The 142,834-nt window shown below is 40.3% G+C and overlaps 1 protein-coding gene across 1 annotated transcript; it reads left to right on the top strand.

Annotated features, from left to right (window-relative positions):
• Window positions 1-52,697: 52,697 nt before the first annotated feature.
• RHOJ (ras homolog family member J) lies at window positions 52,698-135,697 on the top strand. Its single transcript, XM_004426226.3, has 5 exons — window positions 52,698-52,941; window positions 114,569-114,627; window positions 126,039-126,203; window positions 128,035-128,130; window positions 135,551-135,697. The coding sequence occupies exons 1-5, from the start codon at window positions 52,698-52,700 to the stop codon at window positions 135,695-135,697; spliced, it is 711 nt and encodes a 236-aa protein (XP_004426283.1).
• The last annotated feature ends 7,137 nt before the right edge of the window (window positions 135,698-142,834 follow it).

The following is a 142,834-nucleotide window of genomic DNA, read 5'->3' as shown; positions in this document are numbered from 1 at the left end:
GCCTGATTTCCATTCAACCTCATTGTTTTTACTTCCTACTTAAAGGCAGAGGAGTGTGGTGGTTCAGAGCATGGACTCCAGAGCCAGAAGGCCTGGGCTGTGTGGCCATGGGGAAGTCATGTAAGCTCTCTCTGTGCCACAGTTTTCTTATCTGTAAAATTGGGGAGGGGGGAAATAACAGTGCCTACTTCATAGGATTATTGTTCAGATTAAATGAGTTAATATATGTAAAGTTTTTAGAATAGTACTTGAAACATGATAAACATAACATGTTTGCTATTATTTTTTCATTAGGCATCACTTTCTAGAATTTCCTGTAATCACCTCAAGCTTATTTCCTAAATCTGTCCCTGATATACTCATTTCTCTCCAGAGGTAGAGAAAGCACGACACGGTCAAGGAACCAAAAGTGGATTTCTATTTCTGCTGTGGAGTCAAAGAGTGGGATGGGGAGTTAGGGGAGAAATGTCCAGAAATAAAGCTAGAGAGGCTAAGTATGGCCTGACCATCCAGATAGTTGGAATCAGATAGGGTGTATTTCCTACCTCTGAGCCTTTATCTTCTCTTCTGGTCTTCTTTGCCTAGAACCCTCTCTCTTTCATTCCTTTCTACCTAGAACACCCAATACTCATTTCCACACAGGGCCAGCATATATAGTTGTACAGGTTGCGCACTGAATAACTCAGAGGAAACTCCATTCACATCTGAGTCAATGTAACCAGCATTCCCTGGGGTTGTGTAGTGTCTACACAGCCAGACATGATGGCCCTAGTCCACCAACCTTATCTGGATAACTCTTGCTCTTTCTTTAAGTCTTTGCTTAGAGGTCCCTTCCTTCAGGAAGCTCTTCTGGACCTCCTCTGTTGGTCAAAGTTAGTGCCCATATTCTGTCATCCTTTGGTACCCCATGCTATTGATCACAGCCCTTTTCACAAAATATTGCAACCACCTATTTTCTTGTATTAGTCCCCACTAGACTGCTAGTGGTTCAACATGTCCAAATCAAACTCAATAACTTCTCTTCCCTCCAACCCCACTCATCTAGTCATTCACTCTCCATCACCCAAACTTTGTTTCTTCTATATTCTCTATTTAGATGGAACCGTCTATTCATCCAATTCTTCAATTCATCCTTTAACAATATTCTCATTTTCAAGTCAGAATTAATTAGTACCCATAGCACTTTTATATAGACTTCCATGATAGCACATATCAACCTGAGTTATATTGTAATTATTGGTTCATGTGCTAAACTCTCCATAGGCCATGAACTTAACAGAGGCACCGGATCACCTCCCAATCACCAATACCTGACATAGTGCTTGAAACTATTCTGCATTAATATTTTTAAATATGTAAAAAAATAAATAAAATGAAATAATTTTGTAGGATTTAGAGTAAACTATAAATCCAAATAAACCATCTGCTAGGACCCTGTTAATTCATTCATATGCCTTGGGACCTTGAGTCTTTTTTTTTTAATATATTCTATGCATTTAAAATATTGGTTTCCATTCAGAAAAATACTGAAAGGGAATTTTTCTATAATGAAATTAATATATTTTCTCATATAAGTAAAAATAATTTTAGTATACACTTAACATACACCACTACTTGCAAAATCTATTTCAGTGCTAAAAATTTAACTGGCATAAAACAAATAATGGCAATTATGATGAGAAAATGATATTGCCTTGAAGAACACTGTAAATAGTAAAGCCATCCAAAAACGAATTCAAAATTCTAAAAACTGTTCTTTTAAGTAGATTTCCATCACTTTTCTGATAACAAAACATTTTTATTGCTTATAGATGTAAAAGTAAAAATGTTTCCTTTTAACGATTAAGTCTCCTCTCCCTGCCAAAAAAGGAAAAAGAATAACTAGTGTATTAGAGTCTGGGCTCTGACACTGATTCTGGGATCTTGGACAAGTCAATTAATCTTACAAAGCCTTAGTTTCCTTATCTGTAAACAAAAGAGAGAGTAAGAATAGTCCAATCTCAGAAAGTGAAATATCAAGATTAAATGTAACTTGGTATACAAAAGTGATTTCTAAATGTCAAGTGCTAGGTCTCTATTATCACCACCATTAACATTATTCCTGCCAGGCAAATCACTTTCCAAAGAATGACTCAGTCCCAGTATGAATTTGGTTCTCACATCCCTATGTCTCTTTATTATTGGAGCTGACTCTGGATGATAAAAGTTTAAGATAGTGCTATCTTGAAAATAAAGAAGAAAGCTAGCGTGTATAAACAAAACATACATGCACATTAGTATTTGGGTGTACATTGTATTTGCATTGGACATTTTAATGATTTTTAGAAAACAAAGCCATGGGAAATCAATGGTGCCAGTCTCACCCCCAGCCACCAAAGAGCACAGGACAGGAGTTGGCAAATTTTTTCTGCAAGGTACCAAATAGTAAATATTTTGGGCTTTGAGAGCCATGTGGACTCTGTCTCAACTACTCAACTCAGATGTTGTGCAAAAACAACTGCAAAAAATATGCAAATGAATGAGTATGGCTGTGTTCCAAAAAAACTTTATTTATGTACACTAAAATTTGAATTTCATATAAGTTCACATCATGAAATATTCTTCTTTTGATTTTTTAACTATTTAACAATGTAAGAACTCTTAGCTCATGGACTGTACATCCCACATTGGACATTTTTCTGGTAAAAGAGCAATGCAAATTAATATCTTTCAATGTAGCAATTTAGCCAGTGTTGGTAGTTTTCTAAATTAGAATACTTTTGAGATATATTTTTTTTTAATTTTTTGTTTATTGCAGTAACATTGGTTTATAACATTGTATAAATTTCAGGTATACATCATTATACTTCTATTTATGCATAGATTACATCATGTTCACCACCCAAATACTAATTACAACCCAACACCACACACATGTGCCAAATTATCCCTTTCGCCCTCCTCCCTCCCCCCTAGCCCTCTGGCAACCACCAATCCAATCTCTGTCTCTATGTGTTTGTTTGTTGTTGTTATTATCTACTTCTTAATGAGGGAAATCATACGGTATTTGACCTTCTCCCTCTGACTTATTTCATTTTGCATAATACCCTCAGTGTCCATCCATGTTGTCACAAATGGCTGGATTTCATCGTTTCTTATGGCTGAGTAGTATTCCATTGTGTATATACACCACATCTTCTTTATCCATTCGTCCCTTGATGGGCACTTAGGTTGCTTCCAAGTCTTGGCTGTTGTGAATAACGCTGCAATGAACACAGGGGTGCATGTATATTTACGCGTTGGTCTTTTCAAGTTCTTTGGATAAATACCCAGCAGTGGAATAGCTGGATCATATGGTAGTTCTATCCTTAATTTTTTGAGGAATCTCTATACTGAGCCACTCCATAGTGGCTGCACCAGTTTGCACTCCCACCAGCAGTGTATGAGAGTTCCCTTCTCTCCACATCCTCTCCAACACTTATTGTTTCCTGTCTTGTTGATTATAGCCATTCTGACGGGTGTGAGGTGATATCTCATTGTAGTTTTGATTTGCATTTCCCTGATAGTTAATGATTTTGAACATCTTTTCATGTGTCTATTGGCCATCTGTATATCTTCTTTGGAGAAATGCCTGTTCAGGTCTTTTGCCCACTTTTTAAGTGGGTTGTTAGTTTTTTTGTTGTTGAGATGCATGAGTTCTTTATACATTTTGGAGATTAAGCCCTTATCAGATGTATGGTTTGCAAATATCTTCTCCCAATTGTTAGGTTGTCTTTTCGTTTTGTTGATGGTTTCCTTTGCTGTGCAGAAGCTTTTTAGTTTGATGTAGTCCCATTTGTTTATTTTTTCTATTGTTTCTCTTGCCCTGTCAGATATGGTGCTTGAAAATATGTTGCTAAGACCGATGTCGGAGAGCATACTGCCTATGTTTTCTTCTAGAAGTTTCACAGTTTCAGGTCTTACATTCAAGTCTTTAATCCATTTGGAGTTAATTTTTGTGTATGGTGTAATGTAAGGGTCTACTTTCATTTTTTTGCGTGCGGCTCTCCAGCTTTCCCAACACCATTTGTTGAAGAGACTTTCATTTCTCCATTGTATGTTCTTGGCTCCTTTGTCAAAGATTAGCTGTCCATAGATGTGTGGGTTTATTTCTGAGATTATTATATATGAAATTCTTGATTGCTTCTGGGAACATTGTCAGAGGAAATTTGAAGGTAGCTATTCCAAGGGAGGTCATTGTCTACATTAATTCAAGGTCCAACAAAATGTACTAGTGCATATCTTATACCACATCATCTGCCTGCAGGTGGCATATCATGCAACCTGGAAGGACTTATACATTTTGATTTCTCATTATAAATTTGTATCTACAAAATCCTTGCATCAACAGAGAGAAGTCAAGATGGCGGCATAGGCAGACTCTGAACTTACCTTCTCCCGTGGACACAGCCAATTTACAACTACTCGTGGAAAAAATTACCCCTGAGACAGAACTGAAAACTGGATAAGAGGACCTCCTGCAACAAAGGACAATCCTAATTGAGGTGGAAGAGGCAGAAACTCCCTTCTGGAGAGAAAAAACACCGCCTTCACAAGCCGCCAGCTTCACGGCCACCCAGGAGCAGCCCAAAGGTGCGCAGCCCTCCCAGGAGGCGCGGGGCCCTGAGCCAGGGAGTTCTCCCGCTCTGGGCATTTTGTGGACCCAGCACAACCGAGACGAGTGGGATAATATCTGACTTCACCTGCTACTAAAACATTGGAAAGTACCCCCAGAAAGGCTGGTTCACAAAGAAATTAAAACCGGCTCTTAAAGGGCCCACGCGCAAACTCACCTGTTTCAGAAAGCAACCTAAAATCACCAGAAAGAAAGGTGCACAGTGCTTTGGTGAAAAGAGACTCACCTGATAGGCCCTGTGTGCATCTCATTGAGAGGTGAGACCTCTCCAGGGACTGGGACATTGGCGGCGGCCATTGTTGTGGCCTGGTGTGGGCGTGCTGACACAGACGCCATTGGAGTTCTCCCTGAGGCCTGCTAGCCCAGGGTCTGCCCCATCCAGTAGAGCAGCGATTTAATCCAGCTCAGCCAGGGCAGGCAGCCCACCCTAGAGACTGGCCCCATCCAACAAGCCCTCAGGCAACTTGTGGGCCTGCATAGATTGGTGACTGGATTCTCTGCAGCCTGGTGACTGGGCCCACTTCAGTGGGGCAGGGTGTGCACAAGGAGCGGGTGGAGAGTGTGGGGCGGTGGCGGAGTGTGTGGGGCTCCCGCCATGGAGAGACTGGGTCCAGTTGGGGAGGTTCGGGCGCACGCATGGGGCAGGACTGTGTTGACTGTGTGGACCTGTGGGCGGTAGGGCTTGTCAGCTGCAGAAGACTTGTGCTTCTCAAAGACCCACATAGGGGGTTTGCCCCACCTTCCAAAGCCTGAAACAATTGGGTGCTCCCGTGCCTGAGGCCAGCCCCACCCAGCTGCAATCCTCAGAGAGCTGACAAGAGACCTAACGGCTGGAGGCTTATACCGATTGTAAGCCCCTGAGCCTAACAACCAGCCACACTGTGGGCCAACTCACTTAAAAGAAATACTGCAACACAAATGTGGTATTAGAACTTGCAGCCAACAGTGCTGGGGCTCCCCACACCTTATAAAGAGACTGAAGGGCCCACAACAACTACAAGCAGCTGAGCATTACAACAGCTGGCCAGGAGCATAACTCAGCCTCCCTGGGTGCCTACAGGGAGAGCAAACAGGCCACAACAGAAGGACACATGTAGCCCACATAGGGGTCACCCCTGGAACATTGAGAACTGAGGGAAGCACACTGCAGCCCTCCTAAGACACCACTTATATAAGGTCACCTATCCAAGAGCAGGAGACGTAGCTGACCTACCTAATACATAGACACAAGCACAGGGAAAGAGGCAAAATGAGGAGGCAAAGGAATACCTTCCAAGTAAGGGAACAGGACAAAACCCCAGAAAAGGAACCAAGTGAAACAGAAATGAGCAACCTACCCAACAGAGAGTTCAAACAAAGAGTGTTAATGATGCTCACTTATCTTGGGAGAAGAATAGATGAACTCAGTGAGAATGTCAACAAACAAATGGAAGATATAAAAAAGAACCAATCAGAAATGAAGAATACAATACTGGAAATGAAAAATTCACTAGAGGGACTCAAAAGCACAGTAGAGGATACAGAAGAATGAATCTGTGAGCTGGACAAAAGACTAGAAGAAATTACCCAAGCTGATCAGGTAAAAGAGAAAAGAATTAAAAAGAGTGAGGACAGCCTAAGGCACCTCTGGGACAACATCAAGCACACTAACATCCGTGTTATAGGTGTCCCAGAAGGAGAAGAGCGAGACAAAAGGGCAGAGAATCTATTTCAAGAAATAATAGATGAAAACTTCCCTAACCTAAGGAAGGAAACAGACATCGAGGTACAGGAAGCACAGAGAGCCCCAAACAAGATAAACCCAAAGAGGCCCACACCAAGACACATCATAATCAAAATGTCCAGAATTAAAGATAAAGAGAGAATCCTAAAAGCCACAAGAGAAAGTCAAGTTACATAGAAAGGAAACCCCATTAGGCTATCAGCTGACTTCTCAGCAGAAACCTTACAGGCTAGAAGAGAGTGGCACAATATATTTAAAGTGCTAAAAGGAAAAAACTTACAGCCAAGAATACTCTACCCAGCAAGGTTATCATTCAAAATGGAAGGAGAGATCAAAATTTTCCCAGATAAGCAAAAATTAAAGGAGTTTGTCACCAAGAAACCAGTGCTACAAGAAATGTTAAAGGGACTGATTTAAGGGCAAAAAAGAAGACCACAAATAGGAAAAATTATCTATTTGCATGATAAGAGGGTGATGGATACAAATGCACAAAAAAGAGTTTAGATATGATACCAAAAACATAAAATAAGGGAGGAGGGGAGTTAAAGAGTAGAGCTTTCAGACAGAGCTCAAACTAAAGAGACCATCAATTCTGTATAGAAGGAGAAAGGAACAGAGAAGGACTGCTAAAACCCTGAGGAAAAAAAAAAGTTAAAAAATGGCAATAAGTACGTACTTATCAATAGCTACTTTAAGCGTCAATGGACTAAATGCTCCAATTAAAAGGCATAGGGTGGCTGATTGGATAAAACAACAAGACCCATATATATGCTGCATACAAGAGACACACTTCAGACCTAAAGACATTCACAAACTGAAAGTGAAGGGATGGAAAAAGATACTCCACGCAAATGGCAATGAAAAGAAAGCTGGGGTAGCAGTACTCATATCAGACAAAATAGACTTTAAAACAAAAACTGTAAAAAGAGACAAAGAAGGGCATCAGACAATGATTAAGGGAACAATCCAACAAGAGGATATAACACTTGTAAATATCTATGCACGCAATGTAGGTGCACCTAAATATATAAAGCAATTATTAACAGACGTAAAAAGAGAAATAGACAGTAACACATTAATAGTAGGGGACTTTAACACTCCACTTACACCAATGGATAGATCATCCAAACAGAAGATCAATAAGGAAACATAGGCCTTAAATGACACACTAAAACAGATGGACCTAGTAGATATATACAGAGCATTCCATCCAAAAACCGAAGAATACACGTTCTTTTCAAATGCACATGGATCATTCTCCAGGATTGATCACATATTAGGCCACAAAACAAGTCTCCATAAATTTAAGAAGATTGAAATAATACCAAGCATCTTTTCTGACCACAACGGTATGAAACTAGAAATCAACTATAGGAAGCAAATCAGAAAAGCCACAAATACCTGGAGATTAAATAAAATGCTACTGAACAATGATTGGGTCAACGAAGAAATCAAAGGAGAAAGCAAAAAATACCTGGAGACAAATGAAAATGAAAATACGACATGCCAGAATTTATGGGATACAGCAAAAGCGGTTCTAAGAGGGAAGTTTATAGCAATACAGGCCTATCTCAACAAACAAGAAAAATCTCCAATAAACAATCTAACAATGCACCTAAAGGAACTGGAAAAAGAAGAACAAACAAAGCCCAAAATCAGTAGAAGAAGGGAAATAATAAAAATCAGAGCAGAAATAAATGAAATAATGACTAAAAAAACAATAGGAAAGGTTAATAAAACCAAGAGCTGGCTCTTTGAAAACATAAACAAAATTGACAAACCTTTAGCTAGACTCACTAAGAAAAAAAGAGAGAAGGCACAAATAAGTAAAATCAGAAATGAAAGAGGAGAGGTTACAACAGACACCTCAGAAATACAAAAGATTATAAGAGAATACTATGAAAAACTATATGCCAACCAATTCGACAATCTGGAAGAAATGGATAAATTCTTAGAATCATACAACCTTCCAAAACTGGATCAAGAAGAAGTAGAGAATTTGAATAGACTAATCACCAGTAAGGAGATGGAAACAGTAATCAAAAACCTCCCCAAAAATAAAAGTCCAGGACCAGATGGCTTCCTTGGTGAATTCTACCAAACACTCAAAGAAGACTTAATACCTATCCTTCTCAAACTCTTCCAAAAAATTGAGGAGTTGAGGAAGCTCGCTAACTCATTCTACGAAGCCGACATTACCCTGATACCAGAACCAGACAAGGACAACACAAAAAAAGAAAATTACAGGCCAACATCACTGATGAACATCGATGCAACAATCCTCAACAAAATACTAGCAAATCACATACAACAATACATTAAAAAGATTATACACCATGATCAAGTGGGATTTATTCCAGGTATGCAGGGATGGTTCAACATTTGCAAATCAATCAACATAATACACCACATTAATAAAATGAAGAATAAAAATCACATGATCATCTCAATAGATGTAGAGAAAGCATTTGACAAGATACAGCATCCATTTATGATAAAAACTCTGAATAAAATGGGTATAGAAGGAAAGTACCTCAACATAATAAAGGCCATATATGACAAATCCACAGCTAATGTCATCCTCAATGGTGAAAAACTGAAAGTTATCCCTCTAAGAACAGGAACCAGACAAGGATGCCCACTCTCACCACTCCTATTTAACATAGTACTGGAAGTCCTAGCCAGAGCAATCAGACAAGAAAAAGAAATAAAAGGGATCCAAATTGGAAAGGAAGAAGTGAAACTGTCACTATTTGCAGATGACATGATTTTATACATAGAAAACCCTAAAGAATCCACCAAAAAACTTTTAGAAGTAATAAATGAATATGGTAAAGTTGCAGGATACAAAATCAACATACAAAAATCAGTTGCATTTCTATACACTAACAACGAAGTAGCAGAAAGAGAAATTAAGAATAAAATCCCATTTACACTTGCAACAAAAAGAATAAAATACCTAGGAATAAACTTAACCAAAGAGGTGAAAGATCTGTACACCGAAAACTATAAAACATTGCTGAAATAAATTGAAGAAGACACAAAGAAATGAAAAGATATTCCGTGCTCTTGGATTGGAAGAATTAACATAGTTAAGATGTCCATACTTCCTAAAGCCATCTATAGATTCAATGCAATCCCTATCAAAGTTCCAACAACATTTTTCACAGAAATAGAACAAAAAATCCTAAAATTTATGTGGAACAACAAAAGACCCCAAATAGCTAAAGGAATCCTGAGAAAAAAGAACAAAGCTGGAGGTATCACACTCCCTGATTTCAAAATATACTACAAAGCTATAGTAACTAAAACAGCATGGTACTGGCACAAAAACAGGCACACAGATCAATGGAACAGAATCAAAAGCCCAGAAATAAACTCACACATCTATGGACAGCTAATCTTTGACAAAGGAGCCAAAAACATACAATGGAGAAATGAAAGTCTCTTCAACAAATGGTGTTGGGAAAGCTGGAGAGCCGCACGCAAAAAAATGAAAGTAGACCCTTACATTACACCATACACAAAAATTAACTCCAAATGGATTAAAGACTTGAATGTAAGACCTGAAACTGTGAAACTTCTAGAAGAAAACATAGGCAGTATGCTCTCCGACATCGGTCTTAGCAACATATTTTCAAGCACCATGTCTGACCGGGCAAGAGAAACAATAGAAAAAATAAACAAATGGGACTACATCAAACTGAAAAGCTTCTGCACAGCAAAGGAAACCATCAACAAAACGAAAAGACAACCAACAATTGGGAGAAGGTATTTGCAAACCATACATCTGATAAGGGGTTAATCTCCAAAATATATAAAGAACTCATGCATCTCAACAATAAAAAAACTACCAACCCAATTAAAAAATGGGCAAAAGACCTGAACAGACATTTCTCCAAAGAAGATATACAGATGGCCAATAGACACATGAAAAGATGTTCAACGTCATTAACTATCAGAGAAATGCAAATCAAAACTACAATGAGATATCACCTCACACCCGTCAGAATGGCTATAATTAACAAGACAGGAAACAACATGTTTTGGAGAGGATGTGGAGAGAAGGGAACTCTCATACACTGCTGGTGGGAGTGCAAACTGGTGCAGCCACTATGGAGTGGCTCAGTATAGAGATTCCTCAAAAAATTAAGGATAGAACTACCATATGATCCAGCTATTCCACTGCTGGGTATTTATCCAAAGAACTTGAAAAGACCAACGCGTAAATATACATGCACCCCTGTGTTCATTGCAGCGTTATTCACAACAGCCAAGACTTGGAAGCAACCTCAGTGCCCATCAAGGGACGAATGGATAAAGAAGATGTGGTGTATATACACAATGGAATACTACTCAGCCATAAGAAACGATGAAATCCAGCCATTTGTGACAACATGGATGGACGTTGAGGGTATTATGCAAAGTGAAACAAGTCAGAGGGAGAAGGTCAAATACCGTATGATTTCCCTCATTAAGAAGTAGATAATAACAACAACAAACAAACACATAGAGACAGAGATTGGTTTGGTGGTTACCAGAGGGGATGGGGGGAGGGAGGAGGGTGAAAGGGATAATTCAGCACATGTGTGTGGTGATGGGTTGTAATTACTATTTAGGTGGTGAACATGATGTAATCTATGCAGAAATAGAAGTATAATGATGTACACCTGAAATTTATACAATGTTATAAACCAATGTTACTGCAATAAACAAAAAATAAAAAAAAAAAAATCCTTGCATCCTGGTCATATATTCTCTTTCCCAGACAATGTAATGATAGCATGGTTTGGAGAATCACTCAAACTGCGTTTAAATCGCAGTTTTCCCACTTAATAACTGTGTGACTTAAAGGGACTTTGTCAAATCCTTTACTTAATTCCTCATTTGTAGAGCGAGAAAAATGACAAGAATATTTGCAGAAGTGAAAGAAGATCACATATCTACAGCACACAGAGGGACCCATGGTTCCTTTTCCTCATTCTATTTCTAATTCACCTAATTTCACCCATCTGCTACTCTAAAGTGAGGTGAATTCCCATCTTTTTTTCTCCTTTTTTCCAAATCAGTATTATTATAGGAGAAACCACGAATGTTTCTAAATTTATCACACTTTGCCTACATTTAAAAATGTCTTTTCACAATGAAGCTGAGTACTCATTTTATGGAAACATTTTGGGTGCCTTTGTTTTTAAAGCAAAGAGATTCCCAAAATCTAAGCATTAACTTCAAGTGTACAAAATGTCAAAACATTTCAGAAATCAGGGATATTTTCCCTTTTAAAATATTAATATCTTTTAAATTTGTCAGAAAATACAAGCCTACTTTGTTTCCTTTTACAAGTACAGTTCTTTAAAATTGTGAATTTTTCCATTTAACTTGACATCAAACCAAAAATCTCCTGAGAATTCGCATCACCAAACTGGAAAAAGCCGAGAAAAAAAAAATCTCTTAATGTTGAAGGGACAATGATATGTGATTATCAGAGCCAATCTGTTACACTTCCCCAGCTGTCCTCTCACTTGCTCTCAGACTACTGTTTTGGCAGACAGAAGGTTCTAGAGTCAGACTGCCTGCGCTCGAATCCCAACTCTTCATCTAGTAGGCTGAATAACCCTGGACAAGTTTAGTCACCGTCTCTGTGCCTCAATTTTCTCATCTATAAAATGAGGCTAGGGATACTATCGCACAGGAAGGTCTATCGTCAGGATCAAATGTGTGTGTCTCAGTGTGGGTTCTCCTGAAAACAGAGCCTGAGGTGGGATCAGGGTCCAGCAGGTTGTTTGGGAGGTGCTCCCAGGGAGCAGGCAGAGCGACGCAAGGAAGGGAGAAACGCCAAGCCAACCAAGGATACATTGTCGGACTGGTTACCATTCTAGGCAACTGGGGCTCAATCCCACAGGGGGCCTTTTGAGAACCTTATAGAATGAGCCTCAAAATTGTGCCTCTGAAGGATGGGAAACTAGGGGCGTTTATCCACTACCTCTCACTCCTCATTGTTGAGGTTCACTCCTGGGAGCTTTATCTCCCCTCACAACCTGGCTGGCTTGTTCCTGGCTGAGCAGCCTTCCCAGCTTCAGAGGAAGGCCTGAGGCAGGAAAGCTGTGGGTCCTCCTTGAGGTGGGATGACCGCCACAAGCACAGAACGGTTCACGATAGATGCACAGCGAGCAGTAAGGCTGGGTTCAGAAATTATCTGCTACAGTGCACAAAACACTAAGCAAGGTGTATAGAAAATAGTGATTGCTAAATAAATCATAGTTATTCCTATTAATATTAATTTTGTTTTCAGAATCAACTCTGCGTGGTGGGAAGACAAGCACCATTCATCCTTTGGGTCCTGAAGCCCGAATAATAATGATACACGACAAGATGGGAAATGCAGGCCAGAGGGCAAGTAGCAGAAGGGCACAAAATAATGAGTTCAGTTAGGATTTCACAGGGTTCCAGGCTCCTGCAGGATATGTGGTGGAGATTTCTAACGACAGACAGGAATTTTGGTCTAGAACTCAGGAGAGAATGGACGAGAGCTGGAGATGGGGACTTGGGAACCCTCCGAATCTACATTAGAGTTCAAATATTGGTGTGTGATCATGGAGGAAGACGAGTTGAAAGGAGAGAAGAAGAGAACTAAGAGTAGAACCTCAGGCCATGGGGCCCGCCCCGTGGCTCAGCGGTTAAGTGCACGCGCTCTGCTACTGGCGGCCCTGGTTCGGATCCCGGGCGTGCACCGTCGCACTGCTTGCCGGGCCATGCTGAGGCCGCGTCCCACATACAGCAACTAGAAGGATGTGCAACTATGACATACAACTATCTACTGGGGCTTTGGGGAGAAAAAGGGAAAAAGAAGGAGGAGGATTGGCAATAAATGTTAGCTCAGGGCCCGTCTTCCTCAGCAAAAAGAGGACGATTGGCACGGATGTTAGCTCAGGGCTGATCTTCCTCACAGAAAAAAAAAAAGAACCTCAGGCCACAGTGGTATTTAAGAGACCACAAAAGGAGGGTGACACTGGAAAGCAAACAAAAGATAATCCTGCCAGGGAAGTAGTAGGCAGACAGGAGAGGGTAGTGTCGTGGAAACCAGAGCAGAGAGTAAAGTTTCCAAGAGGGAGTGTCAAATATTGCAGAAACCAACATGAAAACAACTGAAAAACGCTCATTACATGCATATTTTAAAAGATCTGTTTGTTTTTAACAGAATATTATTTTAGTTGGGGAAAGTAGAAACAACAAGAGCAATTTAAAAATGAAGGCACAGGGGGATCTATCAAATTCAATTCAACACAAAAGGCTTTTATTGAGCAACTTGAGTGTACTCAGAGCATAATTGAGACTAATTACCCCAAAATCACGGATAGCTAATAATTAAAAATTCTTTAAATCTCTTCTTCTCATCTTTTTCTGTCGTTGAAAAGTGGGTTTTATGAGGTGAATATTTGATATCATGAAATTGGCCTCAAGATTTAACCCCATTTGTGTGCATTACTTGGTCAGCAAGCATCACTGACTGCTCCCGCTCCGCTAGAATGCGAAGCATGGCATCTGAACAACGGAAGCTATGCAAGCCAACCGCATTGTTAATACGCCCACTGGCTTTTCCAAACATGTGCTTAAACATCTTCCTCATTCTGGGATTTGATAGCCTAGTATTGCAAAACAAGAAACCTCACGTGTTTCATTGCCATAATAACCAATTGTCTTTTAGCTTTGTGGTCAGGAGGCATTGGCCACTAGATGGAGAAAGATACCCAGTGACCCCCTAGGCAAAGGCATGAACTGAATTTTGTTTCCAAGATTCACTTAGTAACTTCTCTAGACAGTAGTTTGGATTCAGTTGTGAACAAAAGAAATCTCTATGAATGCCAAGTATTCCGTGCAGTTGGGAGTCATTACTCTGTTCCCTGGAATCTATGCATTCACTTTCCAAGAATGAGTTTCCTGCCCTTTTGATCAAGATAACCCTCAGAATTTGAATTAACGAGTCATTGTTCTGCCTCTCAGCCTTTAGCCTTCTACACAGCTCTGGGTAACACAGCTCCAGCTCCATAAGTGAAACAGAGGATATTACGCCCCTTGTCTTCTCCTCCAGTCCCTGTACCACCCTCAGACACAACCCTTGCCCTCAAAAAACTTAAAAGACCAACCACACCCTCCAGAAATATTTGCATTTTTACTGGGGAACTCTGAAGGACAAAAGATCTTCAGGATCTGAAGGAAGAAAACTCTCAAGAGTGAAATTTGAGAACCACAACTGGCACACCCATAACTCTCCCTAAGATCTGTCTTGATCTGGAATCATAGCAAATTTCTCCTTATCTTTGAATAACTTATGTGAATAGTATCCTATTCTATCCTATCCTACATGTTCCTCCAGCTAAAAGACATTTTTATTCAAGTAAATTAAAGAAATTAACTCTATTAAATGCCTTTTGCTATATTCTTTATCTCTCAAATTTTTTGTCACAGCATAATTTTTGTTCTTTTTCTTTCTAACGTTTTCCTCTGAATACACATCTCTCCTATTTTTAATGCATTAATCACTTTCACAAAAGACCTTAAATATAGACTTTTAACTTTCTCTTTACATTAAGTTATAAACTTATTTTCTCATCTCTCATCTAAACAGTTAGGCATGTCCACATATGTGAGTTACTTACTGGAAAATATTTTCTCACTTTCCTACTGATCACTGTTGGCAGAGAGGAAAATTAAGTCATCACTGCTTCACAGATATGACTTTCTTTTTGCCCAAGAATATTCCAGCATCTGCCATTTTAAGCCTCATATTATATAAATTAAAAAATGTAAGAGAGTAGATCCTACGAGTTCTCATCACAAGGAGAAAAACAATTTTTTTCCTTTTTTTGTATCAATATGATATAATATATGTTAACTAAACTTATTGTGGTAATCATTTCACAATATATGTAAGTCAAGTCATGATGCTGTACACCTTAAACTTACAAAAAAATGAAAAGATAGAAGTGAAATAGTGGATGGACAAAGAGAGTTAGAGAATAAAGCTAAAAGGGAACCCAGGGAGAAAATGCATGAAGTAAGGGCTGACTGGAAAAACATCTAATGGGGCCCTGGGGTCACATCTGAAGTCCTTGGTGTTGGTTTTTACCCCAGACTTGTCCCTTTGTAACCATAGGTCTTTTCCTATTTGATTCTTTACTTCTTTCATCTCCAGATTCACTGCTTTTCCTGATGTTTTTGATCTTGTAAAGATACCAATGGATCCAAAGATAACCATTAACTTTGATTTTTTCAAGGAGGAAAGGCTATAATTAACTTAGTGATTAACTACCAACTTATTACCTTTTATAATTAACTCGGTCTGAAAATTGTGAGGTCAAATCTTTTACTCTGCTCTATTATTTCAACCGTTAGGAAAGCGTGCCCCATGCAAATGTACAAACTCCATGCACACACAGGATCACGGAAACTTAGAGTGGAGACCTTAGGAAGATCTAATCCTAGGAAACCTGGGAAAGAGAAGCCCCTTCCTCCACGTCTCCTGAGGAAGGTCATTGGAGTCAAATCTTGAGGCCGTGCTCCTCACTCCTAGCCCAGCACTCATCCCACAGTGTGATTTCCCTGAAATAAAGATGAGTTCAGCCTACATTGAGTGTTTGTTACACTGACAGGAGAACAGCAGACACTCTGATTTCTACCAGCAGAAACAAACAGAATAGTGATCTGTGCAGCTTGGATTTGTCTGACAGTTGGGGCTTATCGCATAAGGGGCTGGAGGGCCGTTAGCCCAAGCCTCAGATTTAGACTTTTCACCTTATCTCCAAATAAGGTTAAACATTCTGTTGCAGGAAGACACAAACAGAACTGAAAGACATTCCCCATACACTTTAAATTTGGGTCCCTTCCAGACCACCCTGTAGGGCACCAGGATCGTTGAATGACACAACCATGTTGCACAATGCTTTGTGTGTATGTATGCATGTAGTAACAGCACTGATTTGTTAAATGTAATATGCAAACTATATATCTGTTTTTGTATTTCACTTCTTCACACACTGGAAGATTTAAAAATGAAAGTGTTCTGACCTCTTTGGACATCTGAGAAACTTCTGCTGACAGGAATACCAGGTTGTTTTGTGGGGAAGCAGGGAATTCCTCCAAAACAGAGGCACCATTCATAAACAACCTCTGCTGGATGTTCTATTTGGCGCCTTATGATATCATATCATATAGTAAGATATGATCCCATGCAATCCTCACAATACCCTCTGACATAAGTACTATTATCGTACCCATTTCACAGAGGAGGAAAGTGAGGCTTATGTTAAGTGCTCAAGCACAGACAACTAGCAAGTGGTTGAGCCAGGACTAGAAAGAACCCAGAGCTGGCTGACCCCAAAGCCATGTTCCAGGCATTCTGGATCACCTCCTCCCAGTGTGGGGTAATCTCGGTGAAGCTGCACTAATGGTTCAGGAAAATCACCAGAAGGTCTTCAACACCCACAGAGTGACCCATGGATCATGTAGTCGTTCTTTCCATCAGCCTGTACTGCCCTTATTAACACAGAAGAAGTGAGGCGCTCCAGCCTGTCCCAGAGAGGCAGGCGTTTATGCGAGGGTCTGAGTGTGCGCATTACATTCAAAGCTTAATGTTAGCGATGTGAGGACTAACTGCTGATTGACTTACCTATGATCCCGCATCCCTCGCCTGACCTTTGTTCCTAACTCATCTCTGACGCTAGCCATTTTTGATCCCTGTTCCATATCACAATCTGCTGAACTGGTACAGTTGTGGCTCATTCCTCAGCTTTTCTGCCCACTTCCAAATAATAACTAAATCCTGTTTCTGTTTCTTTTTCCATTCACCCTACAGGACAACGTTTTTGTCCAATATTCTCTCAGCCTCCATGATAACGCCAAACTACATCAAAGCCTGAAGCTTTGTGAGCGGCTAGCCCAGGACTGGGACCAGGTAAAGGCAGAGAAAGGGGAACAGCTGTTCTCAGTGCCTCCCTCTACTTGTTCCCTGTATAAGCCTCCTTTGTTCTGCTCTCCCTGGATCTCTGCTACCCTGGATTCCTGTAGTTAGGAAAGATAATAATATTACAAACTAACGACCATAAGCATCTGTGACTGACTGGTCACTGTCCCTTACCCTTCCAGAGGACTCCTGGAGGGAGCAAAGCCTTCGATAGAATTTCAGACACTGTGCACCTAGCAGGGAGATATTTTTAAGAAAGAGTATTCATTGTAACATTTAAGTGGCTATTTGCTCACATAATGTTGGCCCTTCCTGGAGCTAAGCACCACATCTCAGAGGATGGCCAGCTATGTGCCCTCTTTCCTGAGGCAAGACGAGGGGCCTAGGAAAGAACAGACATCAAACCAGACCCACCCAATGGAAAGAGCCAGGCCCCAAGAACAAGCTTAGCCCAAGAAACAGAATACAGTACCCAGATGATGCAAGGCAACAGAGAAAGGAAGTAGTCCGAGCAAGCTGTCAACTTCAGGAATGTAACACAAATTGGCAGGAGCGTCCAGACAGGCAAGTGGAACAATAAGGAGGAGATTCACCCTGGAGCGGGTCACATGCCAAGATCCAAGGAAAAAGGGCCGTTGGGGAAACCGGGAGCAGCAGCCAGGCTAGGGGCAGGAGTAATGCTTGAATCCCTGGCATGCGGATGGCCAGATCAAGATAGGTCTCCAGCTCTACAGGGAACAAGATACCAGGCAGGACTCTGAGATATCAGTTTGGCTCAGGAAATAAGACTCTATCTCTTAAGTATAAGTGGAGAGGCTGGGTCTCAGGGCAAAAGTAGGATTAGCTAGATTCTAGCCTCCTTCTTACTCCTCTCTCAGGAAACCTTGGGCAGTAAACAACCTGTCCAACCATACCTAGCAGACCTGGAAAGTACAGTGACTTAACAGTAGGAGAAGGTTTGTTCTGGAAAGGATTAGAATTAAGGGCAAGGGAAGGGTTTTCCTTTTCTCCTTTAAGGCATAACCAAGCCTCCTCCTCATATCCTATGGGACATAAAAAGTAGAATCAAGAGGAATGTGCATCAGCAGCTAATAACAGAGTTTTTACCCTTAGAAAGGACACTGCAGTGAATTCAAGCTAAGAAATCTGAGAAACTCCAAAATAAATGCTTTGGCAAAAACACGTATTTCATGACTTTCTTTTCATAGTCAAGTTAAGTTCCGCCTTTGTTTTTTCCAGGCTTCCTAGCAGAGTTTTCATTATCTACGACCAAGTAGAAGATAAGTTGGACAGATGCACCATTCAGAGGCCAAGTTCTGCACAGCAATTTTTTTCTAGAAGTAACATCTGGCTCTATGGCTCTTCTCCCCTTGGAGACTCAGCGGCTGTGGACGTGGCTGGCTGCTTGGCTTGCGTCACAGCTGTGATATTGGCTTGAAACCAGTTAGAGGGGGTTCAATTCCTTCCTTTCTTATTTTGGATTTACGTAAACAGGTTCTTCGAATGTATGGTACGGAGGAGGGCATCCGCGTAGTCATTCAAGGTTAGAGGTGGTTAATTCTACTGTTGACACCTCTCGTTTAGATGCGAATGCTTCTCAAACCATGAAGACTATAAGTATTACTGCTGTGAGTGAGATGAAGGACCCTATAGATGAGATGGTATTTCACGTTGTGTATGCATCTGGGTAATCTGAGTAGCGACGTGGCATTCCTGAGAGACCAAGAAAGTGCTGTGGAAAGAAGGTTATGTTCACTCCTACGAATATGATTGTGAAGTGAATTTTTGCTCAGGTTTGGTTGAGTGTATATCCTGAGAATAGGGGGAATCAGTGGACGAACCCTCCCATAATAGCGAAAACTGCTCCTATGGATAAAACATAGTGGAAGTGCGCTACTACATAGTATGTGTCGTGAAGTACAATGTCTAAGCATGAGTTGGCTAAGACAATCCCTGTTAAGCCTCCTACTGTGAATAGGAAAATGAAGCCTAGGGCTCATAGTATAGCTGGCGATCATTTGATATTTCCTCCATGAAGGGTGGCCAATCAGCTGAATACTTTTACACCTGTGGGAATAGCAATAATTATAGTGGCGGATGTAAAATATTGCTCGTGTGTCAACGTCTATACCAACTGTAAACATATGGTGGGCTCACACAATGAACCTTAGGAATCCGATGGATATTATAGCTCAGACTATTCCTATATAACCGAAGGGTTCTTTTTTCCCTGAGTAGTATGTAACAATATGTGAGATTATTCTGAAACCAGGTAGAATCAGAATATAGACTTCGGGGTGACCAAAAACTCAGAAGAGGTGTTGGTATAGGATGGGGTCGCCTCCCCCTGCCGGGTCGAATAAAGTAGTGTTTAGATTACGGTCTAGTAGCATGGTAATTCCTGCTGCTAAGACTGGGAGTGCTAATAATAGGAATACAGCTGTAATTAGGACGGATCACACGAATAGGGGCGTTTGATACTGGGATATGGCCAGCGGTTTTATATTAATAATTGTAGTAATAAAATTAATGGCGCCTAAAGTTGAGGATACCCCGGCTAAGTGCAGGGAGAAGATGGTTAGGTTAGCTGCACCCCGAGTCGTTTCTGGCATCAGCTGCAGCTGAGCAACATCTGACTTGGTCCTTCCACATCCTCGCTCTGTCCTTTCCCGTGAGGCAGACCCCAAGGAGCCGGGGCAAGAATCTGGATGGTGTCAGCACTCTGGCCGTAGGCCCTCAGTAGCCATTGGAAGTGAGATCTGGTGTGGGGACCGGTGTTCAGTACCGCGTTACAGTTTAAGAAAGAGGGTAATCCCTTCTGTCAGGCAGGACCTGGAAAAAAAAAAAAAATGAGTTTCCATTCACAGGGGAAATGAAATGAAAAATCTTTTTGGAGAGTGAGGAAAGAAAAATCTTTTCTGTCAGTGAAGCCTGAAGATAAAGAATGAGGAGAGACGTTTATAAAGATACTTATGCGAGAAAAGAAGCCAACAGTCCCTAAGCCTTCCAGAAATACCTTTGAATTGGAAGGATTCTGGTCTGGTAATTTTTTGAAAATAATGTTTTCATTTTCCAAATGATATATATTCATTCAAGAAATTATGGAAAAAGAAAGAAAAAAATAATACATACCGAGGGATAACCATATTTCTACCACCCAAATTCAGTCCGTTTGGAGCATTTCTTTCCTACCCTTTTTTCCCTGTACATATAGAATGCTGGGGGGAGGGGTTTCCCCCCAGATTTAATCATACGTGATATATGTTTTTATATTCCCGATACTAAATTATAAAAATTTTACCATGTTAAAATTCTTCTTAACAATTTTTAATGGCTACATAATTGAGCAGTTATGTCAATTTTCTAAATCATTCTATCATAATTTAGGCTCAGTGGGCACTGAAGAGACATTTTCAAAGAGGAAACAGAATTAGTAAAAAAAAATTGGATTTAGGCGATGGGAAGGAAGAAAAAGTTTATGTAAACTGAAAGATATATATAGCCTAGGAAACTAGCAGAATGGTGGTACCAACAGCAGAAATATTGAAGCTAGTAGGAGCCTTAGAGGTTGTCTAGTTTCTTGCTACTCAAAGTGTGGTCCATGAACCACCAGCATCGGCATCACCTGGGAGCTTATCAGAAATGCAGAATCTCACTCCAGACCTACTGGATCAGAATCTGCATTTTCAAAAGACCTTCGGGCAGTTCACGTGCACATTCAAGACTAAGAATTATTGGTTTTAGAACAATCCCTTCCCCTAACCAGAGCAGTCAAGTCTGGCCACAGTCACTCAGCTATATAAGGCACACTTGGTCTTGGTCTCCACTTCTTTCTACTAAACCAAAATGTATCTTATTCAACTAATAATAATAATGGATGCTATTTATCAATGACTATGTGCCAGGAATTATTCTAATTACTTTACATCTAATCCTTACAACAACCCTATTAGTGTCCCTATTTTATAGATTAAAAAAGATGAGTTTTAAGTAACTTGCCCAAGGTCACATAGTAACTGGCAGAGCTGAGACTGAATCCTGGCTCCACTACTTGTGTTCCTAACCACCGAACTGAACTGGATGGATGGATGGATGGATGGGTGGGTGGACAGACGGATGGATGGAGCCTTTTGCTGTACTTTAGCCCAGCTTATCTGACAAGTATCACATTTAAGTACGTAAGGGACTTACTTAAGTATGCTAGGGATAGTATGCATAGCTATATATTTGAACCAAAGAAGTCTAGTTCCAAAGCCCCCACCCTCCTAATCAATCACTATGCCAGTAGAACTGCAACAGAAAACAGTACGTCCTACTGGCTGAAAGTCACTATTGTCAATGTAAGGAGTTTTACATCTACAAGAATGTTCGGCTCCTCTCTTTATTGGATTTTCTATTATTTTCTATTTACCCATTGGTTTCTTCTCCCAATTCACTCATTCACTTTAATCTTTACCATGCCCATTTGTTCTTTATTAGTTATTACGGCACTGCTCAGATTATGATGATCCAAACAGACAGTCTCTGCCCTCGTAGAGTTTGAGTCTAGAGGAAAAGACAGAGATTAAATAAATAATTAGATAAATACATCTTTAACCTCAAGCAGTGCTATGGAGGAAAATTACGTAGAGCTGAGAAAGAAGAGCCGGGGGTCGCACCTTCATCTTGGGGTCAACCTCATTCTGCCCTGCCTCTTTCTTGCAGTTTCACACATAGGTTATCTTCTTCCATCATTGTCTCTCCACCCAAACATCAAACTTAGTTTGCAAATATTCACATTCTTCCAAAAATTCACATCTTCCCCCATGAAATTTGGCATCTGTATTACTTTTCTACTGCTCCTGTAACTAATTACCACAATCTTAATGGCTTAAAACGAAACAAACTTATCATCTTAAAGTTCTGGAGGTAAGAAGTCCAAAATGGATCTCCCTGGCTCAAATCAAGGTGTTGGGAGGTCTGCGTTCTTTTTGGAGGCTCTAGATATTTGGTTTCCTTCTCTTTTCCAGTTTCTAGAGGCTGCCCTCTTCTAGCCAGCATCACTCTGACCTCTGCATCTGTCCTCACATTTCCTTCTCCGACTCTGATCTCCTGCCTCCCTTTTTTACTTATAAGGAACTTTATGCTTACATTGAGCCCACCTAGATAAACCAGGATAATTTCCCTATCTCAAGATCCACAACAATCACATCTGCGAAGTCCGCTTTGCCATGTGTAGTAACACATGCACATGTTTGGACATGTGACAAGTAACACGGACATCTTTGGGGGTCATTATTCTGCCTACCACAGCAAGCTCATTCTATCTCCCTTGCCCTGTTCCTAGCCTCTGTCTGCCTCTATTCCCTTCATCCTGTTACCCACTGTCTCCTTCTCATTCTTTCCCCTCGTAATGCAACCATGTAATGATTCCAGTAACACATTGGCCAAACAGGAAGAAGGAAGCATAATGGGTCAGCCCTGAGCCATGACTTTTCCACTGGAGCATAACCTTTCTTCTTTTTTCCAAACAAAGCTTTTGTCTTGGATTTGATTTTCTCCAAACCAAAACAACACATTTCCTGGTTCAGAATGTGCCTATGGAACAATAGAACGACTATCATTTTTTCCAGGTAACTTTTATAAAGGAAAAAGTTACACTGAAGCAGTTCGTTATACTGGTACAGACACTGGGAAGGTCAATTCGTTTATATCAAAAGGAATTTCAGTTCCAAAAATCTATCCTAAAAATAATTGGGGATGAGCACAAAGACCTGCTTTTGTTTATAATGATGAGTAGAAAACAACCTAAGTATTCAAGATTATAGGACTGATTTATTATACGTTTGTGCGGTTCACTATGTAGCCTTTAAAATAATATTGTATATACTAAGTGACATGGAAATAGTAGTGATATCAGTTTTCGGAACAGTATAACATGGTTGGATAGCATCCATGATTACGTCCAGAATTATATAAGCAAGATAACCACAGGGCCTTTTTTAAAATTCTTTTGGGTTTATCTCTGGTTTTCTAATTATTTCACTATGACTTAGATTACTAGGCGATAAAAAAGCAGCATTATTACCAGTAGAGTTTACTGATGAAAACATACAAATATTTAATGATCAAAAATAATAGCAATAACAACCAGAACGCATTTAGTTATTTTCAGTTTGCACAGTATATTGTCATGCAAACTCTATATCTATAAAATGATTTTGACACTAGCCAGGAATATTTATATTCAAAGCAACCAGTCAGATTCCACACAGTGTAAGTAGCAGGAACAAGATCACTCATCGTCTAACTCTCTCCTCCTTGCCCACTACGCTCTTGTCACACAGGCCTGCTGCCGTTCTTTCAACTTGCCACACTTATTGTCACTGTAGGGCCTGTACCCTGGCTGTTCCCTCTCCTGGAATATTCCTCCCACAGATCTTCATGGCTGGCTCCTTCATATCATTTCAGATTCAGCTCAAATGTCACCTACTCAAAGAAGACTTCTTCACCACCAGATCTAGAATATTTCTCCCTCTACCCCTTCTCCCAGTCACAGTTTTCTTCATGGCACATATCAGAAATTATTTTAACCATTACGTTGTTTTTTTATAGTTTGCTTCTTACACACACACAAGCATCCTTTACCTCCCCTAACATGTAAAGTGGATGAGAACCAGGCTATTTTTGGCTCTGTTCACCAATTCCTAGAACATGCCTCATACACAGGAGGTACTTAATACATTTTTGTTAAATAAAATAATTACCCGCCCAGGTTAATTTTGAAAAAATTGTATCTATTACATTATAGAACGTGGGCTACAAGAGAGTTTTCTTCTATTTTTCTTTGTAACATTCAGTTCCTTACCATGATTCTGGGTTATTTTTTTCTTTTTTAAATTAAATTATCATTGACATACAGTGAAATGCACAGATCTTAAGTGTAAAATTTGATGAATTTTGACAATTATATAAGCCAACTTAACCCCAATCAAGATATAGAGCTTTTTAATCATCCTAGAAAGTTTTCTTTGCCCCTACTAGTCATCTCCACAGAGGCAATAATTATTCTTATTTCTATAACTGTAGATGAGTTCTCCCTGATTTTGAACTTCATATAAAAGAAGTAATACAGTACTCTGCTGTTTTTTGGCTAGCTGCTGTCACTCAACATTGCACCTCTAAGATTTGCCCATGTTGTTGCACTTAGCAGTAGTTGATTCATTCTCAATGCTATGCAGTATTCCATTGTATGAATATTTTTCTATTTCATTTTTCTATTCTCCTGTGTATGGACATGTGGTTTCTTCCCAGTTTGGGGCTATTATAAATAAAGCTGGTTTGAACATTCTTGCACAAGTCTTTTTGTGAACATACATTTTTTTACTTCTCTTGGCTAAATACTCAGGAACAGAATTACTGGGTCATAAAGTAGTTATATATTTAACTTTATCAAAAACTTTCAAACTTTTTTTCCAAAACAGTTGTCTGTTTTACATTCCCACTAGCAAAGTATGAACATTCCAGTTGTTTCACATCCTCGTCAACGTTCGGTGTTGTCAGTCTTTTTAATTTTGGCCATTCTGGATGGTGTGATGTGGCATCTCATTGGGGGTTGAAATGCATTCTCCTGATGACAAACGATGTTGAGTACCTTTCATGTGTTTGTTGTCCATTTTTACAACTTCTTAGTAAGATGCCTATTCAATTAATTGTCCATTTTCTTATGTGGATTGTGTGGGTTGTGATTTCTTAGTTATAGCAGGTCATTGTTATATTCTGGTTATGAGTCCTTTGTCAAATACGTGAATTACAAATATTGTCTCCCAGTCTGTGACTTATCTGTTCATTTTCTTCATGATGCCTTTTGATGAACTGGATTTTTTTTCTTTTTCTGAAGTCCAATTTATCAAATTTTTCTTCTATAGTTAATGCTTTTTGTATCCTGCTAAGAAATCTTTTTGTGCCCCAAAGTCAGAAAGCTATTCTCCTTTTTGAATCCATTTTTGTGTGTGGTGTAAGGTAGAGATTGATGTCCATTTTTCTCATACAGTCATCTAGTTCTTCCTGCATCGTTTGCTGAAAAACTATCCCTCTACCTATTGAATTGTTATGGCAACGTCGTTGAAAATCAGTTGACTATAAAAATGTGGACGTATTTCTAGACTCTTTATTCCATAGATCTGTCTGTCCTTAATTTAATATCATGCCATCTTGATTACTGTATCTTTATATTTAATCTTGAAATCAGGTAATGTCATTCCTCCAATTTTGTTCTTTACTTTTTAAAGGACTATTCACAGTTTCTATGTCTTGTTGTGTAAGTTTTGCAAGTTGTGTCTTTCAAGGAAATTTTTCTTTTTCAACTAAGTTGTCAAATGTCTTGGCATAAAGTTATTCATAATATTCTCCTATACTTTTAATGTCTAAAATCTGTTGTTATGGCCAGTCTTTCACTCCTGCTATTAATTTGGGGGGTAGGGGGGGTTCTTCATCAGTTTTGCTAGGAGTTCATCAATTTTATTCATCCTCTCAAAGATCCAATTTAGGTTTTGTTGATTTTCTCTATTGTTTGGCTGTTTTTTCCGGTTACTTTTAAGATTTTGTCTTTCCCTTTTGTTTTCAGAAGTTTGACTCAGATTGTCTAGGTGTGGTTTTCTCTGTGTTTATCCTGTCTGGGTTTGATCCACGAGTTGATGATTTTCATCATATGTGACAAATTCTTGGCCCCATTCTCTCTCTCCTCTCCTCTTGTACTCCAATTACATCACTATTGTAAGCTGCTTAATATTATCCTACACGTCACTCTTTTGAAACCTTTTTTAATCTCTCTCTTCCTTTGGGTAATTTTTATTGACATGGTTTTAAGTTCACTGGTCCTTTCTTCTGCAGTGTCCAATCTAGTTTAAGCCCATACACTGGGCTTTTTTTTTTCATTTCAGAAATTATATTTCTCAACTTGATAATTTTCATTTGGTTCTTATTTAGAATTTCTATTTCTTTCCTAAAATACAGTACCCTTCACACATTATACTCATCCTTTCCTATAAAATATTTTAACATGTATATAATAGATGTTTCAATGTCTTTGCCTGCTAATTTCAATAATAGGGTCGTCTATGAGTCTGTGTCTAGTGGCTCTGTTTTTTCTTAATTATGAGTCAAATACCCCTGCTTTTTTCATGTCTCAATTTTTTATTGCATTCTAGATATTGTGCATAAAACGATAATAACTGAGTATAATATTTTCATTTTGTTTTGTTTTTTAAATTTTTTCCCAGAAAGAAAAACTCTTCTCCATCAGGCAGTTGAGTTGAGGAGTTGACATTCAGTTAAGCTGGAGCTAGGCTACAGTCTGTTATTGGCTCCAACCCCTATTGCCCCATGAGCTTCTACCTTTTTGATCATCAGTATTGGAAGACAATTCTCCGTGAGACTCTCATACTTCTTCACATCTTACAAGTAGAGGCACTGAACATCTTCCAGGTGGATAGTCTTCCAGCCTCTTTTCAAGGTTTGTATAGCAAACAGCCTTGGAAGATAGAGAAAGCATCTCCACTTGGAACAAAGAATCAGTATGCTTACAGCCCACTATAAAATATTTGAGTTCCCTAAGCTCAGGGTCCCTTTCCTGCAACAGAACCCTGTAAGTTCAGGCATCCTCCGACACTCTTTGTGTCACCCTGTGGGTATTGGGGCTTGGAGAACTGATTCAAATATGCTGATTCTCTGGCTACTGCTATTGCTGTAAGTTATCAATTATCCTTCATCTCTGACCCAGGTGTTTTGTTTCTTCTACTAGCATCCATGAAACTGTGTCAGGCTAACTTGTTAGCTTGCAAGTACAGTAAAATCTCAGACCCAAAGGGTATTTGACAACCAGTATTTAAGGTGGGAAGGGTTTGGAGACTGTAATTACAGATTTTTTTAATTCATCTTTGTGTTCAACTTTGGCAAAACTCTGAAATCTACTCCCACGAGAACATGTGAAACAATATTATTTCTCTCTGCTTTCTAGCTCCTCATCCACTGTAGCTTTCTAAACAATATTTAAGGGTAGTGGGAGAGGGGAGATTTGGGGATTAAGCAATTTGCTTTTGTCTTCAGCACTCTTCAAGATTCCAATCCATCCCACCAGCCCACACAGTCATCTAAAGCTTGATTGACTTCTCCTCATCCCTGCAAGATTTCTTTATCTATGGCAGGTTTGCAGCTCTATCAACCCAAACTTAGAGCATTGACCAGTCCCCAGATATAGAAGCTGTCACAGTTCTCTGTTTGCTCATGAAGGGCTTTTTTCTTTTTCTTCCTTCCTTCCTCTCTTCCGTCCTTCCTTCCTTCCCTCCCTCCCTCCTTCCTTCCTTCCTCTTCCTTCCTTCCTTCCTTCCTTTCTTCCTTCCTTCCTTTCTTTCACCTAGAATTCAGTTCTTCAAGGTACCCTGTGTTCATCCCCTCACTAGCCCCATATGAAAGAATAATTTTAATTTTATCTGGGTTTTTAGTTGTTGTTGTTACCATAGGAGTATTTCTTTCCTACTCCTCCATATCATAACCAGATGTAGAAAGTTTTCTACCCGGATTCTGATATATACCCTTACAATGTAGCACATAGGATCTCCAAAGGCATTTTATACAAAAACTCAGAGGCTGCATCACTGTTCCTGTGTATATGTGTCCAAATTTGGTTCAGTTATACAGAACCTTTGGATATAATCAATAAACCTTAAACACTAGACAGTATAGGTAAGAGACAACTAACAGCTGCAGCAATGCTGCTAACTAAAACCCCAAAGAGGTTTTACTTTGCCTAGAATGATAAACCTCAGTGACAAAAAAATTTAAAAGTTAGATTTGAGCGCATGCTCAAAACTAAGGACAGTAAAAACTCCAGAACTGATGTTAAGAAAAGGTCTTTTTAATATCGCCATACTGAAAGAGACTTAAAAATGTTGAAGTAGTTGTTGAAAATCAATAATTCAGTACAATTGGGATCATTCACCTTCAAGACTTGGAAACTTAGGCTATACGCTTCAGTAAAACCGCTTTAGAACGCCCCACTATTTCACGAGTTTGATTTTTACTGCGAGTCAAATTACGTCCTACAAGTATCCATGGATCGGCATGTGGAGATTTTATTTCCCAACAGGTCAGAGACCATAGCAGAGAAGTACCATGGCTCTTTTAGGCACCACTTACCACAAAATAAGCAGAGACAAATCCCACTCTGATTTTCAAAATCACGAATTCTGACCATCAACTACCAACTAGCCTCCTGGCCTTTTTGTTAGCACCCACTACTACTTGACATTATTAGTTATGAACTGTCTTGCTTCCTCTTCAGTATAAAGTTACTTTATTTAAATAAACGTGTATGAGTACCTACCACATGCCTAACACCAATTCACCGCTAAGGATGTGAGGATAAATGGGAAGCACTCACTACCCTTGAAGATTTCAGGACTAACTTATCTCAGGTTTCCATGTGAAGTTTCAGCTGTTCTCAACCTCTTCCTCTTCCAGGTTCTCAATCCCAGTGATCCCCTCGCCCATCATCCCCAGAGAACTTTACTTCCCATTGTTAACTGCCTTTTAGATCCCTGACTCCCAGTTGAAACAACACTGGCTCCTCTACCTTGCTCTAGAGAGCTTAGGTTCCCTGCTTCTCATAGACTCTCCCTCTGAATTCAGAGGCATCCTAGCCCCAAGATCCAGGTCTTTTTATTCAAGTAATGTCTCCTCCTGGTTATACTCCAGATGAAGTCATTCCCAACCCCAGGCGCCCTTTAGTGAACACAACTAACACATAGCCACTCATTGAGCCTCCTTGAACATACACCAAAATGTAACACATTATGCCATAGAAAACCCAATGATATGTATCACCCACTTAGAACCAGATATTCTTTCTTTGTCTCTCAGTCTAATCCTGCATGCTTCCTATCCTGACCTTCCCTTGGGGCAAAAGGAAAATGAGAATACTACAGATCCCATATATCTCATGTGAATTTCAGACCTGGAACAGAGGATCTCTTAGACTATAATTTTCCTAGGCACTCTCCAGTCCTAGATTTTGAGAAGTAGAATTGCCTAGTATTTGTGGTAAATTGTTTAGAAGGAGGGACACAACAGCAGCTACCATCCCATACAGCCTTTCAGAGACCTGTACCTTAGTTTAAAATGATGTTTGGGGTCTATTTGAAATTGGTTGATATTCTTTACATAAAGGAGAAATAATAGGAACATTATAAACATGTTCATATAACGTTATTAGAATCTTTCAACATTCCCTACAGGAAAACTGTCTTGCTGCAATTTAACACTATAAGATAGTCTAAAACATTGTTGTGCAAGAAAATCTTATAATTTTATAATAAATTACAAAACACAATGTATTCAAGGCTACAAAAAATTTTTCTGCAATTTTGACTTTAGTTGGAAAGTATTCTAAAAGCATTCAAAGTATTCAACCTACTGTCAGGCTAAGATTTGTTGTTCGTGGTAACAATGTATATTTTTGAAGTGTCCAGTCTCAGTACTTGACCAAATGAGGTGAAGTTTCAACTTGGATATTCAATATTTTTTAATTTATTAATAGTAAATGAGACAATTGATTTTTACCAAATGTGATACACTACCAAAGAGCATAAGACATACTTTCCTTTCTATTTTGTGGTCCATTCCATTACCTTGGGAGTCAATCATGAAAACAACATGAATGAATGGAATAAATTTTCCCTCAATGCTTTTAATCCAGTGGAGCTCATTTGAGGGTTAAATAACTGGAAACACAGGAATAGGAAGCCAGTTTTTATAGGAGAAAATTAAGCAAAAATGCCTTATTTAAATATTCATGCTTGAAAAGAATTCTCTCTGAAATCTCTGATTTAGAGCAGTCCTATTACAGAATTTTGGTAAACTTGTTACAAGTTTTGAGCAGATGTGGAACAAGGCAAAATGCGACCCGATGTTACCAGAGTCTGAAAAATCACAGAACTGTACTATTCTACACTAGTCTGCCAAAATTCGTGCTAGATGACTCATTAGAAGTTTATAAAATAAAAATGGATGAAACATGGATAAAGCCTTAAACAAGTATGTTGTTTTTTCAAGTTTTTATGGTTACAGAATTTGTGTTAAAACTGATGAGAACAGGCCTGAGAATATAACCATTTAATTCAAGAATAAAATGAAAACAAGCTCAGCTGTACATTTCCTCATGTGTACATGAGTAAATTCTTGATTCAAGGCCTGTTCTGGCAACTCTGAGATTGGTAAGTATGGGGAGAAAGAGACAAGGAAAAAAGCCAATGCCCAATTCCAAAATGTTAGGAATATTAGAATCCTTGTGAAGAGGGAAGATAAGGCAATGGTAATCTATGTAAAATAATTTGGATGTATATATATTGAATAATAACCAGGCAACCAGCCAGCCCTGGTGGTCTAGTGGTTAAGATTCTGTGCTCTCACTGCCATGACCCGGGTTCGTTTCCCAGTCAGGGAACCACACCACCCATCTGTTGGTTGTCATACTGTGGCAGCTGCGTGTTGCTGTGTTGCTGAAAGCTATACCACTTAGGCCACTATGCTAAGTATCTCAAATACCAGCTGTGCCACCCATGGTGGACAGGTTTCAGTGGAGCTTCCAGACAGATTAGGAAGAAGGACCTGGCCACCTACTTCTGAAAAAATTGGCCATGAAAACCCTATGAATAGCAGCAGAGCATTGTCTGATATAGCGTCGGAAGGTGAGAGGATGGCGCAAAAAGACCAGGCAAGGACACAGGGTCACTAGGAGTTGGAATCAACTGACAGCACTAACAATAACAAGCTCTCTTTAGACTTGGGTTGTGAGGGAAAGTAGGGGTGGTACAAAGATCAGATGTTTTCTTCTGTCTACCAGAATGGGCTGGAACCACGTCAGGAGTATGATCTCATATCACCACCCTTCCAACTTCGCCCTTTAGTATGATGGAGAGGTTTAAACAAATGCATACTAGAAGCTGAACAAATTAACATTGGTCCCCATGCCAGATTCAGTTAGCTGGCTCCTAGAGTCTTAACGCTTCTTCCTCCTAGGGATCTGGCAATTAGCAAACCATGTTTTAGGTGGTAGATGTTGCTTTTAGGGGGAAAGTTTTACCTCAAAATTTGACTCTTTCAGATAGCTTAATAATTATAAAGGGACAGATTATAATGTTACTATGAGGAAACCTGGCAAATATCACTTTAAACAAGAGACCAAAGTTAATGTCACCAATAATCAGGTAAACTGGCGCCATTTGCCTCCTGACATGGAACACTGAGCACGACACAACCCTAACTTTTATAGTATTCCTCTCAAAATGCATAACCTGAATCTCATCCTGAAGAAACATTAGATAAACGTGAAGTGAGGAGCATTTTAGAAAATAGTCTATATTCTTCAAAAATGACATCTTGAAAGACAAATAAAGGCCAAGGAACTGTCCAAATTAAAGGAGGTTTAAAGAGACATGATGACTAAATGAAATGCATGATCTTAGGTTGTATCCTCTACTGGGGGGAAATTCCTATGAAGAAATTTGAATATGGACAGCAAATTATAAAATGGTATTATAAAGGTGTATTTCCTGAATTTGATAATTGTACTACGTCTATATATGAGAATGAGCTCATTCTTAAGACATAAATGCTTAAATATTTAGGAGTAAAGGAATATGATGAAAGCAACATATTATCAAAAGGTTCAGGACATACTATGTATATATAAATAGAGAAGGCATGACAAAGCGAATGCAGCAAAATGTTAATAACTGGTAAATCTGGATAAAGAATTTATGAGAGTGTTTTCTACTATTCTTATAGCTCTTTAAATTTAAATTTATTTTAAATTTAAAAATGTTTAAATATTACTCTTTTAAAACATGAGGTTATTAAGACTTGAAAGATAAGAAAAATTATTATTGTTTTCAATACCCACTATCTTGGTTAATAATTTCGGTGAGTTCTAGAACTTAAAAAAAAATGATGTTGGGGCCAGCCCGGTGGCATAGCGGTTAAGTTCACACGCTCCGCTTCAGCAGCCCAGGGTTCGCAGGTTCAGATCCTGGGCACCAACCGACACACTGCTCATCAAGCCATGCTGTGGCAGTGTCCCATATAAAGTAGAGGAAGATGGGCATGGATGTTAGCCCAGGGCCAATCTTCCTCAGCAAAAACAGGAGGATTGGCATCAGATGTTATCTCAGGGCTAATCTTCCTCACACACACACACAAATGATGTTTATCTCTTAGCAAACTAAAAATACAGATCATTAGAACTATTCATTAAACAGACAATTTTAAGTATTCACGTGCATGTTTGAAATGGATATTTTTCAGAATGTTTTTCTTTCATAGAAGTTTCATTGGACATCATTTGAGTGCACATTGTTAACCACCTAACATCCAGAAAGCTAAACTTCGAATGTCGTGAGTCTTTACTATATACAGTACTCCAAATCCAAAGATCTCTGGCTCCTCTACAAGTTCATTCCTGCAGCATTACTGGGCCCCCATAATGTATCAGGTACCGCATTGCTTGTGGGCCAACTCGAAGCACAACCCTAGTTTCCAATAAATTGCCACTTCCCAGGTAGATATCTCCCACCCAGACCTCTCTCCTGGGCTGCAATTCCACATGGGCCACAGCCTACTGTGTATCCTCACTTGGGTGTCTCACAGGCATCTTAACCTGTACCTGCCAATCCTCCTACAATCCTGCACTTTTGATCTTTCTCTCCAAATCTGTGTATCCTCCAGTCTTTCTATGTTTCAATAAATACTGGTCCTTCTAGTTGACTCAGGGAGAAACATGGGAGTCACCTCTGCCTCTTCCATCTTCCTCACCACCACAGCCAGTTATCAAGTCCTCTTGATCCTATATCTAAATGTATCTTTATCTACTTTTCTCATCTCCATCTAAGAGAGGCAAGTTATTTTAGTGATTAAGATCGTGAATTATGGAATCGATTATTTGGACTGAAATCTAAGCTCCAATCTCATAGCTGGCTGACCTTGGAAAAGTTACTTTGCCTCATTATGCCTTAGTTTCCTCATCTGTAAAACTGGGACCAATAATGATATCTATTTCATAGAATTCTTATAGTCAGTACTCAATAAGTGGTAAGTATCACTGTCTTCTTTGTCACCACTCCAGTCCAAGTAACCATCATCTCTTAAGTACACCAGCCTTTCATTGATCTCCCTAATCTCACACTTGTACTTTCCTAACCAATCCAACAACTGGAGGATCTTTATAAAAACACTGATAAAAGCATGTCATTCCCTGCTTAATGTGTTCCAGTGGCTTCCCATTGCCCTTGAATACAATTCGAAGATTTTTCTTTGAATTTTTCTGCATGACTGAGCCTAATGTTTCTCCAATTTTTGACAGCTGAAGAACACAGGATGGGCAGTCAGTTGACACAGTGCTACAAACTTTAAGTGAAAAAAAGAAACAAAGATTCATCTCAATATTAAATAATAAAAATATAATTTAAAAACAAAAATGATAACGGTCATATGTAAGTGAGAAGTAGAATATTGTTTGCAATTTTTCACCAATGCATCCAGCTCCACGTCAACTTAGATCAGTTTCCATCCACATATAGATGGTTTATTTTCTTGTATTCTATTTCTCATGAACTTTAAAATCCTAAATCACAATTGTAGACATCAAGAATGGAAATCTAGGACAGATCTGTCAGACAGCTCATGACTGAATTAAACAGTGGATCCAAAAATTATAGGGTGATTTTTCATTGACGATCGCTTTCAAAGCTCTGTCAGATGCAAGTCAAGAAACACATCACACACAAAGGGTTAGTGATTTCAATCAATTCCCAATCCACTCTGACAGCATCCAATTCCGACAGCACCTCTTCAGGGTCTGCTATAGCATTTAGATATGGTTTTCAAATATACCCCAATAAAACATAACCATTTTTTTCTGCGACCAGTGAAGAACATCATTATGTGCTGGAAAAAAAATCAAAGTCTCAGCAATGGAGCCCTTTTCACTGTAGGTCAGTCTTTGTAATGAATCCTGTCATTTTACCCTCAACATTAAAATCTTGATATGCCAGCTTTCGATAATGGATTGGGCTGTTTGAGATTCTAATATCACTTAAGCAAACCACTTGAAAACATATTTCAGTGACATAAAGCTGTCATTATCAGAACATCATGAAGAAAGATTTTTATCTCTTCCCACATTGCAAAAACTTGTGAACACCTTTCCTCCCCCCAAGAATTCTCCCTCTGCCTCCTCGATCAATTTTTTTTCTTTTTTTGGGTCATTCCCATCAGCATAAAAACTATGCTTTTATTCCTGCCTTTAAAAAATTTTTTCAAATTTCTCTTATCCCTCTCTTAAACCTCTCCAGTCAGGTTCTTGTCCCCATAAACTCCACCAAAACCACTCTTGTCAAGATCCCCAGTGACCTTCACACTGCAAAACCCCACAGTCAGTTGTCAGTCCTCCTTTTATTTGAACATCAACAGCATTCAGCACTGTTGATCGCTTGGCCTCCTGGACACCACATTCTCTTAGGTTCCTCTGTAAGCCACTCTCCTTGCTCCTCCTCCGTCTCTTTTGCTCCTCTAACCTCAAGTGGTTTCTCCTTTCTCCAGGGAAGCAAATTTACATCTCTAGCCTTACTCTCCCCTGAAAGCCAGGGCCATATATGTCCCTGTTTACCTAATAGACGCACCATTCCCAAAACCAAAATTTCATTCTTCCCTACCCCTAAACTTCCCCTCACAGTGGACGTTCCATCTTTCCGGTTGCTCAGGCCAAAATCTTTAGATTTTGACTCCTCTTATCCTCTCATCACCTACATCCAATCCTTCAGATCACTGATATAACCAGAATACAACCTCTTCTCCCCACTTCCTCTCTGGTCCAAGCCACTACCATATTTTGCTGGGATTATTAAAACTGAGCTCCTTGCTTTCATTCTCCCCCGACTCCCAGTCTATGTTCTTCACAGAAGCCAGAGTGACCCTTTTAAAATGCACCCAATCACATCACTTCTCTGCTCCAACCCTTCATTGGCTCCCCATCACATTCGGCCAAAATCTACACCATGACCTAAAAGGCCCTGGCACTCTGCTCCCTCCATAGCTTCATCATCCCTCGCGCACTCTGTTCCAGAGATATTTGGAATTCCAGAGATAACCTCACATTAGGGTCTTTGCCCTGGCTAGTCCCTCTTTCTTGAATATTCTTCCCCCACATATCAGATATTCCCTATTAAACATTCAGTCTTTGAGGATCCCCCCTCTTCTGGCCAAGTATCCTTATCTTGCTATAGTCTTCTTCTTTTCCCTACGCTTATCATCTATTAAGATAATTTACATATTTACTATGTTCATTGTTTATTATTTACCTCCTCCCACTAGAATGCAAGCTCCACAAAAGCAACGGTGCTTTTTATCCGATATTTTCACCACAAAATCCCCAGCACCTGGCAGGTGCTCAGTGAGTATCTGTTGCAGAAATTAATAAATGCACGGTAAACTGTACTTCCAGTTATTTTCCCAAACCTACACCATACATTTAAAAATCATACAAATGATTGATTATTAACAACGATTCTGAGAAGGCTCAAAGAGCAAAGTGTGATATGGCCTTCAGATTCAGACTCGGACTTGAATCCTTGCTCCATCACCTAACCCACCAGCTCTGTGACTTTGAGCCTGACCCTCCATTTCCATTTAAGAACAGTGGAAATCATGACACCTACCTCTCTGATTATGGAAAGGATTAAATGTGGTAAGTGTGCAAAATTTCTCAGCACAGTGCATTACATGTAATAGTTGTTCATGAAATGTTAGAAGGTCCATCTCCCTTTTCTCCTTCCTCCTTGACTACACGAAAAGTTACTTGCTCAATCTGGTGAAGGTGGAACAGGGCTGGAAAAGGATTTTACTTTGCATGGCAATCAGTTTGTGGCAGACGCCTGGCGGTTTGGGTTGAGAAGGATTTGGTGGCTATGTCTAGATTCAGCTAGAACCAGCGCCATGATAACATCTACCCTCTCACTGGAGGGGAGAATGGTGGTGTCTGAGCAGAATCTACCATCTTGGATTTAATGGCTTCTCCTACTGCCTCAGAGAAGTACCCTCTACTTCTCAAAATGCTCATCTGATTTTTCTAGCGTAACTGAGAGAGGAGCTATGTTATACCAGTGTTGATTGTAGAATTATGTCTGAGGTTAAGAAAAGGCTTAAGGAAAGACAGTGGAAAATCTATATTTCTACAAAGGCTTATCAAACCAATTGAGCTATCACTTCATTTTATGGAGTCTGTCTCTTTCAGTATATTCAGGCCAGAGTCTAAAACCACAGAATGCTAGCTAATCAGGCTTCACATATCCCATCTCCTCAGCCAGATTTTGAAAGCCCACATTTACTCCAAGGGAGCTTTCTCCAATAACAAAGAGAATTTCAAGATTTTTTTAAAAAGATCTTCAGTCCAGAATAATTTAAGATTAAGCCTTGTATTGATTCCAGCAGGGTAAGAAATACTAAGAATAAGTATGTGCATGAGACAGATGTTAACTGAAGAAAAGAACTTTAGAAATGGATATAATTATTCTTCTAAGATGCTATGGTATTCATCAAGTTGACTTGGTCTAGCAACAGTATCTCATATGTTTTCATGGCATACAGAATGTGATAGCTTAATTTTTTTTAAATATGTATTATGTCCAAAATATATTTAGGAGGAAGGAAGAGAGTGGGCAAAATGGTATTTGGTTCTTTTTAAAAAAAAAAAAAATGGTATCAAAGGCAGTCAATTTATCTGACAATAAGCTTTTGTCTCCAAAGCAGAAGGAAATAATTGTTTCCTATTATGTGCCAAATTTACCTACCGGAAAAAAAGAAAACAAAAATTAAACCAAACAAAAGGTTACATGGCTCCTGTTCTATATCAAATCAAGAAACATGCAGCTAAAGATTTAGTCACAACGACTAAGCGATCAAGTTTCACACTTACTCACAGTCCCAATTCTGTTTTGATTGTGCAAAAGATAGCAATGAAAACAAACAGGGGAGGAGGATATTTAACCGTCATCCTTGACTCAGGAATGGTTGGAACCAGCCGCAGAGATGGTACACTAAGAAGAATAGTGCTTTATCATCACCTTCAGTGAGAATAAAGGCACTAAGTAATGACCTAAAGTACGTGAGTTCAGAAACTGATAGGTTGCCGCACGTGGTTTCCACAATCACTGCAGAGCCTAAAGGAGGCGCAGATTGTCGGGCATAGCACTAAACATTGCTACGTGTTACAGGCTCTTAAACAAAAGGCCAAAGGTTATAATTGGTGGGGGGAAATTAAGTGTGGACACTCACTGTTTGTGACTCACCATCCATTCTTAATACAACCAAGTAAACATGTGGGTTCTATGGGCAGAGCGGCTGTGTGAATCCTTGCTCTGTCACTTCCTGGCTGTGTGAACTGGATCTCTCTGTCTTAGTTACCTCATCTGTAAAATGAGAATTTAATGGTACCTCTCTCAGGGCTATGGTAGGATTTAGATATGATAATATATGCCAACACATAGTACGAACTGGATTATTAGCCGTTATTATTATTATCATTATTACTACTAGTAGTAGTACTATTATTATTACTATCACTATTTTTTTCACTCCCCTTGCTAACATCAATATCTGGAGTTTCCTCCTACAATCCCATTCCCCATTTTCAGCCCTATGATTCCATGGGCACCAGGAGTGGAGCCTGACTGGCTTAAACCCATCAGCATATCTCACTTAACCCAGGTCAGAGAGAAACCTGGCCCTTATGTGGGACATGCCGAGATACACACTCTCCTCCCAACCAGAAGAGGTGAAGTTCACTTTCATTATGGCTGTGGAGTAGCCTGGAGATGCCAGGGCCCCACCTGTAGAGCCTGAGGATGGAGCCAATCCAGAAGTAGGAGGGCAAGAATGGATCCTAGTGACAACGTTAAGTCCTGGATCAGCCAAACCCAAAACTAGCTTGCCTGGAATGTTCAGTACGTTGACCATAAATGCGTTTTGGTTCAAGCTAGTTTGGGTCCAATTGTGTTCCTAGATCTTTTATACATTCATAACTACGTTCTACAGATATGTAGTTAGTATATTTTTATTTAAAAGACAGAAAGTTATAATTTAATGAGGATTCTCTCAGAGTCTACACAAATAGGGGCTTAAGTGACTTGCATCTAGTTCTTAACCATGCGTCTTAGTCCATTGGGGCTGCTTTGACAGAAAACCACAGACTGTTATAAACAACAGACATTTATTTCTCACAGTTCTGGAGGCTGGGAAGTCCAAAATCAAGGTGCCAGCAGATTCGGTGTCTGGTGAGAGCCTGCTTCCTGGTTCATAGATGGCTGTCTTCTCGCTGTGTCCTCACATGGTGGAAGGGTGAGGGAGCTCTCTGGGGTCTCTTTTATAAGAGCACTAATCCCATTCATGAGGGCTCCATCCTCATGACCTAATCACCTCCCAAAGGCCCCACCTCCAAACCCTGGCACATTAGGGATTAGGTTTCTTTTTTTTTTTTTTTTTTTTGCTTTGAAACCTTTTCTCATCTATGTCTTTTTTTTTTTTTAATTTTTTGTTTATTGCAGTAACATTGGTTTATAACATTGTAAAAATTTCAGGTGTACATCATTGTACTTCTATTTCTGCATAGATTACATCATGTTCACCACCCAAATACTAATTACAACCCATCACCACACACATGTACCAAATTATCCCTTTCACCCTCCTCTCTCCTCCCTTCCCCTCTGGTAACCACCAATCCAATCTCTGTCCCTATGTGTTTGTTTATTGTTGTTATTATCTACTACTTAATGAAGGAAATCATACGGTATTTGACCTTCTCCCTCTGACTTATTTCACTTTGCATTATACCCTCAATGTCCATCCACGATGTCACAAATGGCTGGATTTCATCATTTCTTATGGCTGAGTAGTATTCCATTGTGTACATATACCACAGCTTCTTTATCCATTCGTCCCTTGATGGGCACTTAGGTTGCTTCCAAGTCTTGGCTATTGTGAATAACGCTGCAATGAACACAGGGGTGCATGTACCTTTACAAATTGGTGTTTTCAAGTTCTTTGGGTAAATACCCAGTAGTGGGATGGCTGGATCATATGGTAGTTCTATCCTTGATTTTTTGAGGAATCTCCATACTGTTTTCCATAGTGGCTGCACCAGTTTGCACTCCCACCAGCAGTGTATGAGAGTTCCCTTCTCTCCACATCCTCTCCAACACATGTTGTTTCCTGTCTTGTTAATTATAGCCATTCTGACGGGCGTCAGGTGATATCTCATTGTAGTTTTGATTTGCATTTCCCTGATAGTTAATGATTTTGAACATCTTTTCATGTGTCTGTTGGCCATCTGTATGTCTTCTTTGGAGAAATGTCTGTTCAGGTCTTTTGCCCATTTTTTAATTGGGTTGGTAGATTTTTTGTTGGTAAGATGCATGAGGTCTTTATATACTTTGGAGATTAAGCCCTTATCAGAAGTATGGTTTGCAAATATCTTCTCCCAATTGTTAGGATGTCTTTTCGTTTTGTTGATGGTTTCCTTTGCTGTGCAGAAGCTTTTTAGTTTGATGTAGTCCCATTTGTTTATTTTTTCTATTGTTTCTCTTGCCTGGTCAGACGTGGTGTTTGAGAAGATGTTGCTAAGACTGATGTCGAAGAGCGTACTGCCTATGTTTTCTTCTAGAAGTTTCATAGTTTCAGGTCTTACATTCAAGTCTTTAATCCATTTGGAGTTAATTTTTGTATATGGTGTAAGGTAAGGGTCTACTTTCATTTTTTTGCATATGGCTATCCAGTTTTCCCAACACCATTTGTTAAAGAGACTTTCTTTTCCCCATTGTATGTGCTTGGCTCCTTTGTCAAAGATTAGCTGTCCATAGATGTGTGGGTTTATTTCTGGGCTTTCGATTCTATTCCATTGATCTGTGTGTCTGTTTTTGTGCCAGTACCATGCTGTTTTGGTTACTATAGCTTTGTAGTATATTTTGAAATCAGGGAGTGTGATACCTCCAGCTTTGTTCTTTTTTCTTAGGATTCCTTTAGCTATTCGAGGTCTTTTGTTGTTCCATATAAATTTTAGGATTCTTTGTTCTATTTCTGTGAAAAATGTTGTTGGAACTTTGATAGGGATTGCATTGAATCTATAGATGGCTTTAGGATGTATGGACATCTTAACTATGTTAATTCTTCCAATCCAAGAGCTGGAATATCTTTCCATTTCTTTGTGTCTTCTTCAATTTCTTTCAGAAATGTTTTATAGTTTTCGTGTACAGATCTTTCACCTCTTTGGTTAAGTTTATTCCTAGGTATTTTATTCTTTTTGTTGCAATTGTAAATGGGATGGTATTCTTAATTTCTCTTTCTGCTACTTCGTTGTTAGTGTACAGAAATGCAACTGATTTTTGTATGTTGATTTTGTATCCTGCAACTTTACCATACTCGTTTATTACTTCTAAAAAGTTTTCTGGTGGATTCTTTGGGGTTTTCTATATATAAAATCATGTCATCTGCAAATAGTGACAGTTTCACTTCTTCCTTTCCAATTTGGATCCCTTTTATTTCTTTCTCTTGCCTGATTGCTCTGGCTAGGACTTCCAGTACTATGTTAAATAGGAGTGGTGACAGTGGGCATCCTTGTCTGGTTCCTGTTCTTAGAGGGATGGCTTTCAGTTTTTCACCATTGAGGATGATATTAGCTGTGGGTTTCTCATATATGGTCTTTATTATGTTGAGGTACTTTCCTTCTATCCCCATTTTATTCAGAGTTTTTATCATAAATGGATGCTGTATCTTGTCAAATGCTTTCTCTGCATCTATTGAGATGATCATGTGATTTTTATTCTTCATTTTATTAATGTGGTGTATTACGTTGATTGATTTGCGAATGTTAAACCATCCCTGCATCCCTGGAATAAATCCCACTTGATCATGGTGTATAATCTTTTTAACGTATTGTTGTATGCGATTTGCTAGTATTTTATTGAGGATTTTTGCATCGATGTTCATCAGTGATATTGGCCTGTAATTTTCTTTTTTTGTGTTGTCCTTGTCTGGTTTTGGTATCAGGGTAATGTCAGCTTCATAGAATGAGTTAGGGAGCTTCCCCCCCTCCTCAAGTTTTTGGAAGAGTTTGAGAAGGATGGGTATTAAGTCTTCTTTGAATGTTTGGTAGAATTCACCAGGGAAGCCGTCTGGTCCTGGACTTTTATTTTTGGGGAGGTTTGTGATTACTGTTTCGATCTCCTTACTGGTGACTGGTCTATTCAAATTCTCTACTTCTTCTTGATCCAGTTTTGGAAGGTTGTATGATTCTAAGAATTTATCCATTTCTTCCAGATTGTCGAATTGGTTGGCATATAGCTTTTCATAGTATTCTCTTATAATCTTTTGTATTTCTGATGTGTCTGTTGTAACCTCTCCTCTTTCATTTCTGATTTTACTTATTTGTGCCTTCTCTCTTTTTTTCTTGGTGAGTCTAGCTAAAGGTTTGTCAATTTTGTTGATCTTTTCAAAGAACCAGCTCTTGGTTTTATTAATTTTTTCTATGTTTTTTTGGTCTCTATTTCATTTATTTCTGCTCTGATTTTTATGATTTCCCTTCTTCTACTGATTTTGGGCTTTGTTTGTTCTTCTTTTTCCAGTTCCTTTAGGTGCATTGTTAGATTGTTTATTGGAGATTTTTCTTGTTTGTTGAGATAGGCCTGTATCGCTATAAACTTCCCTCTTAGAACTGCTTTTGCTGTATCCCATAAATTCTGGCATGTCGTATTTTCATTTTCATTTGTCTCCAGGTATTTTTTGATTTCTTCTTTGATTTCTTCGTTAACCCAGTCGTTGTTCAGTAGCATTTTGTTTAATCTCCACGTATTTGTGGCTTTTCTGATTTTCTTCCTATAGTTGATTTCTAGTTTCATACCGTTGTGGTCAGAAAAGATGCTTGGTATTATTTCAATCTTCTTAAATTTATGGAGACTTGTTTTGTGGCCTAATATGTGATCAATCCTGGAGAATGTTCCATGTGCCTTTGAAAAGAACGTGTATTCTTCGGTTTTTGGATGGAATGCTCTGTATATATCTACTAGGTCCATCTGTTGTAGTGTGTCGTTTAAGGCCAATGTTTCCTTATTGATCTTCTGTTTGGATGATCTATCCGTTGGTGTAAGTGGAGTGTTAAAGTCCCCTACTATTATTGTGTTACTGTCTATTTCTGTTTTTATGTCTGTTAATAATTGCTTTATATATTTAGGTGCACCTACATTGGGTGCGTAGATATTTACAAGTGTTATATCCTCTTGTTGGATTGTTCCCTTGATCATTATGTAATGCCCTTCTTTGTCTCTTTTTACAGTTTTTGTTTTAAAGTCTATTTTGTCTGATATGAGTACTGCTACCCCAGCTTTCTTTTCATTGCCATTTGCGTGGAGTATCTTTTTCCATCCCTTCACTTTCAGTTTGTGAGTGTCTTTAGGTCTGAAGTGTGTCTCTTGTATGCAGCATATATATGGGTCTTGTTTTTTATCCAGTCAGCCACCCTATGCCTTTTAATTGGAGCATTTAGTCCATTGACGTTTAAAGTAGCTATTGATAAGTATGTACTTACTGCCATTTTTTAACTTTTTTTTTTTTTCCTCAGTGTTTTAGTAGTCCTTCTCTGTTCCTTTCTTCTTCTATACAGAATTGATGGTCACTTTAGTTTGACCTCTGTCTGAAAGCTGTACTCTTTAACTCCCCTCCTCCCTCATGTTTTTGATATCATATCTAACCTCTTTGTTGTGCATTTGTATCCATTACGTTCTAATCATGGAAATAGATAATTTTTCCTATTTGTGGTCTTTTCTTTTCTTTTCCCCTTAAATCAGTCCCTTTAACATTTCTTGTAGCACTGGTTTCTTGGTGACAAACTCCTTTAATTTTTGCTTATCTGGGAAAATTTTGATCTCTCCTTCCATTTTGAATGATAACCTTGCTGGGTAGAGTATTCTTGGCTGTAAGTTTTTTCCTTTTAGCACTTTAAATATATCGTGCCATTCTCTTCTAGCCTGTAAGGTTTCTGCAGAGAAGTCAGCTGATAGCCTTATGGGGTTTCCTTTGTAAGTAACTTGACATTCTCTTGTGGCTTTTAGGATTCTCTCTTTATCTTTAATTCTGGACATTTTGATTATGATGTGTCTTGGTGTGGGCCTCTTTGGGTTTATCTTGTTTGGGGCTCTCTGTGCTTCCTGTACCTCGATGTCTGTTTCCTTCCTTAGGTTAGGGAAGTTTTCATCTATTATTTCTTGAAATAGATTCTCTGCCCCCTTGTCTCGCTCTTCTCCTTCCGGGACACCTATAACACGGATGTTAGTGCGCTTGATGTTGTCCCAGAGGTCCCTTAGACTGTCCTCAGTCTTTTTAATTCTTTTCTCTTTTACCTGTTCACCTCGGGTAATTTCTTCTAGTATTTCTTCCAGCTCACAGATCCGTTCTTCTGTATCCTCTACTCTGCTTTTGAGTCCCTCTAATGAATTTTTCATTTCCAGTATTGTATTCTTCATTTCTGATTGGTTCTTTTTTATATCTTCCATTTCTTTGTTGACATTCTCACTGAGTTCATCTATTCTTTTCCCCAGATCAGTGAGCATCCTTAACACTCTTAGTTTGAACTCTCTGTCGGGTAGGTTGCTCATTTCTGTTTCACTTAGTTCCTTTTCTGGGGTTTTGTCCTGTTCCCTTACTTGGAATGTATTCTTTTGCCTCTTCATTTTGCCTCTTTCCCTGTGCTTGTGTCTACGTATTAGGTAGGTCAGCTACGTCTCCTGCTCTTGGATAGGTGACTTTATGTAACTGATGGCTTAGGAGGCTTCCAGTGTGCTTCCCTCAGTTCTCAAAGTTCCAGGGGTGACCCCTATGTGGGCTACGTGTATCCTTCTGTTGTGGCCTGTTCGCTCTCCTTGTAGGCGCCCAGGGAGGCTGAGTTATGCTCCTGGCCAGCTGTTGTAATGCTCAGCTGCTTGTAGTTGTTGTGGGCCCTTCAGTCTCTTTATCAGGTGTGGGGATCCCCAGCACAGTTGGCTGCAAGTTCTAATACCACATTTGTGTTGCAGTATTTCTTTTAAGTGAGTAGGCCCCCACCGTGGCAGGTTGTTAGGCTCAGGGCCTTACAATTGCTGTAAGCCTCTAGCCTATTAGGTCTCTCGTCAGCTCTCTGAGGATTGCAGCTGGGTGGGGCTGGCCTCAGGCACAGGAGCACCCAATTGTATCAGGTTTTGGAAGGTGGAGCAAACCTCCTACATGGGTCTTTGAGAAGTACAAGTCTTCTGCGGCTGAGAAGCCCTGCCGCCCACAGGTCCACACACACAGTCAATACAGGCCTGCCCCGTGTGAGTGCCCCGACCTCCCCAAGCAGACCCAGTCTCTCCACGGCGGGAGCCCCACACACTCTGCCACCACCCCACACTCTCCACCTGCTCCTTGTGCCCACCCTGCCCTGCTCAAGTCGGCTCAGTTGGCAGGCTGCAGAGAATGCAGTCACCAATCTATGCAGGCCCACAAGTTGCCTGAGGGCTTGTTGTTGGGTGGGGTCAGTCTCTAGGGTGGGCTGCCTGCCCTGGCTGAGCTGGATTAAATCGGTGCTCTAGCGGGTGGGGCAGACCCTGGGCTAGCAGGCCTCAGGGAGAACTCCAATGGTGTCTTTGTCAGCACGCCCACACCAGGCCACAACAATGGCCGCCGCCAATGTCCCAGTCCCTGGAGAGGTCTCACCCCTCACCGAGATGCACTCAGGGCCTATTAGGTGAGTCTCTTGTCACCAAAGCACTGTACACCTTTCTTTCTGGTGATTTTAGGGTGCTTCCTGAAACGGGTGAGTTTGCGCACGGGCCCTTTAAGAGCCAGTTTTAGTTTCTTTGTGAACCGGGTTTTCCGGGGGTGCTCCCCAGTGTTTTAGTAGCAGGCACAGTCAGATATTATGCCGCTGGTCTCGATTGTGCTGGGTCCACAAAATGCCCATAGCGGGGGCGCTCCCCGGCTCAGGGCCCCGCGCCTCCAGGGAGGCTGCGTACCTGTGAGCTGCTCCCGGCGGCCGTGACGCTGGCGGCTTGTGAAGGCGGCGTTTTTCCTCTCCAGAAGGGAGTTTCTGCCTCTTCTACCTCAGTTAGGATTGTCCGTTGTTACAGGAGTTCCTCTTATCCAGTTTTCAGTTCTGTCTCAGGGGTAATTTTTCCACGAGTAGTTGTAAATTGGCTGTGTCCACGGGAGGAGGTGAGTTCCGAGTCTGCTTACACCGCCATCTTGATTCCTCTCGGGATTAGGTTTCAACATATGAATTTTAGGGGGACAAAAACATTTGGTCTATAATACCATGTAAAAACAAAAGCACAAATCTGAAGAGAAAATCAACTCAAATTATAATCGCATGTCCAGAATGTTCCTCCAACATTTCACAGCTTTGTTAAGCAAGTTCTCCCTACATGCGTTGTCTTAAATATCACATGGCAAAACACAGTGTACCCGAGACTTTCCCACTGCTCCTTCAGGACCAATCAGGGCTCTTTCAAGCACAAGTAATGGAAACCCATCCCAAAGTAATTTAAGCCAAAAAGAGAATGCACTGGCTCACTTATAAGGGAAATCCAGGAATGTGTTAGGAAAAGCCAGATCCAAGGGCTCAAAATACGTGATCAGGAATCTGGTTTTCCATCTTTCAGCTGTGTTTTTTCTGTAGTGTTATGGTAAAAAGCACAAGCTCTAGAAGCAGGCTGCTAGATTTAGAATCCTGGATCCCCCACTTCCTTTCTGTTTGATGCTAACCAAACCACTTGACTTCATTTAGCCTCATTTTTTTTAATCTTAAAAATGGAGATAATAATAATGTTCACTTCATAGGTTTGTGGGGAGGATTAAATGAGTTGCAAAATTTAAACTATCTTATCAGCATCGGGCAGGATCTTTCCACCTGGTGGCAAAGATGGTGCCAACAAGAAGCCTATATGATCCCTAGTGAGAGAAATTCTAGGGGAAATGAGCACCTCTTTCCAGAGAGCATCAGCAAAAACCCCAGAGGTGATTCTCATTTGCCAAACCTGGATCATGTGCCCACTGCTCCCTTAGAGGTGGAGTCAGCCCCAGCTGAACAACCTGGACTGAAGGTAGAAGAGAGCTAGAAGGAAAACTGGGTGCTGTTACCAAAAGAGGAAAGAGATCATAGATAGGCAAAAACAAATGTCCACTACAGAGCCAACTGCACCCTGATTATTAGCAAATAATAGTTGTTGCTATTTTCCTCAGTGAAAAATAGTATTCACTATAACAAAAGTATAGCCTGTGAGCCACCTTGTAAAGAAAATTCCTTTATTGTTTTGAAAGTTGGATTTGATCATTATAAAAAGTCCCTTCCAGGGGCTGGCCCAGTGGTGTAGTGGTTAAGTTTGCACGCTCCACTTCAGTGGCCCAGGGTTCGCAGGTTCAGATCCCTGGTGCAGACCTACACGCCACTCATCAAGCCATGCTGTGGCAGCCTCCAACATACAAAATAGAGGAAGATTGGCTCAGAAGTTATCTCAGAGACAATCTTCCTCACCAAAAAAAAAAGGCCCTTCCAGATTCAATGAGATTGAGGTTTACAAAGATTTTGAGACATAATAAAAAAATGAAAGTACAATAGAAATAAATCTTAGGTATCTACAAAGGGGCAGACATTATCCTGTTTAAGCATATTGTTGTTTTATCATACAAAATTAAAGAAAAAGAAGTTACCTTTAGAATTACAGAATAGATGAAAGAGACACACATTTCTCAAAATCAATAACAATTTTTTAAATTTTCCAAAAAGTGAGATAAAGTATAAAATAATCTCCAAATATAGTACGATCAAAAACAATAGCAAATTAAAAACCACTATTTAACACTGTTGAAGTACTCATAGTGCTCTTAATAAGTCAGCACAGTTAAACAACAAAAAAGGTAATGTCATAAAATTGTCTGGAAAATAAACACTTAGCAAGAATTCTCCGTCTCAACAATGAGGGGAGTCTTCTCTAGGGCATTTGACCTGAAAGCCATGTGTCCTCTCCTTATAGGAGAAGTTGGTTGCTGGGGTTAAATTGTGAAACACTGAAATTATCTTCCTTCCTTTGTCCTGAGGATTTTAATAGATTTTTTTGAAGGAGTTTTCTTTCCCATAACTCTCCCTCCACTTATCCCACTGGGAGTTAGTTTCCAGTTTCTCAGTCTCTATCTTGCTCAAACACTGAATCTGAGGTTTGAGCTGTGGTCTTATTTAAGCCCTGGTAGTCTTTATGTCTCTCTTTTTTCTGATGCAGGTGATTTCTAGATACAAATTAATTAGCAAGTAATACAGGAATATTTAAATAATTCAGCATATAATTCAGCAAGTTTGGTCAGACACATTAAGTCCATAGGGTAGAATTGCATTTCCCTTTGCACTTAGTGTTTCACCAACAAGGAGTTGGTCAGTAACCTGCAGGCTCTCAGGAGGACTCATTTTTATGTTGAATCCAATCACAACAACCAAAATGTCTCCTTGTACACAACAGAGTCCCAAGTCCCCTGCTATTGTTGAAAGGCCCTTCAAGTCTATGTTCAATACTGTTATTAGACTCAGTCTATGTATTAATTTTTTATAAGGCAACAATGCATCATAAGTAGAGGACAAATTTTGAATTGTTTTCCAGCAGAGGTGGAAGATTTCCATCAATCTTTCTCACTCTCTCAGTGGATCCCACAAGCAAAAAGGACAGCACGTTGTGGCATGGCCCTAACCCCACAAAAGTTTAGCCTGTGGCAGTGACACTGTAAGGCTTGCCCACCCAGACAATGACCAATCCAATGACCTTATGCTTCTTGGGCCCATATCACTAACCAGGTGAAATAATCATCAAGGATCTTTGTTTGACTCCAAGATCACTATTTCCATGAGCTATTCCCTACTCCGTTGCCTTGATGGAGAAACAACCCAGCACCATCTCAACCTCAAATTTCTCCACCTTCCAAAACTTACCACTCCAATTCGGAAGATCAGGAATCAATGGGAAATTTCCTTCTAAACTATTCCCTATCTCCTGATTTTCTGGATTACGTGAACTTGAAAACTCCCTAACCTCTGGGTTTCTATGGAGGGAGACCGAAAAAAAAAAAAAATAGTCAGATCACCCACAGGACTCTCTTGCTCTGGGACAAGGCTTTGTACTCAGAGTTAAGGTACACAATAGTGAAACACAGAAGAAACACATGCATACACCTTTACCATTACTGGCCAAATCAGCCTCTTCTTAGGACAGAAAGAAGTCCCCATCTACCTGACTTTTGCAAGTAACCTACTTCTATCAGAATTAAGAGATTTGGCAAAGAAAGAAAAGCCCTCCGAGCAAGAAAAAAAAAGCTGTTCTAGAAGTATACAAAGATCATATCCAAGAAAATGTGGCAGATATATGATTATGATATGGTATGATATGGTATATGATAACATGGGCAATAGCCAGAGGCTGAGTACAGGTGGCCCCTGACAGAAAAAAATGCAGATACATGATGGCAATGACCCACCCACCTTAAGGAGGGGCAGTTCCAGTCCAGACCAGTCCTAGGACAACCCATTAAGTTTTAGCAGTGCCCCAACTGATCTTGAGGTTTAGGCCCAGTGGGCGATTTGGGTCAGAGCCTCTAGAACTATGCAGCATCTCCTGCCTCACACCATACCCACCACCACCGGAGGCCTGACATCCATATGAGCCCTAGAGAGGACTTTCTCTGGAACGGGGTGACTCGTGACTAGGCTGGGCATCCCAGAATCATAGCAACCACAGCACATCCCACATTCAAAGACTGGAGTCAAAACAGTCTCCTCCACAAAGGCTAACCCAAAATCAGAGTGTCTGGTCCAATTGCATTATTTTCCCATGTAACTTCTACTTTCGAGCACAAAATAAGGAAAAAAAGAGAAGAAAAGTCTGGGCTTTTGTATTAAAGTCATACTAAACCCGGAAGTAATCAGAGGAGTCAGAATTTTATGCAAAAATTCTTTGTTGGCATTTGGGAAAATTCATATGAAGCCAAAGCTCAGAGGACAAGAGGGAGCCAAGGAATTAAGATCTCTTGGAAAAAGCAGGAAATATCGCCCAAAAAGATTTCACCATGTACTGGTAAGTTTGTGTAAACTTGGTGCTTGAGGTAAACCAAATAATTAATGGCTATGAAACCACCACTCAATCATCCACATGGCCAGAGATCCAAAAGTACAGGCATCTGGTAAAGAATATTTTAGCAAATGGTCTTCATACCACTTCTAAATTCATACCTATAAACTTTGGAATTAAAGTGTATTCTTGACCATTGTGCCTGGGCACAATTCTGTGGACTCACGGACCTATAAGATCAACGCTGAATTGTCTTTACTTTTCTTTTTTTTAAGATTCTGTTACTCTGTGTCAGGTCAAACTTTTAATATTTAGAAAGATTTATTCTCGTATGGACAAGGCCATCCATATAATCAGCAGGCTACTAAATTTTAACTTTTTTTTGCCATTTTCACTAGGATGTCTCAAATAATTTTCCCTATAAATATTCGATGGTGGGGGTGGTAAACAGTGATGAAGCAAGTTTATTTCGAGAAATACAGCCAACTTTCTCAATGGCCATGACCCATCTTTGCATGTACTCCAGTCTGGCAGATGTGCCAGTCCTTTGAGCTAGAGGGAAAGGACCCATGACTGGCTGCTTCCAGTGTCCCAAGTGTCTCCATTTGCAGTTCACATAGCAATCGTCACGGATGTAAATATCTGGGTCTGATGGCGCAAAGTTTAGGTGACACACAGATGTAGCCAAATTTCACCCGATCCAATTTCTCAATTTTTTCCTAGGCCAAGTGCTCTGTAGGCTGGGGCGTATTTGTGATGTAGGAGTACCCGCTGAGCAGCCACGTTTGAGGACTCCATATTTGAATGGAGTATTTACTCCATGCCACATTTACTGCCTGACCTCAGGGACAAGGCCAAAGTCAGGACTCCCTCAAAGTTCTGCCAAACACATATCAACACGTGCTGAAAGTGGTCTTGTGCATCTTCAGGATGCACTTCTTCACGCTGCCAATCACTCCTTCACCTGCTGCCACCTTCACACTCAAGACTTTTTCTAGAAGAAAACGTGTTTTCAAGTTGCAATTTTATCATCACATATTCCAGATGTTTCAAATAGACTAAATGAATATAAAATTACATAAATCACGTGCAGTCATAGGTGCCTTCAAATAGTTCAGAATGGCAATAAACACAAACAATTCCATTTCGTATTGCTAACTTAACCTCAACTGAACTCTCTCTGGTTGTCATTTAGGCTAGTCAACAATATTGGTTCTCTCCTTCCTGGTACCAGGAAGGATGAAAAGTGGCAGGATTATAATTCTGACTCTGTTGAACCCAGCAGGGACATGTGATCTGCTTTGGCCAATGAATGTGAGCAGAAGTGTCACCTCTGGGGGAAGCTTTAAGAGCCAATACCACTTCACCACATTAATTTCTTCCTCTGCCATGGTGATCATCAATATTCTCCATGTGGCTGCTCTACCGGCCAAGATCCTTGAGTGAAGATGACAAAAATACACAAAATAGATACAATATGAGCAAGAAATACACCTGTTACTTTAAACCTTTGAGCTTTGGGAGTTGTTTGTTACAGCAACATAACCTAGTAGATATACCACAACCTGACTGAAACACCATCCCTTTACAGGAAAGAAATCTCGGGACGCTAAGCACAATGGCAAATGTTAGTATAATCCAAAACAGAAGAAATCTGGGGATATATCTATTATACAGTAGCATATAGATGTGTATATATATAATTGATACCACCTATTGAAACACTTCTCTCCCACTCCCTCCATAAAAAAAAGACCTCCTCAAATCAATTGGGCAATCTGAGTTCTTAAAAATAAGTGGTCAAAAATCTCAAAGAAACAGAACTCCCCCATCAAAAAAGTACTTGACCCGTTTGTCAAAATCATTTGCAGAGTACCACTTCTTTTCCAAGACCAAGTACATTAATCAAACGCAGAGCTTCAAAGGGGCTTCATTTTGAGCGACCCAACAGACAAATAAATTAGCTGCCAAGTGCTCCTTTGTAATTGAAGAGGGCCAGTCTGACCCAAGGGGAGAGGACTAAATCAAAAAGAGAACGATCCATGCAAAAGCAGCATTTAGGGACCTGAAACAAACCAATAAAGCTGTCCCACACACTCTCATTTCCAGGAGTGTGAGCCAAGCACATGTGTGTTTATTCACTAATAAGAAGATGCAAACATCCCACATCTGATTGATTTCTTATGTGCTACAACCATAAAAATGTTTGTGTCTGGAATACACGTTTGCACGTTGTGCTCAAATGTGGCAGCTTATAAACGTGATCACACATATTATACCTATGACCCACAAAAATGTTTCCCTTCAGAACAATGTAACTCTCGAAAGTTCTCTTCTTTATTGCAGGGATGACTTGCTTAAGGTTTCTCATTCAAGTGTGTGAAGAACTGTCCATTTTTAATTTACAGAGCTTTTAACTGGTGACTCAGTGAGGGATGATGTCATCTGTTATCCTACAACGGCTGGTGTGGTTCTCTCTGCTCACTTAAACCGTTCCCTCTGTTTCTGTGGCAGACGGTCCTCCCCGGTTTCCATCCTTTCGGCAGCTTCTTCCCAGCCAGCCACAGGCAAACAGCCTCCCCAGCAGTGGATGAAACAGGAAGTCTGACAGCTTGAGCCTGCAGCGGGACCCCTAGTGTTTTCCCACTCCATGTCCTGGCAGCGTTCCCCAGAAGTACAAACACACACACAGAGCTCCTATTGTTGAGCCTTCCCCAGCCCACTGATCCTAATATGGAATGCAGCAGGAAACCCATGATTTCCTGACACTCGGCAAGCTGGAGGAAGCAAGGGCAAAACTCCATTAAAAAGCCCAGCCTTCCTCCATGTTAGATGTGAAGTGGAAAATGGGGAAGATTTAGCAAAATTCCACTGTGTCTTCCGCCAGGCTGGAGAGGGAGGAGAGCAGAGTGAAACCCTCAGGCTGCTGAAATTTCCAGACTGCCAGGAAGCCCCGAGAATTTGGTGAAAATGAGGGTTTCTTAACTCAAACTGATAGGGAAAAGGAACAGACCCTTTGAATAACTCTCCCAAGTGTGTTTTACCTTTCTTTACCAGTATGGTAAGCAAGAGGGCATACGCCAGCCGCCTCAGACAAGTCTGTGTGAGCCAAGGTCCTCAAAGGAGGGCAGAGCGATCTTAAGCCTGCCACTCGCTTCCCGCCACTCCATGGGCTTCGGGAGGAGCAGGGGAAGCAACAGCAGCAGCACAGGCGCGGCAGCTGGAGCCTCGAGAATGAACTGCAAGGAGGGGGATGGCAGCAGCTGTGGCTGCGGGGGCCCCGAGGAGAAGACGATGCTGAAGTGCGTGGTGGTGGGCGACGGCGCCGTGGGGAAGACCTGCCTGCTGATGAGCTATGCCAACGACGCCTTCCCGGAGGAGTATGTGCCCACCGTGTTTGACCACTACGCAGGTAAGAAAAGGTGGGAACCTGTCCCTGCAGACGGGGTGAACCACGCCGGAGGCAACACCCCGACTTCAGAGGGGCCTGGCTTCTTGCTAACGTCAGTATTGGGTGCAGGCCTGGCAGCAGCCAGGTGGCTGAGCATAACACACAACCAAGGACTTTGCTAGAATTGTTAGCAGTTCAGGACATCAATTTGTATTGTAACACTTTCTTTTCCCCTTAAATCAAGGAGTAACGCTGGGGAAATACCCTGAACTGCCCTCTAGGCTTTGGGGCCAGAGATTTTACTCAACATTTGCCTGAAGATTCATCAACTTTTTATTGTGAACATTTTAAAATGTAGTGTAATTGCATCACAACTCTTTTTTACAAAAAAAAAAAAATCACCACTAACCACATAAACAGTGAAAGGAGTGTTCTTGCCACTTTTCATGTATTCATCTCATGCCATTCATAAATGCAAATGCTGAGATTAACAAACACTAGAACACTCATTTTTCTATAACAATTGGTGCTGTATTACTATTCTTTCATTTTCCTGGAGCTGTAGATGGAGGGAAAAGCATTAAATATCTGTTAAGCAATCTATATCTTGAATTAAAAGAAACATCTTAAATTGATATATCTTTAAAAGTAAAAATAAAGACAAAAATAAAATTTGAATCATTTTAAAGTATGTCCCAAAATGACAAAGTTGGGCAGAAAATATTTTAAAGCATGAAAGTTAAGATACTGTAGTCACAACTTAATTCTTTCAGTGATATTTTTTTGGGTTCTAAAGCTTGTAGGTGTGCTTGTCAGTGTGATAGCTTATCTAAATTTTTCCATTTGACTCTCAGTTTTTTTCTTAATTTCCATATCATTAAGTTTGTCAAAAGCAAGTTCATGAAATTCTTCAAGTTTACAGTTGCCTGTATTTTATAACTCTTTTGAACATAGTGATCAGCTTGGTGAATTATCAGAGATTTGAGATTTTGTAAGAGGAAAATTTCTCCCCTTTCACCATGGCTTTGGGTCAGGTTCAGCAGAGGGGAAACAGCCCACAGGAAACCTGTGTGAGTGTTGGCTTTGCTATGTGGCCATAGAAGATCCTCTTTCTGTAGGAAGTAGCTTCTTTTCCAGAACTAAACAGTCACCTAAGTCCCCTCCTCCTCCTCCATTTACACGATTTATGACAATATTACACCACAGACAGGGAGAGAACCACAGTGAAAATAGTATCCATTTCCCAGCACATTTTTCTATATTTGTAGAAATTAAGAGCAAATTTGAATGCTGGCTCCCTTAAGCTTTTCTGAAAATATAATGACTACCCCCAGAGAAGAACATTTTAATGAGAACAGAATAAAGAGAAGAACAGGTAGACTTTCACTTGAGGAAAAAAACTTATTATAAAATTAGGAGGTCTGCAATTTAAGAAAGTTACTGGGATATTAGACATGTAAACATCTTAGCAAAGGTTATCTGTTCTATACCCTCTTTCTGCCAGGAAAGGGAAACGGGCTGGGACCTAATTTCAAAAACTTTTAGATCAAAGGTAGAACCCAAAATCTACTAAAGGGAGAAATTGCAAGTGTTTTGAAAATTATGTATCCCATCCCTATCTATTGGGTGAACCAATTACAGTGTAGTATCAGGAAGAAAGAGGGTAAAACCATCTTTGGAGATAAAAATAGCCTATTGAAAAAAACACATTAGAGACCAAACAAAGACTGAGCCACCGCTAGATTCCACTAGGATCAAATTGTTTTATATTTCATTTGTGTATATACTTACTGTTATTTGAGCATCAAATCATCTTAAAGATTTTGGCTACTCTGTGATTTTAGCTCTCAAGAAATCACAGCTACTGAATCCAAAGCAATACTTTGCACATAGTAGGCCTTCCCAAATATTGTTGCTTTGTTTTACACTTTGTACTTTTCTAAGTACACAATCATCTCATGTGGTTTCAGTCAGGTTATAAACGAAATGAAGACACGAGCCACATCCGACATTTCTGTTAGCAGAGGATCTTCTCCAGCTCCCTCTACCACCACCCTCCTATATGAGCTGACTGAACCTAAATCCTTACACAGTCACAAGAGAATCTACAATCAATTGTAAAAGAACTAACGCTCTCTTCTCCATGTGGAGAAGTATCCAGTATCCAGTCACCGGGTCCTACCAGCTCATTCTGAAGTGACAACCTGCAACTGGTTTACTGAGTCATTAGAACATTGCAGTTCAAGTCAAAGAGATCCTATCCCTTGAAAAAAGATTTTTCCCTAATAGCTGCCCATCCCAGGAAGGTAGGGACATAATAGTAAGGATGGAAGTACAGCATAGTGCTCAAGATGGTGAGCTCTGAAGCCAATGGGCCTGGTTCTAATACTGGCTCTGCCGTTGCTGTGTAGCCTTGAGCAAGTTACTTAACCTCTCTGTGCCTCAGCTATCACAAATGAAAAAAGGGACAATAGAGGTATTAGGATTGTTTGTGAGAACAAAATAAATTAATACATGTAGCTCTTAGATCAGTGCCTTACACGTGATAAGTGTTAGGTGCATGGTAGCTATTATTATTAAGAACAAGGTCTCTACACTTGCACACAGCTATGAAAGGGAATTAAAATGTAATGAAAAGATAAAGAATACAACAAGGAAAAATATAATTCCAAGAGTATCCTCCAAATGGAGTAGGGTGTGATGGAGTGTGTGTATTGTCCTTATAATATAGTTACCAAATGTATTGATAATTGATAAATATGGTGTATTAATAAATGATAAATACGTCCACATAGAGTAATAGTAGTGGGATATTCACTTGGAAGAGGAACTATTAGTTCTCCATAAGTGATTGCAGAAAAGTCAACAACCAACTATAAAAATATTTTTTTAAGTTTTATGAGTCTTAGTTATTTTTCTTTCCTCCCACCTACCAGAATCCAAAAGAACATCTCCTCCGTGTGGCTTTCCTTGACTCCCCAAGGAGAGTTTCTTGCTCCGTCTTCAACCCATCTCCAGAAATGTGTTAACATTTCTAGAACACCACTTCCACCATTGTAGAGCAATTTATCTGTTTCCTGATCTTCCCACTCCCACTGTGCTGTGAGCTCCTGAGGGCAAGGGTCCTCTCTTGCCAGATCCAGTGATCAATTCTCAGCCTTCATCTTACTTGATCTCTTGAAGGCTTTTCTTATGGTTTGTTACGCTCCTTCTTGAAACACTTTCTTTGCTTGGTTTCTGGGACATTCTCCTGGTTTTGATTCCCCTCACAGGCAAATCTCTCTCCGTTTCCTTTGCTGCGTTCTCCATCTCTTCCCAACCATCGAATGTTGGCATACCTCAGTGCTCAGCCCCGTGGTCCTCTTCTCTTTTTACGCTCTTGCCCTGGTTGATTGTATCTAGTCTCATGGCTTTAAATATTACTTATACACTGATGACTCCAGAATTTGTATCTTTACCCCCAATACCCTACTGAGACCTAGACTCATATATCTGTCCTTTTGGATATCTAATAGGCGTCTCAAACTTAACCTGTACAAAATAGAATTTTTTAATTCCCCCAATATATTCCTCCTCTAGTCTTCCCCATAGAAGTACATGACCACTCTCTTTTACCCAGTTGCTCAGAACAGAAACTGGTATTATCCTTAACTCCTTTCTTCCTTGGACAATACGCCCCTCCCTCTCCATTCAAACCATTAGTTGTTATCCTTTCCTACCACCAGTCTGCTCAACATTCAAAATACATCTCAAACCCGATCACTTCTCACCACCTCCATTGCCTTCACTCTTATCCAAGCCACCATCATCTCTCATCCAAACTACTGTAATTGCCTCCCAATTTCCTGCTTCCAATCTTGCCCCTATAGTCCAATTCTTCACATAGCTGGCAGAGGGACTATCCATAGCCCCAAATCCACCAATTGCTTCCCTTCACACTAAGACCCCATCATTTATCATGGTCTACAAGGCACTCCATGATTTGGTCCCTGTTATCTCTCCAACTTCATCTCCTAACACTCTCCTCTTCAGTATTTCTGTCCTAGCTACACCAGCCATCTTGCTATTCCTCAAACACACCAAACACCTTCCATCCGTGAAGACTTTGCACTTGTTCTTCCCCCAGCCTGACCCTATTCCCCCAGAACCTCCTCAACTTCAATTGACCACGTTATTTAACAAATTCACACACGCAAACAGAAACACACATGCACACAGAATTAAAACTCTTTAACTTTTTCTCCTGCTACATCTTTCTTTACAACATTTAACACTACCCGACGTTATACTTATATTTATTTGCTTACCATTTTTATCCCATACTGGAATGTAAACTCCATAAGAGCAAGGACTTTGTCTTGTTTGCTGCTCTATCCCCAGCTTCTAAAACAGAGCCCAACATATAGTAGATTCTCAATAGACAGTCATTGAATAAATGAATTAGTATGTCTTAATCATCTTCATCCCTCTAGTGCTTAGATAATTCCTGGTCCATTAAAACTTTGATGAATAAATGAACAAATTGCTGGTCCAATAGATATCTCTTTAGGAATGAACATATAAAAATATTTTTTAAATTCATTATATTTGGAACTATTTTGTTCACATTTTAAATATCATTTTATCTCTACTGAAATTATAATACAGCATTGAATTTTCTTTATCTAAGTGGCCAGTGTCACATCTATTGAACAATGTAACTCTACAATATGTAAATTTTATTTGGAAACAGATGGGATATAATCAAATTCCTCCATTTGCATTATATTCAAAAGCCTACCTAAACGTTGGGTGGCCGACTCAAACACTGATAGTTTTTATATAAAGAGCATGTTACAAAGTAACCCCAAGTTCCACTAAGGGCTAGGACTAAAAATTGAGGGGAGTGGGATGAAGGTAGAAAAGGTCACTCATGCTTTTCACAAATGTGCCTAAGAAATATCTCTGTGCCCTGCTTCCCACTTCCTTTCAGGTTGACTCAAGAGGTCCTAACAACCTTTAGAGCTTTCACAGCTTACCACGGAATAACCACATTTCTTCTCCCATCCTATCTTTATCCTATCTTTAGCTTTGAGTTTTGCAGCAGACCCCTCACCAGTAAAGTACTATCAATTAATGTTTCATATAACATGACATAAGGACAACACTTCTATTTTGAGTGGTTAGATTGTATGTTGAGTTAGATTATGTCTGTGGTTTGTATGTTTATGGGCATGAACGTGTAAAATAAGCCCATTCAAGTTGAAACCTGTGCATAATATACCTCATTCACCATTTCCATTATCCTCTGTATTAGAATTGATTTCGTCTACAGCTTTTTCTTCTATCACTCATCCTTCCTAGAGTTTGTAGAAACCACCTGCGTTTGGAATTTCATTTTAAGTCACTATTTGCAAACCCAGGCTGCATGTGCAGGAAATTAACACAATTCATGGAAAGAGGGGAAAAATCTAGTTGTTCTATCAGCTGAGTGAGATGTAAAAGGAAGTTGTTTTCACAGAGAGCTGAAAGTCAGTTCTAACTTTTTCCACCTAATTAAATGGCCATCAGCCCAAGGTAGACTCAAACACAACCTTAATGGCCAGAGCAGGAGAGGAAACTATGTCCAATCCACAGGGGGCAAATAACATAAAAAATAAAGAGTGAATAAAAACAAATCCCCAGGCCTGTAAAGGGTTGGGACATAGTTCTGCCCATTTGGGTATATTTACTCAAGGAGTTTCTCTTTTGCTCTTTCTGAAGACACCTGAGAGTCTCTGGAGAACGGATGAGATTCATTTTTTGTAAGCCAAAAGGAAACCTAAAACAACTCTTGTGGGACTAGGAAATAAATCATCAGGTTTTTAAGCTTAGAAAAAAATATAAAAGAAGTTTGTGGAAGAGGAGACAAGAATGGGCCAGTTGAACCACTCACTCTATTCCTTCTAAATGAGTTGATGCTCAAAAACCCAGTCTTGTAGGTATCCAACCCCCAACATCTCTTTTTGAGGCAGTGTGATGTGTGTCTGATGCTTTTTCTGGACTCTTGAAGGCCACACTAAAGGTGCAGTGACAGGAATTTTATGGACAGTCACTTCCACATTCTACACTACAATGCTTATGAGAGCAAGCACATTCAGAGGCTTCGGGAGTAGAAATTACACTCCAAAAACCAAAGCATACCGCAGAGATGATAAAATGTGAGCTGCATCTCTTAGGGGTAAGAAAGAAGAACAGAAGAGGGGAAAAGAAAATTAAGTATCTGTGACCAGAGTGACCCAAGAAAAGCCAGGCTCCCAGGATTGGAAACCGCATCTGCAGTTCATAAACCTCCTGCATTCCAGCTTCAGCTGGCAACTATAACCAAGGACTGCGACCAATTGAGGCTTCAGTGGGCAGGCTCCTTGTGACCAAGACTTTTAATTCCACACAGCCTGGCTCCCTTCACTGTCCAGTCTAGAAAATGCTTCATAATTTTTACTACCTAACTGCCCACTGAGGTTGGGCTTTAGGTAAACAGTATTTTATTTCTGAGACAGCTTTTTCAAAAACTGCCATCTCTCTCTCTCTTCTTGTGGGGAAAATAGCAAATTTAGCTCAGAGATGCTCAGAACATTGGATGTCTATGTTTTTGGATATAGTTGGCCTCTTCTACAAAGGCAGCATGAAGGTGGGCAACAAACATAGGGCCTCTCAGGAAAGGACAGGTAAGAAAACTCAACAGAAACTGTCTCCCTCATCAATCCTAAGCACAAGATCTCAGGGATCTATGGAGGCCCTACTCTCTGTGTAAGGAAACAGGTTCTGATAAGGCTGAAAATTTACTTTGCCACAAACAAAAATCTATGCCACCCCTTGGGTTAGTTAGCAGAATCCAAACGGTTAATTTTCCGGGTGTAATGTAGTCAGGATAAATTCCAACATGAATTCAATAGGCACCAACTGTGAGTCACAGAGTGGCCTGGCATTGTTCCTGAATACTCTGAAGTCCACCAGCTTTTTGCGTGTGCCCGATTTTCATGAAACAAAAGGAGTTGATTCATATAGATTCACTCAGCGTTTTGTCTGGGTTCACAACACAGCTTTTATTTATGGTATTCTCCATTTCCTATCTCAGGATGAATTCACTTATGGCCATGTGTGATCCTACAAGCAGTATGGTAGTATTAATTATGAAACTCAAATGCCACTAGAATATATATTAACAAAAATAGCAATAGCTATACACTTACATATTCCTTGCTATGATTCAGGCATATATGAAATATTTTCATACATCAATTCATTGACTCCTCACAATGATCCTGTGAGGTGTTATTATTTTCCCAATTTTGCTGATGAGAAAGTCAAGACACAAAGACATTTTCCAATTTGCCCAAAGTTAAATAACATAATTGAGTAAGTAGGGGCCATGAAATAGTAAACAAACAATATAAGAAGTGTATAGGTTTATAGCTAATAACATTAATAAAAAAGCCGTTGTTAGTTAAGGTATGCTAACCTGCTATAACAAATAGACCCACACATATAAAGAATTAACACCATGGTAGGTGTTTCTTGCTAAGGTTATGGTCTTGGGCAGGTACTAAAGTCGGTGGGGCTGCTTTCCTCCATGTGGCCATTTAGGGACCAGGGCTCCTTCCATCTTGTGACACTACCATCCCCTAAGATCTCATAGTCATCTGCATCCAACCAGCCTAATGAGAAAGAACATGGAGAAACTTGAATGGAAAGTTTTATGGCCCAGGCCTGGAAGTGACAGATGTCATTTCTAGGCATACTCCATAGGAGATAACTTAGTCACAAGGCCACCTCACTCTAAGAAAGGCTGGGAAGTAAAGTCTACCTACGTGCCCAAAAGAGAGAAGAATGGATTTTGATGGAAACTAGCCATCTCTGCCTGCATCAGACTTTCCAGCCATCAAATATCTTTGCACTCTTTTTCCCACATATAAAACAAGCCCATCTTTTTCCCAAGAGGGACTGCTCACATTCTGTCACTACACCAGGTCAAAGTCCAGAGTCTACAGGTGATGCATGGTCCTTTCCTTCTGATGGAGAAGTAACTCCTTGTGATCCAACAGAAGACTTGTTATCTACCCATATACACAATCACCCCTTAGACAGTGGTAGAAGAGGGCTTGGATAACCAAAATATTCAAACCCCTTTCAGAAAAGCGAAGAGTGGGAGATGCATAGCAATAACAGAATCCTGATGGCAAACACTAGGAAGACCCCCTGCCCTGGCAGGAGGGGAAGTTTCTTGAATTGACTCTGGTGCTGTTCTCTGGGAGGAATTCCTTTGTCCATTATTCTTGACTTTCCCTGGCTTGGGGTCTTCGGGAGGTTCTCCTTCCTCTTTATTATTATACATGACACACATCTGAATTGGGCCTCAGGGAGAATGTGTTTCTTGCAGGCTGCACAACTTTCACAGCCTCTTCTTGCTTGTACAATTTTGGGGGCTTAAGTTTTTTTGCTTTACAGTGATAAGTACATTTAGTCCAAGTTTGGAGTTTCTTTGGAAATACAACTTTCTCAAAAACTTACCAGGCTTCTGGTAAATTCCAGGTACCAGTATCCACATCCAAGACCAAAGTATGTCTTTCCTAGACATACTTCTTAAACATACTTTATTTGTCTGCTTCCTCTAGCCAATGCCTTTTGCTCTCAGATTAACAATAGCTGTCTAGAGGCATATGAAGCAGTGGGCTTAGAGGGGAGGGCAACACTCTAGATCTTATCTTGGACACAGAGATGATTTCCTTGTTTAAACAGAGGAATGGACATTTGTTGCTCAAATTCTTTTTCAATTGTATCTTCTATTTGTGGAATCCAGAAATAATCAATATTCCGAATCTATAAGGCCATTAATGTCTGTGTTCTATCAGTCCCTGCTTAAGAAACAACCAATTCAGCTCTTTTCTTTCTTGTAGCGCTTTGCTAAACACAGTAACAATTAACATACCTAACATTCTGGCTTTTCTCAATCTTTTCTTTGAGTGCTATAGACTCAATAGGAACTAGGTTTACCTTCCAGGTTTCCCAGACAATAGTTTTACAAAATGTTTTGCCGTAATATAACATAGATCTTCATCTTTCTAGCCTGTTCTGTTTTCTTATCATCTACCATTTAACAGCTAAGCCAACAGCTTAAGCCAACATTTTTTTTTAGGCTTTTGTAATCATGCCACCACACTAGACAGGCTAGGATGCTGTAACAGATAGACTCAAATATATAATGATTCAAACTATTAATATTCTATTTCTTGCTCATACAACAGAGCTGGGCAAGGGTTCAGGTTGGTGAGATGGTTCTGCTCCATGTGGTCATTCAAAGATCTACTTTTTCCATCTTGTGACTCTGCTATTGCATAGGACTTTGTAATGCTCTATATCTAGCCGGTGGAAGATGAAAGAATATAGTGAGGCCAAGGAGTGGCAGTGCGGGCCAGGTCCACAAGTGGCATGCATCACTTCTGTTCACATTTCATTGGAGAGAAGTTAGACCCTAGGCCACATATAATTGTAAGAGAGGTTAGCTATATGACCAAAGAAAGGGTGAACAGATTTTAATGGACATTTAGTAATTGTCACCACAATCACCAAGTTGAAATTTCTTACATCAAATACAACAGACTCTTAAACAACATAAATTGCCCTAAGCACTGTATTTAATTAGATGTTTATTCAACTACAAATGACATATTTCCAAAATTTGCCTGGTCGTCAGATAAACCTGCTTGTTAAAAATGCAGATTCTTTGGCCCATACCAGGGCTGCTATACCAGACCCACTAAGAAAAAGAGCTGTAAATATAAATTTCAACAAGCATCCTAGGCATTTCTTATCAGGTGGAACCTATGAAACTACCATTTTGTAGTTCAAAACCATTTGAATATCATCAAGTTCATAAGTCCATCTAATGTAATTTAGCAAGTGCAGAAAACCCTTTTCTATGTTACAAACGTGCCTATAAATCAAGTAAAGAACAATTCTTTAATCAACCGTCTATGAGTAAAAAGCAATTTAAAAATAGATATACATTTGTATAATTTCTTGACTTGGTAGGTTCTAACAGGGGAATTGTGTAAAACAGAAGAGGCCTTTAAAGCCTCTCAGAGGCAGCTAGCAAATTCCTAAATGAGGAACCAGAGGGCTCTAAAAAAAAGGTCTGTTCCCATGGCTGGGACAGAGAGAGACTCTGGAAGAAAGAGAATACTCCAGGCTGAGAATCAGAGAGTTTTGGGAGAGGGTTGGTGCGAGGTGGGCTGAGAAGCCTCGGAGACTCAGTGGAGATAAGGGGGGTGTAAAACACAGCAGAAAGGAGCAAACTGGGCAAGCGGGGGCACCAAGCACCGGCTGCTGGGAGAAAAGCCGCATGAGTGTGAACCGCTGTCTGCTGAGCCCACTGTCTGTAAAACAATCATCAGCACGACTGGAAGACCTTCGGAGGGGTCACTGAGGGAAGTTAAAGAACACCTACTCTCATGGGAAGAAGCAAAGGAGTCTTAACAAACAGGAAGGAGCCTGGAATCCTCAGGGTGGTTTTGGTGCGGCTCTGTCTTGGACGCCGTTACTGCTCTTCTGTATCTACCCAGCCCTACGGTTATGAAATGAACATAAACATCTGTTTCCCCTCTGCAGAGCCTTCTGTTCTTCTTCATGCTTTGACCTAGCATGTGGGGAAAAGGAGGAAAAAAACAAAAATGGAAACTCGCCTGAAATTCAATTTCTCAGAGTCCAAAAAACCTTCTTCTTGGGCTAGAATCTGCTTCCTGAAAGGGATAGCGTGTAAATTTTGGGAGAGGCAGAAATTTTGTAACTGGGACTCAGGCACCTTTATCTGGACAACCAGTTGACAAGCTCTCCTGCTGGTGGGGACAGAGCCTTCCTTTGGATTCTCTCCAGCTGTTTTAATACAAATTAGTAAATCAGGCCTCAGAATGTGATGCTTCTTGCCAACAAGAGAGAAACAATGCTCTGTGTGGCCTGAGCAGAATGCACTATCATGAACAAAATTGCTTGCTGATCCTTTTGCAGTAATATTTACAGTTTATTAATAAAAATAGTAATTAGCTAATCTTAATTAGCTAAGTATTTAATATGTGTCAAACCCTGTGTTACCTTTGCTATCTTCTTTGAGCCTCACATTATCTCACAGATGAGAAAACTGAAACTCAGGGAAGTAACGTATCCAACATCACATGGCTAGGAAGTGGCAGAACAGGGGTTCAAACCTATCAGCTTAAGTGTCACCTCCTCGGCGAGGCCAGATCACTGTGACTAAATTGGGCTCCCTTTCAAAACCTGTTCGTTTCCTCTATAGTTATTGTCTTATTTGTTTGGTTGTTCATTGCTTGTCTCCCCCTAGAACGCACACTGTCTTGTTTAATCTTATGTTCCCAAGGCCTAGAATGAGCCTACAACACAATAGACACCCAGAAATATCTATTGAATGACTGAATGAATAAATGATTGGATGAAAGAATGACATCCAAAAATCACACAGCCTTAACCACTGTACTACACTGAAGTCGACACTCTGGGTGAACAGTCAGGGGAATTTTCTATGTTGAAATTTAATCCTCCCACATCCTGAAAGGATATGTCCTAAGCATCGTGAGCATACATTCAGAAATAGTGTATTGGCTTTGTTTAAAACTTGTAAAACAACTTTATTTTTCTAGGAAAAAATTCCAAGAGGTTTTGCTTCCAGTCAAATTTCAAACTTGTGAGTTCTGAGTGATTTAACTAAGCAAAAAGTTGTTTTCCTAATTATGTTAAGGATTTCTGTTTTATCTCTGTTTTCAGATGCTATATACTAGAGGCAAAAAGAAAAATTTAATTTCTTAAAGTATGTCCTGTATAACTTTTTTTTCAAATAATGGGATTAATTAAGAGGAAAAGCAGTAAATCAATAATCTCTTTAATGTATACCAGGTATAAATCTAAGAATTACGAATGATGTTTATAAAACACAACAATTCATTTACTAGAAAGTGCACTAATTTTCAGCTCGTATGCTTGTAAGAAATGCAATGAACATGTCATATATATTAACAACGGGGCACTTTATACTTATCAAAGTAAGAGTTATTGGAAGAAAAATGGCTATGCTCTCTCCTCTAGACTCCTCTCTGCTCATACTGGATGAGCTTGTGCTATGAGCCCTAAATGCTTCTTTCTACAACTAAAATGAATTTCCTGTGACATTGGTGATAGTTCAAGCTGGTAAATAAGAGCCTCAAGAATTTTCAATAGTGAACACGTTTTTAACCAAACTTTTCAAGAGACAGAGAGTGAATGTTAAATCTTAAATGTCTAATATTCAGCACAAATTTTGCTGTAGAGGTTTTACTCTATTCGTTTCATTCATTTACCCTCCTAATAACTCTCCAGACAAAGCCCTCCCTTTTAGATACACTGAATCGATCAGGCTGCCCTTCAAATCCATTCACTCAAGTTCAGCAAAGATGGAGAAATCCTCATTATCATCCTCAGAATAACGAGTCTTAATGTATTTGAAGACCAAGGAAATTTTCATCTTTGTCATCCTCAGACAGTACACTCAGATCTTTCCAACTCCCTTCATAGATATTTGACCTATTCTTTCCCTATTTTTAGTGGGTAGCTTCTCATGAATTCACTTCAAGTCAATCATGAACAACTTGCATTTCAAATCTATAGCCAGCAACACAGGAACTTTTGTAATTTTTGGTAGGAATGGGTATCTTGTCAACGTTGTTATGTGCAGTCCTAACACGATGTAGAAGTCCAGACTAAATAATCTTTAGGATCACCTCTATCTTTTGTGGGGTTTTTCCCTTGTTATGAGGGATATAATGGATCCTTAGATTGACACATTTTTTTGCTGTTATAGGTCCCTGAGGTTACCATAGGTCACTGCGTTTTTATAGTACTGAATACTCTACCTTTGTAACAGATATGCTAGTCTTACTAGGATTGAGTATGTAGTAGACCACAAATCATCCTGAGTGACTGTTATGCTTCATTCACCTCCTACCAGTTGACACATTAAAAGCTTCTTAAAGGTAGTTCACATCAGCCAAACATCCTACTTAGCAACCTCACCAATTACCACAATTGAATTCCAGTTTCACAAAAGTTGTTCTATTTCAGGGTGATCTAGAACTCAGGGGATTTTTCTGCACATAGGAAGAAATCTTAGGCTCCAAGCTATAAACAAACTCTCAACTACCTACAAGAGATCAAGAGTTATTTTGGACCCCACTACATCATCAACTAACCTTAAGTATAGTAATTTTATGCAGTAAAAGAAGTTACTTTACATTATGTCTATTTATATATGTGGGTGCTACAGTGATTTCCAAAATTTCAACTGATATCCAAGTGTTAGAGCTTACGGTGGTACAGGAGTGAAAGGGGGTCAGGAAGATAGATTAATAGATGCATAGCTCTCAGAGCATCCACACAACATTTGGAAAAACACATTTTATTTACCTTCAATGTCACAAGGACCTAGTAAATCTGTCATAGTTTTCTTATCTGATATTATCACTGCTTCAGCATTTCTATCTTTTACCGTCTCGTGAACAGTTTAGAAGCCTGTTCCCTGTGAATTGAGGAAGAGAATTTCTAGTCTACTGACAGAGACACTTAGCTCCACTTTTATAGCCGAGATCTGGTTACTCCCGCAAACGCTGCAGTCAAAGCCCAGAACAAAACAGAGCACCACGTAAAGCATTTTGAGAGTGAGAAGGATCAACCCACAGAATGATCCATTCGTCCATCAAAAATTGTTAGCATTTTTCTATTTTTTGGTAAGTGATGTGAAAGATGACATGAATGGAGCCATATTAAAATAGATCCGGAGCAGCCATTTCAGAGGAATCGCCTTGCACAACTTGTTTTCTTTATCTTCCAAACTGGACCAAACCACTAACATTCCAAGAAGTCAGTAAGAACAAGAATATCCTGTTTGTAAGGACTGATGAGACTGGAATTCACTGATGACCAAACTGCTAACCAATGAAGCACAAGTCTAGCCTTTTGCCTGATGACCGAATCTCAAGCCAATCTATGAAGTACAAACCTAGCCTGACCTCATCCAGCACCAATGAACTTTTTCTTAATACAACTTACCCCATCTTTCTCCGTTTTCCCCATAAAAACCCTGAGCCCTTCTCTTGTAATCAGGACACTGTTGTGGTTTCTCTCTGAATCTGTGTTCCCCAAATTGCAATTCTTTGATCCCAAATAACTTCTTTGCCTCTTAAACTGGTTTCTGTTTTTGTAGGGGGACAGTGAGAATCAACAACCTTTAAACAAAGTAACTGAAAATGGTGACTTCAGAGAATTTAATGCATATTTTTTTGCTTTTCATGGTTCTTAAAATCTGCTGTTGAAAGATTTATGACCTACTGAAGAAAGAGCCTCATAAAAATTGTTTTGCTTTTTTTGGTGAGGAAGATTGGCGCTGAGCGAACATCCCTTGCCAGTCCTCCTCATTTTGCTGAGGAAGATTGGCTCTGGGATAACATCTGTGCCCACCTTCCTCTACTTTATATGGGACGCTGCCACAGCATGGCTTGATAAGCAGTGCATAGGTCCGCGCCCAGGATCCGAACCTGTGAACCCCAGGCCACCGACGCGGAGTGCGCGCACTTAACCACTATGCCACCGGGCCGGCCCCAAAATTGTTCTGTTTTTATTTAGTCTTTTCACATTCTCCTACTTTTTTAAAGGATCCTAAACTTTCCTCCATTTTTGCATTAAGAGTTTTCCTCCCTGCTGAAGTACCTCTATCTGGTGAATCTACAGGAAAAGGAATGCATACCTTCTAAGAGAAAGGCAGTGTATATTAACTTGACAAGCAGCTCCTGAGAAGCCAAATTTCATGCTAATACTATTTAAATTTTATCCCTTATTAAGGAAAAAATACTTAAGAAATATTTTAATGGTATATGTGAGAATCATAGAAATTCAGTTATGGAAATTACACTGTGATGCAAGAGGAAGGAGGAAGGACTGCCTATTTCTTCCTTGGTGAATTCATCAGTGATTCAGAAGGAATAATGCAAGTCTACCCCTGAGCAATGTCTATCAAATCTATCGAAAGAGAAAATTAAGTAAAATTTTTCTCTATGATTCTTCAAAGACAAGGTTCTTTCAGCCCCTAATCCTTGGTACTTTTTCCACTAGGATCCATGAGGATCCTTTCTTCAGTACAGATGGTAATCCTCCTCTATTACTCCCCAAATTTCTGCTTTTTTCTCATTTTAACATCAAGTCTCAGAAACAAGATTCTTGTATTCTGGGAATGAAGACAAGCACAGGAAATATCTAGTCCCCAGAATCTCTGACCAAGTCCCTCCATCTCACTCCTCCAAAGGGAGGTGCTGTTGGAAAGCAGGATGTGCCTGGAGTCCTGTTCCATTAAATCAGAGTAGGTGCACAACATGAGAGAACCGGATGTTCTTAGAAAAGATCCCAGTGTTGTCTGAATTATAAAGTCTGTGGTTTTGACTCGATTTCCTCCCTCATACACACTATCACTCAATGGCTAAAGATATAGAAATTTAAAGGGCAGAAGTGGAATTTTTTATTAAAGAATCTGGTACTATGCCCTGTCTCTAAATATCTGTATTGTTGTGCTCTGTCTCTTGAGGCAATAAGATCCCACAAGCTTTTCTTCTCCTCCTTCATTGTTGTCTCTTGGCTGTATGAATACCCTCCTTAAAAGAGCTGCTGTTATCCCCTCTGCCAGGCTGCCTCCCCTAATGGGGCAAGGATCCTATCCCCGTCACACCTGGGCTTTTAGTAGACACTGGGTTATAAATGCTGATCATATTTCTGACACCAGAGAATGGTGATAACAGATATACACCTTCTCCAGTGTCAGGAACACAATGGATGCCCTAGTGATGAAAATTGCATTATACATCTCCATGGACACACCCAAGGAGATCATCTTAAACTACAAAATGAGGGATTTGGACTAGACAGGTTTAAATACGACATTGCTGTACAATTTCCAAAGTGGTTTTGGCATCTCCCCCTTCAAAGGATTAGAGATGATTTCAGTGTGAATGGACCCACTTCTTAGTGGGAGCAGCTGGTATTGTGTTGGGTCTGAATGACAAGAGAACAAAGGCAAACGAATGCAACTTCTTCAAAAGATGTTTTGTTGTTTCTTGCTCTCCTCACCTCTGTGTGTCTGGAGAACACTAGGAAGGAGAGAAAGAAAGGCACAGAACAGTACCTCCTGCTCTCAGCTCACCTTTCATTGTTGAGTGACAAGTGATGAGAATGAATAAGAGCTGAATCTGGGGCTTGTGGGCAGATGAGTGACCTTAGGTTCACTTCTCACAGAATTCAGAGCTGAAAGCCGTTTGTGAAGGTGTTCCATCTTGGAGACACTTTCTCCAAGTTTTATCCACGCTGTTGGGTATAGCTAAAAAGTAGGAAATTATGGCCATCCATCTGGACTATTGGTGCTAGCAGGACCTGGCCTAAGGAAGAGATCCTATGGTCCTCTCGGTCTCTAGGGCCCCACCCACCTTCTCTGCACTGAACTTCCAGCATTGACAGATGGCTCTTCCTTAGTGTTACAGGTCACTTTTCTCTCATCTCTATTCAAGTTCCGCATTTATGCATGACATTTTTAGCAATTACCCTACTCTGCCATAATCCTAGGTGATCCACAGAGGTGCATAGAAGAGGGGAGGGACACACGGAGGCTTATTGCCCAAAAGCCTCCCTGTCTGGAGGTTACTGTCTGCAGAGTTTCATGGGACAGCTATGAAATATTCATAAAAGCTAACTTCCATACCTATTTTATCAGCTAAGTGCTGGCAGCAATGTTTTCAATATGAGCATCCAACCTTGAATTTCATGGATACCTCTGGAAGACCAAATAAGTGCAATCGAACACATTGTTGATCCTAACCCTGTGTGTGTGTGAGAGAGAGACAGGGGAACCCCAACTCTCTTAGAAGAAAAAGAAGCAAGGACATATATTAATATACTCCCGGAGTATGGCCCTTACACAACTCTGCTTTTCCAGATTAAGGTTCAATCTCATCCCTACAAAATTACTTCAACATGTTTTGTTTGTTTTTAAGAAAAGGTGGTATTATCCATAAAAGCTCTTTAAAAGTTTCTATGGTCTCGGGGCCAGCCCCAGTGGCATAGTGGTTAGGTTTGTGTGCTCCGCTTCGGCGGCAAGGGGTTCGTGGGTTCGGATCCCAGCTGCGGATCTATGCACTGCTTATCAGGCCGTGCTGTGGCAGGCATCCCACATATAAAGTAGAGGAAGATGGGCACGGATGTTAGCCCAGGGCCAGTCTTCCTCAGCAAAAAGAGGAGGATTGGTGACAGATGTTAGCTCAGGGCCAATCGTCCTCACAAAAAAAAAAAAAGTTTCTATAGTCTCATTTCATAGTCCAATTTTACTCTACTCTGAGAGCCTCTAAAAATATCTTGTTGAGCAAATTTATTTCCACTATAACTCTCTCTAACGTGTAATTTTGCACTGAAACCAGGTATCTCATAAATGACCTGTCTTCTTGGTAACACAATGTTGTAGGGGTCCCCAAGCAATTAATCTGTATTAGCCAAACATCCCCCAAGAAATCTCAAATTATATAATGTAAATGAAAGCATTTTGAGTGCTGGAAAACTCTATCAAATGTTATTGTTTCTTATTAGTAATAAATCACTTTATTTATTAAATGCTCCATGAGTATAGAACGACATAAGATGTAATTAGCCACAAGGTTCAGAAAAGCATAACACCAAACTTATCCTCTTTCCCCAGGACTGCATCTCTAAGAATGCAGTTAATCCGTCTTTGTTCCTTCACACATGCATAAGCAATATGGACGTGTGAGTGCCAGAAACAGGGCTCAGAACCAGAGGTCTCTGCTTCGTGTACTGTAACTCATGCACACAGCCTGCTTGTTCCTTTTATGGGTGGAAATGCCTCAGAACTTCTGGCATGATCTCAGCAGCAGGTGTGGGGAGGGGGGAGAAGGGTCTCCACAGCCCGGATCGCCCAGCTGCGGTACCAGAGGAATCATTCCTAATCAAGCATGTAAATCCATTTTTATGACCTTAAAAAGGCTCACAATAAGAACATTTGGATATTAAAACACTCTATTCTAAAGACGTAATTGTAATTGTACTGTTTACTGTTGATAATATACCTCAAACAATTTATTGCCTTGTGAAAAATCCAGGCCTGCCTCATAGCAAATTCGCAGAGTAGTTGGTAAATGCAATTAGTTCCCACTAGGATAGATCCAGAAGTCCACTGTTTGGAAGATTTTGTTAGTTTCTTTCCTGATTTCCCTGGCTGTCTCCGACTCCTGAAGTTAATGCTCACACTCACCCCATACCCCTCCCTGGGGGCCTCTCGCTAATTCACAGCCTGTTGCTCCGCCCATCAACCCCATTACAATTTCGGAAGTGACTGAAGTCAATCTTCAAGGAAAAGCGTTTTCCCCAATTGCACCCAACTATCACTTAGACAACCGTTATCACTTACACAACTATCATTTATACATTTTTAAGCTATAGTTAGAAGTTGGTAGAAGAGAAAAATTTTCCCTTGGAGCAATATAAATTGCCTCTAGCTTTCCAGGAGAGGGTTGTATTTGCTACTAGAGAAAAGAAGATAGTTAACTTGTAATAATCTCATCACTATTCCCATAAATATTGAAATCTTGTACTTCTCAAGCAATTTCAACTCTAAAATGTCTATTGAGAGTTTGTGAAAATCAATTTAATATTTTTATGTTTACTTATGTAAAAATAATATTTCATTGGGACTTCTGATATGACCATAATTGCATAAATCCAGTTTTCGCCTCTTCCTGAAAACCATCCAAAAGAAAAAAATGGAAAACAAAAATGCAAACTATATTTTTAGTAAAACTAGGACATAGATTCCAAAATATTTTGAAAATGATGCCAAAAACAGCAGAATTCACAGAAGAAACAAAAGAAGAAAGTAGAAAGAAGTTGAGGAGACAGAACTCAGTGGTGACAGGTCTCAAAACTGCCAGCAAAAATATACTTTTTGAATGTGAGAGACACACCTGGAAGAGAAAAGAAGTGTATCCCATGTAGTATTTACAAGAGTGCAGAAAAGAGAATAATCTGAAGGTTTTAGAAGCGTCTATAGACCTGGTTCAGATCACAGAAGCAAAGGACCTCATGAAGAATCATACAGATAAAACCATGCGCAAGAGAGATTTACTCCAAGTATTTAAGGATAGTTCAATATTAGAAAATCTATTAATAAAATTCATCATATTAATAAGTCAAAGGAGAAAAATAGTATGATCATCTTCATGGAGATTGAAAAATCATTATAAAAATTAATCACTAAATTTTGATTTAAATAATAATAACAAAATAGGAAATTGTTGGTGTGACAGCCTCCAAAGACAACCATTGTCAAGTCCTCCCTTTCCTCTATACATGTGTCACTCCACCATCAAGAGGTGAGTTTTGTCACCAACCCTTGAACCTGGACTAGTCCTGTGACTGCCTTCACCAAGAGAATGAAGAGAAATTGATTTTCTGGTACCTCGGAGCCCAGGATTTCCTTCCTCTTAGAACCTAGCTGTCAACGCTGTGAAGCCCAAGCCACACAGAAAGACCAAAATGAGAAGAATGAAGGCACTCTGGTCAAGAGCCCCAGCTGAGCTCCGAGACAAATCCACACTAACTGCCACACATATGAGTGAGCCGTCTGGGAAGCTCACCCTCGTCAAGCCCCCAGACAACTGCAGCCCAAACTGACACAGTGTGACCAGCCAAGCCCAGTCAGCCCTCAGAAACATGAGACAATAAAATGACTGTTGTTTTAAGTCACGAAATTTTGGTGCAGCAGCAACAGACAACTTAATCACATGAGTATTTTGTTTATGTATCTATCTCAGTCCAAGAGCCAGGATCATGCATAATGGGGAGAGGCTAGAAATATTTCCACTAAAAGTCAGAAATTTAAGGCAAGAGTTCCCACATTACCATTATTATTCAACAGTTTATGGGAGGTACAAGATGATGCACTTGGATAAGAGAAAAACATTAGAGATATTAAAAAAAAGGATTCGGGGCCAGCCCAGTCGCATAAGTAGTTAAGTTTGCACTCTCTGCTTCAGCAGCCCAGGGTTTGTGGGTTTGGATCCCAGGCATGGACGTACACACCACTCATTAAGCCATGCTGTGGCAGCATCCCACATAACAAAGTAGAAGAAGACAGGCACAGACGTTAGCTCAAGGACCATCTTCCTCAAAAAAAAAATAAATAAATAAAAAGAGGGGGCCAGCCCAGTGGCATAGTGGTTAACTTTGCACGCTCCACTTCAGCGGCCCGGGTTTTGCGGGTTCGAATCCCAGGTGCCGACCTACACACCGCTCATCAAGCCATGTGTGGTGGCATCCCACGTACAAAATAGAGGAAGATGGGCACAGATGTTAGCTCAGGGCTAATCTTCCTCAGCAAAAAGAGGAGGATTGGCAACAGATGTTAGCTCAGAGCCAATCTTCCTCACCAAAAAAAAAAAAAAAAGTTTACTCTCTCTCCTCCATCCATTCTTGTCTCTTTACTGCTCCTTGAAAGCAAATTTCCCCTTAAGAGATTTTTCTCTTGCTGTTCCCACTGCCTGGCACTTATGCCCCCAAAGCCAAATGACTGGCTTACTCACTTCCTTCAGCGAGCCAGTCAAATGCTACTTTATCAGTTAGGTCTTCCCTAATCACAGTATATAATAAGGAACTACTCTCCACTTATACTGCTTTATTTTTCTATAGAATTTGTCATCACCTAACATATTGCATGCACATATGCATGCACTCACACACCATGTTTCTTTGTCATCTGTCTATTAAGACCAGGGGCCATATCTCTAGCATTTAGAAGAATATTTGGCACTCAGATAAATATCTTTTGAGTAAATGAATGAAAGTTTACAAGGGTATAATGCTTTCACTTTGTAGTTATTTTTATATGTTGGTTCTTCCTTAATTCCAACAATTATTTGTATCCATCTCTACCTTTTCCCTCTGATTTTATGAGTCCTTTATAGTGGGTATTAGAGCACTCTTATGAATAAGAACAGAAAAATTGACCTGTTCCATAAATCAGTGAACCCAGCTATCTTGCTGGGTGACATTAACAGCTAGTCAAATAAATCAAAATTACTGTCGTTATAAAATGCCATGTTTGAACTATTGTTTTTCCCAGTTATGTGGGCAAAAAACTGGTCATGCTTTGGCAAAATTTTATCTTATAATTATGTTGCATAGTCATGTTGTGAAAGGATTCACATACATGTAGAGTAGTCAAGAAGATGTACTTTGGATCAAATATACCCAAATTAGACACTCAGCTCTAACATTCAGTGTTAGTTTGATCTTGGCCAAGTCACTTAAACTCTCTAAGCTGTAACGTCTTCATTCGTAAAATGAGGAGGTAATAGAATTTATTTCATCTAGGATATATGAGGGTCAAGTGAGCCAATGCGTCAATATATGTAACAGTGTTGAATAATATATGTGTCAGTATTGAATATTGTATCAATATATGTATTAGTGTTGCATAATCAGTGGCTTTTGCTATTGTTGTTGTTTTTGTTCACGTGGGAGAGATACTTGACCCAACTTCTTTGTCCTTCTGTAACATCTGATCTCATAGACTGTCTTTTACCCAACTATGGTCAGTTTCCAACATCCAAGGAAGAGTAAACAACACGAAATGCCCATGGACTAGCCCCATATAGATTGATGTCGGTTGGTTTGGTTCATAAGACATTGAAATAAGGATGGGAGTTAAGGAGTATATAAATATGAAGATCTCTTCTTGAAGAGAACAGACCGACACACCTGAGGCAATGGATGATATGAAAAGACTTCCTGGGGTCCCTTCTAGACCTATGTTTTAATTTGGGAAGGGGATAAAGCTTCCTAACCCTGAGGGTTTCATCAAACCATTTCCAACTAGAGAATCATTACTGCCACACTCAACTAAATTCTTACATTCTTGGGCATTCAGGTATACTTCCTTCCTTTCTGATGCTTGAAAAGATTAATTTTCACAAGGGCTTATTAAATTTAAATTCAGGATAGGAAAAGCTGTCTTATTTCCCCAAAACAGCATTTTGCTGATACAATAATCTCAAGGAGGATTTAGACAAGAGCAGAAGGGAGAAAGATACATTAAGGTGTCTGGGTAGTGGACAATAAGGAAAACAAACAGTCTATTTCTTAGAGGCACTTCACTGAAGGACATTTTCCAGAATATAGATCCTGCAGCTGATGCACAGTTGGTCCCCTGCAGGCAGCTCTTCACTGCACAGTCTATATCTAAACTCAATAAAACATAATTGGTTTAACGTTGTCAGATGACTATGTTTCTCGTACAACTTTGAGAAGCAATAATAGATACAACGGGGTTTCTGTAATCACAATAATTATTTAAATACCTATATTTTTCAAGTAGTGAGTCTGACCCATTTGGTTGCGTGATTAAACAGGTATTAGTTATCCTGACCCACGTTCACAATGGAGTTTCCTCCCAACCCCAGCTGAAGGATGGGGAAACAATGAGATTCTTGGTCCTACCATCTCTTAAGAAAGACATATTTTCATGAGTTTTCTTAGTTCTTCAAAAGTTGAGGCCAGTACCCAAAGGATAGGTGAGCAATTCCAAATGGAGGAAAATGTGAAGATCATGAAAACTGGTATATAAAAAAGAAATGGGAAAGTTACCTGAAAATAAAAAAATAGGATGTTTTGTGTTCTCAAACAGCAGTCAAGAGCATAGCTTTTGAGCTCATACAAAGGGAGACATGAAATAAGTAACTTCTTGCCTAATCCTTAGTTTCATCACCTGTAAAAGAGTTAAATACCTACCTCATAAATGAACTAAAGGACTATAAATCATCTAACAAGTGTTCAACGAATGGAAATATTGTTACATATTTTTACGATAATTTAGAAGTAGCATCATTACTGAAAAAGTATTTATCTCTATCTGACCTCTTATACAGCTCTAAGCAACTGTGCCTTCTCTGGAACTCTACAGACTGGAGAGGGGGAGAATCTCAAAATATTTCTCCATTTCTCAGTCCATTCCTCATTCCCTGGCCCTAATCATAAGCAAAAATGAAGCAAGTAGCCAGTCACAAAAGACAACATATTGTATGATTTTGTTTATATGGAATGTCAAGAACAGGCAAATCCATAGAAACAGAAAGTAGACTGGTGGTTTCTAGGGACTGGGGAAAGGGGTGAATGGGAGTGACTGCTAATGAGTACAAGGTTTCTTTTTGGAGTGATAAAAATATTCTAAAATTGATTATGGTGATGTTTTTATAACTCTGTGATTATACTAAAAACCATTGAATTGTAGACTTCAAATGGATGAATTGTATGGTACGTGAATTATACCTCGATTTTTAAAAAGCTCTAAAAAAATAATTGGAAACATAAAATAATGAAGGTAGTTATGTGATCCCTTTGCTTATAAAAGTTAAACTGTAACTGGATAATAGCTAATAATTGAAATAATACGAGGGAAATTTTTGTTTCTTAACCTCATAAAAATTCATCAAAGTTCTCAGTTCCTGAATGCACATGCAGAGTTCTATTTAACAGCTAGAGTAACAACTGGCTACTAGGCCAAATCACTCGTGAATCTACCCTCATCTCCATTTCTACTGTCATTGATTTATTCATCGTCTTTCCCTGGATCATTATAAGAGCCTTTTAACCAGCCTGTCTTCTCCCTTTCAACTCATTCTCCATACCACCACCAGAGAGGTTTTCTAAACAAAAAAGTCCAAATATGTCAATCCTCTGCTCAATATCATTCAGTGGCTCCCAACCATTTCCAGAATAGAGTTAGAAATCTCTAGAAAGGCTTAAAATGCCTTCATTTTCTGTGCTCCAACTCCTCTTTCCAACCACATCCCCCACCACCACCGCCCTATGTGAACCCTGAGATTGGGCCAAACTGAACTATGTGTGGTCCCCACACTCTTGCTACCATGATTGTACAAGCCGCCTGATATGTCCAACCGTCCATGTCCTTTTGGAAAACTCCTGTATATCCTTTAAGACACAGATTAAACTCCACCTCCTTCTTGCAATCTTCTATTTCCCCAAATGTTCTACTAGGTGATTCCTTCTCTATGATTTCTTCATTCACCCATTTATTCAACAAATATTTACTGAAAGTCTGCTGTGGGTCAAGCACACAGCACCTTGTATGTCCATTTATTATACCAAGTCTCACACAGCTATAATTCTTTACATTCCTGCCTCCTCTCACTAGACTATGATCGTTTGAGGAGATAGACCATGCTCTATTGTTCACCTATGCATCCCTGCCCCCAGTATACTGCCTGACACATTATAGGTGCTTAGTAATTCCTTGGATAGATGAAAAAGGAGAACTAAAGAGATTATTTGAATATTGTCTACAATACATATAAACCATCCTTTCACTTCAATATAAAATACCTTATATAAGAGAGATATGTTTTATTGGTATTAGTAACAGTAATGCCAGTTTTGTGGTTGTTTAGATCTAAAGTTGTTAGATATGTAATACACACACACAGGCATATAATTATATATACTTTCATGTTTGAACATGAGAGTTTAAAACAGATAAATAAAATGACATGATTTTTCTCACTTCTGACTTTTCATATATATTTTTTTCTAAAGAACACATATGAACTTGCACATGTGGAAAGAAAGGTGAAGTTAGTGTCCCCAGTGTTCTCCATCCACACTGCTATGCAGATAACTCTTTCTCTTTTTTTAATTGAGGTATAATTGACATACAACATTACATTAGTTTCAGGTATACAAAATAATGATTTGATATTTGTATATATTGCAAAATGATTACCACAATAAGTCTAGTTAACATCTGTCACCACACATAGTTACAAAATTTTTTTTCTTATAATGAGGACTTTTAAGATCTATTCTCTTAGCAACTTTCAAATATGCAATACAGTATTATTAACTATAATCACCATGCTATACATTACATCCCCATGACTTATTTATTTTATAACTGGAAGTTTGTACCTTACCACCAGTCTGTTCTCTGTATCTAAAAGCTTGGTTTCTGGTTTTCTGTGGTTTTTTCAGATTCCACATATAAGTGAGATCATATGGTATTTGTCTTTCTCTATCTGACTTATTTCACTTAGCACAATGCCCTCAAGGTCCATCCATGTTGTCACAAATGGCAAAATTTCATTGTTTTTTATGGCTGAATAATATGCCATTGTACATATAAATCACATTTATCCATTTGTCCATCAATGGACACTTACATTGTTTTCATGTCCTTGTTATTGTCAATAATGCTCTATGAACATGGGGGTGCATATATCTTTTCAAGTTAGTGTTTTTTCCCCATAAATACCCAGAGGTGTAATTGCTGGATTATATGGTAGTTCTATTTTTAATTTTTTGAGGAACCTCCATACTGTTTTCCACGTGGCTGCACCAATTTACATTCCCACCCACAATGCACAAGAGTTCCTTTTTCTCCCCATCAGCATTTTTTATCTCTTGCCTTTTTGATAATAGCCATTCTAACAGGTGAGAGGTGATATCTCATTTTTGGTTTTGATTTGCATTTCCCTGATGATTAATGATGCACAGCATCTTTTCATGTACCTGTTGGCCATCTGTATGTCTTCTTTGGAAAAATGTCTATTTATCGCCCGCCAGTTTTTTAGTTGGATTGTTTGTTTTCTTGCTACTGAGTTGTATGAGTTATTTACATACTTTAGATATTACCCCCTTATCAGACACATGATTTGCAAATATTTTCTCCTATTCGGTAGGTTGCCTTTCATTTTGTTGATGGTTTCCTTTGCTGTGCAGAAGCGTTTTAGTTTGACGTAGTCTCAGTTGTTTATTTTTGCTTTTGTTGCCTTTGCTTTTGATGTCAAATCCAAAAAATCATCACCAAGACTGATGTCAAGGAGCTTACTGCCTATGTTTTCTTCTAGGAGTTTTATGATTTCAGGTCTTACATTCAAGTCTTTAATCCATTTTGAGTTAATTTTTGTGTATGATGTAAGATAGTTGTCCAGTTTCATTCTTTTGCATGTGGCTGTCCAGTTTTCCCAACACCATTTGTTGAAGAGACTGTCCTTTCCCCAAGACTGTCTTGGCTCCTTTGCTGTAAATTAATTGACCATATATACACAGGTTTATTTCTGGACTCTACTCTGTTCCGTTGATCTACGTGTCTGTTTTTACACCAGTACTACACTGTTGTGATTACTATAGCTTTGTAACGTGGCTTGAAATCAGGGAACATGACACCTCCAGCTTTGTTCTTTCTCAAGGTTGCTTTGGTTATTTGGGGTCTTTTGTGGCTCCATGTAAAATTTAGGATTGTTTGTTCTATTTCTGTGAAAAATGCCATTAGAATTTTGATAGAGATTGCATTGAATCTGTAGATTGCTTTGGGTAGAATAAACATTTTAACAATGCAGGCAGACCTCAGAGATATTGCAGGTTCGGTTCCAGACCACTGCAATAAAGCAAATGTTACAATAAAGCGAGCCACACAAATTTTTCTCTGTGCATGTAAAGTTATGTTTACACTATACTGTAGTCTATTGTGTGAAATAACATTATGTCTAAAAAAATGTACATACCATAATTTAAAAGGCTATTTTGCTTTTTGTGTGTGTATGTGTGTGTCTGAGCAAATGCTGTTGGAAAAAATGGTGTCAATAGACTTGCTCGACACAGGGTTGCCACAAACCTTCAATTAGTAAAAAACACAACATCTACAGTGCACAATAAAGTGAAGCACAATAAAACAAGCTATGCCTGTATTAATTCTTCCAATCCATGAGCACAGAATACCATTCCATTTATTTCTATCTTCTTCAATTTCTTTCATTAATGTCTTATAGTTTTCAATGTACTGGTCTTTCCCTCCTTGGTTAAATTTATTCTTGGGTATTTTATTCTTTTTGATGCAATTGTAAATGGGATTGTTTTCTTAATTTCTCTTTCTGATAGTTTGTAATTAGTGTATAGAAATGCAACAGATTTCTGCATACTGATTTTGTATCCTGCAACTTCACTGAATTCATTTATTAGTTCTAACAATTTTTGGTGAAGTCTGTAGGGTTTTCTATATATAATATATCATCTGCTAAGAGTGACAGTTTTATTTCTTCCTTTCCAATTTGGATGACTTTTTTTTTTTCTTGCCTAATTGCTCTGGTGAGGACTTCCAATACTAGGGTGAATAAAAGTGGTGAGTATGGGCATCTATCTTGTTCCTGATCTTAGAGGAAAAGCTTTTCATCATTGAGTATGATGTCACCTGTGGGCTTGTCATACGTGACCTTTATTATGTGGAGGTACATTGCCTCTATACTCACTTTGTTGATAGTTTTTATCATAAATGTATGTGGAATTTTGTCAAATGCTTTTTCTTCATCTATTGAGATGATCATATAATTTTTATCTTTCATTTTGTTAATGTAGTGTATAACATTGATTGATTTGTGGATGTTGAACCATCCCTGCATGCCCGGAATAAATCCCACTTGATCATGGTGTATGATCCTTTTAGTGTATTGCTGAATTCAGTTTGCTAATATTTGTTGAAGACTTTTGCATCTGTGTTCATTAGGAATATTAGCCTGTAATTTTCTTTTCTTGTGGTGTCCTTGTCTGGTTTTGGTATCAGGGCAATGTTGGCCTCATAAAATGAGTTTGGAAGTGTTCTCTCCTCTTCTATTTTTTCAAAGAGATAACTCTGTTTTCTTTAACACAGTTTCTCTTGTAAACCCCAAGCCAGCATTCCCAACCATTTGCTAAACATATCCACTGAGGAATGGTGACCCGTTAAAGAAATTAGTTCCCTTTTTTTTTTATTTTAGAATATCTAAAAATCAGTAAACTCGGAAACATTGTGATCCCAAAATACCGTTATGTTTCCTGCCAAATTCATTCTGTCCGATCTCAATGTCCTGGGGTTGCTGTACTATTACGAAAGCATTCACCAACTCGGTAACTCTCTCTTTACTGATATACTAACCTCACTTCTTAGGCTGCTCCTTTTGTGATTCTAAATTATCAAAAGGTACATCAAAACTATTATTAGTTCTGGAATATGATATATTCCACAAGAAAACTGGCCTACACTCTTTAAAAAAAAAAAAAACAATAGCATAGGGAGGAGAAAGAAAAGGTGAAGAGACCACTCTGGATTAAATGCTATATTTTAACCTGACTGGATTCTGATTAAAACAAACAAAACAAACAAACAAAGGCTATTGAAGACATTTTATGGGCAACTAAGGACATTTTAATATGGAATAATTTAGATTATATTAGGAAATTAATGTTACTTGTCTTGGGTATAATAAGAGTATTGTGGTTACATAGGAGAATGTCCTTATTTTTAGGAAATGCTGCTGAAGTACTTATGAGTAAAACGTCACCATGTCTGCAGTTCATTTGCAAATGGTTCAGGGGAAAAAATTATGCGAATATATATGGAGAAATAAAGCATTTGTGGCAAAATGTCAGCACTGTTGAATCTAGGTGGGGGGTAGAGGGTGTTCATATCATTCTTTCAACTTTTCTGTATGTTAGAAAATATTCAAAACAAAAAATTGGGATAAAATCCTCTTTGGAGGAAGATTTTTTTAAATGATAACTGTGCCCTGTGCTGCAACGCACACTTTTTCAAATTGAGACAGTCATTTGGTATAAGAGATAAGTAAGTGTGTTGTTGGAACTGATACTATAGAGACGGCAGGGCTTGTTTCTGATTATTAACTCTGAAACTGTGTTTAAATCAGAAGATTAAATTCTCTAATTCTACTCTGGAACCTACCAAAAGACTTGAGGTTAGAATTATTTTCTCCCAGAGAGAAAATACCAAAATGCAAATTGATGACTTTCTTTAATAAATACTTTTTTGCTTGGATAAATATTTCCACAGGAGAAAAATGTTATATGGGACACATGGAGGAAATTCTCCTTCATGAAAACATTCCTTCGTTATTTCAATGCTCTAAAAGCTAAACACAACTCTCACAACGAGTTAAAATTGTTTCTGCATTTTCTCCATATATCTCATCTCCCCTTCTACATCCTTTCTCCTTCCTCTGTCTCCAGAGAGTCTCTTAAATGGCCAGCAAGTTCCAAGAGAAGCTGCAGGTCCTAAGAGAGAATGCGAGTTTCATGAATCCCTTGACATAGTACCTTTGCTTCGAACAAAGCCTTGTCAACAAAACCTGCTGTGTGAGAACCAGCTGTGGTGGTAGATGACCCAGCTGAATGCCTTTTGGGATATTCTTTCCAAAGTCTGTATGTGGCATGGAATGTTCTCTAGTGGCCAAAAAGCAGTGAAGGGTCCAGAATTCTCTCTTCATAGAAAGAAGTTTGAAACACACACACACACACACACACACACACACACAGAAAAACACAATTATATATACTGTGGGAAACTTTACTTCAATGGACCTTGAGTAGACGAAAGAAGATGTTTCATAAGATAGAGTTTGCCTATAGAAATAAGAAAAATATGAGCAAGAGAAAAATATCAGAGTTTCTCTATTGTTAAGAAAGAGCTTGGCACTAGCAGGAAACAAGATGACATAACCTAGAAAGCATGATTTGACAAAACATTAAGCAGTGCAGTTTATCTCATGAGAAAAACTTTAAAACTTAAAAAGAATAGATTTCTTTCATTTCCAAAATACTCTACACGACACTTGAAACAGTATAAATGTCAGATCAATACCAGGCCCTGGAAAAGTTGTGTGTGTGTGTGTGTGTGTGTGTGTGAGGAAGACCAGCCCTGAGCTAACATCTATTGCCAATCCTCCTCCTTTTTTTTTTTCCCCCCTTTTCTCCCCAAAGCCCCAGTAGATAGTTGTATGTTACAGTTGCACATCCTGCTAGTTGCTGTATGTGGGACGCCGCCTCAGCATGGCCCAACAAGCGGTGCGTCGGTGCACGCCCGGGATCCAAACCCAGGCCGCCAGTAGCAGAGCGTGCGCACCTAACCATTAAGCCACGGGGCCGGCCCCAGTTCCTGGAAAAATTTAATTTTAAACATTGAAACACATCTTCTCTTGAAAGTCATTAGTATTTCCTAAATCCTCCTGGTTTCCCTCTTAGGCCAATAGCAGGAGTGTGACATGGCATTCAGTTAGCTATTAGTCAAAAACTCCAATTACACGCTTGTTAAGTTTCAGTTTAAGTTATGTCTCCAAAGGGTAATTTCTTGCTCAATTTTCCAAATAGTATCTAAATATGGTAGAAACAAGAGATATAACTGAGAAATGCTGGTGAAAATTTAGGTATACATTTTGTAAGTCAGATTTTATTATGAACTTCTACTGTATTTGAAGGTTAGGCTGAATTAATTGATGTGTATCATCGCACCATCTCCATCACACCTGGTCTTGTTATCCCAGCACAGTGAGATCAAGGGATTTTTCACATGCTTCTCGTTCTTTAGCAAGTACAATTTAGGTGTGAAAGGGATTTTTCTAAGCCTGGCTGTTCTCCCACCCTGCTCTGTCCTGCTGGTCCTGCAGCTGCCAAGCGTTGGCGAGCTTCTGACCATATTCAACACACTTGAGATTCACTCACATGGCTTCACCTCCTGGCCTTGGTCTCCACCAGCAGGTCATCATGGCCTAATATGGCAAATCTTTCATGAAAGGAAAAAATTTTTCTTGATAACTTGTAAGTGAGAAGTGAAGGGAAAAAATTGTAGAGTTCAAATATATTTAGAAAACTGAAGTCAAATCCATCTTAGATGTGTTATTGAAGGAAACTCCAATATTTTGCTTGCTTGTCTGTTTGTTTGTTTTCCTCAAGCACAGGAAAAAAATATAATTCAGACCAGACCACTTTTAGGAGGCTGTGGAAATTGTTAAAGCAACAGTCATCATCAGCATGGTATAAAAATAGCTTTTCAAAAATCAGGGTTGGGGAGGGCCAGCCCCAATGGCCTAGTGATTAAGATCAGCACACTCTGCCTCGGCAGCCAGGGTTCCGTTCCGGGATGTGGACCTATACCACTCGTCTGTCAGTGGCCATCCTGTAGCGATGGCTCATATACAAAAAGAGGAAGATTGGCAACATCTAAAAATCAGGGTTGAGGAGTCTTGAGCTGTGTACTTTTAGTCATGCTTAGGATGTAAGTACAGTCGGCAGTTATGGAGTTAATGGAACACTGCTCATTCTTCAGGAACTGTAAGTACATTTACCTGGTGATCCCAGGAGGTAACTGTGATTCTCCATTTCTAGAGATGAGGAAAATACAACACAATTAAGAAATGTGTCTATGGGGGCCAGCCTAGTGGCCTAGTGGTTAAGTTTGCAGTGCTCCACTTCAGTAGCCCAGGTTTGGCTCCTGGGCATGGACCTACACCACTCGTCAGCCACGCTGTGGCAGTGACCCACATACAAAATGGAGGAAGATTGGCAACAGACGTTAGCTCAGAGTGAATCTTCCTCAGCCAAAAAAGAAAAAGAAAGAAAGAAAAGAAACGTGCCCTTGGTCACATCACACATGAGCAAAGCAGCAGAGTTGATATTTTATCACACACTCGTAATCATAAAACCACACTGCCTTATCACCCTTAGGCTGGGTGCTGAAGGTATGGGGGCCCAAACTCAGCCCATAGTCTTTCTAGGTCATTACACACTGGTGAGTGTAATTTATTCAAATGAATAACAAATCATTTTAAAGTGGAAATAGAAATGAGAGTTCATCCAACAAATTTGACTCATGTTACCAGAGAAACTTCAGGGGAGCCTGATAGACTTTCTGTGGTTCCCATGTTATTCTAAGAACATCAGAAGGCAGCAGTCCAAATACTTTTACTGACTCTTTTGGGAAATTTAAAGGGCTTCAAGTTGTTTCTGAAAGTTGCTTTGCATAGAATCACTAATTTAGTTGTCAGAACCTGAATTGACTGACATACTGCACCTGTCAAAGGTCTCTCTCTCAGGGGTTGAGTCAGGTCAGGGGGCCTTGACTGTAATTTTGTGATGGTCACTGCTGCCTACTTGCAGGACAGAGATACATGAAAGCAGACTTCTCTCAAGATGAGCAGAGGAAGGGAAAGAGAAGGTTCTTTAACAATGTATATGTGATATTTTCTGAAATTAAGGGTAGCAGAAAGGAGAGGCTACCAAGCAAGTTGGCTCTATTAGCATAGACCAGAGATGAAATTCTGGAGAACTAAAATAGAAACCTTTGTGGCTATCTGACTCTTACTATTTCCAGTCCTCAGGGGCAAGGGCCCTGACTTACATTTCCTTTATGAAGTGTCACAGAATTTTATATTTTATTCTGTATGGTAAGTACTCTGTAAATATGGTAGAACGATAACATGAATAATTTATAATACTAAAAATAGGCCCTTTGAGAAAACCCCAAAGGAGTGGATTTGGTTAATAGAAAGAGGCAAAGGCTGGGAGGTGACTCATGGCTAACCAGAAATATAAAAAGCTTTAATAGTAAGAGTATGTGAATGAAATCTGGCCATTTGCAACAACAACAGGGATGGACCTTGGGAGCATTTTGCTAAGTGAAATAAGTCAGATAGAGAAAGTCAAATACTGTATGATCTCACTTAACGTGTGGAATCTAAAAGTAACCAAACTCATAGATACAGAGAACAGATTTGCTGATTGTCAGAGGCAGGGGTGGGAGGTGGGCAAAATTGGTGAAGAGGTCAAAAGGTACAAACTTCCAGTTATAAAGTAAATAAGTCCTGGGAATGTAACGTACAGCATGGTGACTATAGTTAATAATACTGTATTGCATATTCGAAAGTTGCTGAGAATAGATCTTAAAAGTCCTCATTACAAGAAAAAAAATTTTGTAACTATTTCACCACATATACAAATATCAGATCATTATTTGGTACATCTGAAACAATATAATGTTATATATCAATTATACCTCAATAAATAAATAAATAAAATTTAAAAAATAAAAACCAAGAGAGAGCCTCTTCAAAAAATAAAATAGTATGTGAATATACTTTCTTTCTGGAATAGTCTAAGTGTAGTTGTATTTAAAAGAAAGAAAGATCCCATCCTTTTCTAAGGTATATATTTATTACTGTCATCAAAACCATTAAGTACTTTTTGGCATGAAATATTACTACGTTAATTGCTATGTGGTGCAACTTGGACAGAAATCTTCCCCTTTCCTTTAGGAATTATAGCTTAATTCCTGCAAAGCCTGTTACAGCAACAACATAACAACTACTTGCTGATTGCTCTCAGAGAAAAAATAACGATATGGCTGACAATGTAGAGGACTCCAGGGAGCAGAAGACAAATAGTGAGTAAATAGAAAGATACTGGAATATTTGCTTTGACTATGCGGTGGAAGCAGTGAGGGAGGGAGTAGATGATCAATGCCAAGCACCAGCTCTCAAGAAAAACCATCAAGCCCACAAACTACAGGGCCACCTTATAGTCTTGTTATTAAATCTCACAGTGGATACTTCATAAATATCTACTGGCTTTACAGAACAAGCAAAACCATAACGAAATCAAGTCATGTCAGGATTTCCCCCACGTAATAGATTTTTCAAAGAAAGTTATTCAACTCATTTAATGTAACTAAGACATTTATAACAGGATTCCACTGTAATTGTTTTCCCATTTATAATAATGGTTCCATGAGTTGGAACTTATATTTTGTTAAGAATGTGTTCAACAGCGGGCTAAGTATCTGAAGCTTTTGATTTCCAATTCGATCCATGGCAAGTCCTCTCCCAATGTTTCACTTGTTTTCTTCCCAGAGCACTCATGAGAAATAATAACTCATATAATATAAATTCCAGATATCAAAGGCGTTGCCCAGGAAAGTTCCTTTGAAGTTATCATCAGCAGTAGAGTGGCTCACAAAATGCTACTCAGGGACAGGTCGAGCATGGCAGGAGGCCACGCCCTACATATGTTTGTCCCATGGTCACTGGAGGCCTACATTAAGAAAAGAAAAATGTGGATTTTAAACAGTGAGTCAAAAATGCACTGCCATCCCAATAATATTGATCATCTATTCTCTAAGCTTTCTGGGAAAGCAAGGACCAAAACTCGTTCACATCCTCTCAAATCTTTGATACAGCCATAAATACTCCAGAGAAAGAGGGAGAGAGGAAGAGATTTCTAATCCCATCAATGTCTTGCCAACTTTATTTTTATATTTTAAACAAATACTTGTTCCCCTTGTCTCTGGGCACACATTCAGGGGAATGACTTGCCAGTAGTTGGGTGACTTCAAGGGAGGGTTTAGGATCTATTGATATAAAGGAAAGCAAGTACAAGCAAAAGACATTCACATTAACTCCCTTTATGTGCTTTTTGTAGCTTTGCAGATGACAGGGGCATCAATATCCAGTTAACTTTGCAGAGCCGTTAGTTATGTTGTTAAGAGCTTAAGAGGAAATAAGTGCAGGCTGGCACCCATGGCCCACTGGGATGTCATCCTGAGGCCTGCAGGGTGTCTGCAGGGGCAGAGCCCCTGTCAGCGCAGGTTGATCCAGTAGCTAAATGTCAAGTTAATTTATGTTCGGGCCGAGAAATTCCATGGTACAAAGATAAATGAATAAATGGTGTAAGGATACCACTTTTAAAGACCACACTCCCCTCAAGTGAAAAAAAACGTCATGGTGGAATCACCAGTGCCTCTCAAAATTTTCCACCAAATGGAGTCTTTCGGTGGAAATGACCACAAAGTAAATCCTTTGGTGGTGAGCCCAAAGGGAGGTAAGCAACTTGGAAATGGCGGGGGGGGACAACCTAGGGGACTATACTCAGCAGTGACAAGCAGAAAATGTCTTTGAAGTTCTATGTGTTATCTTTAATTTCCTTATAAATTTGGCATTCTATCCTACAACATATCTTTCTTTGTTTTAATGCGAAAATGAAGTGGTGTTATTTGGTTTTTTCGTTGAGAGCTGATGTTGCAAGAAGCAGCATCCCTTTTCTCTCTGTGCCTTGGTACTCAAACCCGGTTTGAGAATCCTGGTCCTGATGGAAAGGCATACATTAGCAATCACCCTGTGTTTCTTTGCCATAGTTCTCTTTAAATAAGCCATCCCCCACTCCCATTTTGTGAGAAAAACCTATAGGCTTTTATCCAAACCAAATAAAACTGTCAACAGACCCCTACAAGAAGTCGTGTTATACAATTATACAAGAGAGAGAACTCAGAGAGGTAAAATTAAATGGCCACAATTCTTTGCTACATGCAGTATTTTTATATAAATGAAAAATTCTGACAAATAATTCAAAAATAAAGGTTTCATTTTCTATTGAGTTTTACAGTGCAAATCAATAAAGGGCATATGCTGTATCATCCAAATCACCAAATACAAGGAACCCAAAGGATTACAAGGGCGTGGGATGTATATTGTGGGCATAGAAATATTCAAAATGATAGGGTGACAAAATGGAGAACTATAGGACTTGATCTTCTTGTAATTTTTTTTTAATTTAAACTAAAAAATAATTGAAGAAAAACTCCTAAGAGAAAAAAGTGATAAAATACACCTTCAGGCTCTCCCCACTCCAACCTGAACAAGCCCTTCTAAAAGCCAAGGAAAGAAAGTATTTCTCCCCTGTATGTCTTGAGGTCACCCAGATGTCATCATTAACTCATCTTTCAATTGGAGTAATCCACCCATGAGCACCAAGGCCAGCTCCTCCTATTCTCCTATTTAGAATGACATGCTGGTGTAAAACTTGGTATTTCTGATGCACTAGCAAAGGATTTGACCCAATGACCCACATCATATTTTGCCTAAATAGTGAAGATGGCCTGAGAAGCATTGCCATGAAACAATTCCCCAACAACTGAGGAGGGCTTGTCTCGTGACTCCTTTAAACACGATGTGGCAAACACAACAATAACAGCAACTACTCTGGAGTGGTAATCTTCTTCTGAATTAGGCAGTTAGAGCCATATACTCTTTTCCAAGACAAATAGCAGTCATTTACACGGTTGCACAAAAAGTACTATCTCCAATATGATGCTAAAAGAGTAGCATCATAACAAGCACAGTTTACAGATGAACTCCTATAACTGACTAACATCACTTGATGAACAGCACCTACTCCTACTCAAAATATGTACAACGCTCATTTCCAAAACAGAAGATTCTATTGACTTCTCATCCTCAGTCTAATCATCTCTAAGATGAGGATGATAGAGTTCTGACTTCATAGGCTTTTTTGGGAGGAATATGTGAGATACAACATGCTCAGAAAAAGTGCTTGGCAGTTCACATATTCCAAGAAGGCAATAAATTTTAGCTATTATTGCTATTATTATTGCCATCTGTTAAACTATTAGGGACCTTACCAAATCAAGGTAATGCCTGGTCTAAAATGAGCAGCTTTGGAAATTAATAATGGTTACCATTTTTGAACACCTGTCAAATCTCAAGCATTTTATTAGTGATAAATATACACATTATCTCTAATCCTTACAACAATACCACAAAGGTATTAAGATCCCAATTTCAAAAACAAGGAAACTGAGACTCAAATACATTAATTAATTTGCCCAAGGCCTTAGAGCTAGTAACAACTAGCTAATTATAGCTAGTATTAGTTCGTTACAGCTAGTTTGTTATAGCTACTATTAGTTTGCGATAGCTAGTATTAGTCTGTTTGTTACAGCTAGCTTTTTACAATTAAACTATAGTAGTTAGCTTGTTATTGCTGTAACCAACTCCAACAGTTAATTGGCTATTCAGGGTAAAAGTTTATTTCTGGCTCGCTAAAATTCAGAATCAGTGTTTCTAATCTGCAGGCATTTCTCTTCCACATGGAGATCCAGAGATCTGGACTCCTTCGCTGCTGAGCAATACTGCTCACCATTTCTGAGTGAGAACTCAATCAGTCGATCATACTTACAGCAATGGAGACTGGGAAATGTAGTATACTTATGTGTTCAAAAAAAAAAAAAAGATTTGGTGAACACTTATGAAGTCTCTGCTACAAGCTTTGAAGTCAAACAAAACTTGGTTTGAATCCTGGCTCCACAACTGACTAATTATGTGATCAGGGGCAAGTTACTCAAACTCTCTGAGCTTCTTCATTTGTGAGATAAGGATTACAGTATCTCCATATGGTTAGTTGTGAGGATAAGTGATATAATAATGATAACAAACTTCCAATGTTTCTTAAGTGCCAGGTAACATGCCAGCTTTTTCCACATTATTTCATTTAATTTCCACAATCACCCAATAGAAACTATTATTATCATCTCTATTTTACAGACTGAGGTTGCAATAGATGAAGTACAAAAATAGCCAACAATTGTTCATTTACCCCCTGTATCCACATCCCGTACATTGTAATTTTGCAATAATTCTCATCAAAAGGTGGATCTCTACCCAATGAATCTGGTCTGGCCTTGTGACTTGCTTCAACCAACAGAACGCTGGCAAAAGTGACACTGCCAATTCTTTTTTTTTTTTTTTGAGACAACATTGGTTTATAACATTACATAAATTTCAGGTGTATATCATCATATTTCGATTTCTGTGTAGACTACATCGTGTTCACCACCAAAAGTCTAATTACCTTTTACTCCTTCCACCCTCTCGCCTCCCTCCTTCCCCTCTGGTAACCACTAATCTGTTGTCTGTATCTATGTACTTTGTTGTTGTTATTGTTTTAATCTTCCACAATTGAGTAAAATCATACAGTGTTTGACTTTCTCCATCTGACTTATTTCGCTTAGCATAATGCCCTCAAGGTCCATCCGTGTTGTCGCAAATGCAAGATTTCATCTGTTTTTGTGGCTGAGTATTATTCTATTGTATGTACATACCACATCTTCTTTATCTGTTCATCTGTTGATGGACTCTTGGGTTGTTTCCATGACACTGCCAATTCTGAGCCTAGACTACCAGCTGTTTTGGACCTCCACGACACCAACAACAAAAATTTGCCCAAGGTCATAAAACTACGTAAAAATTAATTTTCAACAAATAATAGAGTTTTGAGGTAAGCAAGGCCTTGGCTTTAATGTCATTATACTTGCCGCTGATGGGTTCCACTCACACATGGGTATTCGTGTGCACACAAAAGCAGAACAGCTTATTGAAAACAGCATGAGTCTTGGAGCCAGGCAGACATAAATTTAAACACAGTGTCAGGGGTTACTGGCTGTGGGGCCCTCTCTGCACATCAGTGTCCTCAACTGTAAAATGGATGCGTCTATCTCACGGACATTGTGAGTCATCCTATGACTCTCTTCACATTGACTGCAAAAAATTCAGGACCAAATTTGTGTTCTAGCTCCCACAAGTCGTTATACAGGAGCTCAGACTGTGTGTTTTATCTAATAACATCCTCTTTGCCTTCACTGAATTTTTCCTTTGTTAATTTTCTTTTCATCCTGATTTTCTCATTGGACAAAAATCTTATATTTATTTTGGCAAACCCTTTTAAATCCTTTCTGGAAAAGCATATTGTTGAACACATAAAGAATAAAATTGAATAATTTATAAATTATTGATAAATAATTGATCTAGCATAATGTAATATCAAGTCACTGAATAAGTAAAAACCAAATATCTCCTCATCACCTCAATCACATCTATGGAAATATTAAACCCAAAGTGTTTCCTTCTGGTTCTAAAGACCTCTGTATGCACTAAGGTGTAAAGCAACTTAAATTCTTCCATAGCTGTTGCTTCTTAGCGTTACTTTCCTTACCTTTGAGTCACCACAGTTTAAACTTAATAATGGAAAAAAGTTCAAGATATCTTTGCTTCATTGAAAAGAAAGGCAGAAGACTCAACTGGCTACATTAATAGACGGGGTATATTATTTAGAAAGAAAAGTTTTTTAACTGTCTAAATCTGACCGAGGTGTAGATCAGATTATAAATCTGGGACTATGATCTCTTCGTGGATAAATGCTTACAAACTGAAGGGTCTGGAAAACTAAAATCCATGACCACCAATGGCAGGGATGTCATAGAAAACGTCCACAGTCACACAAAGTAGTCAGACCATCAGAAACATCCTAAGAAGGGAGTGGTTAAAGCCCAGCCTTTGAATTTGAACAGACCTGGATTCTGAGCCTGGTTTTGTCACCTCATAACCATGTAGCTAATGTTACTATTAGATGATTAATGACCTTTTCATAAGCCCAAAGGAGACCCATAGTTAGTGCAAGGATTCCCAATGTTTCCAAGATCCAGCTTAGGAGTGTCTCACACTCCCCCCACCTTGCTCTCTCCTGGGGACAACAAGGGAACTGGGCCAGACTCCAGGGAAGGGCCCAACCCCACATCTGTTTCCCATCACCTTCCCATCCTTCTCCCCCCTCCCTTCTCCTCAAGTTCTTACTTCTCTCCTCTCATCTCTAACCCCACCTTTCACCTCGGTTTTCAAAATATTTCTCTTTTCATCTCCCTTCTCTCATTTCATATGTAAGCTAAATGCACAACATGCAATAAAAAAAGTCTAGAATTTTTAGGAAAATCTGGCTTAGTAATAAGCCAGTGACATCAAGAGCCTGGTAAATTTCCAGAAGTTTTCTTCAGAATCTCTACAAAAACCACATAGGGGGTAAAGCCTGGGGTTTGAAATCAGACAAATCTACGTGCTCTTTCCAGCTCCGACTCTTACTCCTAGAGCGTTCTTGGAAAAACTGGATAACCTGAGACTACTTTTTCCTTTACTGTTAAAGTGAGAAAGTAAATGAGATAATTCACGTGACGCACTTAGCACAGTGCCTACATGGCAAGTATGCAGGGAATGTTAGCTATTATTAATCCTGATATCTCTCTCCTCCTATTTCTTGCACCTAGCTTTTTTTTGACCACTAGGATTCAAGATAAATTTCTAATAATTTTTTTTCTGTAACAGTATGTGGAGCAAGAAAATTTTCTTCTATTTTTTATGTACATTTATAAGAATTCAGCTTTATGATGTGCTATTGTGGGCTAGCCTAGAAACCTAAACATTAGGGAGGAGGGAATATATTCCAAGTTGCAAATTCAGTTTGACAAGCTTCAGATCACAATCTGTTTACAGGTTTATAAGAGAAGACCTTAGAGTCAGCCCTTAGTGGAAATAAACTCACTAATTCCTTTTAACTATTCCTTTGGTTCCCACCAGGATACATGTGATACACCTGGAAATAGAATTGGAAGGGGATGCAGAATAAGGCTGGGATAAGAAAGAAGTGAAGGTAATCAGGGAAGCTCCCAAGAGACAAATGGATCTTGGCCCTTATTGTCAAAAGAAATGAAGAATGGAGTAGCCAGATCAAAATCTAAGCAAAATTTTGTGTAACTGTGTTGAAATAATACACTGAGGTTTTCTCAGTGTAGACACTCTGGATTGCATTGGCTCCTTAGACCCTCAACAAGTCTCTAAGTAGTAGACTTGGAAGGTACATCCTACAGCAAGTTACACAGTTCCAGAGCAGTATCTCAAGTGGCAGTTACCTGCCACAAAATGCATCTGAATTTCCAAAGCATGATATTTGAAATTAAAACCTTTCGCCTTTGCAGACTCTATCCTCTTTTTACCAGTCTTCTGTTTCTACTTCCCTGTTTCCTGTAGGCCTAGAATCTAGTGAGTTCTAGTGAATAGGTAAAAAAAAAAAAATAAGGAAAAAAATTAATAAGGGAAGAAATGATGAAAATTTTTTTTGCATCTTGACTGGGATCTTGGCAAATGCAAACTTTTTCCCCATTTATAAAAATGAATTGTCTCTTTCTTATATTTGAATATGTTCTTGGGTGAAAATCATCATAGAGTTTACTGGTAGATCTTCTTTCTTTTGCCTTCTTTTCAATTACATTATGTGTAAAATGAAATAGATTCCTTCTATAAAATATCCTTGTAGCCCCCAATAAAGTCTCATATAAGAAATTATGATGTGGATCATTAACTAGGTATGTTTATCTTTCGATTAGTGTACTGAAACATGTGTCAGAGGAAGAAAGTCAAATACCGTATGATCTTACTCATAGGTAGAAGGTAAAAACAAGAACAAACAATCACATAGAGACAGAGATTGGATTGGTGGTTACCAGAGGAGAAGGGGAGGAGGAAGAAAGGCAAAAGGGGTGATTAGGCACATGTGTGTGGTGATGGATTGTAATTAGTCTTTGTGTGGGGAACAAGATGTAATCTACACAGAAATTGAAATATAATGATGTACACCTAAAATTTATATAGTGTTATAAACCAATGTTACCACAATAAAAAAAAAAAAGAAATGTGAACATCTTTTTTTTCATGACATGGTGATTCTACAAATTCAAATATGGGCAAAACTTTGATAACTTATATCAAGGTAAATGTGATTAAATGAAGTGAACCATTTGTAAAGCAAAGTAATTAATGAAATACTTCAGTTTGGGAACTCATTGACTTACATGCCTTAAACCTGAGTCAGATTTCCCCTGATACTAGTGTTGTGGAAAAAGGATTTGCTCCCTCCCATCCATCCCACAGCCAGATTTATCATTTATTAGTGCTCTTTTCCATTTTAGCTCCCTTTGTCATTATAAAGTAATCTGAAGGAAATTCCATATTTTGCTATTTCAAGTAGATTTCAAAGTCAGAAAAATGATGGGAGTTTGGCCTCTTAGATAATGGTCTTTTCTTCTGCAATTATGTAAACTCAATACTGATTTCTATTTCTTAACATTGTTCTCTTTTCTCTGTTTACCATTCATTCATACAACAAATATTTATTGTCATGCTGGATCCACAGTGAACAAAGAAGACACAGTCTCTATATCATTGCAAGTTACAGGGGTAGTCTTAGCTTCAGATGAAGCTTTGTATGTGACTCACATGACATCTTTCAGCCCTGACTCCTCAGGATTGGCTCCATTCTTAGAGACATTTCTTTTCACAGTTCCAAAATGGCTACCAGCAGCTACTGTGCTATATCCTTACCTATTCACTTCCAGCCAGAAAGAGGATCCATTCCTCTAAAGCTCAAATAAAGGATCTGGAATTAAGTCTTGTTGGTCCCAGTTGGTCTGACTCGGGTCATGCGCCATCTCCTAACCAAGCAATGTGATCAGGGATATAGGATATGTGATAGGCTTACGGTAATCATAGCTCACCCTGGGAACCAGTCATAGCCCACTGCATAATGTTGAGAAGTTCAGGGTACTTTTAGGAAACAGAGGAAGGTAAGAAATTGATCCTGGAGGGAACGAGATATGCCCACTACACTCCCTGTCCTTACGGAGCTAATAACCTCTGAAGAATTGGCAGAATCATGAGAATTCACCAACTCAGTGCATGCATGAATCATTTCTGAAACAGGGGAGCTAACAAGTGTATAGCCCTGGGAATCTTCCCATAGCAACATGATGCAGGCCGATTGTTATGCTGAAAATTACCACTGAGCAGCCAGCAGATGCTCAAAACTGCTGGCCTCTGGCAGGAATTTAGAGGTGAAACGTTTTGTGTCCAATTAGCCTACACTTGATTCATGCAGTGCCTAAGAATTCACCTTTATTTATAAAGTTCAAGGTTTCAGATACATTTGACAAGAGCTGCTGAAAGTTACAGTGTTTGCAAGGAGGTAAGTTCCCTTGGTTAATCATGAGTTAATTTTCCCCATGTAGGGCCGGTTAAAGAAAACGGCAACTAGTTGGCTCCATCCAAACCTCACATAAGTAGAAATATTTCTTCTACACCTTGTTTACAACCTTGAATATTGGATTTAATTCTAACCTTACACGTTACACCTCATCATCAATTGCATGTTCTAAGTTGGTGGTTCTTAATGGCCACACAATGGAATCATTTGGGGAGATTTAGAATATATCTATGCCTAGGTCTCAGCCCCAGAGATTCTGTTATCATCTGTCCAGGGTGCTGCCAAGGTTGAGAACCATTGCTCTAAGTAGAACCTTGTTAGAGATGATGTGTCTCCTAGGAAACATGCCCAATTTGCACATGCAACTAATTTAAATGCTATAGCAATCAGTTAAGAAACAGTTAAAATTGACTTAGGATTAAATCAAGTTCAGAAATAGGGAGAAATGTTCTCCAGATCAACAGCAAGCCACCTATCTGTTCATGCTTTTGTCCCCACCACCATAGACACATCTCCACATGTCTACTAGCATCACCTGATCCAAGCAACCATCATCTCCCTGGGCCACTGCAACAGGTTCCCAATTCTCTCTTGCCTGCTGTCACACAGCAGCCAGAGTGAGCTTCTTAAAATATAAATTAGAACATGTCACTTCCTTCCTCAAAAACCTTCAAAGGCTTCCCATTGCTTATTCTCCAGGCCATTGTCTGCTCCCTCCCCCTCATTCCCTATGATGAGGCCACAGTGACCTTTCATTTCCTCTACGTCTTTTCCAGCTCAGGGCCTCTGTGTGTGTTGTTTCCTCTGCCTAGAATGTTCCACACACACACACCTGATCTATTCCCACTACACACACAAACGTTCTTTGCCTTGTTCACTTTACTCATTGTTAAGATCCCAGCTTAAATGTCACTTCCTTAAAGGTTGTCCCCAACCCCTAATCTAAGGTGAATCCCCTGTTTTACATTCTGTTAGTGCCGGATTTTATATCTTCCTGGTGTGGGATTATTTGTATTGTATCTGGCTCCCCCTCTGGACTATAAGCTCCCTGGAGACAAGGAAGATTCTGTTTTGCCCACTCATGTATGCCCCAGTACCAAACCTTGCTCTGGCCCATAGTAGGTTCTCAATAAATTTTCATTATAAATGAAAAAAGTGGTATCATTATACCATTTACTTACACTGAGGGATATTGTAAGAAATAGCTTATGAAATGTATAGCCACATTTACTCAAGATGATGTTTAGAATCTTGTTCACTACATTACATAAGTGTTCTCTTTACGAAGACCCTTAGGAGAGAGTTTTTCAGTTCCAGTTCTAGGAACAGTTATGTTTCCCTTGAGTAACCAGTTGGTGGTTTGCTACCACATTCCATAAATCATTAGATTTTTATTCCATAATGATTCTATAAATCATTAACCAATTAGGCTTCCCTCTTTGCTTTGACTGATAAGAAGCTTAGACCCCAATTTGTGATCCTCCCCAGCCCCATCCCCTACCAGCACCAGAACAGACTCTCATGTTATGTATTTTGCATTTAACCTCAGACCAGTTTCACCTAATCAATCCTTCCTTCATTTTCCCTCTGTTCCTCATTTTTAATTATAATGTATCTATAAGCCATGTTAAATACTCTCCGGAACTAAGAAAGATGTAGTAAATAAATTAAATAAGGACAAGTTATTCAAGGAAAAGAGGAAGAATATCTATCTGATGAGTTGTGTGTCAGGGGATTCAATAAATAACACCTCTTTTCCCTGCTTGAGAAAGAGAAAGTAGAGTCCAACCAAAAAAGACCAGACTGGGCTTCGGTACACGGGTAACAGTGGGCTTCCTAATCCATCACAAACAAGCACTAGAAAAAAAAGGACTATGTATGCAGAGAGAGCAGAGCTTTTACTTCTCTTGGCAGACAGATCCCAAGGGGAAAGGAGGTGCATGCCCAGTTACCACTCCCAGATTTACCAATCAGATGGCTCTCCATTCTCTCTACCCCCCTGCGGGCACAGACCGAGTGTTAACACTAAGTGATACCCTTCACATGGAAACATTAAGCCAAGGGAAAGGATGTCTCTCTCCCCAAAGATCAGTGACTTCAAAGCATTTATTTCAGCTTGTAAATATCTTATAACATAAAGTTACTGTATTAGTTTCCTATTGCTGCTGTAACAAACTACCACAAGCTCATTATCTTACATTTCTGGAGGTTAAAAATGTATCTTACTAAGCTAAAATCAAGGTGTCGGCAGAGTTGCACTCCTACAGGCTCTAGGGGAGAATCCATTCCTTGCCTTTTCCAGCTTCTAGAGGCTGCTCTCACTACTTAGCTCATGGCCCCCTTCGCATCACTCCAACCTCTGTTCCCATTCTGACATCTCCTTCTCTGACGCTGACTTTCCTGCCTCCTTCTTTCTCTTAAAAGGACACTTATGATTACATCGAGCCCACCAGGTAATTCAGGATAATCTCCCCAACTCAAAATCCTTAACTTAATCACATCTGCAAAGTCCGTTTTGCCACATAAGGTAGTATATTCCCGGGTTTGGGGAATTAGGAGGTGGATATCTTTGGGGGACCATTACTCTGCCAACTATTCTTACACTATTGTTACAATATAGCTATTGTTATAATTAGGTGTCTGTGGATATGCCAAGGTATGAATTTGGGAAGTCATTAAAACTATCTCCAGTGTCTGGTACCACCCATTCAAATGAATTCAAGTATTCCAACAGTTCAATTCAGACATGATATAAAATACTTTTTCACCCTGGAAAAGTAGTTCAGGGATATTTCTAAAGGTGATTTTAACCTTAAGGAAAACATCGCTGCTTCCTAAGCAATAGCCCTCTGGCATGCAGCTGTGATGAAAGAAGCTATTTTGCTATTCCTCCTGCCTGGAATTCACCACCCTCTCTGTGGTCCCCCAAACCCTCCCCGCCTCCTCCACTCCCCACTCTTAGGATTTCCTACCCTCCCTTCACTCCTCCACTCCTATTCCCAGAAATGCAGCAGCATCAGAACGGGGACGTGAAGATGGGATAATATTTGACAGAGAAGTTAGGGAATTCCCCATAAGTGCTTAAGAAGGATTTGGCTGGATTTTTAGACCATTTTTCTAGTCCTGCTGCTAGCTCTAGATTTTTTTTATATATTGTTATTCCTCTTGCCTTTCCTTACTCTTGACCAAAAGGCCAAGAACTCTGTAATTTTCAAGGTGAAAGCCCTTCAGAATCCAGGATAGTGTCATGCAAAGGGACCTTCAATAGATACTTGTGAGTTATTAATCATGAGGACCAGCTGTCAGTTGCTGACAATACCTCACCCAAATCCCTCAAAAGCACATAGGTTTTAGGTAATATTTTAAATCATTTGTTTAGTGTTTTCTTTCACTGGGTTAGGCCACTGCCCCCTTCTTGACTATCTCTGCTTTCCTCCAGCCATTTCTAGTTTTAGGTGGGTCAGTACTTATTGATTTGTAAGGCCACTCCCTTCTCACTCTTCCTGTTCCAAAAACAACTAGTTACAAATGCCGTACCTCATGGAGAGCAAGAAGACCTGATCCTCTGACCAAAGTCTAAAAGAGAAAACTTTTTGCTGACCCTTGAAGGGTTAGCCAATATGATGATGAAAAGAAAACTGTTTGAACTTGTCTCAAGAGGCATGGTTAATGTTTATTTATTCTCACTAATTCTATATTTTCAAAAAAAAATCTGGAACATAATTTGGCGATGTGCTTTGCTGTTTTTTTCTCTCTGCTTCTTGGCTGGGGAGTCAGATTTGGAGGCAGGGTCTGCAGGTCTAGCACCAGCCCCCACAGGTTCCCAGGCAGCATGGCGGTCACTGTGTTGGTGGAGCCAGTCTCTGGCAGAGGTTGGGGTCAACAGCGTGGGCTGCTCCCCCCGGGCCCTGAAATTGACAACCTCAATGGCTGCCTTATGTCACTCAAGACTGGATCAGGGTTGTCTCAATTGTCAGTGCTGGGAACTAGCCAAATACTCCATCACTGTCTATCTTGGAGTGTGCCCAAGCCATGGGCTCAAGAGCCTTCCTTGTTTTCTAGAATTGATCAGTTTCAATTCAACAATTGTGTCTCCTGGTATCCACACCAGAAACTATCACCAGGACCTTCTGCTGTGATTTCCTGAGTGCAAGGAAAGCTACAGGTCTCCACAAACTCCCCTCCAACCTCTCAGATGCTCCTGAGATCCCTATTGGAGATTTATCAGTTTGCCTCTTTAGAATGTATCCCCTCCTTGTGATCCTCTTTAGAAGGTATACCCTCCTTGGTGAGCGGGGGTGGATTTTAAGCTATCCATTCATTCAACAAATACCCATTTATTGAATACCCATTACTTTCAAGACACTATGTTGGGCCCTAGAAGTTTGCCTGTGCCTGTAAGGAGTTCACAGTCTAGTCAGTTATCAATCATTTGTAGAACCTCAATGTGTGGGAAAAAAGAAAGAAGGATAGATTTTGATAAGGCAGAAGAGGAAAGGAAGATACCAATTCCTAGGCCAGAGAGAAAAAAGCAAGACGAGGGCAGCTCACCCAGAGAAGATAAATTTGTCTAACTTCACCAGCTGCTCCTAAAGCCACGTCTGCACAGGGACTTATGGTGGACAGAGAGACAGACAACAATAAGGAGCTACTTCCACAGGGCCAGAAGCACGCTTTTGTAAACAGGTCACAGAACTTCAAAAACACTCAGAAATCCCCATATAGAAGAAAGCACATTGGCTTTTATTATGCTCCAAGCTGCTAGGTACAATCTCCTGAAATATTGAAATAAATTACTGAGAAAATCAGCGCTTTTCATGGTCTCATTTGCCCAAATTGCTTGTCTCCCTCCCTTTACTCATGCTCTCACATTTTGAGGTCAATTTCCCCTCCAAGATGACCCAGGGGAGTGAGAAAACATTTTCCAAGTCTCAAGATTACTTGTTTATAATTTCTTCTTTTTACAGTCCTCTTTTTTGGCCAAAGTCCCTCCCAGGCCTCAAATGCCCACTGAGGAAGCTGGCAGCCCTCTCAGGAGGATTCCCCAATAGCAGATGCCTTCCGCTCTTTGTGGGACTAGTAACGTGATTATGCCCCCACTCGCTTAATTTCTGAAGACCAGTGAGGGGACAGGTGAGAGTGGGCACTCCAGCTGCTGTCCAGACCTAGTTCCTTTCTGCATTTCTTCTATGGAGTGTACCTCACTCTTTCATATAAATCTGTCAACCACTGAGGGAATCAAAGCCACATTTAAGGGAAGGATGAGAGCCTTGTCACTTGAAGTGTGGCCTGCAGACCAGTAGCAAGGGTACCACCTAGAAGTTTATTAGAAATGTCGGTTCTCAAGCCCTCCCCCAAAACCAACTGCACTTTAACAAGAACCACCGTCACCACCCAACACCCCCCATCCTTACCCACCATCCTCATGATTCAAAGGCACCTCTTGATGACAACAGGGAATGAAAACAGCTCCAGCTCTGCTCTCTCCCGTGTCTCACACTCAACTGAGGGGCCACCTGCTCCATGTGCTATCTTTTCTATCTCCGTATTGGAGCCACATTTCTTGGGGCCTGAAGAAGTGGCTCTTGCCTTGACTTCACCAAGAATGCCTCCTCCACTATTAATAGACGGATGCTCTGTGTCATTGGTGACCAAGTCATTTACAAATCATCTTAGCAGCTTTATTCATCAACCTCATGCTTCTATAGCTCATGCCCTGTGTCCCTTACCTGCCACACTATATGCTAATGGGTACTGGCATCAATTCTCACCTAATAAACTCTGTGACTAAAAATATACTTTCATTTATTATTCATTTGTTCTGTCCCTATAACGTGCCAAACACTATGTTATATGTCTATGCTAGGCACTTATTCTCTGGCTAAGAGCTTATAGATCAGACTGTGTGGTTTTACCATAGAGCCCTTGTATTAATCAGGGTTCTCCAGAGAAACAGAACCAATAAGATGTGAATATATAGAGAGAAAGAGATTTATTATAAGGAATTGGCTCATGTAATTATGGAGACTGGGAGGTCCAAATCTGCAGTGTAGGCTGACAGGCTCAAGACATAGGGGAGCTGATGGTAGAGATGAAGTCCAAAGGCAGTCTGTTGGAGAATTCCCTATTACTCAGGGGAGGGTCAGTCTTTTCATTCTGTGTAGGCCTTCAACTGATTGGATGAGGCCCACCCACATTATGGAGGGCAGTCTGCTTTACTGATTAAAATGTTAATCTCATCCCAAAACACCCTTGCAAAAATACCCAAAATAATGTTTTACCAAATATGTAGACACTCTATAGCCCAGTCAAGTTGACACGTAAAATTAACCATCACAGCCCCTATTAGAAATTCATGTTGGGAGGGGAAGAAGAGGCACAAGTGTCACAAGGTAGGGGCACCAGAGCTGCAGTAAAGGTAACAGACATGTTGGTGTAGGCTTCCTAACAATGCCAACACAATGGTCTTCTGCAATGTCCTTGGTCCACACTTTTCCCTTTACTGTGCCCTCATAGAGGACAGGGATCAGTAGTATACAATTCCACACAGAAAAGAACAGGCCAGAGAGAAGTGACAAGAGTCTCTTTATCAGCCCTCCCTCCACCCAGTCCCGGGCAACCCAGGCCCAGGCCCATACGCCCCTCCTTCCACAGCCAGCTAAAGTCGGGGGTTTAATAATCCTTCAGACTAGGTTTGGGTTTTCCCAGTTGGAGGGTCACGGGTTAAGACTGAGAGAAGTACAAAGAGGCCACAAGTCAGAGAGCTCTCTGGGTGACCAGGTCAGTTCAGGGCAACACTAGAAATATCATGGAAGCTCTAAGCTAGGCCCAAACAGCCTAGCTACCTAGACTGAACCAGCTCCTAGAAGCTGCCCTGGAGTGGGGCTCACACTGGGCTTCCACAGATTCACTCTGATTAGAGTAACCCACCCCCAAGTCCCCTTTGCTTCCCCTCCATCTTCTTTCTCACTCCCACCCCCAATCCTTGTCCCCAGAAAACTTGACTTTTTTTCTTCTCCTTGGTGTCGTAATTTCTCTGTAGTTACTGGAAAAGCCGCTGAATACCACTCTCCCACAGCTCCACTGCCATACCAGGTCCTGGACGCCTCCCTGCCTGAGGACTGGGCTGTTCTAGGGAAGATGATTTCAGCCACTCCATACATATGAAGTCCCAATCCCATGTCCACGTGTCTTCCACTGACACAACCTCATTTTGCTTCTGACCAATTAGCGATGACACAAGAGGGCCATCATCTGATCTCTAATCCCCCTTCTACTCTTGTGCCTTTAACTTCTGCTCTAGCAGAGACTCCAGTTCCAACTACCCGTAGTGTCCTTGATAATGTGGTAGTTTAAACTGCTGAGTGTCCATGGGTTCCAAGAGAAAGAGAGGATGCTAGTATCTTAAGAGAGTGAGGCAAATGACCCCTCAACCCGTTAAAACAAATACCTGCATTATAAATGTGTCGGGGATACAAGAAGGGGTATTAAATTATAAATATTTGTTATCTTTCCCTTCTCCCTATTCCCCTACCCCTTCTGCTGAGGAGAGAAAGTGCCTTTGGTTCCTCAGTTTCCCTCTCCTCCAAACCCCAAAGGAGAGCACCGGTCAAGCCCTGGGCTTTCTTGTGTTGGCAGAAAGGAGACTAAAATATTTATAGAAGGTGTGCTAATGAAGAATGGAGGGTAGGGGCAAAACTTCAAGACTGTGGTAGGCTATGAAAAATACTCAGAAGAAGATGATTTTAAGGAGCAGTGCTATGGTTTATCATTTGAATCCCCCTTTGGTGTCTTTATCGTTCACGGAAAGCCAGAATGGTTTATAAGGACTTTTGGGGTTGTTAGAGTTGTGTGTTCTTGAATGCGAAACCACACTGAGACTGTACCACACGGTTCCCCACTTGTTATATATTTGCTGCATTTTTTAAATCCTTTCAAATGCATGGAAATTCTACTAGATTAATTTCACCTCACCTAAAGCCTGACAGAAAAGCATCAGCAAAACCAAGAATAAGAATTCAAAGCCTCTGATTGCTAATCCATTGACCCAGTCTACCTCAGTGCCAACCATTGTATGAGGCCTCTTTCTAGCTTTGAAGGGCAGCCTGATGGCAGCCAGTTCTCAGTGCATCCCTTTTCTGGCTACGAACCTCGCCGAATATGACTGGGAGCCATGAACTTTATGTCGCTGATAGGCATCCCAAAATTATGCTTCTATTTTTAGATAGTGTGAGGAAAAGCAACTGGGGAAAAATATGTGAACAAGGACATAAAAGTGGTAGATGTTACCTTATACCAACTCTGAGGAAATACTTAACAATGAAGTTACAAGATGGTCTCACAGATATTCGTTGCAGAAAGGATCCAAGAACTATTTTCTCTCAAATTGTCATACATATGTCCTCCTTTGGTCATAATTAACCAGCAAATACTAATATTTCTTGACAGTTGTTAAGAAGTAAAAAATAAAGTTGTTACCTGAAAAGAATCCCTATTCTGGTTGGGGATATTAGACAAAGATAAATGAAATAAATAAAGGAATACATAAAATTCTAGGATCCTGAATAACAAAGAGGCAGACGAGTAAATATAAGCTAGGACAACAATCATGCACAAAAGGAGAAAACAGAGAAAAATAGATGAATGTTCTCAAATTATCTTGTAATACTTTAAAACAGAAGTTATTGAGAGCAGAAACACACACTCTAAATATTCACTTGGCTAGTTTATTTCACCATGCCTAGACAGTGTCAATAAAGGGCTATATTTAGAACCAATTTACTGCTGTTGTCTTTACAGCTCATATACTTCTTCTGGTTTACAACTAATATATCCTGGCAGATTCCAGCATCCTCAAATGCATAATATTTTCCTGGTACCTTCGAAAAAAAAGTATAGGTAGAGCATTAGTGGTTCATCATAATTCTCTGAAAAAGATGAGTTGCTCTGCAATGCACAGTTTATAAACCTCCACTGCAGCAGACCCATTCATCTCATGTTCCTACTCGTAAAAATATAAGCTTGGTCCTACAGCCTAAAATAAATCTGGATAAGCCTCAGACAAAAATCAGAGAGTGAACTAAGAAGAAATGGTAGAATTTAAGTGATGAGAGACAACTTAGATGATATTTAACCCAATCTGTATATAACAGTAACAATAACAACACAATAACCACAATTGTTGAGCACCCGTGTCATATTTTTTCTGATTTACATGTTCATGGTAACAAAGAATGGAAAAAAATAAAAAGTGTTTTCTATAAATATTTTTACATATGCAATGTAGAACTTTATCTCCTACTATCTAAACATTATATCCTCAATATTTTACCACATTCCTCAATATTCTTTAAAAGGTTACATTTTAAGGTTGCTCCATAACTGATGAGGACTAATCCCCAATTATTGAACATTTAGGTTGTTCCCAACTGTCAGCTATTATAAACACTTAGGTGATGAATAGTCTTATATGTATATATTGCTATGCTCTTGTATGATTATTCTTGGGGATACATTGCAGAAATAGGATTGCTGAGTCAGAGACAGACCCATGTTTAGGCATTTGATCTATATTGCCAAATGGCTTGCCAGAAAATTTGAACAAGTTCGCATTTCCTCCAGCAGTGCACGAGTGCCCACACCTTCATGTGCTCACCAACAATGGGCATCATTCTCTTCATCTTTGTCAATTTCGTAGGCCAAAGATTGCATCTTGTTTAATTTGAATTTTTTTACTCTACTATTCATTGGCCCTTTATTTATTTGTAAATTGTCTATATTCTTTATTTTCTTTTGGATTGTTACTCTTATTGATTAGAAAGTACCCTTATGTATCAAAGATAATAACTTTCTTCAACCCTCATATATTGTGACCATTTTCCCGGAACATTTACCTTTCTTTCACTTTTTTTTGTTGTTGTTGAGGAAGATTGGCCCTGAGCTAATCTGTTGCCAATATTCCTCCTCTTTTTTTCCTTTTTTCTCCCCAAAGCCCCAGTAGGTAATTGTATGTCATAGTTGTACATCCTTCTAGTTGCTCTATGTGGGACAGCACCCCAGCATGGCTTGATGAGCAGGGCGTAGGTGCGCCCCCAGGATCCGAACCCATGAACCCCGGGCCGCCGAAGTGGAGTGCGCCAGCATAACCACTACGCCACCGGGCCAGCCTCACCTTTCTTTCACTTTTTAAAGTCAAATACATCAATCATTTACTTATGGTTTTCTCGACTTGCTTTTATATTTTCAAAGTCCTTTTTTATTTAAAAATAGTAACCAATGATCTAGATACAATAAATTGAATACTTCCTCTTTTCTCATTTCCACTTACCATATACGAAACCCGTACATATGAAGTGGGCTCCGTGGCTGAGATTCCTCTTCTGTTTCACTGATTCCTGCGCTGGTGCTGTACTGTTTTAATTAGTATAGCTTTATAATACATCTTAACATACATCAGCACAGTTATCCTGTCATTCTTTTTTAAATATTAGTTATTCTCACCAATTTAATTTTTAATCTAACTGCTATAATCTGTCATGTTCCCAGTTCAAAAATCCTATTGGTATTACTTTAAACTCATTAAATTGGGGAGGTCTAACATCTTTACAATACGGAGCTTCCCGTCCAAGGCCATGAGCTGTTTCTCCATTTGTCTTTTTTTGCATATCTCAACAAAGTGCTTTTTTGTAAAGGTATTGCACGTTACTGGACACATTATAGTATTTGTTATGGTTGTGAAAAGGATATTTTCCCTCATATTTTTTAACTAGTTGTGGCTGGTACCTGATAGAATTTTTATGAGTCTAATAATTCTTTGAAAACTCTTGGCAGGGGCACACAGGTCCACTTTTGTCATCGCTTAGTGTTTGAATTTTCTTAGTAACAATTTCTAGACGAGGAGAGGAGAGTGCTGTTACATACAGACTGCCTTGTTCCTGTACAGTGTGCCAGATATGATCAAAAAGATAATATCTGGGTTGCATTTTATAAATTTTAAGTTTTTTCCCATGTATTACCTCATCTGATATTTACAAAACCTATCTAAAGTGGATGGGGTACTCTTTGGCAATCGAGTTATTATTAGTCTCATCTTAAAGATGAGGAAACTGAGGTTCAGATCTGACTCACTCTCCTGGAGACCTTGACAAAAATGCAGACTTCTGGGCCCCACCCCAGACCAATTTCCTCAGAATCTTGGAGACGGGGTGTGAAACCAGGGAATCTGTGTTTTTAACTAGCTACCCCTGGTGGCTGCCGTGAAACATTGCGATCACTAAGTCAAAGTCAAGGCTAAAATTGAAAGTTTCTGCCTCTAAATTAGGTATTTATCCCACCATACCTCAATGGCAGCTTAATTACTCAGAGTTTCTAGTGATGTATGAATATGACAGAAGAAGCTGGCATTTTTTTTTTTTTTTAAGTACCTCTTTGTACGGGGATCCTGCAAAAAGCATGCTCTGGTTTGCAGACCACAAGCCTCTACATGCAGTCTTCTCTTATAACTCAGTCACTTCTTCCCAAAATCTTAATTAAAAGACAGCTCCCCCATGCTCTGCGGCTAATGCCAGGGGACCTGGCTACTATGCTTACACAGCCAAAGTGAACCTCAGGACACCTTGGCAGTGGTCCTGCCCCACTGGCCTGGGGTCCAGCAGCCCTGCAGCTGGTGAAAGTTGCCTGGAAAAGTGGAAGGGTGCCCTAAGCACAGATCCCACCAGCGGAGCCTTGTTTTCACGGTCCCCCTCATAGCAAGTAGGCCAGCTCCAATGTGGGATGTCACTGCTGGTGACCCCATCCTGCCATTTCATGTCCAGAAATGCTCACAGCAACCCTTTAGGAAATGCCAGAGATTCATCTAGAAAAAAAAAGACGCCTTAGAGAAAACCTTCACTTTGATTGGAGTTTAATGCACTTTTCAGTCACTCAAGCAATATCCTTGGAACTGCATGCCAGGCCCATGCTAGACTCTGGAAGGTGAGAATAAATAACACACAGCACTTTAGAGTCCAGTGGGCAAGTAGGCATGGAAACAGGCTTAAAGTATCTGGGGGAATCAAGGGGGAGTTAGGGAAGTGTGTTTTCCAGGTTATGGGAGTTTTCCAGGCTGACAAGTATAGGGAAAGCATTCCAGAATTTCTTTTCCAAAATTCCAGAGGGAACAGCTTAAACAAGACACCATGAGTATAATAAATTGTAAGAATTTTGGATTGTAGGAGGAAAAAAATAAAAGAAAGATGGAAAGGTAAACCAGGGGCAAGACTACAAAGACTTTGTACATTCTTGAAGAGTATTTGAATTTTATCTTGGAGAGACATGGCTTCAAGAACTCTGGTGGCAGTGAGGAAAGAGAAACGCAAAAGATGGGGCCAGGAGAACGGGATGCTGATTAGGAGCCTTTTGCAATTGACAAGGATGGGGGGTGAGGGGCTGCATGGGAGCAGCTACAAGGATGCTAAAGAGGAGTCAGATTCTAGAGATATTAGCAGGTAGAATTGGCAGGATGTAGAGACCAAATGAATGCTGAGGAAGGAAGGGTGAGGCCAAGCAAGACTCTGAAATTCCAGGATGTGAGTGTCTTGGAACCACGACTCTTTGGTTTGGCCTCATCCCCAGTCAGTTCCCAGAGTCCTGGAACTGAGCAAGCTCCTCCCACCTCTCCACCTCCCTCTCCTACCCCTCCTCCTCCTCTTCCATCATCAAACAAGTACTGACAAGGGCAGAGCTTTCCTGAACACCCACCCTGCACCCAGAATCAGGGCAACTGCATTCCAGCAACCAGCGTTGCCAAAAACATTGTTATTTCAGAAGCCATTTGCTTGGTGATGCACCTTACATTTGTGTAAGCTTTGGTGTACAAAATTTTCATGTTCATCATCTCCTTTGCTCCTCAAATCCACTTCATTTGGCAATAAGAAAACTGAGATTTAAGGAATTTGTGGTTTGCTCTAAGTCCCAGAGTTCATTCACAGTAAGTCCAGGGCTCTAACCAGTTCTTCTGCTTTAAAATCAGGGGGGGTTACAACTTGGTATAACTACAAACCAAATTCCCTGTCACCATAGACATCTCTAAAGGAGAAAAGAAACATGACAGGGATGGAAGATGCATGGCAAATATACATTACCCTTTCAAATGGGACGCTCTTTATTGTAGGATAAATATACAGACCTAATGAAAGAAAGCCCTCAGCTCAGAGTCCTAAGGGATTCTCAGGAATCTGAGAATCTGGTTTTCTCCTCGGTCTTGATTCTATGGAAATAGGACCTCATTCCAAATAAGAGACTTCTCCAAGCAACTTTTATTTCACACACACACAGTCTGCTGCTCAGGAAAGAAGAGGCATTCTTTGCAAAGAAGGGCAATGAGCTGGCTGAGGCAAGCTCTGTGGATGGGTGAGAAGAGTTTCAAGCCACATTAAGAGGAATGTGTATGTTGGAAGGAGAGAACACCTCCAGGAAGGAATTTACCACCATTCATATTTATGAAAATCCATTGTTTACTTCTAGTTTCACACTGTTTTCTAACATTTTAATTTGACTCACCCCGGATGCTTCTGAGTTGATCCCTTATAAAATATACATGCACATTTGTGAGGCTTAACCCAGGTCACAAACATGCACAAGCAGCCCCTGAGTGTGGCCCCTGGAGCTAGGTGAGTCACTGTCCCAGATGGGATCTTCCAGAAAGGAAGCAGAGCAGGGGGTGAGAGTCAGTTCAGAGAGGGAATGGGTCAGGGGACGCTGCTGAAGGTATCCAGTCAGCATGACGAGGATCAGAACTGCGAATTTTCATTTCAACTCTCGATTTCTTGCAGCCCCCTAGACATAGACAAGCTGCTGTGATGATTACCCTGAGTTCCGAACAGCTTGGAACGAGTTTTTATGCCCCTTTAGGGTAAGCACGATTTGTTCATTTTCCAGGTGAGAGAGAGGGCTACTGACTTGCCCAACATCTCACCAAATGAGTAGCAAAGCATGAACTTAAATTCAGACATGAAGAAAAATTATCTGAAACTTGAATACAGGCCAAGAGCATGCAACTGTGCTTTCAACATCACGCTGGGGCACTGTTTAACGCCCTCCCCCCAAGAATTAATAATCTAGGCGATATACCTTTGTTGGAGTCTGCTATTAACGAAAAGCTTAGACTTTCTGAAGTTGCATGTTAACTTGTGAATCTTGTTGGGTAGAGATGCGGATAATTCCTGTTTGGGTTCTCTTTTCCAAAGGACAGCAAGCACTCTGCCATTGAACCTGGCCATCTTATTCTAACATTTTGCTTTTGAAGTACCTATACATGCCCATTCCTCAAAATGCTCTTTAACAAGATTTACCATCTTGCTGGTTCTCTCATGAATGAACTAATACATCTCTGACATGTCTTCACCCTATATTTCCATGACAGCCATGTTTTTAGCTTTCTTAAAATTCTATTTCTTGCTATATCTATAATCTAGTGTTTTTTCCTCCATAATAGCACCTTTAGGGGAAACGTCCACACAGCTAGTCAGGTCTGCCTCATCCAACCTGCCAAACCGAGTACCTTCACATGAGTGCTGCAGGCAGCTGGCTCCATGCCAGGAATGTGAGGGCGCTGGGAGGCTCTCTCCTCACTGACCCGGCATTTCTACCTCTCCAGTCCCCAGGATTCGTCATATATTCATCCTCTCGAGTCAACAGGCTGCTCTTCGCAGATGAGACGGCCAGCCCACCACCCAACAAGGAAGGGGCTTTGAACCCGGTTCCTAGTGCTGCTGGTGGGCGGGACTGATGTCTGAGCTGGCTGACAGGGAATGACCTACACTTCCCCACCCAGGTTTGCAAATGACACCCAGTTTTGTGAGGTGACAGAACTGCTGAGGGGAGCAGGCTCGGGTCCTGCCTGGGACATTTTCTCTCTGGGTGAAACCAACTGACCCTCAAGAGACCAAACCCATGCCTGACTTCATCAGCACCTCACTCCAGCTCAGAAATTAACTGCCCCAATCTGCCTCAAGAAGAAACACAAGAAAGCAAGCAGTTTAATGGATTCGGAGATGAAGGCCTTCATTTTACACACTTAACAGGTCACTGACAACTTTTCACACTTTATTGAGAGAACCGTCTGAGCCATTAGCAGGTCATTCGACCCACTCTCTTTAAAACCTCTCTGAGCTCAGAAAACAGCTTTAATAGCTCCGAGAATAGACGTGATCTGGGATTTTAGCTGGACCGCTGTCTGCCAGGCAGGTCCGCTGGCTGCAGGCGCTTCCCAGCAGTTAGGGTCTTGCCAGGGAGCTTCAAGCTCTGCACATTTTGAAGGACTTTCTTCTGCCCGAGTAGCCCCTGGTGCTCCATTTCTGTACTGTGTATTCAGCATTTACTACACATGCCGGGAACTGTGCTGCATACTCTGCAGGGTATGGGGTGTGGAGATTCTGTCCTCAAGGGTCTTCCTGTCCAGTGGGAGATGTAACACATAGATCTAAATAGCTATCATTTAGGGTAGAAAGTGATCAATAATTCACAAATATGATGAATTCTGGTGCCAGTTAATGTGCACTAGGCCTACAGTTGAGAGCAAGACAGACTGGCTTGTCCCGAGAAGATGTGCAACAAGCATTTGTTGAAGAAGGGAAACCAACAGATGTTCAGCACCTACTATGGGCCAGGCTGGGTCCCAGCATTTTCTCGCTTAATTTCTTCCTCACAAGGACTCCCTTTGGCAGATGATCTTATTCCCAATTTTAACAAACAGGAAAAGAGGGGCTCAGAGATGTTAGGTGACTTTCCAGAGGTCACTCAGATGGTGAATAGCAAAGATAAGATTCAAACGTAAAACAATTTGACTTAAAAGATCCTGCTCTTTCAACCTCACTACATTGACTATTAGCATTTTAGGGCATACCTTCCTTCTGTGCTGTTGTGACTGATTCATTTCCAAATTGAGGAGCCTCACAGGACACAGGTTGGCAAGCCATAAGGCACCCACGGCTAGTCCAAGATAAGGACTCACAAAGCCATTTGTTCGTCCCACAACGTGTGGTTAACGCTGGGATCTGTCTCTGGCTGTCCCTTGATGTTCTCTGGCATCAACTGTGTGATCCACTTATCTTCCTTCTGATAAAATGGGAGAATAAAAGAGCAGGGAAGAGGGAATAAAAGTGATTTCCAGAGATAGAGGCACAAGCTCTGCCCTTTCCTTTAGGATTCCTCCAGCAGGGCTGGCCCCACACAAGACAGAGTAGACGGCAACACACTGCAAAGCTGAAAGCCAACATGGCTTCCACCCCAAAAATGTCATCCTCCCTCCTCCCAACATTTTGCCTTAAACCAAGAAGATTATTTTAATTCCTTCTCTTTCACTTTCTTTGGGAAAAAGAAGAATTCAGGACTTTCATAGTTTAAAAAAGCCTTCAGAATAAAGTCTAAATTATTGAGTTGTGGGCCGGCCCTGTGGCTTGGTGGTTAAGTGCGTGCGCTGCGATGCTGGCGGCCCGGGTTCGGATCCCGGGTGCGCATCGAGGCACCACTTCTCTGTCCATCCTGGGGCCGAGTCCCACATGCAGAGGCTGGAGGGGTGTGCAGCTATGACATACAGCTATCTACTGGGGCTTTGGGGGCAAAAAATAAAATAAATAAAATCTTTAAAAAAAAAAAAAATTATTGAGTTGTGGCAGCCCAACCCTGCATGCCCACCTCTTCTGCACCATCTCCCCCAGTGCACCCTGGGTAACTCTTGGCCATCTTTGGGACTCAGCTCAGACATCCCCTCCAGAAAGCCGTCTCTGACCATGCTTCAGCAGTACGTGTGCACACACGCAGTAGTGCCCACGCTGCATTCCCACACCCCACCAGCATGCACACACATGTGCACATAAGCACACATGCACAGCAATGCCCCTACCGCGGGCTCCCACACCACTCCATGCTGCCCCAGCATAGCATTTACTGCACTACTTCGTGCGCAGGCTTTGCCAGTAAACCCCTCATCTCCACGCTGCACGAAGGGAGGAATTGTATCTGGTCTTTCTACTCCTAACACTAAGCACAATCCAAGAACCCAATAAACCGTTGAGGAAGGAAAGGATAGAGAGAAGAGAAGGCTGTACCCAGACTCTCAGCCCACAGCCCAAACTTCCTGAGCTGGCATTTGCCTCAGGCCTGGTAAAATTCCTTGGAATCAGAGCTGCCAAGGGAGAAAATGGCAAGGCCTGAGGAAAGGCAGGCTGGAGGGAATGGTTGTTCTCTGAGAAAACCCAAGCAGAAGCCTCAGGGCTCCAGTGACAAAGGTCAAAGCCATTGCTTAAGAATATTTGCAGTGCCCAGTGGGGCCGTGAAGATGACTTGGCTTCTAATGCTCACTCCACAGATGGACTTGGGCCTGGAGGTCATGGGACGGTCCAAGGGGGTCTCAGAAACAGCTGCCCTGACCTACATGTACTGGGCTCGCTAGGCAGGAAATTCCATGTTGTAATGGCTGGATTTCTTCCCTTCATTCCTGATCCGTGACTAGGTAGTGAATGGGTCATTAAAGAAACCATTTAGGCAGATTTCAGGAACATCTGACCAGGCTTGAAGTGTGCAGGAAGAGGAAAATAGAACAGACGAAGCTCTGGACCGCGCAGTCTCGCCTTCATTTCCATTGCTGGCCTGACGTAGGAAGTAAAAATGTTTAAATGCCCCTCTTCTGTCAGCACTGTCACCAGGGTTGGATGGAGATGGGTTCACTACTTAAAAATACACATTTAAAACCTCATCTGAGTGGCTGCAGCCATGTTATCAAGCTGAACACATGTTGATCTGAGTAGATTAGAGAAATTGTTACTGGTGTCTAGGGAGGGAGTGCTTTTCAAAGAATGAGCCATTAGGAAGTACTTTGCATCCATGTAGCCCATGAACCTGAAGACAAATAAGAGTAAAATCTGTACTGAATCAGCAGCTCTGAGCAGCAGACTGCAGAATATGGCTGGCATATGTTAGATAAAAGGTTATAAAAGGTTGCCATTCGATTTATCTTTCATTTCCTTCACAGCTAATGGCAGGAGGAATCAAAAACCATCTTTACATTGCTTTTGCACATTTTTTTAATCGACTAGGAAAAATCACATTCTCCTTCATATTTTCCTTCCTTTTTCCAAAAAGAGATCAAATTTCTCTGGAAATTTAAATTTGCTCTTTCCATTCACCAAGAGAATTGTATTACTCTTGCATTCGATCTGTTCAATCTCAGTTCAGTTTCAAGTTGAAACTTTATTTCATTTCCAGACCTATACAGAGTGGTTGGTATCCTTCTGTTACTCCTCACTTTTGGACACAATTGCTTGGCAAAGCAGTAAGTCTGCTGGGTAACTCAAGCTCTCTACTCTTCACTCAGCATACACCCTCTAGGTATGTGAAACCAAACCCACGCAACATCCCCTTCTGCAACTAAGGTTCAAAACTGGAATGAATCAGTTGAGCTAAAACACAGACATATTTAACAAAAAAACTTTTTAAAATAAATGTTAAGCCCTTCTCATTTCATTATTAGCTTTGCCTTGTAGACTATAAAATATGCAGGTAGGTTAATATCCCTTGTTTTCAGGGTTTCATTAACATCTCGAAGACAGATAAAAGCAGAGATTTCTAACAGAGAAGTTGCTTACATAATTCTGTATCCTGAAAAGTGGCTCAAACCGAAAAAAAGAAGAAAATAACCTAAGCAAGAAAGGGTCCAGCATCCTTTTCCTTCAGGATCTTGATATTATAGGGCCTAGTAAGGATCAATGAGCAGTCTGCAGAGTGCCCTAGTGGCGCCAACAATATGTATCTCAGTCGAGAAATTTGGACCTGGCTCAGCCCATCTGCTCTCACTACAGCCCAAGGTTGCCTTTCATTTAGAAATCATGCTGTCAACTTGGTTTAGAATATACATGGGTGAGGCATATGCTTATCCTTGATGCCCAGGGAGATGTTGGCATGGAGAAATGTGAAGGCTCCTGATTGAAGCTTCCATTTATGGACTCTTCTCTTCCCTTCTCTTCTCCCCTAGTTACTGTGACAGTGGGAGGCAAGCAACACTTGCTCGGACTGTATGACACCGCAGGACAGGTACATTTTTATTATCTTGATTCATTAAGGGGTTGGGAGGGGGGAGAATGGTCCATTTGGCCAAGCGTATGGGGACTAATAGTACAAATATTATCTCTTATGATCCTTTGGGGTGAATTTATTATCTACCTAAATGACAGCCAAAATATTCTTAATATTTTTAAAATATTTATAATTACAAAAAACTAAATTATTACATGATTCAAGGTGTTAATAGGCAAATAATGATTCATTCATTGGTTGATGACTATCAATAACCAAAATAACATATTTGGCCAAGAGTTTCAATGTCCTCCCATCCATACCAATTCCAGATCCATGATTACTGAGTCAATTTCATAAATTTTCGTTTCACCCATTAGTTTTTTTCATGTTGTATTCTTTGCCCACCTTTTATTTGAATTGCCTAACAAGCTGTGGAAATGTCCAAAAAGAGATAGAGGATGGGTTGTGGGGGGCAGGAAGAAGACAGATTAAGTGTTGGAAGGAAGAAAAGCCAGGATCCTGGATGTTTTCCAAAATGAGGGTCAACCCTTGAATGACTGAGGGCTGACTCTAAATTCTCTAAGATTCTTGAAATATTCTCACCCTGTCAGAAACGTTTCTTCAAGTTGGAGGACCTGGCCAACCAATAATGTAAGCCAATGGACTGGAACCCTCAACACTTAATCAGTCAGCACACACTCCACTTGGGTGAAATGCCACCTTGCCTTTCTTTCCTCGCATGCCACACTCCACTAGGAAAAGTTTCTGACGTTACAAGTTCGTGGGTTGGAGGGGAAGTAGTTAAGCAATTGATGGCTGTGGCCCAATTTCTTTGAGAGAGCTTTTGTTACCATATGTCCTAGCTCATTTATTTAGGTCAAAATCAGCAGGTTGTTCAGTCTGTCCAAATTCATACATCTTAAGTCCTTTGGAGTGAACGTTTGACCATGCTCTGTCCCACTGTGAATTTCCTGGTAATTGTTATTTGTAGTTATGCATTTGTCTAGGCCTTTTTTCACAATTATCTGGAGATATGTCTTTTTGCTCAACCTGAAAGCTCTATGCTAGAAAAAAAAATAATAAATAGAATTCTCTTGGGGATTTCTGTGTGCATTTGCAAGAACCACTGTATAAATGTCTGCAGGACATCAAAGGCTGGTATTGGACAGGCCAGGCAGTGGAGAACTTGCAAGGCTAGCACCAGACTCAAGGCTCCTAAGAGCACCCAGTTTCCCCTCACTGGCAGATGGCTGTTTTGGCCAGCTACTCTCTGGAAGCGGGGAGTGGAGGAAACCTCTCACATCAGTACCAAGACACATGACTAGGAAAGAATGCCCCTAGATGCCCAAATGGGAAAATTGGATTGGCTCCTCTGAGCTAAGGTACAAGGGCCTCAGTGCAGCTCAAGCTTGACCCTCCTCCACCAGAAAGCATCCCAGCAATAGAAGTACACTGCCCTTTGAGCTGGAGTTGCCTACTCTCATTCAATCACATAGTCATTGGTGTGTCCCCATTCATCAGGACTCACAGCCTGAAAGAGAGAGGAGTTTACACCCTTCTCCTCCACAGTCAAATTTTATGAATATAATTCAGTTTGAAAAGGTCAATACAGCAAGGATTATTGCCTGACTCTGAAGCCTCTCTCTGTTTCCCTTGCCTTCTAAAAAAGCCCTCTGGGGCCGGCCTGGTGGCTTAGCGGTTAAGTGCACGCGCTCCACTACTGGTGGCCTGAGTTTGGATCCTGGGCGCGCACCGACGCACCGCTTCTCTGGCCATGCTGAGGCCGCGTCCCACATACAGCAACTAGAAGGATGTGCAGCTATGACATACAACTATCTACTGGGGCTTTGGGGAAAAAAAAGGAGGAGGCTTGGCAATAGATGTTAGCTCAGAGCCGGTCTTCCTCAGCAAAAAGAGGAGGATTAGCACGGATGTTAGCTCAGGACTGATCTTCCTCACAAATAAATAAATAAAGCCCTCTGTGCCCCTCATTCCCATCCAGGCCTCCCCTCTTCTATAGCAATCCACTACAATTGTCAGCTTCTGTGCATTAATTGCCCCCAGAACAACCTCTCCAGGCCTTCTTTTAATTTCAAATCCAATAAAACTGCTTAAAAGCTCTTGTAGAGCTTAATTATTCTTTCCACTGCTCTGTCCTTTTTAGAAAAATTTTAAATTATACTAGTATAGAAGTTGAAATTCTAAGGCAGTGTAAAAACATCTTTAAACTCCAAATTGAAGAAAGCAGAATGACCCAAACCTCTGACACAGGAGAAAGTGATGTGCACTGATCAAGTTTAACAACAAATGGGTTATTGATATTTCTCCAGCCTAACTTTCACTTGAACACTTTCCACCAGCTACTTTGAAAGCCCCGAGGTAGATAAGGTTCACAGGGGAACGTAAAGCATGGCAGAAAGAAATCAGAATACATCTTAAGCTTCCTTCTAGGACTAAAATTCTATGATTAGGACCTTAAAGAGATGACTTCAAGAATGAGTACAAGAACTGGAGTAACTAAGCAAAACTATTTGAGGGTAGACCCCAGGGACAACTTTCAGCAGTGAAGGATTGTTAAATATTGGAACAAGTTACACTAAAGGATGACATGTAATTCGTTGTGTAGAACAGTGGTTCTCAAACTTAAGCAGGGATCAGAATCACCTACAGGGCTTGTTAAAACCCAGCCACTGGGCCACACCACCCCCAGAGTTTCTGATTCTACAGGTCTGGGACGAGGCCCAAGAATTTGCTTTTCTAACAGGTTGCCTGGTAATGCTGCTGCTGGTCTGTACACCACACTTTGAGAACCAGTGGTCTAGAACCTTGCCACTCAAAGTGTGGTCCACTGAACAGCAGCAGCAGCATCCCCAGGGAACTTATTAGAAATGCAGAATCTCAGGCCCCATCCCCAGCTTACTGAATCTGAAAATTCATTTTAAGAAGATCTCCAGGTGATTCGTATGCACATTAAAGTGTGAGAATCACTACTCTAGAAGTCTTTGGTGACTGAAGCATTGTTCCCAACATTTGGAGGAGGCAGTGGAAAAAGACCATTACCAGAGATGATTCCCTTGGTTCTACAGCTCTGCCAATAAGGCTTTGTAACAAATTTAATTTAGAAACATTGTCTCAAAATTCCATTCCCAGCCTCAGGTAGGACAATCCAGCCTCTTCAGTTCTATTCCAGCAAATGTTGCTGAGGTCACATGGCTAACAAACATCTATAACAAATCCAAAAATGCTCATTTGGCCAGACTTACTAACGAGAGAGAGAGCTGATCTCAAAAACCAACGGATTAACCCCTGAACCACAAAAAGGAAATAAGTCTCCGAACCTGGCTACAGAGTTCCATCTTGCTGTGAATAATTAGATTTTCTCACATGAACACACCAACGAGCAGTGCCCCTTGCCTTTATCTTGAGCTAACTCTGGGTCAGAGTTGACAAAAACAACTTCAAGAAGCATGTGTGTCCTGAAATGTAAAGTGAGAGGAACTCATCATTTCTACCCTCAAAGTCAGCCCTGGACAAAACCATTTGACCTGGTTCCCTTCACTTTGCCACACTTGATGGCCTCTGGCACTGCCGCAGCCCCACCAGCCCCGCCCGAGACATGCTCCCCACCCTTCACAAGCCAGCCAAGCATCTGCTAAAGACCGTCTATAATGAAGCCACATGCATACATGCCAGCACATGGCAGCTGCTGTTACATATCAGCTCCCTCCCCAAACCCCTGAAACAAACTAGTATTTGGACTTCGAGTGGAGTGCTTTGAAGACAAAGCGTCTTCAGAACTCCAGTTCATCTGTCAGGTAGAATCCCAAACATTAGGTTAGGCAGTGAAATGAGGGGTTTTTCGCAGGGTGACTCTGCATGTTACCCCTCAGCTCACACTGGAGGCAATAAGACCAGGCCTATAAGCCAAATCTATTTAGGTCGTGCCAACTCCTGCTGCACAGCACACGCCCCTCGTAGGGCATTACTGAAAGTCTCTCTGAAAGGGATTTCTAGAGCTCAGATCTTTGGCTCAGCTACAAAGAGTCCGAGAGCTGACTTTTCCATGACGTACTTGCAGGCCAGTTTGTTTAGAGTGCGTCACGAGAGACCAAGCAGAGAGCAGGATGCTGGGGCGGGGGTGCTGCAGCCAAGCCTGGGCGTTCGCTGGCTGAGGAGTGCCAAACTGGGAAAGGGGTCTTTCCCAGGTCATGGCTCAGAGCCAGGCGTCCTCCCATCCTGCCGCCGGCCACCTAGAGTGGAGCAGCCACGGCACTAAGACGTCTTGCCTCCTTCGCTCAGTGGACCGTCACTTAGACCAGCAATGTGGGCAAAGCCCTGCTCAGATTGTGGCCTCTCAGGCTGAACTCCAAGATGGACATCTCTCAAAGGCAACATTTGCTCAAGTGGCAGTTAGTGGCACTGCCAGGGAGGAATGAGAATCGCCTGGTGTCAGGAGCCTGGTTCCTCAGCAGGTAAACCCCCAAGTTCTCTGCACACAAGCTCCATGGGATCGGGGGCTGTCTGCACGTGGGCAAGCACAGAATGGTGTCTGTCCTGAGAAACCACAGCCCATCGCAGCTCAGCTGTCACCATTGACCGTGGGAGCGTGGAGCAGGAAGGCCATCAGCCACACGCCTCCCTCAGACAGAGCTGCACGCTGCGTGTCTTCACCTGGCCCTGATTTCTGAAGCCCATTTTATCCCAAGGGCTGAAGAGGCATGTGACCAGGCAGGGAGGCAAGTACAGCTGGGCCTTACTAATGGCAACCCAGGGTCCACATGGAAGGACACCAGCCTCCCCCTTTGCTAATGGCTGACCCAATGGGGCCATCAGGAGCACAGAATTGGACATCAGCCTTCTAGAAAGTTAGCCTAAAACCTCAGAACAGATGTTTTTCCTCAATGAGCAACTCAACCTTTCTTGCTTACATGCATCTTAATGTGGTTTTAGAAGTGTGCAAACTTCTGCCCACATGACAAGTTATTAGTAAAAGTATGTTTAGAACATGATCTTACTTCTCCCCAAATTATGAAAAATGGATTCAGAGGTGCAATCAGAGTATGCAAACCCTCAGGGTCTCATGACTACTCGGTTTAGAAAAAATTAATTTCAGATTTAGCCCTGGTATCCAACAAGGTCGGGTCACTGCACCAGGACCTGCAGCTGCTGTTGACACAGGATGGAGGATGAACTCAACCACTAAAGACACTGTTCCAGATGGTCTACAAATATTAACACATTTATTCTCATAGTAACCCTATGATATCAGCACTATTATCAACCTCATTTTACAGATAAGGAAACTGAGACAGAGAGAACTTACCCAAGGTCACACAGCAGTCAGAGGCAGGGCTGGGAGTTGAACCTGGAGAATGTGTCTCCCTGACCCACGCTCTTAAATACTATGCTACGCTCCCGCCCTATGTGCTTTGCCCACATTTCCAAACCAAGCCTGGTAGACATGAATGTATTTATGGGAGAATATGAAAATGCGACTTGTGCTGAAAATCTGGGATAAATATCACTCCTAAGAGGACTTGGAAGCAGAATTCTCTCTGCAACTTAACGTGGGTATGGGGTGGGGTGGGGCGGAGAGAGAGCTCAGTGCAACTCTCCTTGCCACTCAAAGTGTGGTCCCTGGACCAGCGCGTCAGCATCACCTGGAAACTTGTTAGAAAAGCAAATTCTTGGACTTCATCCCAGACCTGCTGCTGAATAAGAATCTACATTTTAACAAGATCTGCAGGTGATTCAAATATACGTAAAGCCTGAGGAGGGCTGGGCTAATGGTCTCACTGACTCACCACCTGCCATCAGGGTGCGGCAGTTCCGGACACATGTAGAACCCAGGTGTTTGGCCCGTCTGATGCTAAGGCTGTCCCTGAACTCTTCTTCTTTAATAGTCACCCATAATCATCCCAGAACGCCCTCCTGCCTTCAGAGAGAAGTTGGGTAGAAGGCACTCAAAAGTCAGCCTGGCCCAAACCCCATCCTCCCCTTCACCCCTACCCCCAGCCCAGTCTCTTCGTCCACTTTAGCCCTCCAAAGCCGCATTCCAGTCGCTCTTTTAGATTAAAACATTGTCTCTTACCCAACAGTGGAATACCCAACAGTGGAATAGCTGGATCATATGGTAGTTCTATCCTTGATTTTTTGAGGAATCTCCATACTGTTTTCCATAGTGGCTGCACCAGTTTGCACTCCCACCAGCAGTGTATGAGAGTTCCCTTCTCTCCACATCCTCTCCAACACATGTTGTTTCCTGTCTTGTTAATTATAGCCATTCTGACGGGCGTCAGGTGATATCTCATTGTAGTTTTGATTTGCATTTCCCTGATAGTTAGTGATTTTGAACATCTTTTCATGTGTCTGTTGGCCATCTGTATATCTTCTTTGGAGAAATGTCTGTTCAGGTCTTTTGCCCATTTTTTAATTGGGTTGGTAGTTTTTTTGTTGTTGAGATGCATGAGTTCTTTATATATTTTGGAGATTAAGCCCTTATCAGATGTATGGTTTGCAAATATCTTCTCCCAATTGTTAGGTTGTCTTTTCGTTTTGTTGATGGTTTCCTTTGCTGTGCAGAAGCTTTTTAGTTTGATGTAGTCCCATTTGTTTATTTTTTCTATTGTTTCTCTTGCCCGGTCAGATGTGGTGTTTGAAAAGATGTTGCTAAGACCGATGTCGAAGAGCGTACTGCCTATGTTTTCTTCTAGAACTTTCACAGCTATTCCACTGTTGGGTATTTATCCAAAGAACTTGAAAACACCAATTTGCAAAGGTACATGCACCCCTGTGTTCATTGCAGCCTTATTCACAATAGCCAAGACTTGGAAGCAACCTAAGTGCCCATCAAGGGACGAATGGATAAAGAAGCTGTGGTATATATACACAATGGAATACTACTCAGCCATAAGAAACGACGAAATCCAGCCATTTGTGACAACATGGATAGACATTGAGGGTATAATGCAAAGTGAAATAAGTCAGAGGGAGAAGGCCAAATACCGTATGATTTCCTTCATTAAGTAGTAGATAATAACAACAATAAACAAACACATAGGGACAGAGATTGGATTGGTGGTTACCAGAGGGGAAGGGGGGAGGGTGGAGGGTGAAAGGGATAATTCGGTACATGTGTGTGGTGATGGGTTGTAATTAGTATTTTGGTGGTGAACATGATGTAGTCCATGCAGAAATAGAAGTACAATGATGTACACCTGAAATTTTTGCAATGTTATAAACCAATGTTACTGCAATAAAAAAAAAATAAATAAAATAAAAGAAATAATTAACTCTCAAAAAAAAAAAAAAAAAAAAAAAAACATTGTCTCTTCAAGAGGCACACAAGCACCTGTCTTCCATTCTCAAATTCCACCTCGGAAGGGGCCTCAAATACCAGCTAGACCATCATCCACTCCTCACGGCCCCTTTACATCATCTCAGCATGTGATCATCGAACCTAGGCTCTAGATGTGCTTCATTGCAAAAAAATCACTTATCAGCTGATACGAATTCACATCCCCAACCTCCCGCTGCCCAGCCCTCTGTTCCGAGAGGACATCTCCTTTTATTTATTCTGGACCCACTGCCACGTTTCATAGCTGCAGCCAGTGGCAAACAGGGGCTGAAATGAGCCCGGCCAGCCCAGGTGTGAACCTTCTTTGAAGGTATGTTTGCTCTGTAGTCCAGGTTAAATGAATCTGTCCAGACTGGTTTCTAAAAGTGTAAAATTGGCTGAGGGGAAAGGGAAGCACAGTAACCTGTGGTTCTGAGACTTGAGCTGCAACAGAGTCACCTGGAGGGCTTGTTAAGCCACAGGTGGTACAGCCCCTCCCCCAGAGCCTCAGCCTCAGGAGGGCTGGGTGGGGCGGAGAATATGCAGTCCTAACAAATTCCCAGGTGATGCCAACGCTGCTGGGCGAGGACCACACTCTGGGAGCCACGGCACTAACTGATTTCTAAGACCTTGTCCAGCCTTGAAGTTGTATTTTTCCAATTCAGTCAAACACCTATTCTAGATTATTCTATTGTCAGAGAGCTAACAAAGAGCAAGAGAAACTTTACCTGTCTCATTTCCACAGAAATCGAATTGTCTCCCATGTTTTCATTTTCTTTCTCCCAATTGGATTGCCCAATCTTATTCACCTTATATAGTTTATATAGCATCCTCAACAGTGCTAGACAGTCAGTAAGCAATTAATAAATCTTTTTAAATGGAATCACATAGCAGGACTAAGGTTTCCACGGAAGAGAGATCCAGAATGCAGAGAGGAGAAAGCCCAGTGAAGGACACGGGCAAAAGTTACCCAGCGGGAGGGCCTTGGTTCCCCGACAGGAGGGTAAAGGATCAAAAAACCAATGTCTCACCTTCCCACCTCCTGGCAATCCAGCCACCCACAGTCCTCCTAACTTTCCCTCATGTAAGCAGAATTCCTTTGATAGTTTTTGGGTTAAGCATCAAATAAACATGATCCTTTCAGACTACCTACCGGTTATTTGCTCCTACCTCATCTAGTTGTGACATTTCTCCCCATTGTGTTGTGTTCCCGGTTTTTTTGGTTTTGAGGTTTTAAACATACAGTGTCTGCTGCCATCTAGTGGTAATTTCTAGCAGGCTCAGGCCATGAAATAGACGCTATGTCCCTGGGTCTAACTTTTCTTAGATCTCTGTGGTAAAGCGTGAGTCTATATTAAGATTCCTGGATAACTGAATTTTCAAGAAAATGCTTACTCTGTCACTTAAAATTCTGAGCTGAAGCAAATAGTGTGGTCACACTTCAGAGCTGGGGCTGGATTCAAACGGAGTACCCCATCCTGGTATTTAATAGCTCTGTGGCACTGGTCCATTACTGAACTTCTCTAAACCTCAACTTCCTCCTCTATGAAATGCGGAGGTTGATGGTACCATCTTTCCAGTGCTATTATGAGGATTCAACTAGATAATGCACATTAAGTGTTTGAAACAATGCTTGGATATTAGTAACAAGCTCTTGATACAGCCTTGGTTGATGGTGAAGATGATGCTGGAAATCAGTCATTCTCAACTCCATGTCAACCCCAGACCAATGAAACCAGAATGCCCAGATGCCCAGGCCCACTCCCCAGAGATTCTGATTTAATTGGTCCAGAGTAGGAGGGGGTAGTAGAGGCAGGTAGTTGGCTAGCAGGGCATCAGGATGTTCTTAAAGCTCCCCAGGTGATTCTAATGAAAACTGGTGCAGTCAACGACACGCAGAAAAGCCATGTGTTCATCTGCAGGTCACTGCAGACCCGGTGTCATTCGGTCAACAGCCTTTATGGAATATTTGCTGTGGACAGAGTATAGGGGGCATGAAAAAGCCAACATGGTCCCTGCTTCATTTATGACAATCCAGATGGGGATGGAGTGGCAGAGGGCAGGTGGTATCACGAACAGCTGCAGACTGTGGTCTGGAGAGTTCTTAGCTTGTGGGCCTCACAGCTACTCTGAGAGAGAAAGGAGAGAGGCAGAGAGACCATGAGAGAGAAGGTTTGGTTTTCAGGGCTAGCTGTACAAAGAGGAAGAGAGGTAGTGACAAGAGATGAGCTGTTCCTTTCCCCACCGCCTGCCCCCACCCCTGCCACTGACACACAGGCACCCAGACATGGGCATAACACAGCTGAGATGCAACCAGTAGGCCTGGCCCAACTGCCCAGCATGACCAGTGTTTATTCAGCAATGCACCCATCTCCCAATTATTTGCTTTAACAGCAATGTGGTAAATGAGCCACAATAACTATTTTTTTTATTCTTTTAGTTTATTTTTTTAGGATTTTCAGATTTTTCGGCATCCTTGCCATTTTGCATTGTCTTTTGTTTAAGTAGCTAAAAGCTTTTGCTCGGGTTTTGATAGTGTTAGCAGTAGCGAGAGTAGCAGCTGTACGGAACCCTGTGCGCCAGGCACTTGGAGTAGCTAACGAGAGGTCAGTGCAGCCAGAGATGACCACACTCACCATTCTAAGAGACTTCCTGCTGGTCACACGTGTGTACGTATGAGTACACCCCCTTCTTAAAAAGACATTAATAGAGACAGTAGAAATATAGCGAAATGAATACTTTAAAATATCCGTGACATATTACGTTTAAAAAAAAAGTGGCACAACAATATGAACTATATAATCAATTTATCTTTTTTAAACTAAACGCATGTATATGATATGTGTAAATAAATGTAAAAGATTTGGAAGGATACTGTTAAGCAGTGGCTCCCTCTAGGAAGAGAGGAAAAATTATTAGAGATCACGTAGGGGATGAAAACACAGTCTCACTTCTACTCTGTGTACTTCTGTGATGCTTGGATTTTTGCAAGGAACATGTTTGAGATCTACAATTTTTTTAAATGTTGGGAAGAGTAGTCAGGATCCTAATATATGAATTGATACGTTTCCCGTGTCTGTGTACACATGTATGGGATAAGTGTGAACATACAGGTTTGGTTGCACCTATGCGTGTACAGTATGTGTGTGGTGTGTATGAACATGTATGGCATATTGTGGTGTGTGAGGACACGTATATACATATATATTATAAGTATACTCATAAAATTACTTTTGGCTTGTGTGTTACTAAATGCTATAAAAATATATATAATCTTCTTTTGAAATAGCAGATTTTACCTGGGAACCTCTTAAAACATTTTACGTACGATAAAAGCTACTTGCTGACATTTTTCAAAAGTTGAGATGATCCATTGTTTTACTGTCTTCTTATCATCTCCCCCTAAAACAGCACACACATAAACATCTTATGTAACCAGGAATCTTCAACCATACCATATTCTGGTCTAAAAAGTCTTTGGGGAGAAAATAATTAAATCTGGCATTTTCTTTATTAGGCCATACTGTGGCCTTTAGGTAAACTTAGAAACAAATCCCAAATTCTTAGCTCTAAACTCTCACACAGTATATTTCTTCAACTATTGTACTATCTGATTTGGCAACAACTCTTAGCTTTGTGTTTTAGTTAGCTTATTCTAAATTAAATTTGAATGCAATATTTTTAAATTGTATAAGGAAAGAATCTCTGTGCCTCGGCCAATGGCCCACTAATTTAAATCCGTATTCAATACAACGCGATTCCAATGTGACAGGAGAATTGTAATAATCTTTATTGAACTATATACATTAAATGGGTGAACGTTATATATGTAAATTGTCCCACTAAAGCTGTTAAAAATATTTTTTTAAAGTTCATCTTAAAAGGGAGTAATTTATAATCTCTATACATAATAAAAGTGTTTTCCTGACTGATGGCCCCTTTATTTCTAGTAATATAGGGATCCAGCAGATCCCAGGGCAGGGAAGGAACGAGGTCACGGGGTGCGGCAGTGGCAGCTTGCCTGTGTCACTCCCTGGAACCACGTGGGACCCACCTGACCCAGGCTGAACAAATTTTGCTCTTCCCACAGGAGGACTACAACCAGCTGAGGCCGCTCTCCTACCCCAACACCGATGTATTTTTGATCTGCTTCTCTGTCGTAAATCCTGCCTCTTACCACAACGTCCAGGAGGAATGGGTCCCGGAGCTGAAGGACTGCATGCCTCACGTGCCTTACGTCCTCATAGGGACCCAGGTTGAAAGGGGGGTGATGGCAGGGTGGGGCGGCTGGGGCGGGAGGGCGGCCAAAAAGGAAAGACCCTTTAGGTTTCTCAGGAGCATCCTATTCTTCCAAACACTATAGAAGAGTGTCTCAGATACATCAATCCTATGAACAGCCATTCTTAAGACCTGCAGGATTAGTTAGCCCACAGCTGAAAAAACAAGAGAGCTATTTAATATGAAGCAGGAAGTTTTGATGTGGCCTTTAAAAATTAATCTCTCAGCTTTTTATTTTTAAATAACAAAGTAATTTTTGAAATAGACACCCTTCTCCAGCCCTGAGCCAAAGGAATGAGGTGGGAATGTCAATTACACTTATTACATAATATTTTTTATATCTAAAATTCACAATTGTTTGAAAGTCACAAAATAGGTGTGAATGTCAAAATGACCCCAGCAATCAGAATGGGCGCATTATGACAAGAAGTCCTTAGCAACACTCCTGGAGAAGGAAGACAGAAATTCACTGCTATTCCCTATTCCCTTTAGGGGAATAGGGAAATCTAAAAGCCTCTTGGTCTTTTAGATCTTAGAAAAGAAGTTAAAACAGATATACCAGATAAACAAACCTGCAGTTGTAAAAGCCTTTAAAGTGTTTTGAAAGCTAATAAAGTTCCATAGTTTGGATTTCCAACAGTAAGCAATTGCACAAATGTATTAAAGATTGTTCCAACTTTTTATGGTTTTAAATAGATTTTGTTCATTGGTGTGTTAAAACCCAAATTACTATCCCAAAGATATAGAAATGTAATAACATTGAAGGACAGAGATAATTAACACATCCATAAATCAGAATACAGTTAATGCTTCTTCTCTGAAAGATAATTATTTGTTTGTTTAAATGAAGTCTTTTGCCTTAATTCCAGATGATAATATTTGACTATATTGATGGAGCCTGGATTTCTGCTGTCAAAATACGTGATGAGACATGCAAACATCTTTGTGTGATTTGAGCCTATTTTATAACAGATGGGCACTAAGTTGAACAATTAAGGCTAAAAAAAAACAAAACTACACCAATTAGTAAACCTGAGCAAGGTGCTTATAAATGGGACCCTAATACATGAATATATTGGTTTTTCTTTACAACACAAGCCTCTATGTGCCCACATTCACACCCATTCATGTATGCATGGGTTCACATACACAGTGAGATTTTAAAGCAACTAAAATATTTAATTAAATTATTAAACCTAATCCAAACACATAGGCTATTTTCAAAGTAGTTCTACCTTTGAAAAGAAAGTTTCTACCTTGGAAATTCCTCTTTAGGACCTGCCTTCAGTGCCTGCAGCACATTCGTTAGAATATCCTAGCAAGTGGCAAGTCTTCATCCTTTTGAGGGTGAAGATTTGGTTTGGAAAAGCCTCTCCCCTCCCCTCAACCCCCCCCCAAAATATGTATTGATAGCCAGGAAATAAACTATTAAATAATGAGTAATATAATTTGGGATCAAATGAGGTGTTGCAGTAAGATTGACTGATTATCTTGTATGTCCAATAAGTAGGGTCTAGAAATAAACAGGAAATTTCAAAAACAGCCACAGAATCACTGGAGTAAGTCCTCAGCTCCCAGGGTAATTGCTTTGAAGGAGAAAGTACAAGGAAAGCCTGATGTTTCCATTTGCAAAGAAATCACATTAATTTTTAGACATAACATGGGCATATGTATGTGTTTCCTTAAAGAAAGTTCAGCAACTTCATAGATGTTAATTTCATAGAGGGGAAAAAACTTCTACTATCTCACAGTTTACAATATCTGGTAAAGCCTGAAAAAATAAGTTTGTCACGTGTGTTTTTTGCCAGATTGACCTCCGTGATGACCCCAAAACCTTGGCCCGTTTGCTGTATATGAAAGAGAAACCTCTCACTTACGAGCACGGTGTGAAGCTTGCAAAAGCGGTACAGTCCAATTTGAATTTAATTTTAAATGTATGCTGAGTGAAGAGTTTGGTGCGTGCTTTGGAATGGGCTAGCTACGCAGGCTTTTGCTTTAAAGTGCAATGTGTTCAGAATCTACTCTCTGCTTTATATCCTCCCCTCTGTTCTCGTCAGGCTGGAAGGGACCATTTGGTGAGCATTCTGTCAGCCAGCATTGTCTGTTTTTCATTAAAAAAGAAACTTGGTGAATTTAAACAGTTGAAGCACTTATCATTTGATTTAGCAACCTCTAGAATAATCCACTTGCCATATTTAGTAAGAATAAAGGGAGTCGTTAGATATACATTTGTAAACCTCACTGCTTATTATCAGTGTAACTCATTTAAATGACCCCGTAAAAGGCATTTTGTGATTTTCTTGGGAGAAACTTAGATTACCATCTGCCAGGATTATATTTGTTCTGTATTTCTCACCATATAATGAATAGCCACTTAGAGAGGCTGCTTATGTCACAAATAGCATCTAGAAGAGTAACATAGACCAAAAAGTAACTAGTTGGAGAATCCAAATGGCTACTCAGCAGATAATAGCAACTTGCTCACAGCTGGGACTGTTTTCACAGACTTTTCTTCATTCTTAAGAGCTTCACATGAACAGTGATTTTGTTGGGGAAATGCTTTAGAAAGTGTTTGCCTCAAGACAGCAAATCTTGTCTCCCCATTACCACTACCGTGTGTGCAAAAGCAGACACTAAAATAGACACAAGGGGATGTAGGTATTTTTTATGCAAAAGGAGGCTTATAAATCATATTTCCATAAGCTGTCTACCTCCTCATTGATTTAGTTGCAAACCCATCAACCCAGGCCAGAAGTTTCAGAAGTTTCTTTTACTTTCTAAACTCATTAACCCTGCAAAATGCTTGCCCCAGTCTGAGTTAGGAGTCACCCTTTTAACCCGTCAAAAGAATAATAACTACGAATTCTTCATGAATAAAAATGTATACATTTCTCTTATTAAAACTTTCTTATAGGCACCAAAACTAAGTGATACACTTGAATAAAAATGAGTTAAATTAATTATGTTTTCATGGATTCAACACATGAAAACATCTCACAAATACTTGAGAGACTGAACGCTTCCCACTTCTGTGAATAGTCAAGTCAGAACTACCGGTAGGAGCCATGCTTAGGAGACAAAGCACTTTACAAGCTGCCTCATTGCAGCCTCAGGATAACCCTTTTAAGCAGATGGTGTTTGCATCATCTTACAGATGAGGAAACAGAGTCTTAGCAAGATGAACATCTTTGATTCACGCAGCTGGTAATAACACAGTCAGACTTTCCAGTCCAGCTCCGTGGACGGCACCCCCATGCACCTGACCCTTGTGCAAACTGTCTCCTCCAACCGTATATTTTTCCTCCAGTAAAATGGGTACAAGTCTATAGGTTCTTCTCCCTTCTCCTCATTCAGCTTAAATTCCCTGACTAAGGTACATCAATATATAGCTCCGTAAATAACTGTATGTGATTCCTAGCTAGGCATTTTCACCCTGGGGAGGTCCCCAGTGGCTCAGCGCCCACTTTTTGCAGGAGCTCTGTTTCCGTGTCCCTTGCTTCCGGCTTATCTCCCACCATCATCCTGTCAGCGTCCTAGCCTGACTTCTCATTTGGGAAGTTGTTTTTTTCCCTCTGAAAAGAAGTCGTTTCAAAGCCTCCCATCTCATTTCATACTTATTTTAGGAACAATGGCTGAGTTCACCACTTTATTGCCTTTTGCCAATTTCTCGTGGCAACTGCTCACAGATACGGAGAGAATCATGTTTTGCTTACAAAATCCAATTTAGAAGAAAACCAAGCAAGAGTTTAACTTGTTTCATCGAAATTCATGTAATTACAGAGATGCTTTTAAGTTTCTCTGCTCCCTGACTTTCCTGTCAAGTAGTTTATAATAACGGCTAGCATTTATGGAGTGTTTACAGCGTGCTGGGCGTGGTGCCGAGAGCTTTACATGCCTCATCTTAATTCATCCTCACAGCAACCCCCTGAGGTGTGTATATCATTATCTCCACCTTCCTAGAGGACACTGAGGCTCTGCGAGGCTAAGGTCACACCGCTGGAAAGTGGCAGAGCTGGGATATGAAACTGGGCTTCAACCACCACACTCTTCCCCCCCTCCTATAATCGGAAAAGAGAGCCTTAGGTTTGGGGCTTCTTCTTTTATATGCTGAAGCCCTGTATTTTAATGCACATATTCTCCCCATAACTTAAACACTTTGCAAGCTCAGATTTTTCATATCCGATTCCTTTTGTTCAACTCCTTCCATTTCCAAAGCATCTTTCATCTTTCATCTCTTTTTGGTCTCAAAGGGCATTTTATTTTTACAGGACATTTTCATATCATACATATTTACAATTCTTTATACTCCAAAGTCAACCACATTTACAGAAATATTTTGTATCAATTTACAATAAATATTCATTGTTATCCCTTTTCTTGTTTCATCCACCCTCTTTTCATTATTGTGTGTTTTAATCTTTAGCCTACTTTTCCCATGCTTTACTCATTAGTAATGTCCACATGGCTACTGGATTTATTTGACAATAATTGATTGAACACCCACTATGTGCCAGGTGCTATGCCACACTTGAGCTCTAAGATTATAATTCTTTGTGCATTCTCTTTCCTGATTCCTTTTGATACAACCTAAACATGATTTTCTAAGTTCAGACTTCCTAAGGTGTTTCGTGATAAAACACTTGACCGTTTTTCCTTTTTTGGTCTTTGGCCTCTTTGTGCCCTCTCCTGCCATCTTCTTCACCCTGTGCCTTTTTCGTTGTTGTTCTCACACTTTGGCGTAGCACCTCTTTCCTGCTGGGGTTTTAACATGCACCGGTGGGGTTTACAGCCGCAAAACTGCTGCAAAAATCCTGTAACCAATGTTCAGTCATGTTAACCCGCTGGCGTCTTGAATACCCTCCTCCTGACTGCAAAAGTCACCGTTACCCTCCTTGTTTTGTGCGCTGGCCATTTCCTCTTCCTCCTACGGTCACTGAAAATCCGTCACTTCACCACTGGAGTCTGGGTTACAGAGACGAGGGAAAGACAGCCCTGCCCTGGAGAGGCCCATAGGCCAGAAGAGGAGAGAGACAGGCAAACAAAGCATGCCAACTGAATAAATACAACGACAGACGTGTGCGCAAGGTCCTGAGGTAGCAGAGAGAGGGGGGAGTGAGGGACACATTCAGCGGAGGAGGATTCAGAGACAATTTCTAGGAGCAGTTGACATCTGAGCCAGGTTTGAAGGATAAGGACAGTCTGTCAGGTGGACAAAGTTAGGGGACTGGGGAGAAAAAATTTCAAATAGGGAGACCAGTACATGCAAGGGCATCCTTTAAAGCATAGGGCAAGCACATTGGCAAGTGATGGGCCAAATTTTACCCACAAATGTTTTGATCAGTCCACACAGGTATTTTTAATGTGATTTAGTGGCCAACATTGAATAATTTGGAAACTTTACATAAATATACACATTTTTGGTTTCTGAAAAAAATCAGGTCAGGCAACACTAGCTAGCATTTCTGCATCAACTGCAACATTTAAACAGTCTTTTAGACAAGATATGTACCCTTCAGTTTGCCACAATCCCCACCACTCCGTATTACCTACACTCAAGCAGTGTACTCACATCATCTGCCCCATAGTTGGCGATCTCTGCTTTACAGTCTTGAAAAAATCAGCAGCAAATCCATCCAGCCTAGAAATTCTTCACCTCTTTCAGCAATTTAATCACAATGCTGATTTGAGTTGGAATTTCTGTCACAAGCCATTTGGTTTCTTTTCCTTTTCTTGGCTCTCAAGTCGCCCTCTCTATGTACTTGTCCTAATTCTTAAATAAGAAATAAAGAACTTCTCTGCTATTCACTGTTTGTTTAGATACCAACTTACTCTGTTTATTCCACTGACATCTTCCCTTCTCCCCATTTACAGGAAACGCCTCACTTTTCCTTCCTTCCTTCCTCTCTCATCATCCTCACTAAGTCCAAAACACCTTCTCCATTGTTCACTACTTGGCTTTTCCAGACACATTTTTTTACATTCCTTAGAAACAGCCCCACAGGTTAAGGCTCTGGCTCAGGAGACAGACATTCAAATCTCTGCCATTTTCTTAGTTGCGTGGCCTTAGGGAGGTTACCTAACCTCTCTGGGCATCAGTTTCCTGAGCTATGAAATGAGGATGTGATAGACTTACCTCATAAAGTTCTTGGGACAACTAAATAAGCCTGTGGGCCATGAGGTCCAGCTCAGCAAACGACAGTTGTTGTTCAGTGTGTGTGCCTCTCCCAGACCTGTCTACAGCTAGGAAGACCTCTTTGTCTTTATTCCTTCCAGTTAAGCTCTTTCTTATTCTGGAACATGTCCCACCTCAGCGAGGATGACCTGGAAGAAATACGAGGTTTTCTTCCGCTTGACTAGTGGTTGTGGGTTTGTTTGTCTTTCAACTTCTTCTTGTCAGACTCTTGTATGTTTTATACATCTCTGATAAATTTCTCAGCTTTGGGACAATAAATTTTAGCTATTATAAAGTTATCAGAAAAGTCTTCTCTCCATTTACATTCCTCAATCTCTATTTTTTTCTTGAAAATAAATCGTTTTGGTAAAGCATGTTCCAGATTGCTGACATGAGTATCAAAACAAGGATCCGTGAATCCTGAACTCTTACAGTTTGTGTCTAAATATTTGACTGTGTAGGTCACTTTGCTCCAACAGGCAGATGAAGTGGCTGCTGTAAGAAAAGCCATATTTCCTTGAGACAGTTTTCCATTTCAAATTTTTAAGCACACAAATTTTTTTTTTTTTTTTTTTTTTAGCAATGCCTATAACATGATTGTGCCTTTTCCCTGAACCAGGATGAATTCTTCTCTCTCACCCTCAGAGCACTTGATACGTGGTTAACAATACTCATCTGATAACTGGGTTCTGTTTCTCACACATATTTCCCAAATCACACCCAACATCTGTTTGCTACTTTTCCTGGAATTATCAGTACAAAATAACATTATATTAACCCAGTTACACAATAATGCCTTGATCTACTGTTTCATTATCTTCAGAAGTGTCTGAATTAGGAAAGACAAGTTTGGGCTCTTCCTGCGCCATCAAAAGGCAAACTCTGACACGCTGTCAGCTGCACTCTGGGGGGAGGAGGAGAGAGAGAGCAGAGCATTCGCCCATCCTCCAGGACCAGAGAGCCCAGAACCCCGTGTGTGAGCTGAGCTCAGCCCAGCTCTCCTGTAATTTCCAGAATCAACTGAGGCGTGTGACTGTTGGTGGGAGGTATTCTGAATAGAAAGGCCCCACAGCATTCTCTGGGTATATTTTCAGGATGATTGACAAGAGCCAGCACGTTACAAGCAGTCATTCCGTTGACACATTTATTAGAGTGGGTGCTTTTCACATGTGTTCATATCAAGTGTTGGCCATGATCCCAAAATGTAACAGATGACATTTCATGACATTATTAGGAAAATTTTCTCTACCCTAGCCTTCTCTTGCATCCAACTGTTGTTAATTACAGAAAAAGTTATGTTCTAATCCAAAGGCCAAACCATGGTTGAAATGAAACCATAAAATAGGTTTTCAACATCCAACATCTTTTCTCTGGCTCATACAGTAACCATTCTTTATAGCAAAAAAAAAAAAAAAAAAATTGCATAATATCTGGACCCACCCAGAACGATTTTATTTCATGCTTAGTTTTTATATCGGTGGGCTTTCAAACGAGTGGGCAACCTCACTTCACTAATTGTCCACTCGACCAGCTTCTCGCAGAGTTGAGTGATTAGGGTCACAGTTACCGTCATGGAACAAGGAAAAGAACGCACACCAAGAGAACCACATTCCAGTTTTAGTTTCTTTCACTTTCTTGTTGGACGTCCCTAAACAATTCTTTAACCTTCTGCGCCTGTTCCCACGCTCTTCTAAGCTAAACCGCAAGTTTCTTTAGTCCACACATTGTGAACTGGCTGGTTGCTGCCAAAGACATCTCACATCAGTGTCTTGCTTGGCCCACAGTGTTTCAAAAATTGGTAAATATTAACTAAAAATCCAACTCCTCTTGAAAAATACAAAGATGGGCAACAGTGAACCAACATTCCCCTGCCTGGCAACCGTTGTCTAAAGCTAAGTAAGACTGCCAACTCTAGGGGTGGTGTGTACTTCACAGTCTACCACAATCCCCACCTCTCCCTATTGTCTGGTGCCAGACCTGCTTTACGCATTTATATAAGCTACTGGCCCTGACAGGCACCTGATTTTGCTACCCTGTTTTAGCCATTTATCTGCGGTGGTTTCCGGGAGCTCACCCTCCAGCCACCCTCTTCTGAATCTGCTGTGAGTTTTCAGCTGTTCTTACAATGTGGAACATATGATGGAAACATTTCCCCAGATGTCCTTAATATTAAAAGGCCCACATCATAATGTTGGCTCATACTGAGCCTGTGAGTAATTAAAACCCCGGATCTCCTTCACATGAACTGTCTCATGAAGTTGCCTGCCAAACATGGTCTGCTCTGGCCTGCAATTTTGTTAATAAGAATCCACAGTTCTGACCTGAATTTCTATATTTCTCATAGGGATTTTGTGATGATCAAATACACCATAGTATGAAATCATCAAAAGCTTTGAAATAAAGCCCTAAGCAAGCACAAAATATTTTATCATTTAAATATGCATAGACTGTATACTGACAAGGAGGGTGTCTCTGTCAGAAATGCATTTTACAATTTTTATTTTTACATGCTTCGGGTTTTTTTTAACCGCTTTAAAATATGGCTTTTAAAGTATGATAAAACTAGAAAATAATACTAATCAGATATTACTTTGCTGAGAGATACCTTATCAGAAGTACATTTTAATCAAGAACGACTTATAAAACCACGTCAGCCACTCTGTTTCTTATGTTCTATCAACCACGCTGACACTTTGCCTTACTACGTACAGAAGGAGATATAGTTCACTTACACAGGATTTACACATTCTGTGTACAAATGAGAGGATACTAAAAACAACATCACGTAGCCCTGTTGTTCACAAAATATATTTAAACCATATCACTGGTTTTGAATCCTCTCTTAATTTTTATATTTTTTATATTCTTATATTAGGAATAAATGGCTATGTATCACTTTCATAATTTATTGCATACCACAAGCGATCCACAACCACTATTGTTAATATCAGAAAGTAAAAAATATAAAAGTACAAAAAGTCAGGAGAGCAGATGCAAATTGAAATGCAAAAGAATAAAGCGTTATACAAACCAGCCCCTGGGCTGTTCATGGAACCAGCAACAGCAGCAGCACGTGGCTGGGCAGAGGGCTGACACCACTGTGCTTTTTTCTCTTTTTTTCCTCTCATTCCTTTCTCTCTTTTGTGTTTAAGATCGGAGCACAGTGCTACCTGGAATGCTCCGCCCTGACTCAGAAAGGTCTCAAAGCGGTTTTTGATGAAGCAATCCTCACCATTTTCCACCCCAAGAAAAAGAAGAAACAGTGCTCCGAGTGTCACAGCTGCTGTTCAGTTATCTGAGGTGGCTGGAGACCGGCTCCACCCCACCTAAGGGTGAGAATGGCAACCAACCTCTGCGACCGAGCTCAAGCCAGAAAGGAGGGCATGACCAGAGAGAAAGTCCCTTCACACGGAGGCTTGCCCCTCCACCCTGCGAGCCCTTCAAGCGCAGCACACCAGTCAGCCAACTGCCACATCCTCCCTACCAGCCAGAACAATCCACGTTGCACACTCTACAAGATGCTGAGCCCAGATCTCAGCCAGTGCCGCTGCTGACCATGTTGGAAACAAGGTCAAAGGCCATCTTGCATTTTACATCCCTCCCTCCCATAAACGTGAACTGATAGGAAATCTTCACAGGAAAACCAAAAGAGGCACTCGGTTCCTATATTGGTGGCCTTACTTGATGTCTTTTACAAAACATGAGAATACAATATGTACTAACCTTTTTTTCTGAATCTGCTGTTCTACCTATGTGTCTTACATTCATTTGTATTATGTTAAGAAATTTACTAATTTACCAGTTTACTCAGGCCTTACAAATCCATACCAAAGTAGCCTAAAGACAAAGTGTTTAATATTCATTTCTATTTTCAGCATGTTTCTACCAAAGCTATTAGAAGCAACATGTACCTCTGAATGCCTGATTACAAGAAGATACAAGAAAATGTTAAAAATTTTGGAAATTTACAGAGCCATGATTTTCAAAACTGGTTGAAAGAAAACACCAAGTGAATTGTTGCAGGTCTACATTTTTGCCAAAGATTCACCCTAGAGATGTTTATGTTGATAGGTAGCCTTATTTTTTCCCTATTATTCGTCTTGGCAAATTACAAATGAACTGTGTTTAAGAAAGTAGTATTTCTGCTTTTTAATCAAATTGGTTGGGGAGAGAACATGGCAGACTTAGCTTTTAAAATATTCTTTATCCAGCAAAGTGAACTTTCCTGCTCCCTCCCTTCCCCATTGCATGCCCCTTTCCTCCCTTGATTTCACACTTTCTCTCATGCCCAATAATAACCCGATCTCGAAGAAGGATCTGGCCATGGGGCACAAAAAAGTAAAAGAGTAAGTATTGAAAAGTCCCCAAAGGTTAAGCAAAAGTCCCTCAATTTTTGCACTTGCTTCAACTGAAAAAGCTTCTCAGCTTGCCCCAGGGAAGCTCCCATTCTATTTAAATGACATTTTCCAAGTACAACTGGTACTAAAATATTGCCTCTCCCTATTTCCTATACTCATTGTCCCAAATGGGTATTTAGGAGCTAGATCCGTGAGTTTCAAGTTCTGGATCTCTTTATTCCCTCCTTTCAAAATGATGTGCTCCAGAGAGCAGGGACTTTGGCCTTGGGGTAATAAAAGCCCCCCAGCAAGGAATTATGTGCTCTTTCTTTATGCCTCTTTCGAACACCCAGGGATTCTTGTATCACGGAGTGAATTACTTCTTAGCTTTTAATTAGAGACTATGAAGTCTTCTAACTAGTCATATTTGCTTACAATTACCCTGGAAACACCCAGACAGGCACTTTATTTTTTATTTCAATTGCATAAGCCAAGTGCCTCTTTGCAGCATAAAATTACAGCAATTTTAGTTTAAGAATTTCCAGATTCATACTCCTTCTGTTTGAAAAATCCAATATTTCCTGTCTCTTCTGCTCCTGGAGGAAGGACATAAAAAAATAAGTGTATGGTGTGGGTCTTCTCTGTTAAGACCTTCCATGACACCCCCTCAGTTTTTTGGGTTTTGTTTATTTGTTTAGAATTTCTGAAATGTGTTTTCCCTTATTCTACATTTCAAGTTCTACTTCCCTTCTCCCTCATCTAGTTACTAAACATTTTTTTTAAACATACACACACACACACGCCCTAAAAGAAAACGGGAGTTTTGTAAGTCAAAGCTTGACATTTAGAGAAAACAAGGACTTTCTGCCTTTGTAAATAGAAATCAACCGTGTACCAACTATAACTCTGCAGAGGTTATGAATTCATCCTTTACAATGATGAGCATTTAGCCCGGTAATAAATGAAGCGTGTTAACCAGTTTTGTTACATTATTGTGTAGTTACGTCTTGCTAAAGGTCCACTCCTCGCTTCTCATTGATGTGGATGAAAAATTGAGAGCAGTGTGTTTGCTCTGCCAAGGAGAATTTTCCAGATGTGTGCACTCAATAGGCAAATGGTTCCCCAGGCCATAGCCTCCCTAATGGGCCACAGGGATTAACTTGTTTACAGCGGGAAGATCACTCTTTCGCCTGGAACCAAAACCTGGAGAGAGACTGTTAGTGTCTGGGTGGAATACAGGCTCCTAGAGGTCTTAGGAGCTAATTATTTAATAAAATGATGAATAATAAAGCAACCTAAATGAGTTAATGTCATTCCACCAAATTAATCATTTATTCCGTTTCCTGGCAAGATGTAGTTCATTTCACTAAAAAGTGTTTTCTGCCATAAGATTGAATAAAACTATCTTCTGAAACCAAAAATAAGAAGAGACATAGAAATCTGAAGAAGGATCCTTTAATGGTCTACATCATCTTCCAAAGTCAAGAAGGGGCAGCCCATCTCCATTTGAGGGTAGAGTCTTAAATTTTCAGAGCTAGAAAAGGCCTCAGAAACTATAGTCCAGTCCCCTCATTGTACAGATGAGAAAACTCAAGCCCCGATGAGTTAAAAGAGATGTGGTGGAGCTGGGACAGATCTCAGCTTTTCTGCTTCCCACCCAGTGTCCTTCAACTCATACCATAATCTATTCAGTTGATTATGATTATGATAATATGTGATTAATCCACATATTAAGTTGGAGTTTTGTAAGCGTATTATTGGAGTTGCATCTGATTATCCTATAGAGCCTAGTCACATTTCAAACTCATGATTAGGGCAACTATAAATAAGATAATCCATCACACTAGTAATAACCTAGAGACAAGAATTTGATCTATATACTAATATGCCTGGAATCCACAGTATACAATGTAATATACCCCCAATCCAATTGGATGGTATACAGCAATGTGATCCCAGTCTAACGGCTCAATCAACTAGCTAGTTTGGTAGATATTTTTTTTCAATCAGATGGTTGATTGGTAAAATTAATAGACTCCTTGGGCTATTTTGGAAACACAAAAAGACTAAGACACAAGTCAAAGCCACATGGACAGTAAGAAATCTGGACTGATTTCTGTCAAGACAAGTTATACTCAAAGAATAATTACTGAATGCAATAACTGCAGCAACCATAAATCAGGAAGCATTAAACTGGAAAATCAAAATCCAAGTCATACACATATGACAGGAAGGGAGATTTGGTCCTGCTACTTCAACAAAAATATGTCTGATCATGATATGCAAGGAACCATTCGGAAGATTTCTGGTCCATAAGAGAAGTGCCAGATGAAGTAGATGTAACCACACATGATTTCCACAGGACCGCCAATAAGAAAACAAAATTTATATGGTAGCAAAGGAGCAATCACAACCACGCTCACAATTTTAGGAGAAAATAAAGAATGTCAAACCCAGAATTCGAAGGCAACAAAAGTGTCATTACTTAGAGTGTAAGGTCCTGTGAGCAATAACCCGGCAAAGTAGAGTCTTCAAGAAGAAATATTTGATTTGAGGTAAGCCTTTAAAGATGCAGTATTGCATTCATAAAGGCAAACTCATCCATGAGACCAAGGTGATGGAAGATTAGAAATTAAGGTTTTGCTTTAAAGGAATGTTTGACACCATGCTGGAGATGATTATCTAAGCATTTATGTCTTCGTTTTTAAGTCTATGCCTATGTTTAGATGCCAGAATGCAAAGTGTGCATTCTCTTCAACAGAGAGAACCACAGGTCACCAGCTGTTCTCTTAAGAGTCATAGAATAGGCTGCCCAAGTACAAATAAGGAAACTCAACAATATATTTTCATTTCAAGGACCATTAGGAACAGAAAGGAAAAGAGGTGGTCAGGGAAACCAAGGTTCTTACAATGAAGTTAGGAACTTTTAAAAAGGAAACATTTGGAGAATGGAGCAAAAACTAAAACCAAATACAAGGCAAATACACATAGCTGACAATTCTCCCAGAAAATTGCCAACTTCTGCCTAGTCTCTAGAGACATAGGGAGGATAGGCAGACCATTCATGTGAAGGGCATTCCGTGTTGCTGGGTATCTAAGCAGAGTCAGCCAACAGGGTTAATTGTGTGATAATCCTAGATAATTCCACCTCACGATTCATTAAAAATGGATGCAATGCTCGACAATGCTCTTCGGGTCTTTAAAAACCTTGCACCTTCTCTGCTAATACAAAGCAGGCTGTTAAGGGAAACTTACCAAGAAATATGAGTGAATAAATTATTTTGAAAGTTTCCATGAGTGTGAACATGACTTAAATCCTGAAAAGGATGACTTTGGGATATCTGGAAAGACAGTTACTTGTAGGAATAATATTTATTCATCTTCACTGGAAAATCTCTAAATAGAAAGATTGCAATAAAATGCGCAACAGCAATTCAGTACAAACATATGAGATATTCATGATACTTATATGGTCAACAAAGACCAGAAAAGAAATTAAGGTGCCAATCTCTACACAGAAGCACTTACAGCCCTGGTCTTTGCAGATCTCTTCGGGTTGGGGCAGGAATGAGTCAAGGAAGGTTTGGCTCATCTGTGAATTCATGGGATGCAAGTTCAACTACAGTTCTTGGCTTTCAACTTCCACTACAGGAAATTACAGGAAAAGCTGCATGATTAATCTTGGTCACAATCTATTTTTTTTCTCCTTAGGGGATATTATGCCAAAATCCAGAGTTGTTTTGTGCGTGTGTGTTTTAAACATGTTCTACCCTGGTAATTTCATTTTGCTCTGAGTTCTGTGGTGACTCAGAAACTTCGTGATACTATAGCTGGCGTAATTTTGTTGTATTTTCAGCAATGTCCTCCAAGCCTCCCAGTTATAATTTGCAATTATCTTTGACGAACAAGATCTCATCAGTGTTTTAGGGGATAGGATGTCTGGGGCAATCTGAGGAGAGGATCCCCAAGGCCCAGAACTGGGTTTCGCCTGAAGGCATGGTAGCACACTTTGCCTCCCAGTGACCCTGCATAAGTCAGTCTTTTAAGTTTATGTTAATTCTCTGGAGAAAAAATAGAAACTCTTTCATGGCAGGGCGGTATGTTTTGGGCAGCTCTGTAAATACACACATAAAATTACCACCACCTGCCATTTTTTTAAATCAATTTTTTTAAGCGACTGGATGTTTTTCTTATAGAGGAGACACGGGAAGGAAGGTTAATGCATTCTACATTCTTCTCATCACCTGGCTTAAATTGGTTTTTGCTCTGAGCAAGCAGTAACTGCTGTTTGAGTACATCTCAGTAGAATGTTATCCCACCTGAAACAGCCCACGTGCCTCTGTATGTAATCTCTACAGAGGAAATGATAGACGAGGGAAGCACAGCTGACCTGCTCACGGCACGGCCTTCTTACAACCTGCTTCTTATGTAACGGCTCATCTATGTGCACTTCTTGTAATTACCGGAATATTTTTCATGTACTCTTTAACCTCACAGTTTATTTTGTGCCAGGTTCTGACATTTAAGTCATTAAATAATATTTTTTCCTACTCTTATTTCTAGGTTATCTGAGGGTGTCTCCATTAGCCACTCAAGAAAACTGCCTTCCCCAGGCCTCTGTTAGAATGGGAAATTGCCTAGCCGTTGTTACTCCAAGTGTGGTCTGGGGACCAAGCCTGGGCATTACTGGGAGCTGGTTAAGTCTGTAGAATCTCAGGCCCAGTCCAGACCTACTGAATGCAAATCTGCGTTTTAATAAGACCCCCAGGTGATTTGCATGCACATAAAATTTGAGAATACTGGTCTGTGAGACCACCAAGTTTATTACCAGTCTTTAGCTTCACCTGTCTCTCTGATGCTACCTTTTGGGTATTCCTTAGGCTAATGGTTGAGTTGTTCACATTTACGGAAGGAATAAAAAGGCTTTCAGAAGTCCTTTCTTTTTCTTGCCATGTGCTGCCCAGCTGCAGTAAAGGAAAAAACATATTTTGGAATTGAAAGCAGAAAAGCAGCATCTGTTTTGAAAGATCTAAATCTAAAGTATTTCTCTTCTGAAAGTCTTTCTGGTGTTAATAAGGGAGAGAAAAAATGCCCTTCAAAATCATGTTCCATGAAGAAATAAGAAAGATTCATATCACATGAAGTTGTAAACTTATAAAATGAAGAGAAACAAATTTCTGAGGCATAAAACTTTTGGTGAAGCTTCTGTTTTCATTGCTTAAGACTCAGTCCTCTAGATGCCAGAATAAGGATTGACTACAAACAACCTGTCCTCTAAACAGGGCATTCCACAGATTTATATTTTTATTGCCCTAAGCACAGACCAGAATTGTATTCACTTACTCAACGTGTTTTAACTCAACATCGCAGGCACCATGCTTTGTTCTCTCCCCCATACCCCACCTTGTGTGCAAGAGCCCTTAAAAAAATTGTACACACACACACATACTGAGGCCTATTGCCTCATTCAATCCCATTGCTGCTGAAGATCTGAGGGCAAACCACACCTACCTTCAAACAATTAAAGAGCACAAGGATTAGCACTGTCTTTGTACCTGCAAATGGCCTGCTAATTTTCTGGCTAGGATATCAGTGATGTGATCCCAGAAAAGGGACCCGATGTCATTGTGCACATACAGTCACTAGTGTACACCTCCTCCGTGAGGGACCACCCACTTCCTGCAGCAGGCCTCCCTTTCCACTGCTGACCGAGTTCTGACTTGGGCACCTTCAGTCAGATGTCATCCTTCAGGCTCGAGGCACAGAAACCCTCTTGTGTCCCAGGACACCCTTAGACTGAAAAGCATTTCAACTGGGGCAGCTGTTACATCTGCTAACCCAAAGAGGCTAGCATTCTCGGAAAGGTTTAGTCAAATCCAAACACAGTCTTACCAAAGATCGTTTTCATGAGTGCAAATGTATCCCTGCTTTCTTGCTCATAACCAGGGGTGCAAGCTGCCAAAAAGTGCTTCTTACCCCAGGGACTGCACAGCCTCCTGCAGATGGCCGCAGCACGGCACCCCCCGCCCCTTCACTCCCCTCCCCGGGCCACAGAGTAAGTCTATTTCTCTTCTTTGTGAGAAACTGAGAGGGCAAGAA

The sequence above is a fragment of the Ceratotherium simum genome, chromosome 24, assembly GCF_057802395.1.
Source record: "Ceratotherium simum simum isolate JZ-2026a chromosome 24, ASM5780239v1, whole genome shotgun sequence".
Lineage (NCBI taxonomy): Eukaryota > Metazoa > Chordata > Mammalia > Perissodactyla > Rhinocerotidae > Ceratotherium > Ceratotherium simum.
This window is presented reverse-complemented; position numbering and strand designations above follow the sequence as displayed.

Bases quoted from the DNA above. Each gene is read 5' to 3' on its own strand.
- RHOJ (XM_004426226.3), top strand. From the start codon at position 52,698: ATGGGCTTCGGGAGGAGCAGGGGAAGCAACAGCAGCAGCACAGGCGCG. The intron at 52,942-114,568 runs GTAAGAAAAGGT...CTTCTCCCCTAG, and splicing joins CGTGTTTGACCACTACGCAG to TTACTGTGACAGTGGGAGGC. The intron at 128,131-135,550 runs GTACAGTCCAAT...TTTGTGTTTAAG, and splicing joins GTGTGAAGCTTGCAAAAGCG to ATCGGAGCACAGTGCTACCT.